The following is a 142,519-nucleotide window of genomic DNA, read 5'->3' as shown; positions in this document are numbered from 1 at the left end:
AAATTTTAAGTGTGCCTGCAGCTCGCTAAGTGTGTGCATCCTTGTATAGCAGTTGGTGTTAGCATTAGCACTTTGCATTAACATTAACATCATTATTAGAATTTTTTACATCAGCATTTTTATCATTAGCTTTAACATTAACATTTTTATTAGGATTAACATTAGCATTTGTTAGCATTAGCATTATCATTTTTAGCATTAGCATTTGTTAGCATTAGCATGTGTTAGCTTTAGAATTTGTTGGCATTTGTTAACATTAACATTAGCATTAGCAGTTAGCTGTTGGGACTGTGGGACCACCCACCGAGTTTGTGACCAGTAACGTGTGGTTAAGTGGAGATATGGCTGTTTAAAGCCCAGCCAATAGGAAGGCAGACGGGGCGGGGCTTAAGCAATTACAGATAATTCCTATTTGCCATGTAAGTACACACAGCGAGTTTCGAGACGGTACCATGCTGCAAACCGGAGATATAGCTGTTTAAAGCTAAGCCAATATTATGATAGGGGTGGGGCTTAAGAGAGGGCGGGGCTTAAGTAATAAGTCCCTATTGACCGTTTAAGTCCAGACACCAAGTTTCAAGACGGTACCATGCTGTGAACTGGAGAAGTGGCTGTTTAAAACCCAGCCAATAGGAATACACAGGGGGCGGGGCTTAATCAATTACAGCTCATCCCTATTGGCCGGAAAAAGACCAAAGTTGTGTGTGCATTTTAAAGTTTAAATGAAGTTGCTAGGCAAAAGTATGGCAGAGTTATGTGGCGCCAAAGTTTCTGGTTTTTTTTCGGAGTCCCCCATTCTAAGTCAATAGGGGTTTTAGCGCAACCCTAGTTTTTTACGAATTACATTGCCATGGTAACGCGGATTGGAAAGAAAAGTAATAGCACCCCATTCCCGGCCGAGCCGCACGTTTTGATGTATATATTGCGGCGGTGGCGTAAATCGTGCGGCAGTTATTACGTGCCGAAATTTTGTCGGAACATTATATATATATATATATATATATATATATATATAAGTATGGCGGATTACAATAAGTGTTTTGCCATTGCATTGCATGGCAGGCACACTTAATTACTTTTCTTTCCGATCCGCGTTACCATGGCGACGTAATTCGCAAAAAACGACGCCCAAAAACCCCATTGACTTAGAATGGGGGAAATTTCGGCACGTAATAACTGCCGCAAGATTTACGCCACCCCCGCAATATATACATCAAAATGTGCGGCTCGGCCGGGAATGGTGTGCTATTACTTTTCTTTCCAATCCGCGTTACCATGGCAACGTAATTCGTAAAAAACTACGCTCAAAAACCCCCATTGACTTTGAATGGGGGACTCCGAAAAAAAAACAGAAACTTTGGCGCCACATAACTCTGCCATACTTTTGCCTAGCAACGTGATTTAAACTTTAAAATGCACTCACAACTTTGGTCTTTTTCCGGCCAATAGGGATGAGCTGTAATTGATTAAGCCCCGCCCCCTCTGTAACAGGAAGTGCCTTTCGCCAAACAGGAAGTGCCTCTACATCTCATGAACCGTTTGTCGTACAGATGCGTGGATGGTTTCATATGACTTGATTAAGAGTCCTTGACCTTAATTGGGGCCTATTTCGCCAAACAGGAAGTGCCCCTCACCAAACAGGAAGTGACCCTTTACCTCGTGAACCGTTTGTCGTACAGACGCGTGGATGGCATCAAATGACTTGATTAAGAGTCCTTAACCTTAATTAGGGCCTATTTTGCCAAACAGGAAGTGCCCCTCACCAAACAGGAAGTGACCCTTGATCTCGTGAACCGTTTGTCGTACAGACGCGCAGGTTGCGTCAAATGACAAGATTAAGAGTCCTTAACCTTAATTGGGGCCTATTTCGCCAAACAGGAAGTGCCCCTCACCAAACAGGAAGTGACCCTTGATCTCGTGAACCGTTTGTCGTACAGACGTGCGGGTTGCGTCAAATGACAAGATTAAGAGTCCTTAACCTTAATTGGGGCCTATTTCGCCAAACAGGAAGTGCCCCTCACCAAACAGGAAGTGACCCTTGATCTCGTGAACCGTTTGTCGTACAGACGCGCGGGTTGCGTCAAATGACTTGATTAAGAGTCCTTAACCTTAATTGGGGCCTATTTCGCCAAACAGGAAGTGCCCCTCACCAAACAGGAAGTGACCCTTTTTCTCATGAACCGTTTGTCGTACATACGCGTGGGTGGCGTCAAATGACTTGATTCAGAGTCCTTAACCTTAATTGGGGCCTATTTCGCCAAACAGGAAGTGACCCTCACCAAACAGGAAGTGACCCTATATCTCTTGAATTGTTTGTCGTACAGACGCGTGGGTGGCATCAAATGACTTGATTAAGAGTCCTTAACCTTAATTGGGGCCTATTTCGCCAAACAGGAAGTGCCCCTCACCAAACAGCAAGTGACCCTTTATCTCGTGAACCGTTTGTCGTACAGACATGTGGGTGGTGTAATATGAAGAACCATAATGTTAAAGCTTATGCAAAAAATGCTAATGTTAAAAAATGTAACGCTAATGCTAACACCAACCGCTACACAAGGTTGCACAGACTTAGCGAGCTGCAGGCACACTTAAAGGGCCTACACCATGCTTTTAAAACTATATTTTTTGTATAAATATATGCTCAAAATTGAGTCTTAGACAGGTTGTAACCCTCAACAAACACTCTGACCATTCTTTTTGTTTGTTCTAGCTCTACTATAATGAGGCTCTCCAGCTGCAATACCAAAACGGCCTCTGTTTGCTCAGGGGGGCATCTAGTGGGGTTTTTCCAGAAAAAAAAGAAGTTTTTTGAAAAAGAAAACGTTTTTTGAAAAAGAAAACGTTTTTTGAAAAAAAAAAGGTTTTTGAAAAAAAAGTTTTTGAAAAAAAAGTTTTTTGAAAAAAGAAAGTTTTGAAAAAAAAAGTTTTTGAATAAAAAATTTTTTTTGAAAAAAAAATTTTTTTTTACTCTGCATTGCATTTTTTTGAAAAAAAAAAGTTTTGAAAAAAAAAAGTTTTGAAAAAAAAAGTTTTGAAAAATTTTTTTTTTGGACTCTGAAAAAAAAAACGGGAAACGAGAGTGACGTCACTCTCGTCAACTCTCAGAACAGCACTGTTCTGAGAACCCGTGGAAAGCTTTTCATCTCTGTCTGCCCAAAACCAGAGAAAGACACAACGGTCAGAAATAGGACTTTGTGAGGATAGAAGGTGCCAGTGGGACCCCAAAAAAAGGTTTTAAAATAGAAAAAGTGAAAATTCATGGTGTAGGTCCTTTAAAATTTCTTAGAAATTTTCTTTTCTAGTATCCGACAACCTTAATTAGAATCGCCCCAAAAAATAGTGTGTATGTTTGTCCGTTTGTCCATCTGTAACTCCACGTTCAGCAGTTGTTCAATTGTCTAAAAAACATAATACAAAAATCAAACGCATGTACCTTGCCCAACATCAACTTTATCACCTTCAAATGTGTCTCTACTTCTCATAATCCCCAAATGTTTAAAATATTTTCCCAAATTTTGGCCTGTAGGCGGCTTTGTCCTGTGATGCGATTTACATCACAAATGGGCGTCACCAAGCAGCGCACTCCCAGTCCGGGGGCAGTTCCAGAGAGAACAACATCACAGTCTGTCTGCTTCACACCAAGGGGGACTAACAGGCACACACACAAAGGGGCCAGGCCCCCGCAGGGGGCTGTAGGCTAGTTACTCTTATTGCTAACTTAATTGAAAAAACCCTTTCAACATGGTCAGCCATTTTTTATAATCTCAAGAACTTCGGTAATCTAAAATATTATGTAACAACAATATGAACTATAGTGTGCTAAACAGAGTGATTGACAATGACATATCACACAAGTCTTTGTGAAATAATATGATTCATGATTCATTCACTATTTCAGTAGAAGGCCTATTTTTTACTATTCTATTCTAATGCAGGGTAATTAAAATAAGTCTATATACTAACATAGGTGTTGAATTAACTGTGGGAAAAGTAATTCATTTACAATTGGAGTCATTGGACTAAAAGCTATTTCGTAAAACTTGTACAAAAAGTCACTGGATAAACAAATCTTGGCTGTTAGCCTGGTCTGGAGCAGGCTAGCTCAGTCGGTGCCGTATGTAAAGTGGGACCTCTTATATTGCCGTTTCGCCACCAAAGAGTTAAATAAATAGTGTGCACGCTGGTGTACGAATTCGTGCACAGATCATGCACTATGCATGTGCATGCTTTTCACAGCTTTCAAACAAAAAAATCCGCTTGGAAATCCGTTCAGGCATTCAGGAGATAGCAGCCCTTATGTTTTCTTCAAATGTAAACAAACATGGCTGCCATGTTTGAAAGATGGGGTTGGTATGGGGGTTAAACATGCAATTTCGCAATCGCGATCATGCCTAGTACATTGTTGGAGGTCCAAAAAACATTTTTTTTTAAAAACATTTTTTTTTTAAGTCAATAAAAGTCAATTGGCAGGGAAGGCCATAGTTAAAAAGTCGATTTTATTATAGAAGTCGTTTTTTGGCAGGGTATGAGCTAGCTTCACAGCTTAATCTCCATGGTAACAAATGTGGAATAACTTTCATGAAACCGAGTCCTGGCTTAACATATCCAGGTTAACTGCCAAGATATTCAGCTTTCATAAAACCACTTGAGCTCTGATCCAGGCTAATTAAAGCCAGGATAATTGATAAATCCAGGCTTTGTCCCTAATCTATAGGTTTTGAAACACATATGTCAGTATAGTGGTGTCCATATTTGAAGACAATAGGTGCATCCTTGGACTGGTCACTCTTCATGGAGTTACTGCTGGGTATACAGGAGACATTCATTTAGTTTATTGGGGTTAGTGTTACCATTTATAAATCTATAGTTTATCAGGGTTAGGGTTACCATTTATAAATCTATTTCGTTTATCAGGGTTAGGTTTACCAGTTATGAATCTCATGACCTCTGTTCTAGGGCTGGACAATTAACCAAAATAAATTTAAAGTGTTATTGTTGTTGTTATTGATACTGTTAACACATTTTTATTTTTATATAAACAAATTGACACCAAAATCGTTATTTTTTAAATAATCAACTAAATTGCATATGCATTGTGGCTGAAGAGCTGTGCAGCCTCTTTCTCTTTAACCATTATTCACCTGCGTGGTCAGCTCAGCACCTCACCACCCTAGGTGTGCGCTATTCTCCCTTTGTGCTTTCCTGATAAAATGAATATCAAATATCTAAATACTGAATCAAGCAACTTAAAGACTGTCTGGGGTGTTCCCAAAAGCCTGATAAGACGATAAAATAACACAAAGTTGTTGTTTTTTAGGGTGGTGTGTGTGTGTGTGTGTGTGTGTGTGTGTGTGTGTGTGTGTGTGTGTGTGTGTGTGTGTGTGTGTGTGTGCATATCTTTCTTACCTCTCATGTTGTTCAGACAGACTGCTTTTAGAGGCCACGCCCCCCTCCTCTCTCTCCAAAGACTCACTCATGGTAGAGCAGAGACCTTCACACACACACACACACACACACACGCGCGCGCGCACGCACACACACACACACACACACACACACACACACACACACACACACACACACACACACACACACACACACACACACACTTCAATCACTGAACATGCTGAAATAGTTTATCTTCTACTAGGCGGGCAACCAAAAATGCGATGCAATGCAATGCCAATACACGCCTTGAACCGTAGCTAAACTAAGACAATGAATATGGCATATACACTTTAATTCTTCTCCCAGACAGTCTGCCGCTAAACAGAAGCTCATGGTACAACCAAAATGTCACATGGATTCTCAATGGCTGACAATATATATCCTTCTACCCCCAAGTAAAAAACCTTAGATTGGCTAATACATATTCAGGAAGTTGAATTACTTCTGGAAAAGGGAACATACAGTATATCACATAAAATAAGTAAATAACTATGCTTAACTAAAGCAAAACATTGTCCAATGTTGCACACATCTAAATAAAATATGCAAGTACAAACTGACATTACCAGTAAGCCAGAAGTTATATTCGCCCGTCTGTGTGGGTCGGTGTGTCCGTCTGTGAGTAAACTTCACAGCACATAACAGAACAGTAAGGCTGGACTCACACAGCTGCGTGAAACATCTTCTCCGTATTGTCTGAGAATGGCCACTGGGGGCGCCGTACTAATGCATTGTCAATGGAAGGTTGTTTGGTTTTGTGTCGTTGCCGTGTCTCTAGCTCAACCGCAGCCTGTCTTTTGGCCAAGAGACACGGCAACGACAAAACACCAAACAACCTTCCATTGACAATGCATTAATACGGCGCCCCCCGTGGCCATTCTCAGACGATAGGGAGAAGATGTTTCACACAGCTGTGTGTGGGACGCCTCAGAAACACAATAAACAACCTTTGACTTCCTTCGGGCTGGTTTAACCCTTAAGTGCTGTTCGGGTCATTTTGACCCGTTTTACATTTTCATTTGGAAAAAAAAGGTAGAAGTTAAAAATGTTTCCACCTGAAACTCACTGGCCTTAAAGATTCTTCTGAGATGAACATGTAAAAAAAATATTTTTGCACTACACCCATGCTACACCCCCCTCATATTTTTTGAACCTTAAGTGCTGTTCGGGTCATTTTGACCCGAAAGCACAGAAATACACAGTATTATGCCAAAACACAGACACACAGTCACCCCCACTTCTAACACCCCCCTTCCGAAGCCCCATTCCGAACCCTCCCCCCCTTCCTATAAGCATGAGCAATATTGCCCAGTATTAAATGAAGTAGTTTTTTTTACATGGATTTCAGCTAAATCGGTAAAAACGCCTAGCTCTTTCAGTGTTTAATGTGATAGAGCAAAGCAGAAATGCAAACATTTACCAAATATATCATATGAATTGTTTGGTATTGAGTCAAAGTCAATGTATCATGATGATTTGTTAAGTTAAAATTTATATTAGTGTTGTTTTTTTTAAACCAAATATCCACCGGGTCAAAATGACCCGAACAGAACGAAGGTGTAGTGAATCTGAACAGAACTTAAGGGTTAACCTGTTTAACCTGTCAGCTACACCTCATGCATTCTTTTTTTTAATAGGTGTTTGTTCGGTTGATCAGACTGTAAGATATACAGTAGTTTGAGGAAATCAGCAACACGTTGCTGTCACAGTCTGGGCCTGGCCCTTGCCTGTCCCATGTTTCTACCACACTTTGCTCGCCCCCTCCCCTCCTGTGAGTACCTGATTGACAATCTGAACTCCTCCCTGCTTCACAGCTGTGAGCTGTTACCTGATTCAGAGACTATTTAATCCTCCTTGTACCTGCTCTCTGTGCTGGATCATTGTATTTCTGTCTGTTCCTCAGTTGGGTGTGTTGTACTGTAGTGTTTGTTTCCTCTGTGTGCTTGTGTTTATGATTTAAGTTAAGTAAAGTCTTCGTTAACCTGTCCTCTGTGGTTTCCTGCCTTTACTTTGAGTTCTGCATTTGGGTCCTCTCCACCGCCACACCAGATCATGACAGTTGCACATTAACCACTTGGTTCAGAATCAGCTTTATTGTACAATTTTACAATGCAAAGTACGTGGGTTACATTTATAAGTTTTCAGGAAAGATAGGCAGAGATAGAGGAAGAGCAATGAGAAAAGCACATGATAGAAACATATAAAATTAGAAAAAGTGCTCCTTGGAGGAAATGTCTCTGCCAGCTATTATGTTTGGAATTCACCAATCAGAATGGAATAGGAAAAATCGGACAGATCTGTCTTGATCACATGACAATAGATAGTGTGTACCAATAATTTGTTACAAATATCTAAAAATTCAGGACCCCAAAATGTACAAGTGTATGAAGTTTCATACTTTTATGAAAAAGTGAACAATTTTGGTCTCAATCCACCAGACTGGCACAGGTAGCCTCCTGGCTCTGTGTGACTGAGCACCTGCTCACCGCTTTATCATGGATTTCCCACAAGCAACACTCCTTAATAACCAAATTACGATACTCAAATTCCTGCCTCCTGGCCTGCTCCGTACTCCAGCATGCCGGTGTTGCAGTGAAATTGGTGACCTGTCGAAATCTGCGACCTTCTTGTGAGACTTCAAATTAGCGCACAGTGAGGTCTCCTTAGGCTTGGGAGAGTGTTTTCTGCTGGTGTTTCAGTCCGAGTGTATCAAAGGGTGCGTTCGGAAATGCGCACCGGGTGTGGTTAGGGTTAGGTTTAGGCTTAGTTTTACTGAGGTTAAGGTTAGGGTTAGGGTTGAGTTTAGGCGTAGTTTTACCGAGGTTAGGGTCAGGATTAGGGTTGGGTTTAGGCACTCACTACACTGAGCACACACCAGGTGCGCATTTCCGAACGCACCCTTTGATACACTCAGACTGAAACACCAGCAGAAAACACTCTCCCCCTTAGGCTTAGGCAATATGTGGGCTAAACACCACTAGGTTTAAAAAACAACGGCAGTGATTTACGTTTCGGATATTGATGTTACGTGAAGAGACCATGCAGTTTTATGCAACGGTTAAAATGTAATTTAGATTGCATGTTTGTTAGACAGAGAGCAGGTTCATTTGTTGACCATGGCATCCCATAGTTTGTATAGTTTCAATGTATATTTTATTGATTTTTTATATTACATTGTTTAGACTGATTCTAGGATCTTGGTTTACCAATGAACCTAGATTAATGAGGCACTACATTGTCTCTCTGCATTTGGTGTTTACCTTGCACTCTGCATAAAGCCTAAATTGTAAAACGCGAAGCCCGCAAGATGGTCACATGATTGTCAGGTCATCAATTTGACCGTAACACCACCATGCTAGCTGGAGAATGGCGAATGGGGGGAACATGAATAGTTGGCTCTCGTCAGTATTAAACCGCTATTTGTGATGCTTATATGCATGTGCACAAAGTGTGCTGTTATTTGTTTTTCATACAGCACCTGCAATTTATATTGTATTTCTGCTCTCTGTTATTGTGTTCACGTTTGCAGCGTGATTGTCAGCATCAGCCAGGGCAATCCTCGTATGATTTATATTTATTTAAAAGAAGTAAAACATCCTTAGTGGATTACCGCCCACTGCAGAGTCCGCTTTTTTGACCAGCTCACATTCCAGTATGAAACTATGAAATAAACAGAGCTGCAAACACACTTGGTTCTGGGATGTTTTCATTGCAATGTGCCACTGCTTGCAGGTTGCTCATGCATCATTTCCACTCGACAAAAAGTGACAGATCTACAAGCTATAAACGTGTTGCAAGAGATACCTTCACAAGCTTTATACTATAAGCCACAAGACTGATTGTAATAGTCTGAGAGTGAGAATCCTCTTTATTGTCAATTCACAAGTTTACAGTGGTAAAGAAGGGTGAATTTAAAAAAAATTAAGTACTGTACAAGCTAGCTTAGAGAAGGCTAAAAATAGATGAGGGGGAGAAAAACAAGGATAAAATAGGTTGGATATTCAATATTTGAACTTGCTGGGGAAGAAAGCACTTAGATATTTGTTTCAAAATAAAGTGAATTATTGCGACCTTCAGTCGCAGTATACCATGAGTAATGTTGCAGCTTGTCTCCGTCTGTGTCAGTCAGTCAGTAAGTACACATTTTTACAGTCTATGGTTCTATGGGTTTCTCGCTCTGACATCATGCTCTGATGTCACTGTTCAGGGGAACCACTCTCAACATAATGGGTTTGCCGCTCTGACATCACGCTCTGGCTTGATGTCTCTTTTATGCCCATATATTTGACAATGTGATGTCAGAACATGCCCATATTATGGGCATTCCCAGATCACACTTGCAAATTAATTACGTCCTTGTCCATTTTATGCCCATATATGGAGATCCCTGTCCCGATGTCATCAATATCAAGGGCATATCTGGGAATTCCCATATTTGGTATGGGCATGTTCTGACATCACATTGTTGACTATCATGCAGGAATCTCCATATATGGGTAACTGGTCCGATATACGTATATCACTGGCCAGATGGTCAAGAATTGGCACGACCTCGGCCTTTAGGGTGAGGTCGCATGTCGCATTATATTAACTGGTTCTAGTAGGACCACTGTGTTTAAATCAAGGGCAAAGCATCCCACTATTCTATCTCATCCACATTTTCCCAACAATCGCTATTTCATTTATTTGCCTTGCAGCTACCATTACCTTTTGATTCCCTCTCATATTAGTTGTATATACAGTATTCATATACTGTATTACTCCTGATAAATACAAAACCTATTTGCGCGAAAAGTGTATTTAATACACAGCTGCCAAATCTCTTGCACTCTTCACACACACTCACTCACACATCCTATTTCTTATGCTGTCAATTGTCAAATAATCCAGAGAGGAAAATGTTGTCAACTTGTGCATTAAAACCACTTCTGCCGGGGATTTGAGCTAAAACGAATTCAGTTGTTTTACAAGTATGACATCACTCTAACGTTCCAGTTATGTTAGTCCATGAACCCTCATTTGATAAGATTTGCAATTGTATTGATTTATTGCTGCTTTAGTAAAATGTAGCCTGTTTCATAATTTGAAACTGCATATTCAGGCTTGCCTTAGGCCCTACCAATGTCATCCAATCAGGAGAGAGAACTCATACAGGATTCAAAATTAACAGTTGAAATGGGAAACGATGAAACAAAGAAATGAGCAGACACAATGTAAACTGGAACACTACATAATTGAAGCTGATTTCTCCTGATTGGATAGAATTGGCAACCCATGCACCTGAAAATAATAATAATAAAAATAATTTAAAAAAAGAATATATATATATATATATATATATATATATATATATATATATATATATATACATATACATATATATATATATATATATATATATATATATATATATATATATACATATATATATATATATATATATATATATATATATATAGAGAGAGAGAGAGAGAGAGAGAGAGAGAGAGAGAGAGAGAGATGGGGAAACCCCGGTTACTGAACAAACACTAGGAGGCTATATTCCACTGTAAGCTTCCCTTGATGGATGGACAGGACATTCTGTCAAAACCATGCAGACCTTGATTGATTGCATCCTTTATTAACAGCATTATTAACAGTACATTCTGGTTCATTTCCCTCAATTATTCAGTATTAATACATATTAATACATTATTAATACATATTAATATATATATATTGTATGTAATATTAATACATACAATACAAAACATATTGTAATAAAAGACAATGGAGAGGTGAGGGGCACGGAGCAGAGCATTCTACCATGAAGATTTACAAGGAGTTAAACTATGTTCACTTGTATTTTGAATACAGTGAACATACTGTGTACATAAAGTGGAATATAGCTGCACCTCCACAATGTAGATAGATAGATAGATAGATAGATAGATAGATAGATAGATACCTTTATTATCCCAAGGGGGAAATTCAGTTGTCCAGTTGTAGCAAAGCAGTATACAGTTATTTACAAAGTTACAGAGAAGTAAGAAAAAAGATAGATAAGAGGGAAAAAAAAGAGCAGTACACCAATAAAGAGAAGGTGCATCAATAGAGGGGGCGAATAATATATAAGTATATATACATAAGGTGTCTTACAAAAAGAGACCGTAACAGTCAATGCTAGTTAGTGCAACAAGTATCTAACTGACATTGTTAAACAAAGCAGAATACTCAGAAACTACTAACACAACCTAACAGTGCAATGTCAAAAATCCGTGCGAAAAACAAAAACAAAAAAGCAGCTCAGAGAAGAAGAAACTAGGGAGCGTGTCACCTTAAGCCTCGAACAAAGCCATCCAGGATGGCAGTGAATCATGAACATGAGACCTTTAATTTGTTTCTATGAAAAGAACGTTTCGAAAATTGCTAAACAAAGGGTATTTATTAATGTAGTATATCAAATGTAATATTAAAATTAGTGCTGTTCAGCGATTAAATATTTTAATCGCGATTAATCACATGATTTAGCTAGTTAATCGCACGATTAATCGCAAATAAGTCATAAGCTTTTATCAGTTCACAATGTAACTTAGAGGGATATCTTTCAAGTCTTTCGTGGCCCTATTAACTTGGGAGTGGAAAAATATGCTGGCTTTATGCGATAGTATGTCAATATTTTATTCAAAATCAATTAAAACCCCAAATAAATCATAATGGTATTGCATTAAACAGACTGCAGCTGATGGATATAAGGATCTGCTAAATTTACTTAATCTGATTGCTGTTACCTGTTACCTGTTACCTATCCACTTCGTGCTTTGTGGCACATAAGGCCTTCATAAAGACAGGTGGGATTTCTGAAAAATGTGATTGTTAGAGGCATTTTGAGGTAAAAGTGGGGTACCAGGCAATAGGGGTGCTGAATCTGAAAAACATGGTACCCAAGCAAATGTATTAGTTTTTAACCTTCTAATTTGCATTACAAAACGGCTGCCAATTTCTTCAATAACTCTATAACAAAACAAGCAAAACTGAATAAATGTATATATCTATGTTCTGAGGGTCCGAAAATGTGTGTACTGTGTAAAGTATTTTTTAAGTAATTAATGGTACTCCTAAATATGCAAATTAGAGGCCACCATTACAGAAAATGGTTTAGTACTCAAAGGGGTCCATATGTGTAGCAGAGTCTTTCACAGCCTCAGCCTATCCCTTTGGAGTAATGGTTAAGATTTTAGACTTTCACACAGGAGGCCCGGGTTCGAAGCCCAGCCGTTACATACGCATACCCCTTAGTTTCTTTTATTTTCTACTGTATTTTCGGCATCCTTAGGACATCTAAAATATAGGTTTAGATGATCCCATGTAAAAATCTTGCGAAAAGTATACATTTGGTCCCTGATAACCAAAATCTATATTGAAGTAAATGGATTGACATACCATAAATAGACTTTATGGGGATTTCTGCCTTGTATAACTCATCCCCAGAATGAGTTACAGCCATACTGACACATGGGTCTAGTCACCCTAGTGCTTTTGAACACATGTAGCAGAGTGACTCAGTCTGATGGCCTCAAAAGTCTAGTATCTGTCCAGCCAGAATTCTCCAAATTCTCCTGCCGAAACAAAGAAAGAAGGAATTGAAACCGCTGCCATATGTACGTGTGTACCTCACATAACCTTTGTTCCTTTTTTTGTTAAAAATCAAGGAACTTGCAAATACGTGTTCAGGCAAACCACAAATCATCTGACCAGATGATCAAGTGCCTGTAAGCAATATTTTAACTATGTATTTGTCCCTTTAGCAAAAACTGCACTTTTTTGTTTAAGACAAGGAACTTGAAAATAGACCCAGACACCCACAAATCATCTGACCTGAAAGTTTCCAGAAAAAAAAGTGAACTGAGAAAAAAAAAAAAAGAAAAAAAAAAACGGAAACGTGCAACATACGGTATGTGAAACTTGATCAAGTGTTGTCATCAGCATTTGACAAGTTCTGTGAATCATTGTTGCATAATTGTTTGCTGTAAAACACTGTTTACTTAATGTATCTTGCCTTTATTATTGACATTAACAATAATAAAGGCTTGACACTTTTTGTTAGTTTTCTTTGTTCTAAATTATCGATGTAATCTATGTTTGCATTGTTTGGATTAGCAGTATTAAACTGTTAAAGTTTAGAATATCATGTGGGTCAACTTACCCCTTGACTTGGATCAACTTACCCCTAGTCTCCTAAGAACAGCCTAACTGAGTTCGAGTTATAACTGAGCTCAAGTGAAAAGAGCGACTGAACTTTTCCTTGACGATGGCTGGCCAGATTGACTTACCCCTAACCTGGGGCAATTTGAGCCACTTGGCCACTTTTTTTAATAACTAATATTTGTATGGCCCTTTGCCATAGATGCTTACTCATAATTTCAAATGATAGAAGACATCCTGACATATATCTAGATGTTTAGATTTTACTGCCATCCATTCTTGCTTCCAGGACAAGTGAAAAGTGGCTCATCTTACCCCGGCCATTCAACTTCCAACTTAACTTAATGCAGGTTGACACACGTTTTGCATATCAAAGTGTCATGATTGTTCTGGATCATTTAATTGACAGCTTTTTTTTTTTTTTTTGTCAAACTTTGAGTTTGGTCGCAGTTATCAATTTCTATTGCTTGTTGGATAATAAGGGGTTCTGCTGTGTTTTGTCTCGTTTATGAATTAATATGTGTCTTTTATCCAAACGTCGGGTTAAACTAAAGTTTGATTCGCACATGGATTCGCACGGCGGCTCTGCAAAGTGCAGACAGCCGCCATGCATTGCCAAGCAATTAAACAACACAAGTTCTATCTATAGTCAGACATCTATATTTCTCTGTGGATTTTCACATAGGTCTACACACCTTCCTTCACCGCAACATGAAAAATCAGAGTTATACAGCACATGTGGTGAGTGAATGACACATAGGCAGCAGCTAGTGTTGGCTTGCATCTTGGACTATTATACTGCACTCTGCTGGATAATTCTGGTATTGCCCACAAATAGGCCTGTATAACTCAGGGTTTCATGCTCTCTCCGCAGACACTTTAAAGACAATTAATATCGGACATCGGTGGAATAATTCACTGATGTTCGATACCCCTCCGATTGCTCCAAAACGACCGATATACCACTTCCGCTGCGATGCTCTATTAGATGTCTAATATACGTCTTAAGCATGTTTAAAATATGTCTAAATATAGATAGACCAATTTTAGCTAGACGTTTAATAGACGACTATTGCTCAGTGGGTTACTTGAGTATGAAGGGATATTTCACTTTGGGTAATTTTATTGTCTTATCAGGCATTTGGGAACACCCCAGACAGTTTTTAAGTTGTTTGATTCAGTATTTAGATATTTGATATTCATTTTATCAGGAAAGCACAAAGGGAGAAGCGCACACAATTCTGCACTTCTGCACGTGTAATATTGCTTAATTAATGTCTCCTGTACCCAGCTGTAACTCCATGAAGAGTGACCAGTCCAAGGATGCACCTATTGTCTTCAAAGATGGACACCACTATACTGACCAGAGGTCGGAATGTAATAAATAAATAAATTAATAACAGAATCAAGAATCAAGAAAGTTTTATGTGTCACTAACTGTGTGTGTGTGTGTGTGTGTGTGTGTGTGTGTGTGTGTGTGTGTGTGCCTGTGCGTGCGCGATTCCTCTACAGAGACCAACAGAAGGAGGAGGTCAGTGATCAGTCTGTTCAGGAGCATCAAACAGATCTGGTGAGTCAGTTTACAACTTAATACGAATTAAATGGAAAATGATTTAAAAAATAAGACAAAAAGTAGAAGAAATGTTTTGAACACGTTTGTGTACAAATGTGTTATTGTCGGAGGGTTCTCTGGAGCAAGAGCAGAAGCTCCGCATGGACCTGGAGAGGGCTGAGAGAGTCAACAGAAAGCTGGAGGAGGATCTGAAACGGGCCCAGAAAACCATCATGGATCTGGAGGATGAGATCAAGAAGTAATGTGGTCCACAGTATTAGATGTCATGCAGAAAAACCTATGGCGAGCTTATAGAGCTGCTATTTTTAAGTGAAGATTTGTAAATCAAATATTTGCTTCTGGGGGGTCCCTGGAACAACATATTTTGAAATGCGGGTCCGCGGCCAAATACATGTAATTTGGGGGGTCCTTGACGTGAAAAAGTTTGAGAACCACTGATACAGAAGAAGGATTTAGAAGACATTTATAGAATTTTGTCAAGATATTCAAAGACTTGCATTTTTTTTATGGCAGATCTAAAAGGTTGAGCTTGTATTTAGTCTGCTATTTATTTTAGCATAGTTAAAAATAAAATAATGGTTAAAGTAATAAGTAATTAAGTTCCAGGTCTTAACTTATTTTGCGCCGATCCCGAGAATACTCGTGAAAAATACTCGAAAAGAACATGGTGCCGATCAGGAGTATACTCGTGAAAAGTAATATATTACTGTAACGGCGGTTATATTACCGGATACAATGGCGGAACGTCCCGAGCCGAAATCCGTTGCTGATTTCTCATCATCACGGATCCACGAGCACAAAATAGTAATCCCATAACATTGAGGCAGACGGGGGATCTCATCTTTAATGTCCATTATCTCAAAACTACACTTTAGAAGCGAAGATGGAGGCAGATGCTCGCTTATGTTACACATGTATAAAAGCTCCGGTCCGCCATTACACAACACCATGTGGAGGACGATCGCTTCCTGTGAATGACGCGATGACGTCAGACCGGAAGTGTTTACGCTATGGACTTCTGGCCTTCAAAATAAGACAATGGCCGTTTATGGAGCCTGAGGGTGGCATCGTGGACATGTTAACCCGTTAATTTCAGCAGCACAAAAAATGAGTTAACATTGACACTAACATAATGTTCTGTATTCCACTTCAAAATGACACTAACGTGTGATGTACTGTACTCCACAGAAAGGACTTTGAAATAGTCCAGCTCCTGAATAAGATTGACGATGAGCAGTCTTCTACCTTTCTACAGAAGAAGATCAAAGAGCACCAGGTATGTTGCCACTCTACAAGTGACTGTGTGTGTTTGTCTGTCTGTCCGAGCACAGCATTAACAGCTGCAGCTGATTGCAACACAAAAGGTGTAACCAATTACACAAATTAAACAATGCATGCGCACACACATGTACACGCACACACACGCACACACACACACACACACACACACACACACACACACACACACACACACACACACACACACACAGGCCCAACAGTCAGCACACTCATGAAGTACCGTCCGTATACCAGAACCAATTATCAAATAGAATAGTACCGCCCTGAATAGCAGTGCCAGTGCACACACAACCGCCTGAATGTCAGCACACACTCATCAAACAGAGTATAGGCACTGGCTTAAACAAACTGGGTGTGATTTATTTTCCTTAAGAGTGAATTATTATTTTAATATCTTTATCTAATTCACTGAATGGGTGACCCTTACACATCTATAATTCTGAGAGTGTACAAAATAATGAAACCAAATGCCAGCTTACATCAAATGAGGGTCCATGGTCTAATGCCTATACTGGGGGTCCTTGACATGCACAACGTTGAGAATCTCTGAGTAAGAGTAATAAGTAAGAGTGAATGAGGATTGTCACACGTTAACCTAATATCATGGATTTGAAAGGCTCGTATTAAAGAACTGGAGGACGAGATGGAGGTCAAGGTTGAGAAGCAGAGAGATGACCTCTACAGGGATCCGGAGGAGGAGGAGGCTGGTGGAGCCAACGCTGTTCAGATGGACATGAACAACAAGCAGGTAGAATAGAATGCATGTGTTATTACCACATTCATTCCTCTTTTTTTTTTCTTTTTTTTTTTGAGTAATCCCTGCTCTTTATCTGTTTCCCAAACAGTGGGTCATTGCCCATTTGTGGGTCACTGAACAATTGTTATGGGTCACGACTAGAGTAAAACAATAATAATCTCTCAGCGTGGCGTGAAGCGACGTGTTGTGAGCTTCTACATCTGCATGCTCGTTCGTGCACACGCTCGCGGGCGGCAAGAGCTGGATTGTGGTCATCTTTGCGAAATACCGCCCGGCGTTTACTTGCAGATCGATTGTGTTTGTGTCTCCACCGCTGTGCGATCCCCGCTGATCCCAAGCGAGGAAGCCTGTGGTAACCGCGACCCGTCTGAAAGATGCTTATCATTCAATAACTACATTTGTTTTATTCTCAGGGTGATGTAGAAACGGCCTCTCCCGCCAGCAGTCTCACGTCCCTGTGTCCGTGTGGTCTGGGTGTGTCCACCACTCCATGTGGACACTGCAACACCTGCATCAAGGTCAAAGAATCAAATCAGGAGAAAACACCTTCCAACACAAACCAAGAACCTGCTAACCAAGAACCCGCTCGACCAGGTGAAGAAAAAACTGCCAACAAAAAACAAGAACCTGCTACACCTTCCCTAACCCTCAACCAAATCCTAACTGTACTAGCTGTAATCCTAGCCATAATCCTAGCCTCAACCCTTTATCCGTTCAACTCTGAGTCCGATCACAAGTTACATCAATTTGAACCTCTGACAGAGGAATATGAAGGAGAGATGGCTGAGCTGAGAAAGACAGAGGCTGAAGTTCAGCAGAAGATCCACGAGAGACAACTGAAGATTCAGGAGGTCAAACACTCGGTAGAGCTCAGCAAGAAAGATGGAGACAGAGTGATAGCAGACTTCTTCACTGTTCAGTCTTCACTGATCAGCTGTATTGAGAGAAGCCAGGCTGAGCTCATCTGTGTGATTGAAGAGAAACATAAAATAACTGAAAAACAGGCCGAAGGCTTCATCAAAGAGCTGCAAAATGAAATCACTCAGTTGGAGAAGAGAAGCTCTGCGCTGAAGCAGCTCTCACACACTGACCACCTCAACCTAGTCCTCCTCCTCCAGGGTGTCCTAACCATCAAGGACTGGACAAACATCAAAGTCCATCAGTCTTCATATGTGGGGACTGTGAGGACAGCTGTGGCTCAGCTGGAGAAGACACTCGGTCAAGAGATGGAGAAGCTGCGTGGTGCTGAGCTGTGGGTGATCCAGAAATATGCAGTGGATGTGACTCTAGACCCTAATACAGCATATCCTGAGCTGATCCTTTCTGAGGATGGAAAACAAGCGAGCCACGGAGACATGAGAAAGAATGTCCCAGACAACCCAGACAGATTCTCTGATTATCTCTTTGTTTTAGGAAAACAAAGCTTCTCCTCAAGGTTTTACTATGAGGTTCAGGTTAAAGGAAAGACTGCTTGGTGTTTAGGAGTGGCCAGAGAGTCCATCAACAGGAAGGGGCTATTCGAAGTGACGCCCAAAGATGGTTACTGGGTTATATGGTCGTCTGGGGATGGAAATTGGTATGCTGCTGCTGACCCTTCAGTCCTCCTCCCTGTAAGAGGGAAGGTCCAGAAAGTGGGAGTGTTTGTGGATTATGAGGAGGGCCTGGTCTCCTTTTATGATGTGGATGCCAGAGTTCTTCTCTACTCTTTCACTGGCTGCACCTTCACTGAGAAACTCTATCCATTCTTCAGTCCCGGGATTAAACATGATGGTAAAAACTCTGCTCCTCTGATCCTCTCTCCTGTTAGTATGGACTGCATTTGATATCACTTTGTTTTTTTGTTTTTTTCAATTACTTTTTTACTTTTTATGACACCACAGAGCATATCAGGAACAGCATACACATATTGTATATTCACACACTGGGTTCCCAACATGCACACCTACACAAAATAAACATCATACACACAAAGGGAAAAACTAAAACAATACAAAAATGAATACACAGAGAGAGAAGGGTCCAATGATTATTTATTAAATAATGTGTGTGTGTGTGTGTGTGTGTGTGTGTGTGTGTGTGTGTGTGTGTGTGTGTGTGTGTGTGCGTGTGCGTGCGTGCGTGCGTGCGTGCGTGCACAAGTATGAAGTGGAGAGGTAAGTCGTTTCTGTCAGGTGGAAACCTTTTATAAACCATCACTTTTTAATATTATTTTAATAAAAATTTAAAATAGTGAAAATAGCAGATAAGATCACTACGAGTCACATTGTGGAGGTGCAGCTCTATTCCACTTTATGCATGTTCACTGTATTCAAAATACAATAAGTGAACATAGTTTAACTCCTTGTACATCTTGATGGTAGAATGCTCTGCTCCGCGCCCCTCACCTCTCCATTGTCTTTTATTATAATATGTTTTGTATTGTATGTATTAATACTGAATAATTGAGGGAAATGAAGCAGAATGTACTGTTAATAATGTTGTTAATAAAGGATGCATGCAATCAATCAAGGTCTGCATGGTTTTGACAGAATGTCCTGTCCATCAAGGGAAGCTTACGGTGAATATAGCCTCCTAGTGTTCAGAAACCGGGGTCTCCCCATTTCTCCAGCTCTTAAATAAGACGCAGAAAATATAGTTTTTTTTCCCCCCAGGTGCATGGGTTGCCAATTCTATCCAATCTGGAGAAATCAGCATCAAAATTATGTAGTGTTCCAGATTGCATTTTGTCTGCTCATGTCTTTGTTTCATCATTTCCCATTTCAACTGTTCATTTTGAATCCTGCATGAGTTCTCTCTCCTGATTGGATGACATTGGTAGGGCCTAAGGCAAGCCTGAATAGGCAGTTTCACATTATGAAACAGGCTATTTTACTAAAGCAGCAATAAACCAATACAATTGCAAATCTTATCAAATGAATCTTAACAACTGAATTTTTTTTTGCTCAAAACCCTGGCAGAAGTGGATGTTTTAATGCACAAGTTGACAACATTCTCCTCTCTGGATTATTTGACAATTGACAGCATAAGAAATAGCATGTGTGAGTGAGTGTGTGTGAAGAGTGCGAGAGAGTTGGCAGTTGTGTATTAAATACATGTACACTTTTCGTGCAAATAGGGTTTTTTTTTTATCAGGAGTAATATATGAATATATATAACTAATATGAGAGGGAATCAAAAGGTAATGGTAGCTGCAAGGCAAATGAATGAAATAGAGATTGTTGGGAAAATGTGGATGAGATAGAATAGTGGGATGCTTTCCATGACCCTTTATTTAAACACAATGGTCCTATTAGAACCAGTTAATATAATAATACATTTAATATTTACTACTAAGACGCCTCAGGGCGACATGCGACCTCACCCTAAAGGGCGAGGTTGTGCCAATTCTTGACCATCTGGCCAGTGATATACGTATATCGGACCAGTTACCCCATATATGGAGATTCCTGCATGATAGTCAACAATGTGATGTCAGAACATGCCCATACCAAATATGGGCATTCCCAGATATGCCCTTGATATTGATGACATCGGGACAGGGATCTCCATATATGGGCATAAAACGGACAAGGACATAATTAATTTGCAAGTGTGATCTGGGAATGCCCATATATGGGCGTGTTCTGACATCACATTGTCGACTATATATGGGCATAAAAGGGACATCAAGCCACAGCGTGATGTCAGAGCGGCAAACCCATTATGTTAAGAGTGGTTCCCCTGAACAGAGACATCAGAGCATGATGTCAGAGCGACAAACCCATAGAACCATAGACTGTAAAAATGTGTACTGACTGACTGAATGACTGACTGACACAGACGGAGACAAGCTGTGACATTTCTCATGGTATACTGCGACCTTCGGTCGCAATAATTAACTTTACTTTGAAACAAATATCAAAGTGCTTTCTTCCCCAGCAAGTTCAAATATTGAATATCAGACCTACTGTATCCTTTTTTTTGCCCCCCCACGCCCCCATCTATTTTTAGCCTTCTCTGAGCTAGCTTGTACAGAACTTTTTTTTTGTTTAATTCACCCATCTTTACCACTGTAAACTTGTGAATTGACAATAAAGAGGATTCTCACTCTCAGACTATTACAATCAGTCTTGTGGCTTATAGTATAAAGCTTGTGAAGGTATCTCTTGCAACACGTGTATAGCTTGTAGATCTGTCACTTTTTGTCGAGTGGAAATGATGCATGAGCAACCTGCAGGCAGTGGCACATTGCAATGAAAACATCCCAGAACCAAGTGTGTTTGCAGCTCTGTGTTTATTTCATAGTTTCATACTGGAATGTGAGCTGGACAAAAAGCGGACTCTGCAGAGGGCGGTAATCCACTAAGGATGTTTTACTTCTTTTAAATAAATATAAATCATACGAGGATTGCCCTGGCTGATGCTGACAATCACGCTGCAAATGTGAACACAATAACAGAGCGCAGAAATACAATATAAATTGCAGGTGCTGTATGAAAAAGAAAGAAAAAAAAAGAATACAGCACACTTTGTGCACACGCATAGCATCACAAATAGTGGTTTAATACTGACGAGAGCCAACTATTCATATTTCTGCCTACTCAACCCATTCGTCATTCTCCAGCTAGCATGGTGGTGTTACGGTCAAATTGGTGACCTGACAATCATGTGACCATCTTGCGGGCTTCGCGATTTACAATTTAGGCTTTATGCAGAGTGCAAGGTAAACACCAAATGCAGAGAGACAGTGTAGTCGTGCCTCATTAATCTTGGATCATTTGTAAACCTAGGATGAGTCTAAACAGTGTAATATAAAAATCTATAAAATGTACATTGAAACTATACAAACTACATGATGCCATGGTCAACAAATGAACCTGGTATCTTTCTAACAAACATGCAATCTAAATTACATTTTAACTGTCGCATAAAACTGCATGGTCTCTTCACATAACATCAATATCCGAAACATAAATCACTGTGACTTCACTGGGCATTACTTTGACGTCTCACAAGAAGGTTGCAGATTTCGGCAGGTCACCAATTTCACTGCAACACCGGCATGCTGGAGTACGGTGCAGGCCAGGAGGCAGGAATTTGAGTGTCGTAATTTGGCTATTAAGGAGTGTCGCCTGCGGGAAATCCATGATAAAGCGGTGAGCTGGTGCTCAGTCAAACAGAGCCAGGAGGCTCTCTGTGCCACATGGAGGTACTGTACAAAGCCGTTCAACAGCCGACAAACTCTCTTATTATAATGATTTATGCATTTGTACACGATCGGCAATTGTAGCACATTTTGCACTAGCTCTGATGACGCTCTCACAGACTGCTGGCTAAAAGGCCTTTTAGCCAGCAGCTCTGGACCAGAGCTACGGTAATTTTGCACATTCTTAGAAGCTGATCTCCTTTCTGTGTGAATCCAACCCTTCTCAAGTCCTTTTTTATCGATTCTTTTAATCAATTTGACATTTGTAGTGTTGATTAAGAGCTAGAGAAAGCATTGAGAAGGCTTTTGTGAAGCATGCAAACCTGGAATGTTCATTTGAACAATATCATAAGTAACTCAATGAGTTCTGTTACTGTACAAATACACGCCGTACCAAAAAAAACAACAACAAAAAGCACTCCATTCCACTGCACTCTTTCAAGGCATAAGAGCCTTGTTTCTCCCATCATGACCACCGGCTGTCACTGGCTTTGGCCTCTAGCGTGAAAACTATAGCAACAGGAGTCATCATCACGCCTGTACATCTTATTATGTATTATGTTACTATACTATACTGTTATGGTTACAGTTATGGTCTTTCACGTCTATCTCTTCTTGTATTTCTGTAATTTTGTTATTTGCATGGCGAAACATTACCTTTTGACGAAAATGTCCACAAGCCAACATGGTGATGACCCCTGCATACCATCTACTGCCTGTCTTTTTGTATTTTGGAACCCTGGTGAATTACATGCATGCACTCATACCACGATGAGTAGCCAAACAATACACACGTTTAAAACCGCTTAAAGCCCTGAATACTCAGTTGAGCGGAGTCCCCCTGGGGTCTATACTTATAATCGGGGGATATCTTAAAAAGTCCTGGAATAAATTCCTTACCAAAACATTTCTTCACCAATGTGTTTGTAAAGGTGTCTAGTAACACATCTCACAAAGACTGAAATTCAGTTTCCCTAGGAAAATCTTTGACAGCTAGGGGAAACAATCACTCCCAAATCACTCCCAAATATGCTTTAAGTGGGATGTGAGGCGTCTAACTAGGTGTTTTTAATTATTCTGAATCCATTACAAGCATTTGTTTTGCACAAAAAAAAAACATTCATTGGGCTAAAAACAGACCATAAAATGATGGTTTAGTGATGAGTCATCACTTTTCACAGTAGTATGGGGGTCCATTTCTAGCCCAAGGAATGTTTTTGGTGCAAAACAAATGCTTGCAATGGATTCAGAATAATTAAAAACACCTAGTTAGACCCCTCACATCCCACTTAAAGCATATTTTTTGGGAGTGATTTTTTTCCCCCTATAGTATAGTGTATAGTGAGTGAATGAGACCCAGAATTACCCTAGCTGTCAAAGGTTTTCCTAGGGAAACTGAATTTCAGTCTTTGTGATATGTGTAGACACCTTTAAACACATTGGTGAAGATCTTTTTTGGTAAGAAATTTATTCCAGGATTTGACACTATTTCTAAAGATATCCCCTGATTATTAGACCCTCTCCTGTTTTCAGCCCACACGAAATATATACTAGCCGCTCTGCACATTTCTATCGAATTTCTTAATTACAATGAAATTAAGTTTACATGTTTTTTTAAGGGCAACTGTTGTATAATGGCACTATTACAACTTGAAGGTGTGTGTTATCATGATTATCGGCACGCCTGCATTGCTGCAGGAACGAGCCATAGGCGAGTTCCGTAGGCAGCGCAGAAGTGTAATGTTCTTGTGTAATATTGCTTAATTATAAGATGGCACTGTGTCTCATTGGTGGGCTGTGAAATAGAAGCCATTGCTCTTGCATTAAAGGAGTAGTTCACCCCCAAAATGACTTTTTTTTATATTGATTAGTCACGCCATGGAGACTAGAGTTCAATAATATTTTTTGTTTTTTGTCGCATTCCTAAGACAAAATGTGATAACAATAAATTTACCCCCATTCGTTCCGGATGGTGACCCGTTTCGAAACGGGTCCCCATCCGGAATCAATGGGGGTAAATTTACTCGAATCAAATTTTTGTCTTAGGAATGTGACAAAAAACAAAAAATATTATTGAACTCTACTCTCCATGGCATGAGTAATCAATAGGAAAAAAGGGGGTGGGGTCATTTTGGGGGTGAACTACTCCTTTAATACAAGTAATACAAGTTTAAAAATGTTTGTTTGAAATTACCTATGATGTCACTGGTAACTGTCCACAGCCCTCCTCTGAGACACAGAGCAAGCAGACAGAAATCGTCGCGAGTGCCGTCTTATAATGGGCATGAGGGAGGACCAGTTGTGTGAAGATAAGGTAGAACAATGGCTGAAGTTCTCCTTTAAGAATATACAGTGCTATTTACAAGCATGTCCATGTTAGGGGTTCAGAGGATGAAGTAGCCTCAGGCTGTCTGACATTTCTTACATTCACATACATGCTGTATAGAGTGCTACAGTTTGTAGTCCTAAAACCTGGAGGTGAGCTTGCAATGGGTTCCCTTGCCGGATTTCCAGTGCTTATTTCACCAAAGTGTTTTTTTTTAATCCCCAGATGAAAACATAAATAACTCTTCTAAAACAGAGTATCTCATGTCAATGGCAGACGTGAACACGGAGCACAGGATAGACACTCTTTGTAGCCGCTGCTGGTGTTTTCCATATGTGGCGCTCCCATTGAAAACTATTCAAACTTAATGCTGCTGGAGTCAGGAAAACACACCTAGGGTTCTAGATTTAAGACATTTTGGCCCCTAGGGTTTCTGTAGTATGAGGTGGCTTGATGTCACAGCGACCTTGGTCTTTGGTATGACCCGGCCGAGGAATCGAACCCCAACCTCCCTCTGATCTCAGGGTGGAAACTCTAACCACGCGGCCACTGAGCTGCAATAAAAATTGCAAACAATTGCAAAGTGAATATTATCACCCTTAGATTGCTTATTTTCTCAATTTTAATTATTTGGTCTTAATTTATCACGAATTCCACAAAGTCTTCAGTAAGATCCCATGGCAAACTTAACTCAGGGTTGGCCTACAAAATGACATTGTACTCTAGCACCCAATAGCCACATCCGAATACTCTAACATCCATCCTTGTGTCCTCCACTTGGGTGGTGAGGTGAGTCAGTCGGATGACAGCAGTGACAGCACAGAAATATGTGTGGGACCAGGGGGTAATTAACTGGCATAACGACTAGATTGGGGAGGAAAAGGGGTAGAAAAGAAGATAAATAAATACAAATAAAACATTTACGCGTCTGCACAAAAAACGATCACTAACAAAACATGAAGGATACACATTTTCCTCATTCCTCGCTTATACTCGCTCCAAGCGGCTTGGGGAGTCTCCTCTCCTCTTTCTCGGCAAAAGCTTTTGGGATGCGAGCGATTTCCGGGTCACACTGGAGGACGGAGGAAGCAAGGAGGCAGGAGTACTGAGAATTTGGCTTATTTGTCTCCCCCAAGCCCCAGCCCCTTCCGGTTAACAAATGAAGTAGTCTCTGGAGCCAGAACTACGGCAATGTTCAACATGCTTCAGTCATACAGACTAGTCTGTCTTTCTGTGCAAAGAAAGCGCTGAACCCATCTCCCTTGGTCTCTGCAGTCGCTTAAGTTAGTCCTACTGTAAATCAAATCGTCCAAAGCGTATAATATGGCTTGCCGCTCATCAGAAATGAGACGTTCAAAAATATTTTTTAAAAACGTTTTTAAACATATCTCCGCGAACGAAAAAAGACGACGGCTTCCTTTCTCTGCTTTGGTAGTTCCATAAAAAAAAATAAAAAAAAAGCATTTGGTTTGTGGAACGGAAACATTTAAATGTTGGCTTTTTTCATGTTTCCTGACCTCAATTACACCCCCAAAAAATAACATTCAACATCCAGTGGTTTTTCTGTAATCTGTAGTTTTTTGAATTATTAGGCTCAGAAAAGTGAGTTTATTTTCCTCTGCACGTACGCATCATCATCCAGGGGAGGATGTGGTTGTAGGGCAGGGTGTATCACCTTTGATGTTACTTCCCACTGTGTTTGTATCGTTCCAATGCACCATTTACCATTTACCAGTTCAGTTGTTGCGTTCCCCCTCACCTACAACCACCTCCTCCCCTGGATGATGATGCGTAAGTCCAGAGGCAAATGAACCCACTTTTCTGAGCCTAATTATTCCAAAAACTACAGATTACAGAAAAACCACTGAATGTTGAATGTTAATTTATTTTGGGTGTAATTGAGGTCAGGAAACATGAAAAAAGCCACAAAATGTTGTATTTTTATTTTTTAGATGTCATGACCCCTTAAACACCTTAAGCGTTCCGGTAAAGCGGGAGCCGACGGCCCCACAACCCATCATCAGTTCTTGTAGGGCTTGTTGACCACCTGGTCGATCCAGCGCAGGAAGCGGCTGACCCTGGTGTACACGCCCGGGAAGGAGGGGTCCCCGCAGCCGTGGCCCCAGGAGATGACCCCGGTGAGCACCCAGCGCCCCCCCTCCCCCTGGCACACCAGCGGCCCCCCGCTGTCCCCCTGGCAGCTGTCCACGCGCCGGCGCTCCGACAGGCTGCCGGCACACAGCATGCGGCTGGTGAAGCGCTCGCCGTAGCGCTTCTTGCAGCGCCAGGAAGGCAGCAGCGGGACCCACGCCTGGAGCAGGGTGCGGGAGTACTCCTGGTCTGGAAAACACAGAGATTAGATTAGATTAGTTAACCCATTAACACTTGGGATGCCGTTATTTTGGTAATTATTTGGCTACAGAGTGAGAGGCAGACGCTCTTTCTCTTCGTCAGGACGGCTTCACGGACGACGGACGTGTGTTGTGCGCATGCACCGACACATGCTGACTCGAATATTCAGCTCCTTGGATGGGAAGCGAACCCCGGCCGTAGTGATCTATAGCCATGCTCACTCTTGTCGTCCTCGTCCCGGTCTGTTACTCCTTTTTCTTTTAGTTTGTGTTACCTTGTAGGTGGTCGTACTGTTAAGTAACTTGAAAAATAACCATAAAAAACAACATGAAAAGGAATCGTGATGAGATCGCGTATCGTGACACCGCTTGTAAAGATATTGTGACATTGTATTTGTCCATTACGCCCACCCCTACCTGTGATGCCCCAGCCGGTGATGACGCAGGCTGCAGGCCTCTTGCCCCGCTTGGCGCCTCCCTGCTGCTGTTGCTGTTGCTGCTGCGTTGGCAGCGGCGCGGGCAGACACGCCGCGTTGGTGTGCGGGTTGAACGACACGCAGTTGCCCTCCGTGCCCTTGAGCCGGAGCAGGGCGATGTCGTACTCCCAGCCCTGCGTGTGGTACTTGCGGTGCACCACGATGCGCTCGGGCGACAGGCTGCGCTCAAAGTCGTCCCGCTCCTCCGTGTGGTAGTCGCCCAGGCGCAGCACGTAGCGCGACGGGTCTCTGCCGAACCTGCGGCCAGTGGTGGAAAAGTATGCACGTTTTACTTAAAGGAGCTATAGTCAACTTTTTCTTGAAAAACGGATGCTAAAATAAAAATGTTTCGAAAATATTTTATAAAAAAATAAGCTTCATATAATGTGTTTCTATTCAAAAATGACCACAAAAAGCGTAAAATAATGATACAATAATCATTTTGGCCATTGTCAGACCGACACTTTGTTTACATTCTAGTCTATAGACTAGGATGTAAACAAAGTGTCGGCCCTACAATGAAAAAGTTGACTATAGCTCCTTTAAGTAATACTACTGCAATGTAGAAATACTCTCTTAGGGCACGGTCACACCAAAGTACCCTTGAGAGTGGATTCCCCTTCTGCCAATGTATTTCATGGTAATGGAGTGAAAACCGCTCCATTCCCATTGAAATGCATCCACTCTCAAAGGTACTTGGGTGTGACCGTGCCCTTACAAGTTAAAGTCTGGAATTAAAAATAGACTTTTACTCAAGTCTATACGAAATTATTGGTATCAAAATGGACCAAAAGTAGAGAGTACTCATACTCGTAGAGAGTACTCATTACGCAGAATGTCCCGTTCCACAAGTTTTTAAATAGCAGATCTACAAGCTCACAATGTGTCGCGGTGCGACACATTGTGAGCTTGTAGATCGGCTATTTTTGAATGGCTGCAATGTACTGTATATACTGTAGGGCTGAAGTGGGTAAGGTGTGTTTTGCAATAATCATCAAAATCTACAATTTAACTAAAATTTCAAATAATTGTAGTGAAAGTAAGTACAATATTGTGGAGTAGAAGTAGTGGAAGTGCCAAAAGCACTCTGCCACTCAAAGTGATTTCCTATCATCCAAGTAGGCCATATATGGCCTAAGTTGTGCACAAGACACAAGTTGGCACCTCGACAGAGTGCATTTCTAGTTATAAGATGCAACCATTTCGAAAGAGTTCGGGTGGTGCAGTGGTGAATTCCCTGATGTTATAATAACAAGCTGTTAACAATTCTTCTTCACACAAAACAGCTTAAGTGAAATGATCACTATAATGTATCTGAGTTGACGTCTACTGAAATCTTTGTCTCTGCATCTCAGCAGAGATTAATGTGTACAATAACACAACTAGACCACTAGAGGTCACTGTTTCCTTCCTTTTGAAGCAGTGAGCTACAGTCAAGAACAATACCACAAGAGGTCAGTGTTTCCTACCTCTTGAAGCAGTGCGCTGCAGTCAGCACCCAGCAGGAGTTGATGAGAGTGGCTCCACACAGAGGATGGTTGCCTTTAGAATGAGACCTCAACCACAGGGACACCTGCCACGGCCAATCCCCCCTAGACATGGTGAACACCATCCATTATGTTCTCATGCATTAAAAGAAAACAATTATAATCTCACTACAGAATCTTTTAGTTGGTCCGGGGTCCTTGAAGGGATTCCAGGTGGTCCACAGCTAAATGAAGGAGTTGGTAATCAAATGGACCATTATACTGTAGATCTGTAACTCTTGACAGCGTAAAATGAAACCAAACGGGTCCATTTGGTTTCATTTTACACTCTCAGGAGTAAAATTATTGTTAAACACTAGCATTACTTAATTTATGAGAAATCTACACAATTAGATCAGGTAGAAGAATTGTGATTTTGATCAACATTTGCCTCTCATCTCTCCCAACACACCAATACAGCATGGAATCGTGGACAAAACCGTACACAACGATGACAAAACATTTTAAGTTTTGGGTCTGAGATCCTAAAAAAATGGTGGTCCGTGGCTCAAATGCTGAATAGATAGTGGGCCTTGATATGAAAGGTAGGGATGCACCGATTTGGAAATTCTACCGATGTTTAACCCATTTAGACCTAAGTCCGCCTGGAAAAAAGCCTTAAAAACCTATGGCCGATTGGAAAAATACCCCTAAAACCTGAGATTTTATGGAAAACTTCACAGAGGTGTCAACGTCTACTAAAACATTTATTTCTCAGCCTCTGTAGCAGCTAGAAACAAACTTTCAAAACTGTTTGATAGCTTACACCTTTGGCTTTCATGGGAAATTATTTGTCATGGTCCAGACCTTTATAATTTTTTTAAAAGAAATCTGCAAACTCAAAAATTGTAATAAATCTTATAAAACGTCTAATAAATAATATATTTCTCAGCCTATGTAGCTCATAGAAACATAATTAGCAAATATTTGAGACCTTACACCATAGGCCTTACACCATAGACCACCACTTTGACAAGAAACAACAAGCACCAAAACTTTCATTTTCAATATTTCAATTCTAGTTGTTAGCTCCATATAACGGTAAATCTGGCGAGCAACATTTGTCATTATTATTATATGTGCGTGCGTGTGTGTGTGTGCGCCTGTGTATGTGAATGAATGAACCATATCATCATAATCATTTTATAAGTGTTATTACCTCTATAGCTGCAAATATGTTGTTCTGGAGTTTGGGGTTGACTAGCTGTTCGGCTAACGTGTTGGTCTCTGAAACTAGCCGTCTCAAAGTGCGTCCGTGAAAAGTAATCCAGTCCTCATGAAATCCATGAAACACTTCTTCATCATCGTTGTCGTTTTCAAACATATCACGTAATAATAACAATGCCAATTCCAGCGGGTCCGGTTTGCCTTCGCTCAACGCGTCTTCCATTTCGCCGCTATGAGAAGCTTCACTGGGATTCTCCCAGTGCAGCCCCCTCCCAAACAGAAAAAAGAAAAACCCAGAATGCTTTGCGGTAGTCATAGGGAAGCATACGTCATCGCCTCCTGATGCATTTCATTGGCCACGAGACCAGAAAAGGGTAAAAACTACAGGAAACGCAGGAAACGCATTTTGCGTTCCCGGTCTGAAAGGTGAAACAGCATTTTGCGTTCCCGACCTGAAAGGTAAAAACGCATTTTGCGTTCCCGGTCTAAATGGGTTTTAAAATAGCAATTTATCCGATAGTCGATACTGATACTGATATTTGTTTATTTCGGTTTTGGTGTTATTATTTCCCCCTTTGGCCAGGGAAACAAATACATCAACAAGACATAACTGCTCAGAATCTACTCTTTTGGTAGGCTGCAAATAACCAACACACCAACATAGCCAGCGCAAAATCTATGCTCATCAACAACATATAAATATCGGCTATTGCCATCGGTTAATGTCAGCTTTATTTGCCGCGTTTCCCATATTGACCGATAACGGCAAACATCGGCCGATACCGATGTGTGGCCGATACAGTATATCGGTGCATCCCTAATGCAAAGGGTTGAAAATCAATTGAGCCTGTGGGAGTTCTTTTATATATGGAAGGCAGAATGTGTTGTTGCCATCTCCCCGGACCACCCTCTTCATTCGTTAACAAGTTAATTCAATCACACTCCCACAGAGCAGTCCGTCACCTCATGTTCATTCTCATTGGCTACAAACTAATTCTCATACGCCCTCTTACCCACAATGCATCTCACGCAGTCTATTTAAGCTGCTCCCTGTTCTATGTTCATTCTAGGTGTAAGGTTAAAAAAATCCCTCCACCTCCCCGTCCTCCTCCCTGTAAAATATAGTTACTCATGTTAATATGTATTGTTTACAGATTGTTATGTGTTCTATGGATTATGATATGTGCTATCTTAAATCATGCAACTGAAGGTTCAATGTTATGTGCAAGTAATCTATCATGCTTTGCTCTGGGGGGTTTGTGACATCAGATTATGGCACATGTTCAAGGAGATAATCTGTATCATCCCAGCAGAGCTACACCGCCAAACTAAGATGCAATATCATTGCATGGTAATATCATTGCAATAAATGGTATGGTCAATCTAAGCATGTGTGGTTATTCTGAGCTGCAGTCCTTCTACCAGTGTATTTCATGGACTCCACTGACCTCAGCGACTTGTCCCCTCCGATGATCCTCCTGCGCCTGCGCTGGTTGTTGGTCGGCCGCAGGCCGCAGGTGTGCGTGGCGATGGCGGCGTCCCCTACAGGCTCGGGGGTGTAGTCGCAGATGACGCCGGCGTCCTCGCTGTGGCGGCAGTCGTGGGCGTCCTGGCCCTCGGCCGAGCACGCCCCCAGGGAGCGCTCCGTGCCCGCGCAGCGCACGTTGTCCAGGTGGATGGACCCATGGCCCTCGCCGAAGTACGCCATGGAGCGAGCTTTGGCTACTCCCCTGTTCAACAGAGACGTGCAGAGAATGTTAGAGAAGCAGGGTCTGAGATTTCTCAAAGGGCCTTTTGGTGAAAATATCGAAAATAGCCGACCTCCAAGATCACAACGCGTCGCTTGATAACCACACTGACTGAACTAAGCGCAACCAATTCTTCAACATAAGATGCTGCATTCCAGTTCAGGAAAGTTTGGACAAGGCAATTCTCTTGAATGCTGCCTTCGGGGATGGCTTGGAAAGGGGGCATTTGCATTTCTTTCACGATAATAGTAAAAACTAAGCATAAAACATTCATGGTCTGGAGAGGGAACTTTTTACAGACAGATAAAAGGGCAGGGGCTCAAGCCCCCTTTGATGTCTATGAGTGCACTTGCCTGCTCCCCTTTGGAACATTGGGCAGGTGGGGGGGGGGGGGGGGGTGTTATTCTCAACCCTTTTTCATCATTTTTTTTTTTTTCTTTTTTTTTTTTTGCGTTAGGGTCTGGGGTTCCCAAACTTTTTAGCTCGGGAAACAAAAAGAGTATGTTGAGCACGTTGTCTAGGTGGATGGGCCTGTGGCCTTCACCTAAGTACGCCATGGAGCGAGCTTTGGCCACTCCCCTGTGGAACCTTAGGCAGGTGGGGTGTTATGTTCTAGCCTGGCAGACTGCCAGACTGACAACATGGATTTGGCCCATAGGGAGCGAGTATGAGAAGTCAGAAAAATTACCGGGCCAATCGGTGACTGCGCTACACTGTTCAGTTGAAAAACAGTCACTGATTGGACCGGTCATTTTCTGATTTCTCATACTCGCTCCCTGTGGGCCGAAGTCCAGACTGATACTGTGGAGGAATGCGTGAGTGAATCCATGCAATATTGCACTCGAGGGTGCCGTTGCCGTGATTATTACTTGCGCCAGCAGAGTGCGCACGTACTGTGGTCGGTGTTTCTGCTGTGTATCTGTCTTCAGCCTTCAGCCGTCTTGTTGACGTTACCATCAACAGCCAATGAGGGACCAGCATTCTTGGTGACATCATCAACAACAAGTGCGACCTGATATATAAACTAGAAATACTGTTCCTATGAAACAGTGTGGGCTCGCTTGTGACTATACTCAGCGTGATAACTGTCATGTGAAGCTCAACCAATACTCCAGCTAACACCACTCCCAGATTTCTTTCCACCAATTGCGCCTCATTGGCTAACGGAACACGATATGCGGCGGAAATAATGACAAAACCGTAGTGTTTTCGCCTTTGAACTGTCTGCGGCGGAACTCACTATATAAACTAGACCAGGTCAACCTGGTTGTGCCAGACCCCCTGTCTGTCATCATCATTTATGACATCATGCCTTTTGTAGGCATGTCATCATCATGTCATCATCATATATACCCTTTATATAGAAAACCCGGACCGACAGACATTTGCTTATGTAGGCCTACCCATTTCATGCCTCATGGGTCTGGCAATAATGAGGATAACATAGTGTTCTCGCCTTTCAGGCGAGCCCACAATAACAAGGCTGCCGCACAAGTAGGCCATACATGGCCACGAGTGCACAGGCCGCAAGTTGGCACCTCGACAGAGTGCAGTCTAGTTACTTGCGCAAACAGCGCACGCAAGTACTGTGCAAGTACTGCGTATGTATGTCGGTGTCCTCCTTTGTTTAAGCCCGTAGCACAATCAGGGACCAGCATTTCTGGCAATGTCATCATTAACAGCCAATGAGGGGCCAGCATTCCTGGTGATGCCAGTGGTGATGTCATTGCGTCGCCAGTGGTGATGCCAGTGGTGAGGTCATGGTACACTCTGCTGGTGCACAAGTAGGCCATACATGACCTGCTTGTGCACAAGGCATGAGTTGGCACCTTGACAGAGTGCAATTCTAGTTAATAATAATCATGGTAAATAAAGCACACCCTTTTGTGTAGTATTGCTTATACATACTGTACATGGCATTTGTCCTTTCACCCTTCCAATATCTCAAACATCAAACCCGTGTGAAGTGAGTGTTGCTGATGATGATGACGTGCGTGTATGTGTGACGTCAGACCAGAGCTCTGGTCAGCAGATATACAATGTTGCAGGGTGACCACAATGAGTCACTGCTGTAGGGACAGAGAGCCAGAGGCAGTGCAACACAGTGAGAGACAGAGGAGAGAGAGATGTTTTTCTGGACGTCCATCCACCGCCCGGTGTCCAAAGACAAAGGAGAAGCAGATGGAGCTATGGTGGCGGCAGGCAACCAGGTGTACTCATTTGTAGGTTACGGGTCGATCAACAAGGTTCAGGTTCGCGTGCACGTCTTCAGCACGGTGTCGTTGCGCTGGACGTCTTTGCCCCCGATGACAAACATAACCGGAAAGTGCCCCCCCGAGATTCCTTGTGTGAACCACGGCCACACGGCTGTGCTGATAGAAGGCGTCGCCTACATCTGGGGAGGGTATCCTTCCTGCAACGTCCTCTATGCGTTCGAGGTCGACACCCGCAGCTGGCTCACGCCCAGAGCATCGGAGAGCGCTCCAGAGGGGAGGTGCGGCCACTCGGCCTGTGCCTTGGGGAAGGTCATGTATGTCTACGGGGGAGAGACTCCAAGTGGACGAACTAATGAGATCTACAAGTTGGACACCGCCACGATGGGCTGGTCTTTCATTAGCTCCGAAGGCATTCCAGCTTCAACGTATCACTCTGCCACCATCATCGGGACAAAGCTGTTTGTATTTGAGAGGGTTGAGGTTAGAGTGTTTGAGACTATGACCAATTCCTGGCTGAGTCCGGCCTCTGCTCAGCCTTTCTTTTGCCATTATCATTCAGCCTTTGCCTACAATGGAAAACTGTACATATTTGGCAGAGACAAGAACCACCAGTTTAATCAGTGGGAATTCAATCCAGAGACCAACTCCTATAAGGTGGTTCGGACCCAGGGTGAAGGCCCGTCTTTCCTGACGACTCCTTATTGGTTTATGTTTTATGTCCCCTACTGTTGCAAGGTGGGAGATCGTGTCATCTTTGGAGAATACGAATATGGCAAGGCGGGGGGAGATCGTGTCATCCTCTCTGGAAAATACGAATACGTCTTGGACTTGAGTCCTAGTCTGAAGACGTTATGCAAGCTAGCAGTTAAGAAAGAGTCTGTTCAGTTCGATCTGGAGCAGTCAGAGCTCCCACACAACATCAAGAGGGAACTGGCAACCGTGACGGCTAACAGACGCAAACGACAAAGAATTTGGTGACTGCTGAGTTTCCTGTCGCTCAGCGGGGAAAGACGGTTGTAGCGTTTCTCCCGAATGGCTTAGGCTCTAAGGAGTCTAAGCCATTCAGGCCTCTGCCTGAGGCCCCAATGGGTAATATCTCCTCTGGCCGAGGGGCGGGTTCCAGGAACATGCAGAGAATGTTAGAGAGGCAGGGGCTATAGAAAATAGCAGACCTCCGAGCTCACAACGCATCGCATCGCAGCACGTTGTGAGCTTGGAGGTAGGCTATTTTCGGTGCTTGATACCACACTGAACATAATCAAGTCATTACTGGAGATGTGACGTACGGCATGGATTTCTACACAGAGAGGGCAACCTTTAAAGGGGCCCCACCATGCTTTTCAGAATATATATTTTATATAAATATATAAAATACTGGGACACTGGGAAGACCAAAAAACAAGAAAAAAATCACACCTGATGTGAAGTGTGCGGTGGCACGTTTTGCTATGGCAAAACCCTGAGGAAAAAGGCTACAGACATACGACAAATGACATCACTAGACAAACATGATGCTACGTACACACATTTTGCTATGGCAAAACGCTGAGGAAAAAGGCTACAGACACACGCATAGCCACGTATAGGAGCGGTTTACCACCGCTCAAAAAAATGAAAAATGTGAAATTCATGGTGGGGCCCCTTTAACAAGTTCAGGATAGTTTAGACAAGTTAATTCTCTTGAATGCTGCCTTCAGGTATGGCATGGAAAGGGGGACATTTGAATTTAATTTTAATAAATAAACCAGTAAGGCTCCCTAATCGGGAGATAAGCGACCGTAGGTCACTTATCTCCACAAATAGGGCAAAAATGTGTTTTGCCAAAATCTTCCTGATCCATGTTGATGACATGAGTGTAGACATACTGTGCAGTGATTTTCGTGATTTTAGGGCAAAATCTGTAGGAGCAGTGTCCAAAAATGTGTTTTTAAAATTCGGCCTGGAGGTGGCGCTATATGGGAGAGATTCATGTTGATGGGATGAGTGTAGACATACTGTGTACCGATTTGCGTGATTTTAGGGCAAAAATTGTAGGAGCAGTGTCCAAAAATGTGTTTTGCAAGAATCCGCCTCATGGTGGCGCTAGAAGAGGGCCATGTGAGAAATGAGGGGTGGGGTCTCCGTGCCGGCAAGGCGGACGAATAGGTACCGGCCCCGGCTGTCCCGGTCGCTCCTAGCCGGAGTTACGGCATTTTATGTGAGCTGCAGTGTAGGGGGTCCTCCACTGGGGGCGCCACCACTTTTGCATCCGTTCTGGAGCACCAGGAGTGGGTGGTCCCCGGGAATTCCCCGTGAGCAGCCCCGTTGGGGTGGTCATTTGGTCAGTTTAGCACATTTGGTCATTTTTTACATCTGGGGGTCCCCCAGGGACCTGGGGGTCCCTGGAGCTCCGGGGGTCCTTGGAGGTTGTAGTTAGGCAGGTAAGGAACGTGTGTGCAAAATTTGGCATGGATCGGGGCAACGGTTGCGGAGATATGAGCAGGGCAAGAGTGTGACGTGTGAGGTGTGACAGACAGACTGACACTTTGTGCAGGGTTTGATAGTAAATGCGACCTACGGTCGCAATAAATAAATAATTGCCTTTTCCAAACTCGGAACTTGAATGCAGCATCTTATGTTGAAAGAATTGCCCTCTCTGTGTAGAAATCCATGCTGTACGCCACATTGCCTTTTTTTATGCTTAGTTATGTGGTATGTAGTAGGCCCTGAACAGGTCAGGGGTCTTCAACAGGGGTCCGGGACCCCTAGGGGGTCCTCAGAGTTACTACAGGGGGGCCACCAAATCCTTGTGTGATAGGATAATTTTTATTTTATTTTATTTTTTCAATTAAAATGTTGAACCCTCGCATCTCTATACTGAGGATAACTTTAGCCAAAAATAGCAGATCTACAAGCTTGTAAATCATCTATTTTCAGCAAATAGGTTTGGTGTAGAGCTAGAAAAGAGCAGACCAAGTACAGAGTGAAAGGTCAAGTTGGACATTTGAATTTCTTTCTCCATAGTAAAAAATCACACCCAATGTGAAGTGAGCGGTGGTCGTGCTTGCATAACATCTTCAGACTAGGATTTAAGTCTAGGATGTACAGGCTATGCTACACACACACGTTTTGCTATGGCAAAACACTGAGGAAAAAGGCTACAGACATACGACATATGACATCACTAGACAAACATGATGCTACGAACACACATTTTACTATGGCAAAACGCTGAGGAAAAAGGCTACGGACACACGCACAGCCACGTATAGGAGCGGTTTGCACCGCTCAAAAATCACACCCAATGTGAAGTGAGCGGTGGTCGTGCTTGCATAACATCTTCAGACTAGGATTTAAGTTTAGGAAGTACAGGCTATGCTACACACTCACGTTTTGCTATGGCAAAACGCTGAGGAAAAAGGCTACAGACATACGACATAATCATCACTAGACAAACATGATGCTACGCACACACATTTTACTTTGGCACAGGGACGTGCTGGGCCCCTGATTCAGCCTGGGAAAAAGAGTTGGAGAGGCCCTCATTGCACACACACTATAGAGAGAGAACTCTCTCTATAGTGCTGCTGCTACTCAAAGATTTGCCATTTCAGATCATGACAAGTGACAAGCCAGTGGGCCAATTACTGTACATGAGTTATATTTCGTCGTTGTCGGGTGGAAACCTTGTATGTCCAAAACCGTTTGTTTTGTATTTATCATTTTAAAAATGATTTAAACTAGTGAAAACAGCCGATCTACAAGCACACAACGCCTCGCACTGCGAGGCGTTGTGTGCTTGTAGATCGGCTGTTTTCACTACTTTTGTGCAACAGCCTTGTATGATGAAGCAGGGCTTTGCTTTGCGAAAAAATGTATTGAAACTTGGAGATACAAGGTTTCTGCCCGACAGTGACGATGTACTTTGTTGCCCGCCAAGCCCCCAAAATGGAACAAATGGCCGGCCTGGACCAGCCGGGAATGAACCGGCCGTTCGGGAGTTGTCCCGCTTTTCCCAATGGCCAGCACGTCCCTGCTTTGGCAAAACGCTGAGGAAAAAGGCTACGGACACACGCACAGCCACGTATAGGAGCGGTTTTCACCGCTCAAAAATCACACCCAATGTGAAGTGAGCGGTGGTCGTGCTTGCATAACATCTTCAGATTGGGATTTAAGTCTAGGATGTACAGGCTATGCTACACACACACACGTTTTGCTATGGAAAAACGCTGAGGAGAAAGGATACAGACATACGACATATGACATCACTAGACAAACATGATGCTACGTACACACATTTTACTATGGCAGACACAGACACACGCACAGCCACTTATAGGAGCGGTTTGCACCTCTCAAAAGATCTGGAGAGGGAGACCTGGGGTTCGAATACATCGGTGTTGTGGTGTAGACCGGGTTGGTGAGGGTGAGTATAGCAGGCGGGCTGAAACCCTGCATGTCTATTATGTCATAGACCACAGTTTCCCAAACAGTGGGTCGAGACCCGTTTGTGGGTCACGGGCCAGTTTTTATGGGTCACGACTCAAGTCAAAATCCCATTTTCTTATATTAAAATATTGTATATATAATTCCATTTAAAAAGATTCTCCCCTCCCCCCAAAAACATGTATTTTTTAGAAATATACACGTTTTAATACATGTGTTAAAGCAAACAAACAAACATCTAAGAAATGGCATAAATATAAAATAAAAATCATTGAGAAGTAGTGAAAATAGCCTGTCTACAAGCTTACGACGCGGCACAAAGCTATTTTCACTAGTTTGGGTCCCAGGGGCAAACGTCTGGTTTCTCTTTTGGGTCATGAGCTGAAACGTTTATTTTCAGAAAATAAACGTAAATAATCATATTTGAATTGGACCATTTTATTTATTTAATTTTTTATTTTGTAGGTATTAAACCCATTGCCAGCCAAATTTAAATATGAATGTGCGCTTATAACGCCAGGAAATAGCTATATTTAATCATTATAATCACATCAATTTACCAAGCCACGTTGAAATACCATACCACAAAATGACCACTAGAGTGAGCCATAGACCATAGACTATGATAGCCCCCATGTTAACCCATGTTAAAACCAAGGTTCACAACATTCAAGGATGGGACGATGACGTCGATCCCCATTGACATGAATGGGAGACCCGCGAGCCGCCATCTGAGCTCAATACTGTTCAATTTGTGCTTGATCGTCTAAAACCACCATCAGTATGGGCACCGGAACGTATACAGATGCCACACAGAAAGTTTCCGAATCAAAATCCGACCTAGTGAAGCTGCGTGAGGGTCGGATGGTTTGCATTGAGCCTAGCGGCTAGCAGAGGCCTACGTAAACAGGAAGCTATGGCTTAAAGGTGACGTCATAATCGTATCCTTTTTTTTCACGGTTTACGTCTGTATACTAGCCGAAGGTAAGCTAACCGTTCCACTCCGTCTATTAACCCAAATTAAAAGCTTAAACAATGCTTTTATATAAAAGTCGATAAAAGTCGCTTGGCAGGGAACTCCATAATGAGATTGTCGATCTAAAAGTCGTCCGGCCCTGACTGAGTTAAGAAAAATCTTAAAAGTTCCTTAATTGTGTCACTTCACTGTCATCTGGGGACCCCATTAAAATCATTCAGGGGTCCCGACCCACAGGTTGAGAACCTCTGTGTTATACGCCAATGGAATGTTCAGCCCACTAAGGAGACACGGAGATGTCCTCATTGTATAGTCAAATCTGACATTGGCAATAATGCATTTTCTTTTTTAAAGGTTCTACACCATGCATTTAAAAATAATTTATATAACATTGTTTGTGTCCCCAAAACGGTTTTCAAAAGGTTGGAGGCTAAATTACCACTCCTGAATACAGAGCCCCTGCCATTTCTTCTTTCAGAGCTTTTTCAGCTGCAGTACCACCCTTGTCCTGAGTGGGAGGACTGCGCTATTGAGTCAGTTTTGGCCCCACACTCCTCCCCGCCTCCTGCTCAGCAGGCCTGCCCACCCCTCCCCTAACCCTCTCCCAGCTCCTCCTGCCTCCTTCTCAGGCCTGCCCACCCCTCCCCAACCCCCACTCAGCACAGCAGTAGCAGTAGGTCCTGATTGTGATGTCACAATCGGACCTAAAATCAGACAGCCTGTTCTGAGACCTGCTTACATAGATCTGCCCATAAACTGAGAAAGACACAATGGTCAGAAATATGACTTTGTGAGGATATAACGTGCTGGTGGGACAACAAAAATACATAAATACATAAAAATTGGAAAAATAAAAATTCATGGTGTATGTAGTCCCTTTGAATATGACGATAGATGCAACAAATGCAGCTCTACTTACATGAAGCCCAGCTGCCTGCAGACCACGCCCGCATTGACGTCATTCCAGCCGTCGTCACACACCGTCCCCCATTGGCCGCTGACGAACACCTCGACACGCCCCTCCTTCCTGCTCTCCCCCGCCACCAGGCGCACCAGAGGCCCTGCACGCACAAACACGTCACTGTGACAACCAGGCACATGCACTCATAGACATGAAAGGGGGCTTGAGCCCCTGCCCTTTTACCCGTCTGTACAAAGTGCCCTCTCAAGACCATGAATGCAGTTTTTTACAAAGGTGAAAGAAATGCAAATGGCCCTCTTTCCATGCCATATCCCGAAGGCGGCATTCAAAAGAATTGCCTTTTCCAAACTCTCCTGAACTTGAATGCAGCATCTTATGTTGAAAGAATTGCCCTCTCTGTGTAGAAATCCATAATGTACGCCATATTGCCTTTTTTTATGCTTAGTTATGTGGTATCAAGTACTGTTTTTCTTTTTTTTCTTTTTCCCAATTAAAATGTTGAACCCTCGCTCCCTATACTGAGGATAACTTTAGCCAAAAATAGCAGATCTACAAGCTTGTAAATCATCTATTTTCAGCAAATAGGTTTGGTGTAGAGGTAGAAAAGAGCAGACCAAGTACAGAGTGAAAGGTCAAGTTGACTAAGTAACGACGATTGAAGTAGCTAAACGTCTGAAAACACATGAACACGAATCCAACATAGATTGATGATAGTGCTGTCAAACAAGTGTCCATCATATTCAAAAGCTTTTGGAGAGAAATGAGACAGACTCCATAGAGCACTGTAGAGGGGATGTGTGTGCGTGTGTGTGTGTGTGTGTGTGTGTGTGTGTGTGGGTGTGTGTGTGTGTGTGTGTGTGTGTGTGTGTGTGTGTGTGTGTGTGTGTGTCTGTGTCCAGCTGAACCTTGTTGATGCTCGTTAATGTTATACACATCAAGGCAATTATGTTTCGGCTCTCATTTTTGGTCTTTGACAAGACTTTTCCTTTTGGTCCTAAAAAAACGCTACTAATCAATTAATCGGTTAATTGATCGATAGGGGGTTATCAACTTTCAAAGAATGAATGAATCGATCATTTGCATCCCTAGCAGTGTTGATTTCGTCGACTAAAACTACGACGAAAAATGTTTGTCGACTGCGTTTTTTTTACTGACGAAAACGAAATAAAAACAAAATAAAAACTAAGCTGTGATGACTAAAACTAAGACTAAATATATTGACAATTTCGTCAACAAAATAAAAACTAGACTAAAACATTAGGGAGGGACTAGTGGAATAGAGAGTCATTTTATGTCTGGTTGCTCTCAGGTGTTGCGTGCTAAAAATAGCCGATCTACAAGCTCACAACTCGTCCGTTGTGAGCTTGTAGATCGTCTATTTTCAGCACGCAACCAAGTGTAAAATCAGTCATTACGATGCCATCAAGGCATCGTTTTAGTTGATTAAATCAACAGTAGATTTAGTCGCCTAAAAACGTATGATATTTAGTCGACTAAAATTAGACAAAAACTAAAGCTTTTCAGGTGACTAAATTATGACTAAAATTAAATTGCATTTTATTCAAAAGACTATGACTAAAACTAAATCAAAATCTGCTGTCAAAAACGACACTGATCCCTAGAACACAGCCAGGGACGTGCTGGCCATTGGGAAAAGCGGGACAACTCCCGAACGGCCGGTTCATTCCTGGTCGGTCCAGACCGGCCATTAGGAAAAAAATAAAAATAAAATGTTCCATTTTGGGGGCTGGGCGGCCAACAAAGTAAATCGTCACTGTCGGGCAGAAACCTCGTATCTCCAAGTTTCAAATTTGTAAATATTTTCGCAAAGCCCTGCTTCATCATACAAGGCCGGCGCACAAAAGTAGTGAAAACAGCCGATCTACAAGCACACAACGCGTTGTGTGCTTGTAGAACGGCTGTTTTCACTAGTTTCAATCATTTTTAAAATGATAAATACAAAACAAACGGTTTTGGACATACAAGGTTTCCAACCGACTACAACGAAATATAACTCATGTAATTGGCCCACTGGCTTTGTCACTTGTCATGATCTGAAATGGCAAATCTTTGAGTAGCAGCAGCGCTGTATAGAGAGAGATCTCCCTCTATGGGGCTTTTAAGCCGTGACATCATTTTGTAGGCAGAGGAGAACTCTGCCCCCAGAGCATTTTCTGTCCCTCGCTATTTCAACAGAACCGAGACAAAAATAACAACTAAAGTATAATTCTAACACTTTCCTTTCAACATCAAAGAGAATAAAAATGTGTAAATAGTAAAAATAGTAAAAAGATTCACGGAAACTGGGGGCAGAAATTCTCCTCTGCCTACAAAATGATGTCATACTTAACAGCCCCATAGCGCGCAATGAGGGCCTCTCCAACTCTTTTTCCCGGGCTGAATCAGGGGCCCAGCACGTCCCTGAACACAGCGATGGCCTCCTGTACCTACCGACGGGGGGAGTCAGGCCAGGCATGTCGTTGGTGTCCCCTCCCCGCTCGCAGCGCACCGCCACGTCCTCGCCGTGCGAGCAGTCGTGGCGCCCCCACTCGTCGCGGCGGCACGCCAGCAGGCTGCTCTCCGTGCCCTGGCACCGCACCTCGTCCAGCAGGATCATGCCCACGCCCTCGCCGTACGCCCCGTCCGGGGCCACCTCCGCTCGCCCCCTGGTGGACACACAGCGACATGCGACAAGACCTCGGTTACGTTTTGCATGAACCCGTTTAGGCCTGGAATTATCTCATGCTTTAGTGGTTCAAATCTAAAGCCACACAGATGTGCGTTCAGGTCTAAATGGCATTTATTAACCCTTATAGTGTCGATGCCGAACAAGTTCTGCTCTTTTTCTTTCGGCAAGAGACAATTTTTTTGTTGCTATTTTACTTACCCTAAGCTGCTTGTAGAGATGTTGGTGGTCCTGGCTCGTCCTACGCTTTCCAAGGAGCCGAGCTACGTGCTCCGACGATTTATTCCATTGAGAATGGCCAGATGCCAAGTTTACAGACCGCAATGTTCACTGCATCTATGCTCTCGCCGGCGCGCCGCTTCCCGGGGTGCCGATCCTGAATTAATTCGGCTTTTTATATAAAATGAATTAAACACTCGGAGGCCTTACCGAAGCCTGAGGCAAAATTTTCCACCAGGCCGTTGGCCGCGATCTGTTTACATCGGCCCGCGAGAGCGTCGCGTCGCCGAATCGCGCCGCCGAATCCAATGCATTCTCACATCTTTGAAGCTCATTTTCTCTGAACTATGCTTTTATGGAAGAGGAAAAGGTTTATTTACGGCTATATCGCCAAAAATTGGGCTTCTAACATGAGTGATAGCCTATGGCTAACTTCAAGCTAACTTCATCCAGGTCATTTTCATGGCACTGTATGAATTAATGTGACTTTTGTTTTGGTTGTTTTATGGATGTTTGGTAAACTGTATATTAAAATCAATTAAAAATGTTTTCACAAATATGAAAAAAAAAAAAAAAAAAAGTTTATGGTTTCGGCTAGCCTGATTTCAGACTCTGCGCTGGAGCTTGAGTCTGACATTGTCCCATTGTGTTGAGATTTCAAAGGGGAGGGAATTTGAAATTTGAAATTCCCAATCACAAGAGATCTGGTGGGAGGGGTTGTGTTTGACTTGTCTGTACACAAAAACATTCCCACCTCCCCCTCCCCTCTATGACAGGCATCAAACAGGTCGTTGTCTTTGATGCTTTCATGATTAGAGAGATCACTAACAAGGTGTACACACCCCCCTTTGAAGTTCAAAGGGAGCAATTAAGAGCTCTGGCTGAGTCCTTCTGTTTCTGCTGATTTGCTGTCTCGTTAGACCCACCCCCTCGTCCGAAACTCTCATTGGCCAGGTCTTGCCTCGACCAGAGAAACTCTAGGTTCATTATGCAACACCCGACCAAGAGAACCAGTCCGCTCAGAGAGTGGGCGGGTCTATGGGCTGGAGCCAGGCAAGGTTTCGGCCCGACATGTGCACGACGCGTGCCGTGAACCCACCTGAAGCCCAGCTGCCTGCAGACCACCTGAGCGTTGAGCTGTGTCCAGTTGTCGTCACACACCGTCCCCCAGTCCCCCTGGTGGTAGACCTCCAGACGGCCCTCCCAGGGACTGTCTGCCCCCACCAGGCGAACCACGCCATCTGGGACCGCGCACACACACACGCACATACACACACACACACACACACGCGCGCGCGCGCGCACACACACACACACACACACACACACACACACACACAAACACACAAACACACACACACACACACACACACACACACACACACACACACACACACACACACACACACTGTTGTCAGGCACGTGCACACATAGACATCAAAGGGGGCTTGAGCCCCTGCCTTTGTATCCGTCTGTAAAAAAGCGCCCTCTCTCCAGACCATGAATGCAGTTTTTACTATGGTGAAAGAAATGCAAATGCCCCTCTTTCCATGCCATACCTGAAGGCGGCATTCAAGGGAATTGCCTTGTCCAAACTCTCCTGAACTTGAGTGCAGTATCTTATGTTGAAAGAATTGCCCTCTCTGTGTAGAAATCAAGCATCGACAATAGCCGACCTCCAAGCTCACAATGTGCAATTTGGAATCGCACATGAGTTCTGGGCGGAGCCGTTCGTTTTCACCGCGGTCGGCAGGTTAGTTACTCACCAGTGTTAGTTTCACTGAGGTTAGGGTTAGGTTTAGGCATAGTTTTACTGTCCAAGCAAACAAAAAGGTGTGCTCCCTAGCTCCGGTTCAGCCAATCAAAAGCTTCCATGGGCGGGGTTTGCCCAGAACTCATGTGCATTTCCAAATAACGCGCCGTAGTGCGGCGCGTTGCGAACTTGGAGCTCTGCTATTTTAGATATTTTCACCAAAAGGCCCTTTTAGAAATTCCAGCCCCTGCCTCTCTAACATTCTCTGCACGTCCCTGGCTGTTGTAATACGTTGTCCAAAACGTGTTACTTTTCAGGATTCAAACTCCAAAATAGCAAAAGTAGCGGATCGGCAAGCTCGAAACGCAACGCGACTTTGATGCTTTTGTACGACGCTGCAGTACCATCAAGTAGGGGGGTTCATTTACGGGAAAAAAAACACAAAAAGAGATAATGGAAGATAAGAACGCAGTTGTAGTCTTCCCATCCACAATGTTGGCTCATTGATCATTCAGATGTCACTGGATTAATATCTGCGGGTGTGCTTGAGTGTGGTCTCCATGGTGACGTGGATCAGGACACTTGGTTATTAATGTGGTACGTGACGATGCATGCTAACGACTTATCCTCACCGGGATGCGTGTGCACCTTAAGGTGCACGTAAAGTACCGTCCTCCTGATGTCCAAGTGCTGCAAGTGATAGCTTGCCAGACTAAACAACATATGGGCTCATTTTCCTACTAATATTGCAACACATTCTCACCCCCAAGTAGTCAGACACCCGACGCCCTGTCAAGTACCCTACTGCATCACAAGAGGGGACGCTTTGGGTATGCCTACTGCTTCAAGTTGGGGATGCTTTGGGTAAGCCCAGTGGTCTAAGAAAAAAAAGAAATCATTCCCGAAGTGGGATTCGGAACCATTGTGAAAGGTGTACCAGCTACCCGACGTTCCCTATCACGCCACTATCCACGACGGAGGCGCGTTAGTTTTACTGAGGTTAGGGTTAGGGTTTGGGTTAGGTTTAGGCATAGTTTTACTGAGGTTAGGTTTAGAGTTTGGGTTAGGTTAAGGCATAGTTTTACTGAGGTTAGGGTTAAGCGTTAAGGTTAGGTTTAGGTGGTCGGACACGTTACCTCCACGTTGCGTTAGAATCCACCACGTTGCGTTAGAATCCACGTTGTCAAAGATAAAAGCACAAAAAAAGTGGATTTGTCAGCCAGGTTTCGGTAGCTCAATCAGTAGGGCAGCATGGCTACGATAACAAAGGCGGTGGTTTGCGTCCCACTGACGGTAGATCCATGTTCGAGTAAACATGTGTCTGCGCATGCGCACTAAGACTCTCCCTCCGTGTCTCCCGGGATGATGCTGAAAGCGTCTCAACGCGTCTGCATGGGTGACGCTGAAAACGAGTGCGTTGTGGGGGTGAGAACAGGCTGAATATTGATCCAAAATGACTTGGGTCTATTTTGCAGAATTGCCCCTGTCGTCCAGTTTCCTCAGCAGACCTCAAGCATGTTGCCACTTAACAGTTTTTTTGTTTTGTTTTGTACGCGCATCCATGCCCTGTGTTTTGGCGAGTCTTGGAAAAGACATGCTGTGGTTGGCCAGTACAGTCACTTTTATTGTCAGTTGTTCAGCAAATTTACCCCAAAACATGATTTATGAGACTGTGGCGGCTCGTGTGGGACAAGGCATGGATGTGATTGTAATGACAATTAATAACAGATTCAGACAAATAAAAAATAAAACAATCAGACCAAGCCTGACCCTAAATGGTACTAGCCAGGCTTGGAATTTCACCATTTTAGGGGCAAGGCCACTTGGCCTTTGTTGTTGTCCATTTTTTGAGGGCACAATGGCCAAATGCCAGGGCAGGAAAGCCATCAAATAAAACAAGATTCTAGTCTATTGAAAAAAATTTAATATAAGGGTTAGGGACGATAACCTAATCTGCAGTCAAGTAGATAAATTATGGTATTTACAATCTGATCCATGCTCAGCCCTGCACCAATCAAAGTCACTGGATTGGTTTATAGATGGAGACTCGGGGGAGTTAAGATTTCAGAATTTCTAAAAAAAAAAAAAAAAAAAAAAAAAAAAATTGTGTCTACATGACAAGAAAGAGACACTGGTGTCTACTGTCTACATATAGACAGAGCAGAAAGTGGTACAGTCAGCTGGGGCATTAAGGCCACTGTGGCCTCAGGTCATGCCATTGGTTTGAGGGGCATTAAAGAGGTGGTGCCATAGTTTTGTACTTTTTCTGTTTTTCATGTGTCTAGGAGGTTGACAGTACTTCATTAGACCCCCTTTGATTGATTGAAGAATTTATTAGAAGTTTGCAATAGAAAAAAGTACAGTTTCATGACAGTACAAATCACTGGTACAAGGTCAACTAAAAGGAGATCCTAGAAAGCTGAGGCTTATTTCCACAGGAACCACACTTTAAGTATCTCATATAACATTGAAAGACAGACGGATAGAACATAGTACTTTATCTAGGATAATATCAGTTTCAAAAGCATAACATCAAAAACAAAAAAAGAGAAAAGGGGGGGGGGGGGGGGAGCATGGGGGCTTAGTCTATTTACAAGTCACGGGTAGCAGCTGTCTGAAGGTGACTTTTCATACCAATTTTGAAAGAGGCTAGGGATTTGCTCTCCTTTAGGGCTTGTGGAAGGGCGTTCCACATGTTGATGGTGTAGCAGGAGAACGAGTTAGAGCCTTGTTTAGTGTTAAATCTACGTTGATGATGATTAGTGGAACTGCCTCTGATGTTGTGATTGTGAACATCCTTGACCTTTAAGAAGTAGTTTGTCAGGTACATGGGAATCTTGGAGGTGTGGTGTATCTTGTACACCAGGCCCATTGCAAGATGCTGTACTCTGTCAGCTACTTTGAGCCATCCCACGCTTTCGTGGTGATGATCGGTAAGGTGGGTCTGAGGGGGGAGACCAAGCACAACCCTAATTAGTTTGTTTTGGGCTGTTTGGAGCTTTAACTTTAAGGCAGCTGGGGCGTCGCGATACCAGACAAGGACTCCGTAATCAATGAGGGGCCCAATAAGAGCACCTCCTAGTGTCTTTCGGGATTTAATATTGATCAGCGGGGCAACCCTTTGCAAGAAGCGAATTCGTTGGTTGACTTTATTGATTACCTTGGTGGTCATTTTTTCACTGGATAGGTTAGCCTCCAGGATGCAACCCAGGTAGCAGATGTAGTTTTTTCTTTCTATCACAGTGTCACCTACTTTAATTGTGAAGTTCTCAACTAGGCTAAGTTTCTGACTAGATCCAAAGAGGATACATTCAGTTTTGCCTAGGTGAATTGATAGTCTGTTATCATTGAGCCAAGTGCAGATCTTATTAACTCATTGACTGCGCCGCCACGAGTTTCCCGAGTTATTTCCATTGTCTGAGGCTGCGTCGCCCGAGTTTCACGAGTTGGGGCTGTTTTCAAGGTTTATGCAAAAGTACACTTTCCCCTAGCCTGTTACAAAATGTCATGTTTCTATGATAAAAGGGTGGTTAAAAATCACACATCAAAGTCAGCTTGTTTGAAAACAAAGGAGAAATCGACCTCCCCAGTCCCCATGACCCAAAGTGAACTCATTTATCAGGACACGGCTTCAGTTCTGCCGACACAGTGCGGCGCGGCCGCAGCAGTGGTGAAACAAAACTAGCAGATCTTCAAGCAGACCATTCTGCATGAATCAAAAACATTTTCACTTGAAAAGCTGTGACCTGCTGCACTGGGTCACCCTAACTCTAACCCACACACAGCTCCATACCCACACAAAAAAGTTCAAAGTTTCTACAACAAAAGTTTACCAAAACGGTAAGACCCAGCAAGAAAACAATGGCTACATCAGAGCCTCGTAGCAACCGCCCGGCCTCTCAGGCCTCTCTATACCAAAACAAGCCAACACAAACACATCAACAACACAGCAACACCTCCCAGATGAAAGCATTGACAAATCAACACTCAAAGTGTTATAAAGGTTTCAACATAAACTTACCTCAGTGTGATGAGGAGAGCGTTGGTGTAACACACACACACACACACACACACAGAGAGACAGATAAGTCCAGTGCCGTTTAGTGTCAGTAGATCAGTAATCCTATAGTTTCATTCGTGTAGTTTTCTTTTTCTGTTTGTGAGCGGGTTTCATGCCCTCACCGCGGCACAGCAAGCGCCCGACGGCTAGCCATGGTTCGCCGGTCGCCTCTGATTCTGGTTCCCCTCGCGAACCAGCCCGATCCCTGGACGCGGGCGAGGGGCTAGTGGGCCTCCATCGAACCCCGGTCCTGGTCAGATCACCATGGATGCCTTTCTAATCGCCAATTTGCCCCGTCCGGAGACGGATACGGAGTACGAGACGGATGAGGCGGCGCCGCCGTCCCAACAACACACACCGCGGGCAGACATGGCTCCACTGCCCGCACTCCTCACGCCGGAATCGGTGGCTTGCGTGAGGCCACGCGAAGAACGCTCTGCCATGCCCATGTCGCCGAGAGATAACATCGAGACGCTCTCCCAGTCCCAGAGTGAGATGTATGTATTATCCATATCATTGATCCATTCAAAAACAGCAGATAGCAGTCAGTGCAAGTTCACAGCGCATCACTTTGTAGCCTACTTTCCTGACTAACTAACTTTCGCTAAATTATTCACTCGATCAAATGATGTGTACACTGTACAGGTCCGTGTCCGATGCAGATGATGTCATCGGCAGCACTGATGATTGTCAGAGCAGTATAATCAGAGAGTGGTGTCACCGCGGGGTCAGAAACAGCGCTGGTCACGTGGTTCATTGTCACTTTACACCTCATAGACTTCAATGCATTTTGTAAACTTCCGGTTGGCCGTTTATCACTATACGCCAATAGATGTGTGCGTAGAAGACCTGGCCCCATGAAGTGAACGGGAGTGACGCAACTCTCCATTCTAGGGCTCTGATGATTGTGAGTGGCACCCCCGGAGAGCAACACGCAACCGCAAAGACGACCCTTTCTATGCGCGTAAGTTGTGCACATGCAGCACACATTGCGCGCGCGTGCACACACACACACACACACACACACACACACACACACACACACACACACACACACACACACACACACACACACACACACACAGTATATTCTGTATAATGTATTTATTTATTTAGATGAGTAACTAATCGCTCTGGGTCTACTAAATGCCTAAAACATTTCCCATGTCAATATGTTCAAAATAAAACAGCATAATGGCAAATATAAATGTATTTTTCTGTTCAAGTTATTCTAGTCAAGGTATTGATGTTTTGTCATTACCCATAACAGTAAAATACATATTCCCATTTTCACCATGCAGTACCCCTGCATACCCATAGTACACATACACCCACAGCAAACCTTTATGTATCTCATATAGCATTGATGCTTTTCACACACACACACACACACACACACACACACACACACACACACACACACACACACACACACACACACACACACACACACACATGGAAACAGAACTTTTCATTCAATTTGAGGAGTAAATAATGTATTTTATTTTGGTATGCGTTTTCAGAAGCTGATCAAGGAAGTGCTTCTCTGTCAGGCACTGGGACACAGAGACCTTCAAGCAAAGGAACAGGCAAAGGTAAGATAAAAATAATGATATTTTATATATATATATATATATATATATATATATATATATATATATATATATATATATGTGTGTGTATATATGTGTATATAAATATATATATATATATATATATATATATATATATATGTGTGTATATATATATATATATATATATATATATATATATATGTGTGTGTGTGTGTGTGTGTGTGTGTGTGTGTGTGTGTGTGTGTGTGTGTGTGTGTGTGTGTGTGTGTGTGTGTGTGTATATATATATATATATGTGTGTGTGTGTGTGTGTGTGTGTGTGTGTGTGTATATAGGAGCTCCTGAGCTTCACCGAAGCCATTGTCGAAGCCTGGTGCACCCCGCGACCCACCCAACCCCTCTGGCCCGATCCTCGGAGTGTGAGGAGGTCAGCCCATGTCCCTGAGAAGATACCGCCCAGACCACGAAGGAGAAACCCTACAAGGGTCTGCTACATCTGCAGCAAAATACATAAGAAAAGGAGTGAGACCTCATTCTACTGCCCTCTGTGTCTTGTGCCTTTGCACAGGAGGCTTTGTTTCGAACGGTACCACGCAGAGATTGACTATGAGCATGCAAGCGGTGCTCGACGTCGACGATAGACAGACACATTTTGATGACATGAGTGTAGACATACTGTGTACCGATTTGTGTGATTTTAGGGCAAATTCTGTAGGAGCAGTGTCCAAAAATGTGTTTGAAAAAATCGGCCTGATGGTGGCGCTATATGGGACAGATCCATTTTGATGACATGAGTGTAGACATACTGTGTAGCGATTTGCGTGATTTTAGGGCAAAATCTGTAGGAGTAGTGTCCAAAAATGTGTTTTGAAAAATCGGCCTGAAGGTGGCGCTAAATGGGACATATCCATGTTGATGAGATGAGTGTAGACATACTGTGTACCGATTTGCGTGATTTGAGGGCAAATATTGTAGGAGCAGTGTCCAAAAATGTGTTTTGCAAGAATCGGCCTCATGGTGGCGCTAGAAGAGGGGCATGTGAGAATTGATGGGTGGAGGTTGTAGGTTGGCAGGCAAGGAGTGTGTGTGCGAAATTTGGCATGGATCGGGGCAACGGTTGCGGAGATACGATGTGACGTGCAAAAGTGTGACGTGTGACGGACGGACAGACAATGTGCCCATTACACTGTAAGAAAATATTGTTTTTGTTTCAAATCATAAAGTAAGCATCTGATGTAATAAATAAAGAGCTGTGAGTAAAAAAAAATGAGTTGTTTGCTTGAAAAGAGACCATTCACAAAAACTTCTTTTTCTCCAGTTGTTATTCTGAGAGGGCTTGGTTTTGGTGAAACAAGGGTTTTCAAATGGCTATAACTAAAGAAGTGTACATGATAAAAACATAATTATTTTTTCTGTGGAAACTAGAAGTTATCCTCTTTCATCTGGGCCATGGCATGACATAGTCATCATTAGACAGAATTTAAAAAAAAATGGTAAACATGGTAAAAAATCAAGAAATGCTTGGCAACCTAGCTTGATAGTTCACTTTTAATGGTGGCAGTCAATGAGTTAAGTTCACAGTTAAGGGCCTTTTCAACCTGCGATATGTCTCTGCCTGAGACTAGGAGAGCCGAGTCGTCCGCGAACAGAAACAGATTGCAGTCACAAGCAGATGACATGTCGTTTACGGTGTGTTTTTTATGAGAAATTATGAATTCTCTTGGTATTTTTTTTCTCTTGGAGGCTGCCACCTTGTGGTCAAAAGTGTCAGTTAAAAAACACAGATACGATGACATCACAGAATCAACTCCTCCCCTAATTACCATTCATCCAACACTGTGGGGTGTGGCTAATTTCAGCTGGGTCACCACCCACCATGACATCCATGCATACTTAATGAACTGGGGGTGTGGTTGTGGCCACATAAAAACCCAATTTTAACTCTTTCTCTATACTTTTTTGGAAAACATCTTCCTCCTAGTATAATCATAATACCTGATAATCATGTTTTAGAGGGGGGGGAAATCATGGCACTACCTCTTTAAGGCCACTGTGGCCTCAGGTCATGCCATTGGTTTGAGGGGCATTAAGGCCACTGTGGCCTCAGGTCATGCCATTGGTTTGAGGGGCATTAAGGCCATTGTGGCCTCAGGTCATGCCATTGGTTTGAGGGGCATTAAGGCCATTGTGGCCTCAGGTCATGCCATTGGTTTGAGGGGCATTAAGGCCACTGTGGCCTCAGGTCATGCCATTGGTTTGAGGGGCATTAAGGCCACTGTGGCCTCAGTTCATGCCATTGGTTTGAGGGGCATTAACACCTTCTAAGCCTGGCCATACTCCCTCGGACTTCCTACTTGGTCCAATCAGCCACACGTCTATTCCCGGACTTTTGATATAAATGATAATAATCAAAAAAAAAAACATCGGCCATTCTTCTCTGTGTCATTTTGGAGCCATCTGAAACGGTTAATATCCTCTCTCAAGCATTTTCTGGGACTGGGTGTGATGCTCGTAGTATCCAGCAGGCCGCGCCATTGACTCACATTCTGGATGGATGGGTGGCTAGGAGTGGCCTCCTACTCTCCACGTTGTTGAAACTCGACAAGAAGGGCACACAACATGGCTGCTCTTTGTCTCTGTTCGTGGATCGCGGTCTCAATCATGTTCGGGCGCCGCTTCTCTATCGCTCCTTTCCCTGCTTCGCCGCACGTAAACGAATGGAATTGATCTCCCCTCCGCCTCGCCAAAGTAAGATCGCCGACCTCTGCAGGATGAATATGTACGCTGTATCGAGCACTCCATTACGTGTTGTTATCATGTGGGCTTTGTTTTTTTAAAACATGTTTGTAAATAAATGGCTTATTTCTTCGGCGCTACCTCTGTTCAGAGGGTTCTGCCGCGGCTTTCAAGGTGTTAAGGCCACTGTGGCCTCAGGTCATGCCATTGGTTTGAGGATCACATGGCCAAACTGAGGGGCAACGACGGCCATGGCCTCATGGCCTCCATGAAATTCCTGCCCTGGTACTAGCCTTAAAAAAATCTTATTTTCCATCAATTACACCCCCCCATGAAGCATTCGTGGAGATTTCCGCCATTCACCCATAAAATTGGGTTCACCCTATTTTATTTAGATTTTTTTCTCTCGCATTCCTAAGCCAACATCGGTTCCCTATGGAGACACAAAGAGCCTGCTTTGTTCGCTATGGAGACACAAAGTGTCTCCTCAAATTATTGGCTTAGGAATGCGACAAAAAATAAAACTATTCATCAGAAAAAATAATGGGTGTTTTTAATGAATCTATCATGGTTAGAATGGAGTTTGAAGTTACAATGGGTGTGTATGGGGAGAAGCCCTGGGCCTGGAGGGCCTGATAACATTTACATCAAATATCTGAATATTGAATGAAGCAAATTAAAAACTGTTCAGGGTGTTCATAAAAGCCTGATTAGACGATAAAATGACCAAAAGTTTTTTTGAAAGTGAAATACCCCTTTAAGCACTTGAGTATGTGTACTTTAAGGGGTTTTCAAAGTGGGTGACGGGGCACCCTGGGGTGCCGTGACAGCAGTCCAGGGGTGCAGCGAGATCATTTGATAATATTTGGAATTTATTTGGACACTTGAAAAAATATTATTTAGTATAATTTTAAACAAACCAAAATGGCTATTATCTCAATCACTAAAATATCGTCACTGTCGGGCAGAAACCTCGTCCCAAGTTTCAAATGTGTACGTCTTTTGCCCTGCTTCATCATACAAGACACATCATGCGAGGTGTTGTGTGCTTGTAGATCTGCTGTTTTCACTAGTTTAGTACATTTTATAGATGATAAATACAAAACGGTTTTGGACATACAAGGTTTCCACCCGACAACGACGATATGCTATAAATATAAGGTGCTGGGAGTGAAAATTATAATGTAGGGGTGCCTCGGATTAAAAAAATATTCATGGGGTGCCCTGAGACAAAAAAGTTTGGGAACCCCTGGTGTACTTAGATCCTTTCCCCCCACTGACCTGTGTAGGGGTTACAGGACACGCCTGCGTCCTCCATGTGGTCACAGTTGTGCTGTCCCCAGGTGTTGTGGGGACATTCCTCCAGGGACAGCTCGTTGCCCGTGCACTGGACGCCGTCTAGGTGGATGGGACCCGAGCCCTGGCCGAAGTGACTCCACGTCCACGCCTTGGGGACGCCCCTGGAACGGACAATGACGAGCGGGACAAGAAGGGACATTAGCAGTGGCGTCAGTTCAGAAAAAGCTAAGGTATGGCAACAGGCATGATGAATTTATTTTGTTTCCCCCTGTAGCCAAGGTTTGGCAGCTGCCATACCTTGCCATACCCAATTCGCCCTTTGTCAAGTCCCACCCTATGTTGCTCTGTAACTAGGTGGGACAAAAAAGCCAGGGAAATCTTTTTTCCCATTCACTTCCATTATAAAAACAAGATTTTTCATAGCCTCATTGTTGCTATTTAAAGTAGGGATGTCCCGATACCACTTTTTTGCTGACCGAGTACGAGTACAAGTACTTCATTGTGAGTACTCGCCGATACCGAGTACCGATACGAGTACAATTAATAATACAAAACAATGTGTTGTCATCCTCACAAATCTTAAAATTAGGGATGTTCCTAGCGACTCATTTCACTGACATGTACACGACAATTTTGAAACCTATTGGGATAATCGAAAATTAATTGATGAATTTATTTATTGACATTAACAAGCAGAAAATAGCCAAAATCTAGCACATTTCAATCTATTAGGCTAAACCTCATTTGAAAAAGATATCAAGAGTATATGAAAGCCTTTTAATAATGTTTATACTATTGGAATCTGCTCCAAAATAATTGATTACATCACCAGTGAAAGACGTAGTCTAAAACTAGGTCACCAATTAAGCGCACCGCAGCGCAGCTGGACTGACAGGACTCCTCTCGTTAAGCGACCTCTCTCATCTCGCTCATCTCTCATCACTGTTAGGCCTACTTTAAACCATTATTTATGGCATTCGCAGCCAACTTATGACTGAGACTACTTTCTCCATGTTCTCAAAATCTCACCTCAAAATGGATTATTCTTCAGATGAGCGGATCACACTGATGCAACAGGCTCGAGCCGAGCTGCCGAGGTAATGAGTGAGTGATTCACATCCAGTCGCCTTTTTTGGATTTGATTTCTCCATCAAAGGCAAAGCACTCAGACAAACTTTGCATCGTAGCAAGTTTTAAGATTAATGAATGATGAATGATGCTGCTAAATCACTCAATGTAGGCCTACTCATGTTGAAGCTGCAGAAAGACAGACAGACAGCCTGCTGCCGCTGAATGCCAGCGTTCACTCCGTTCAGCGTGCACCAAGGGTGTCGCACCAAATTCTGGGCCCTGGGTACAAGGATTCACTGCTGGCCCCCCATGAATGTTCTTCATGGGGTATTTAAAAAATAGCAGATCTGCAAGCTTGCAGTGCGGCACTGTGAGCTTGCATATCTGCTATTTTTCAATAGCAAAAGTATAAAATAATTAAGGCCCTGGCTTTCACCTTGAGCCCCAGTAACCCAGTCCCACTTTTCTCCCCCTTGTGACGCCCCTGTTCGGTATCGGCCGCTGCCGTCAGAAGTATCGGGCGAGTACGAGTACAGCAAAATAGGGTTGTATCGGCGAGAGTACCGATACCGCGAGTACCGATACCGCATCCCTAATTTAAAGTACCAAAAGAAAAACATCTACGTGATATTAATAAAAAAGGAACCAAAAAGTACAGTAGTTACATTGCAAAACAGGGGGTTTCCCCCGAAAATACATGTTTTAATTAGTTTAATCCTCTGAAACAGGCAGAGGGCATAGAGAGAGAGAGAGAGAGAGAGAGAGTGCAGTGCATCTTGGGTGACTCGCACTGACCAGTAAATTGAGGAACTATAGCCTCGCTCTCAACATAAAATGTATTTTAATTGTAATTCTGTCCATTTAAAATATATGTACCCAATCGAATATCTTTTTTTTTCTTCCTATAATTTTTATCCCACGATTTTGCAACCCTTTTTCACCCATTGCCAATTGCCTATGTAATCCTGGGCTCTCCTCTCCCTCTGCCTCGCCTGGGGAGACAACGGACTGACCTCATGCTTCCTTCAATGCATGAGTAGTCCAAGTTGTTTCTTTTCACCTGACAGGGGGGATTTCCCCGGGATGGACATAGCACGTGGAAGGAACACGTTATTCCAACCAGTTCCTTTCCCCTCCATCTGGCGCCTTGGCTGGCCAAGGGGAGGCATTATTGAGACCAGGATTACTGCATGTTTTTGTGAGGGTATCAACCGTAGGAGACACGGGGAGAACATGCAAACTCCACACAGAAAGGCCCTATCGCCGACCCCACCTAGGGTGTGGGCGCTGATGACGCGGAGGGAGAAACACGCCACCAGCGCCCACAGCGTCCCCCGGCGGGAATCGAACCCAGGACCTTCTAGCTGTGAGGCGAAGCGCTAACCACTGCGCCACCGTGCCCCAATCGAATATCTTAGTTACATCGATATTGTTCATGTGAACTAGTTTGTTGAAGCTTATTCATTATATCGAAATAGCTATGACCGCGCAGCGCCGTACTGTGCGGCGGCCGTACCGCGCATCACTGTGGTGAAAGAATGAAAGGACTTTGTCCCACTGCATAACTTCGCCCTCGGAAGCAAAAGTGAATGATTTTTCTGGTTGGCCAGTCAGGGACCAATCAGAAGGCTGACAAAGGGTGCATTGACGCCTCTGGAAGTAGGTGAAGGAAGTACTCCAAATGTCTCCGAGGTTGTGTCGTTCTTTGCTTTCTAAGTGTCAGTACCGCATGGTTCCCAAACAGTGGGTCGGGACTCGGGACCCATTTGTGTGTCGCAGACACATTTTTATTGGTCCCTTTAAGTTAATTTTAGTTTGTTATTTAAAAAAATACATAATAAAAATCAATGAACATTCCCTATAAACATTTTTCATGAATTAAAAACTAAATTCTATGATTTGTTTTTTCAGTACTGTCATGGAGAAATAAAATGAAAATCTGAGAAGTTCACAACGCGTCACGTCGCGTTGTGAGCTTGTAGATCAGCTGTTTTCACTATCAAGTCCTTCCTTTATCAAGTTCTTTATCTCCATATACAGTCTTGTTTCTTTTCTTTTTTTCTTTCTTCTTTTCTTTTTTTCCCCTTTTTTTATGATGAGCCTGCAAAAAAATCTGAACACTTATAACTAATCAATGTCTTAATTCATGAATACCTAGGATAGGCATTCACAAGCTTTCAGCTTCAGCAAAGCCCCAAAGCCAAATTCACAATGTTCCAATGACAGAAACAATTAAATTGTTGGCCGCAATTAATTATTTTGAGCAACAATTAATCGTCAAGTAAAATGACACCATCGTGACAGCCCTAAGGCAGAGTATTTCTACATTGTGTCGTTGTCGGGTGGAAAACTCGTATCTCCAAGTTTCAAAATTGTATGTTTTTTTCGCAAGGTAAAGCATCATACAAGGCCGTCGTAAAAAAGTAGTGAAAACAGCAGATCTAGATCGGCTGTTTTCACTAGTTTAAATCATTTTTAAAATGATAAATGCTAAATGAACGGTTTTGGACATACAAGGTTTTCACCCAACAACGACGATTGTTTTGTGATATTGCTACTTTTACTTCAGTAGCAAATGAGAGTACATGACTTTCTTCCAGACCACATGGAGTGGAACATAATCTAATACTGTAAAACCATCTGGTCTTTTTAAAGTGTGTCAAATATACTGTACGACTCTGAAATCATACTTTCAACTGTCTGCTTTTTCCATTTGACTGACCGAGAGCCGCCCTTCGGCCGAGCTGGAAGCCGTGGTGGAAAAAGGACTCAAATGTTTTACTTAAAGGGGTACTGTCACCTAAAGGGGTACTGTCACCTTAAGAAGTCATCTTAAAATATAAGTTAATATTTTTATGATGTAATTGTGGGAATGCGCAATTATAAGCCAATCAAATGAATTGACTGTACTTAGACTACTTACTGTACTGGTCAGCTGTTGTTGGGGGGCGAGGGGCAGATTACACTGTGACATGAGTTTCAGACTGTTTCAGGCAATGTGACCTACTGTATCATACTATTATAATTTTGGGGCGTGTCAGCTGGCCTTTAAGTAAAAGTATCAATGCTGCATATATAAATGCTCTGTATACAAATAAAAGTCGGGAAATCAAAATGTTAAAGTATCGGTATCAAAGTGTACTTAAAGTACCAAGAGTAAAAGTACAAAATGTTTGAAAATAGCCAATCAACAAGCCCACAACGCGTCGCATCGCCTAGGTATAAAACAGGGCTAAAGTGATTAATGTATGTTTTGTAATATTATAATTCACACCCGCAAAGTAACTAGTAACTAAAGTTGTCAAATACATGTAGTGGAGTAAAAGCACAAGCATTTGGATCCCAGATGTAGTGGAGTAGAAGTACTGTAATACGTGTTGGAAATTGGAAATTCCCATTTAAAGTACAAATACCTAAAAATGGTACTCAGTACTTAAGTAAATCTACTTAGTTACTTTCCACCACTGGGCTGGAAGCCTCTGGCGGCTTAGAGAGCTCTTTATTTACCGTTGTTGTCGGAAACCTCGTATCTCCAAGTTTCAAATTTCTAAATTTTTTGCAAGGCAAAGGCCTGCTCATCATACAAGGCCGTCGCACAAAAGTAGTGAAAACAGCAGATCTACAAGCACACAACGCCTCACGGTGCGAGGCGTTGTGTGCTTGTAGATCGGCGGTTTTCAAAAGTTTAAATCATTTTTTTTAAATGATGAATGCAAAACGAACAGTTTTGGACATACAAGGTTTCCGCCCGACAACAACGTTATGTATGTGTCTCTGCTGTTGTACGACTGGCTGAGGATGAGACATGAATATTTGATCTGGACCAATGGGCTTTTATTGGGTCATAGTGTGTGTGTGTGTGTGTGTGTGTGTGTGTGTGTGTGTGTGTGTGTGTGTGTGTGTGTGTGTGTGTGTGTGTGTGTGTGTGTGAACAGCAGCCAACGATATAGCCATACGATATTCTGATGTCATCAGATATTAGTACGGCAGGACGTTGCCAGGACCAAGGAGGAAGACACAGGATGGAATTACATGCACGTACGTGCACGTGCACGCGCACGCACACGCACACACACACACACACACACACACACACACACACACACACACACACACACACACACTGTCTAGGTCCAGTCCACAAGCAAGGCCCAAACTGCACACTAGACTAATTTATTTTGGTTCGGCTCTGTCCAAACTACAATATGACGTCATTCGGAGATTCGGGTGGTACCACGGCGTACCGTCATTAATTCGACTGTTTGGCAGGGGCGTCAATTGGGTATGGCAGGGGTATGCATTTTTCCCCCTGGGTCTAGGGGGAAAAATAAAAGTTACTTTTTAAATATAAATCCATGAATGTCTATCTGTGCTGGTTATTATGTTGTTAACTCAGCGGGTGCCCACGCGTCAAACTCTTTGATGTCGCTGGAGGCCCACGACGCGTTTGCCGCGTTTACTGTATTTACAGTAACCATATTAAATCACACCGTAAGGTCGGGGCTACCCGTGGATGTAGCCCATTCACCGCGGGTTGCTTCGAATGGACGCTGAGAGCATCGCGCGGCTGTTTTTTTCCATATACTCCAATGCATTTCCCCATCTTTAACGCCCTTTATCTCTGATGTATTTTTTATGGCTAAAACTGTGGCAGACTGTGGCAAAATGACCAACTTTTGATCGGCAATCAACAGCTATGATCAACACTGGCCCATACAGTATGTTACACAACAACATCCTGTCTACGGTCATGTGACCAAGTGACGTCATGACGCATGCATTGACGCAGCAGGGCCGTGTGCAATACAATGGTGGTGGGTCTGGGCATCCAGAGGGGATAACTCTGGCTCCATCTAGGGGCAGCCAATGTGTTAAATTACAGTAAAATAACTACAAATGCAAAATGTAACAAAATGGTCACTTTAACAATGTATTATAATTATTTCTCTCCATCTTGACAAAATTGTTTATTCCCAGGTTCCGCAGGTCAGCTGTACAGGTGCAATGCATTATTGTTAATTGTGGCACGTTTACTAACGTGCCAAGTTTAGCTGCACTTGAACAACCGTTCCAGGCTGCCATATCCAGCCCCAGAAACCGTAGACACCCCGGGAAAAAAAATGACAAAACCCGATTTTTCAAGGACTCCCATCTTTCCATACCTTAGCTTTTGCTGAACTGACGCCACTGCTGTTTGGTGCTGCCGAGATTTTGTGACTTCCCGAAACTAACCGAGATAAATTGTGTTCTAAAAGTGGAGTGTGCATCGGCCATAACCCTAGTCTCACGTGACCAGACTGTTGCCTCGCACGATTTGCAAATGCTCCCGGCATACAGTCTGGGAGACGGACATTCTAACGATGAGTGCGAGATAAAACGGATGTGGCGCACTTGACACCTTGGTACCGTTATGTCTCCTTTAAATATTTTGGGGGACAATATTTTGTCTTTCTCTGGTGTTTTGGGTGTTACTTTCAAGATGTTTTCACGTGTTTTCTTAAACTATACACGCATAACAAGAATATGCCGCTCAAATGACTCTGTGCTAGTGTGTTTTCTGTTATGTTTCCAATGGGACTACAGTTCCGTGCAGCAGTGACTACTTCCGATACTCGCCGTTCAGGAGCTGTCGTTCCAGACTCTATATAGCACTCGGAGATTGTGGAATAGTTGTCTGGCTACGCAAGACTACCATAAACCTGACCCTAACCCTGACCCCAACCTGTCCCCAATGTAACCCTAAACGTAACCCCCCCAAATCCCTAACCCTTACCCTGACCCCAACCTGAATCTTTTTCACAACTGTAACCATAACTCTTAAACAAATATTTATTGCAAAACCATAAGAATGACCCTTTCCCTCGTGGGGACCAGAACAATGGACCTTTTATGATTTTATTATCCTTGTGGGGAGTTGTTTTGCTCTTTTGGTGAAAGATGGTTCACACATTCTGCACGCACGCACGTACACACACACAGAGTACGAGGGGCGTCACAAGGGGGGGGGGGGGGGGGGGGGGCGGAGTGGGACTGAGTTACTAGGGCCCAAGGTGGAGGGGCCTTAACTATTTTATACTTTAGCTATTGAAAAATAGCAGATATACAAGCTCACAGCGCGGCACCGAGTGCCGCACTGCAAGCTTGTAAATCAGCTATTTTTGAAAAGTTGTGAAAATGTGTGCAAATCTTTGAATATATGTATTTGTTTTTTTCATTTCGTAAATACAATTTTGCTTCTGGGGGGACCCTGGAACTAAATATTTTGACCACATCAAAAATAGCAGATCTACAATCTCGCAGCGCTGTGCACTGTGAGCTTGTATAATGTGCTATTTTTCAATAGTTAAAGCACAAAATCCTTTTGTAATAATGTGTTCCCAGTCTAATTGGGTTAAACCCCCCTCCCCTATGAAGAAAATTCATGGGGGGCCCGCAGTGGATCCTTTTACCCAGGGCCCAGAGTTTGGTGCGACACCCCTGTGCAAGCACACACGCACATACACACGCACACACACACGCACAGAGTACCATCACAGTTCTGTACCACAAACGGAGCAGAACGCTCCCACACTGCGTTGGCTCCATAAATCATTCATGGTCTCTACATTCCACCCACTATATTTGGCGCGCTGACATCTCTGTATAAAAACCCCACCGTCCACAAACTGACCGCACGTCTCCTTGTTAACGAGCACAAGGTCCTCGATCCTCGCTAAAGAGCTGCAGTCTTCCTAGTGTGTCTCAAACACCAATATCACGGTTAATTCCAACTCTTTACAATGAATGAATGATTGGAAAATAATTGCGACCGATGGGCATAGTTTAGTATGTGAAACGGCACATGCTGATGGGTTTTCCTCTCTCACTGTGATGTACGTCAGTGGAACCACACTAACAGAATCCCTTTCATGCCCAGACATGGAGATCCCTGATGTCATCAATATTAAAGGAGTAGTTCACCCCCAAAATGACTTTTTTTCTATTGATTACTCACGTCATGGAGACTTGAGTTCAATAATATTTTTAGTTTTTTGTCGCATTCCTAAGACAAAATGTGATTTAAAGATGAATTTAGTCCCATTGATTCCGGATGGGGAGCCAAATCGATTCGGGTCTGCCAAAAATAAATTGTAGTCGACTAATCCAACTTTATAACTAACCCTAGTCAGGTTAGTGGTGGAAAAAAATAACTTTGGGGATCTTCCAGTCATGCCATTATTGCGACCGTCAAGTCGCAGTTACTATCAACCGGCTCCACCGGCTGTCAGTATGTCAGTCACGTCACGTCACACTTTTGCCCTACTCACATCTCCGCCACAGTTGACCCTATCCATGCCAAACTTTGCACACACACTCCTTGGCTGCCAATCCACAACCCCTCATTTTTCACATGGCCCTCTTCTAGCGCCACCATGAGGCAGATTCTTGCAAAACACACTTTTGGACACTGCACCTACAGATTTTGCCCTAAAATCACGCAAAGCGGTACACAGTATCTCTAAAGTCATGTCATCAACATGGATTTGTCCCATTTCCCATATTCCCTCCTGATTGGCTACCATTGCCTTCTAAAGTTTGTGTATGCGACCTGACGGTCGCTTATCTCCCAATTAGGGAGTCTTACTGGTTTATCATTGTTATGATTATGATGATGATTATTATGCATACCCCAGGCCCAGCTGCCTGCAGACCACCTCGGCATCGATGTCGTCCCACTGGTCGTCACAGATGGTCCCCCACCGGCCACCATGGAACACCTCCACACGCCCCTCAAAGTCCTCCAGGCCTCCTACCAGCCTCAAGGGGGCGCCGATGCCTGAGGGAGACAGGACCAGCAACTTAAGTACAACAGGGCATACTCACAGATATAAAAAGCTACATACCTCATTCGGCACTGCAGTTCACTGGAGCCACCTGTAACAACTAGGGATGTAACAATATAGTAACTGAATCGAAAAATCTATTTTAATTTCCAATGACTAATAACTATATTATTTGCAAAAGCAAAATATCATGCTGTTTAGGCTATGTATCGTAACGTATCGCTTTAAAATCGGTATTGAATCGTTTTGCAATGCAAATAATTGATTGTATGGAAACTAAGTATTAGTGCTTTGTATTTAGCATTTTTTTAGGGTGAAAATGAAAAAGAGGGGTCTATTTACCTTTCCATTCCATATAGCTACTCTTGGTCTATCAATAAATGTGTGAAATCTCTGTGTTCATGTCAAGGTGCGGGTTTGTCCATATGTGTTGAAATATAATGTCCATGTATTTGCTAGATAATCACAGCTTTTACTTCCATAACAATAGATTTTTTTACACGTTTTACACAGATTTCATTTCTTTGCTAAATAGTTAGTAACTTTTAAGGCGAAAGGCGATATAGAAAGTCTCTTCCTATATCGCCTCAACTTGCAAGCCGGATACTGGGCCCTTGGGTAAAACAGATCTGTAGTTGTGTAGAAGCAAAGTATTGAGTCATACTCGAGAAGGGCAAAAGGACCTCAAAGTTGTACTTAAGCACATTATAGGCCTACCTGAGTAAATGTACGTGCATATAGAGCAGTGAAGTCTGACGTCATTTACCCATCCTACCTGGTTCACGTTTTTTCCCCCCATTCTGAATTCCCATAGACTTTTTTCATATTGCGTCATATGAACTGTGTTCCAAACATAAACAAATGATCTAAGCGGTTTGACTCATATGGATATGAAGAATAAACTGATGGTGAGAAAACGCTAATGTTACTGTCGCCGAATTAGTTACAATTTCGCTAGAAACAGGATTTATCAAATATGAGTGACTGACTATTATAAACAATACAGAGCCACCTCCCCGACAATATCGTGCAAACCATTTGTTTATTTTTGGACCACAATGCTTATATGAGACGATTTTAAGATGACCCAATGTTATTCTCCATAGAGAAATTACTTCCGTGAACCGGGGGATGAGCGAGTCACGTCATGACTTCACTGCTCTATAGTTGCTTGCTTCCCACGGCCGGCACTACGTTGTGTTTGTTTTGTTTTGTCTCAATGAAGCGTGGCATGCGTTTACAGCGTCAGTCGGTCACAGTGGGCACAGAAGCCCTGGCACGGTGCCAACGCTACGACGCGCTAACAACTGTTCCCCTCGCCACGAGACGCTATGAACTCACATCTAAATACGTCAGCATGATGAGGACAGATACATGACCCCACACACACACCACAAAACCCTGAGCTGGCACCTTTGACCCTCCACCCCCCCACTCCCGAAATTCCCCAAAGTCTATTTTTTTTAAGTTTGGGCAGGACACTTGAAACTGGAGCCGACGTGAGGTTTGTGGGGGGGGGGGGGGGGGGGGGGGGGGGGGGAGCGAGAGAGAGAGAGAGAGAGAGAGAGAGAGAGAGACAAAGACACAGACAACAAGTATAAAGACAAAGAAAGAACAACAGGGAAAGAGCAAGAGAAAGAGAGGACAGGACAAAGCAAGAGGGAGAGAGAAAGGGAAAGACCGAGAGAGAGAGGGAGAGGGAGGGAGGGAGGGAGAGAGAGAGAGAGAGAGAGAGAGAGAGAGAGAGAGAGAGATTCAGATTGAGACAGGGTGACCAGTTATGCAAGGAAAATATGTGAGCAGTCCATTCATTGGCAGGACACTCGAGTGGCAGGTGCATATGTGTGTGTGTGTGTGTGTGTGTGTGTGTGTGTGTGTGTGTGTGTGTGTGTGTGTGTGTGTGTGTGTGTGTGTGTGTGTGTGTGTGTGTGTGTGTGTGTGTGTGTGTGTGTGTTTGTGTGTGTGTAGGTATATTTAGTAGTCAGAGTGAATAATTCAGTCTGGTACATTATGACACAGGGAGAGCGCTATCTGAGACAAGAGACAAGTGGGGGGATTGGGGGAGGTTCTCGGCAGCTACACAGTACACAGTAGTAGTACACACACACACACACACACACACACACACACACACACACACACACACACACACACACACACACACACACACACACCCACACACACATACACACACACACACACACACACCGCCCTCGCTACAGGCACACCTGCGACACATGCAGCAAACGCACACATGGTATGTGCATGTCAGCGACATACACAGGCAGGATGACATAAACACATGTGCTCCCAGATACACTCTCGCACGCACACACACACACACACAAGTGTTGTTGTTCCTGGTCCCCATATGGGCCATTGTAAATCATCCGTCGTTGTCCGACAAAAACCTCTTATCCGCATATTTGAACTTTTTGTGTTTTACCCCCTACTTCATCATGCTACAGTGTCACGCAAAATCATCAAAATGTACAGATCTGCAAGCTCAAAGTGCGGCGCGAATCAACGCATTTCGAGCTTGATGCTTTTGAATTTGAATCCTGTGGACGTATACGAGATTTCCACCCGACAGATGAAATGAAGTGTAGCCGGCGTTGCCCCGTGCAGCAGGAAGTGTGTAAGCTGTGATAACGTTCCCTCGGGTCCACTTCCGCCCTACACTGTTTATGCCGACGCGTGCACAGTATGTGCGTGCACAGTATGTGCGTGCACAGTATGTGCGTGCACAGTATGAGCGTGCACGTACAGTACGGTACGCTGCTGGATGGTGGCTGGCCCGCACGTGAGACCCCACGCACAAAGATTTATGTTGATGTTTGAATGCTGCACCTTTTTTCGTAAAGTACAAAAGTACATCATACAAGACAGTTGCACGAAACTAGTGAAAATAGCAGATCTACAAGCACACAACGCCTTGTTTCAAAATTTTAAAATGGTAAATACAAAACAAACGACCCTAACGATATACAGTATTTCTTATTGTGCTTTTCCATCTTCTGCAATTTCCTCTAATCTCATGTAGGTATGTGTCGATATATATATATTTAATTTCTCTCTCTCTTCACCTTCCCTTTCTTTGTTTTTGCGCATGCAAAGTAGTCCGGTAATAAGGTCTGCTTATTATAAGCGACTTGTTGTCCTGTAAAGTCGACCAAACATGCTCAGTTCTTCATCAACAGGTTTTCGACGGCAAGCGCCCCCCCCCCCACCCTGACAAGCACTAAGAGTTGAGGAATTACATTTTCTAAAATAGCAGATGAAGTAGATCTTCTATTTTCACAATTTCTGCCTCTAATATTTGTCAATTTGGCCAATGTTTAATGTGTAATTTTAAAGGTATTAAAAAGTCCTTAAATTGTCACTTTAGAAACAATATACACTTCAACTTTATGTTGGTTTGTTTACTGTTGAGGGAGAAAACAATGTTGCATATTAAGTCAATCATCTGAGGACCCCCAAAATAATTCGGGGACCCCTCAGACCCACAGGTTGAGAACAACTGGGCTAGACGGGGTGGACTGACTCACCCTCGGGCGCGGCGCACACCACTCCGGCCTCGTTGCCGTGGTTACAGTCGCTGGTCACAAACTTCCTGCTCCGGCACTCCAGCAGGGAGTTCTCGTTGCCACGGCAGCCCAGCCGCTCGTAGTGGAAGAGTCCCGAGCCGGGGCCGAAGTACGAGTGCTGCAGGGCCGTTCCGATCTCCCTGGAAACGTACAAAAAGTACATTCATATGCACGATCTCCCTGGAAAGATGCACTTAAATATCGTCACCGTCGGGCAGAAACCTCATATTTTCAAGTTTCAAATTTCAATTTTTTTTTTTGTAAAGTAAAGCCCTGATTCATCATACAAGACTGTCGCAAAAGACTAGTGAAAATAGCAGATCTACAAGCACACAACGACTCGCAATGTGTGCTTGTAGATCGGCTATTTTCATGGGTTTAAATCATTTTTAAAATGATAAATACAAAACGAACAGTTTTGGACATACAGAGTTTCCACCCGACACCAACGATATGTACGACCTCACTGTCAACAATATGTTAAGGATACACTTATATATGTACAATCTTCCCAGATACAATCTTAAAGATACACTTACAGTATATGTGCAATTTCCCTGAAAAGAATACGTTAAAAATACAATCATCGCAGCCAAAAATGGATACCAAGGGCCGGGGGAATATAAAAGTGAAAAACTTGTTTTTTCCTAAGTCATGTTTATCTGCCTTTATTTATAACTCTTTATTTATAACTTGTCTAACTCTACACTGCATTTTGGAATGTAAACCAACATTCTGATTGGCTTATGACATGCAGCAGCAATGTTAGGAGAGTAGTTACGCTTACACATAATAATAGCATGCAGCCTACTCCAAAACAACAACCTTCAGTTTCCTTAGCGGAAAACTACTCTACTTTACGCACCTGAGCCACTGCCGCCCCTGCGCAAATATTGTTTCCCTAGGATGGGCGGCGAGTGGGAGCGCTTGTTTTTGGACAGTCCCGGCAGAGGTGCCCCGTCTGAAGCGGACTTGAGCCACGAAAGGCACTCAAACAAGTGAGTCGCCGTGCCGAACGTTGCGACCGCCGCTTCAGCGCCACTAGAGTTACATGCCCGTAGGGACAGAATCGTAAATCATACCTCCCAGATATCAACACCACCTCGCTCACCGTCTAAGCTGACATAGCCTCGGAAACCCAGGCTTCATTTGGCGATCGGAAGAAAATGAAGCCTGGGCGATCGCGTTATGATCACTGTTGGAGGAAGTGTAGAATTTCCCTAACCAATCAGAGTGCAGAGAACGTCACACCGAATGTGTTGACGTCATGACGCAGCAGCGTTCTCTGCGCTGAGCAGAGCAGCAGAGGGGGGAGGGGGGAGGAGAACACATGCTATTGGTCGGAGACTTGCGGTGAGACTCGCCGCGCCCGCCCATCTGCCTACACGAACTGGTCCGCGTTTGCCTAGTGTGAAGCTGACACAGCCGAGCGCTCCCTACCCCTGTCTCAGCTAGGGCTGTCACGATTCTGACATTTTACATGACTATTAATTGTCACTCAAATAATTGCGATTAACGATTTAATTGTGTTTTTTGTCTTGACAATTACATTTCTGTTTGGCTTTTAGGCTTTGAAGTTGCACATGGCAGATATGACGCATAACCTAAAGAAAGAAAGAAATTACTGACATTATAAAAACTTTATACTTAAAAAAGAACACAAATATCGTCATAATCGTTTCCATGTTGAAAAAAGTTTGAAAAAACATTTTCAAAAATAGCGGAAATAGCAGATCTACAAGCTCACAACATGTCGTGATGCGACCCGCTGTGAGCTTGTAGATCTGCTATTTCCACTATTCCACTAACTTTTTTCAACATGGAAACGATTATGACGATTATGAAAAAAATAATCCCGTTAAGCGATTAGACGATTATGTAATAATTGTGACAGGCCTGGTCTCAGCCAATCAGAAGCCGCATATCCTAGGAACACAATTAGCACCGCCCCACCACCGCCATAAAACACACATGCTACTGTATACACCCCCACCCCCCGTCTCACCCCAGTCCCAGCTGTCTGCAGATGACGCTGGCATCGCGGTCTGTCCAGTGGGTGTCGCACAGCGCCCCCCACTGGCCGTTCAGGTACACTTCCACCCGGCCGCTCTGTCCAGACACACCCCCCACCAACCTGGCAACACCTGAGAGAGGAGAGGAGGAGAGGCAGGGACGTGCAGAGAACGTTAGAGAGGCAGGGGCTGACATTTCTAAAATGGCCTTTTGGTGGAATTATTGAAAATAGCAGACCTCCAAGCTCACAGTTGTGAGCTTGGAGGTCGGCTATTTTCAGTGCTTGATACCACACTGAACTAAGCATATTCAAGTGAATACTGGAGATGTGGCGTAACGGCATGGATTTCTACACAGAGAGGGCAATTCTTTCAACATAAGATGCTGCATTCAAGTTCAGGAGAGTTTGGACAAGGCAATTCTCTTGAATGCTGCCTTCGGGAATAGCATGAAAGGGGGGGGGGGGGGGTGGGGGCATTTGCATTTCTTTCACCATAGTAAAAACTGCATTCATGGTCTGGAGAGAGCACTTTTTACAGATGGATAAGAGGGCAGGGGCTCAAGCCCCTGAGAATAGTTCTAAGAGAAGAGAAGAGAAGAGAAGAGAAGAGAAGAGAAGAGAAGAGAAGAGAACATAATTCTCATACACGGTGTATTAGGATTTCACACCAATCAGTCAGGGCTGAAAGTGTCATGAACTTTGAGGCTTGTGGTTTTGAATATTTGGGATAATTGTGAAGATTGACGTTGGCCTGTGGGTTTGCCGTCTGTGCCACAAAGACGCGCGCCTGCACACACGCACGCACGCACGCACGCACGCACGCACGCACGCACGCACGCACGCACGCACGCACGCACGCACGCACACACACACACACACACACACACACACACACACACACACACACACACACACACACACACACACACACACCATTGAAGCATGTTTGATTGACGAGACAAAGTCAAAGCTAGACAGGAGCAGACTGATAATCACTGCATCTAAATGTCCCTTCAACACCTGTCTACAGCCTCAGGTTGGAGTGCAGACAGACTGTGGTGGGAAAAGTACTCAAATGTTAAGTAAAAGTATCAATGCTGGTATACTGTAGAAACATTCAGGTATAAACGTATTGGCATCACAATATAGGCCAGGGGTCTTCAACGTTTTCAGGCCAAGGACCCCTTAGTTGAGAGAGAGATGAAGCAGGGACCCCCATAACGTTTTCATGGATTCCATATAGTTTCATTGTTTGACAGCACAATCTTCGGTGTATTTTGGATTCGTGTCAATTTGTGTTTTAAGATATTTAACCACTTCAACTGTCATTCTGTACTTAGTCTGCTCTTTTCCCCCCTCTACACTAAACCTCTTTGCCGGAAATAGCAGATCTACAAGCTCACAACGCCTCGCAGACCTCTGATATAGGCTACTTAAAGTACCAAAAGCAAAAGTATTCATTATGCAGAAGGTCCTTTTTCACAACTTCAATTACTAAAATGTATATATTTTTGTAGATCTGCTATTTTCAATTACCCAAAGTTTAAATAGGGGTTTTAAGTAAGGGTATTAAGTAACTAGTAACTAAATTTTAAAAAGAAATTGTGGAATAAAAGTCCAATATTGGTCTCCGAGATGTAATGGAGTAGAGCCCGTGACCCAAAAGAGAGAGATTTGCCCAGGACCCAAACTAGCAAAAACAGCAGATCTACAAGCACACAACGTGTCGCTTCGCGCCGTGTTGTGAGCTTGTAGATCAGCTATTTTCACCACTTCTGTTTGTTTTCTAATTTCATAGAATTTCTTAAATTTCATGTAATTACTGGAGGCAAAAAATAATTTAGTTTTTAATTCTTTAAAAAATTATTATATTTTTGAATAATAATAATTAAAAACAAAAAGTAAGAAACAAAAAAGTCAAGGGACCCATGAAAATGTGTCAGCGACCCACAAATGGGTCCCGACCCACAGGCTGAGAACCACTACTTTACGCCACTGCAGACAGATAGCACCTCGGGGTGCTGATAGGCCAACACAAAGCCTGGCGGGTGGAGAATGCACAGACTTCATGTTACATCAACCCCCTCCTGAAGGGAGCAGGACTTGTAAAGGACATAATATCACCAAGCTGATGGATAGATGGAGCCAACAATGACAAGAGAGAAGGGACTGAAGAGACAAGACGCATGGGGGGATGTATGGGGGGAGCCAGGACATACGACACATAAACCTATGTTTCTGCGGTATTAAGAAAAAAAAACTTGTATGAGTTTTAGTCAGGAACGCTCACGTCTAAGTAGATTTAACCATTTATTGCAACAAATGAAATACAGTTAAACTTGGCATTAAAGGGGTGGAAATATCGATAGTCCGACGTCCTATTAGTCCAATTTAGGTTTAGGGTTAGGTTTAGGGTTAGGGTTAGGTTTAGGCATAGTTTAACTGAGGCTAGGGTTAGGGTTAAAGGTGATACACCATGAAATTTCACTTTTCCTATTTTAAAACCTTTTTTTGGGGTCCCACTAGCATCTTCTATCCTCACAAAGTCCCATTTCTGACCGATGTGTCTTTCTCTGGTTTTGAAAAGGCGAAGGTTAAAAGTATCCCACGGGTTCTCAAAACAGGCTGTTCAGAATCAGATTTGCTGCCGATTGTGACGTCATCTGCCGATTGTGACGTCATCACAAAAAAAAAATCAAAAAAATATTTTTTTTCCCAAAAAAAAAAAAAAAAATCAAAACAATTTTTTTTTTCAAAAGGATTTTGGGGGGGGGGGGGGGGGGGGGGGGGGGGGGGTTTCACAGTTCAGGCCAAAGGTGGTACTGCAGCTGAAATGCACTCAAAAATGAGAGAGGCTCTCTTTTCAGGAGTGGTAATTTAGCCTCAAACCTTTTGAAAAACGTTTTTGGGACATAAACAATAATGCATGGTGTATCACCTTTAAGGTTAGGTTTGTGCATAGTTTTACTGAGGTTAGGGTTAGGGTTAGGTATCGTCAGACTAATGGGACTTCGGAACAATGGGACTTCGGAAAAACACCTATTGTCAGCTATTGTCACTACTTTAAATCGCTTTTAAAAAAGGGTTAGGAAAAGGAAAGTTTTGGACATAAAAGGTTTCCACCCGACAACGACGTTATGCTCTATAAATAAACGTGTTGGGGGTTGTGTAGGGGGTTGCATGAGCACAGACAGGCACACACGACACCGACACCAACAATAGGTATTGTTCTGAAAGGTCATAGGTGCTTCTCCCAGGAGAAATAGCTACGACCCTTCATCAAAATCTCTCCTTTCAAGGTATAGGTAGTGGTACCAGTAAAGCCTCTATCACTACAGTGTAGTTTTCTAGCTCGAAAACGAACCCTTTTCCCCTGTAATGTAAAGTTAATGGGACACCAACTCTAGCGGCTGATAACACCAATTTAGCTGTGTCTCAGAAAGGGTTATCATACCAAAATATAATCTACAGATATAGAGCTTTTCAAAAATGCATGATAACCTTTGCCACCTTTCCGATACCGACATGTCGTATGGCCCATGGACTAAAAGGAGTACACATAGTGTCTCACTGTCACAGCAGCAGCATCAACTGTAATTGGTGCTCTCAGGTGCACCACCCAGCGTAACATTGTTCGCAACACTACAAGAGTGGATGATTAATTCTGGTGGATAATATGGTATCAGCGGAATCCTGCAGTGTAAATGCATAGAATATTCAGTGTCATCACATACCGGTATATGGGTTCAGAGGCACAAAGTGCAAGTTTGGCCAATCCATGAAGCTTGATCGTTTGGGTTGGCCAATCAGTTAAGGCTATGTCTGTGATCTCCCTAATATGGCAAATTGATCACCAGTAGTAAGCCCATCTATGGACACTGTCCAACAGTGACACCAAGGGTTCGGTTACCACACAGCAGACGCCACGAAAGTGAAACCTATATGTGTTTCTATATCGATCTAGGTACGAAGTACATTAAAACAATGGTGTATATAAAGCTGCGATATGGGTATTTATCCTGTTTAGAGATTGGACAGGTGAGGAGAAGGGTAAGAATCCATTAGCAAATACAATAAATAAACAGCCTAATAAACAGGGTACAGACCACCATTCATGAATCACAGTCAAAATCATTTTGCCTCTGCCACTGGCAACACATACGCCCGATTAGGTGCAGGGTTAAAGGGGTATTTCACTTTCAAAAAAACCTTTTGTCATTTCACCGTCTAATCATGCTTTTGGGGACACCCAGGATAGTTTTTGAATATCTTCAATCAGTATTTAGATATTTGATATTCATTTCCCCACATTTTCCCCCTTCCAGGACCTTCCTATACAAACCCATTATAACTTCAAACTACATTTTAACCATGATAGATTCAATAAAAACAACTGTCCTTTTTTCTGGTGACCCCTGACACCCTCCGAATATGTGAGCAGGCCGTGTTTTTTCGATGACTTTTTTCATTCTTTTTTTATAATCTTTTATTGTATTTAATAATTTTTATTTCCCCCAAAAATTTATAGAAATCAATGAAAAATCTTATCGAAAAAACACGGCCTGCTCACGTATTTGGAGGATGTCAGGAGTCACGAGAAAAAAGGACAGTTGTTTTCATTGAATCTATCATGGTTAAAATGGAGTTTGAAGTTATAATGGGTTTGTTTGTATAGGAAGGTCCTGGAAGGGGGGAAATGAATATCAAATATCTAAATACTGAATGAAGAAACTGTCCTGGGTGTTCCCAAAAGCCTGATTAGATGATAAAATGACCAAAAGTTTTTTTGAAAGTGAAACATCCCTTTAACTAGACTGCATTCTGTCGAGGTGCCAACTTGTTTCTTTTGCACGCGCTACGTCCATCCCGGGGAAATCCCCCCTGTCAGGTGAAAAGAAACAACTTGGACTACTCATGCATTGAAGGAAGCATGAGGTCAGTCCGTTGTCTCCCCAGGCGCGGCGGAGGGAGAGCAGAGCCCAGGATTACATAGGCAATTGGCACTGGGTGAAAATGGGTTGCAAAATCGTGGGATAGAGATTAAAAACAAAAAAAAAAAGCTTGATGATTGGTGGATTGATGGGTTAGGGTCAGCTTCACATGACACTTTGACCAGACTAAGTGGGCCAATTTCCATGATTGGTCAGGTTTCATTTACTATATAACAGGCGATGCGGCCGCAAACCTCTAGTAATAATTAGAAACAAAACAATTAAGGGACCCATGAAATTGTGTCCGTGACCCACAAAATGGGTCCCCGACCCAGTGTTTGGGAACCAGCTATATATATACATCCACTCACCTTGGTGACAGTCGCAGAAAGCCCAGCCGATGGCGCCGGAACTCTGCCTGAAGAAGCACCAGGGGTTGGACTCCCGGTCGGGGTTGCGGCAGTAGCCGTGGTCTCCCAGGCCGCGGCCGGGGTACTGGACCATGTAGTCCGGGAACTCGGTCCACCGCAGGCACGGGGAGCCCGAGTCCGTCTGGGAGACGGAGCCGTTGTAGTAGCCCAGCTCCGTGAAGCCTTCCGAACACGACAGAGGAGCTGTGGGGGGACACAGGATAATTATGTTGTAGTCAGGAGATATCTTCAGAAATAGTGTCAAATCCTGGAATAAATTCCTTACCAAAAATAATCTTCACCAATGTGTTTGTAAAGGTGTCTAGTAACACATCTCACAAAGACTGAAATTCAGTTTCCCTAGGAGAATCCTTGATAGCTGATGAAAGTTGGGGTCCCATTAAATTAACTATACAGGATAAAGCACACCAAAATGAATATGCTTTAAGTAGCATGTGAGGGGACAAACTAGGGTTTTTTTTCATGATTCTGAATCCATTGCAACCATTTGTTTTGCACACAAAACATTACTTGGGGTAAAGGCGGCTCCCCCAAAACTTTGAAAAGTGATGACTCATCACTAAACCATATTTTTGTTGGGCCGTTTTTAGCCCAAGGAATGTTTTTCGTGCGAAACAAATGCTTGCAATGGATTCAGAATCATGAAAAACCCCTAGTTTGACCCCTCACATGCTACATAAAGCATATTTATTTTGGTGTGTTTTATCCTGTATAGTTAATTAATGGGACACCAACTTTAATCAGCTGTAACGGATTATCCTAGGGAAACTGAATTTCAGTCTTTGTGAGATGTGTTACTAGACACCTTTACAAACACATTGGTGAAGAAATGTTTTGGTAAGGAAAGAAAAGATTTGAATTAAAATGTTCGCTTTAACAGAATATATGTTCAAAGATTTGCACACATTTCCATGTTTTTTCAAAATAGCAGATCTACAAGCTTGCAGCGCGGCACTCTGTACTACACTGTGAGCTCATATATATGTATATCTGCTGTTTTGACTCGGTAAAGTATCAAAAAATAATCGTTAAAGTGATTATGTGACACAGATGCATTCCCGGTTAAACTGTTGCTGTATTGTGCTTTGAGCTGCATTTCTTTACATCAAAAGTGCTATATAAATAAAGGTCCTCATGTCCCCGACCCTACTTTGAGAACCAACGCCTTCTGTCAAGCACCAAATCAATATGAAGAGAAGCAACCCTCACTCACGTTATCATTAGAGTATTTTTTAATAGTGCAACAGCAGCAGCAGTAGTCAGGAGGAGGACAGACGCGTTTCGGCCCTCAGGCCATCATCAGTGTTACTGCAGCTGTATGTCCTTCTCTTCATATGTTATCCCGAATTCCGCACCCAAGATACCCAGAAATACGGCAAATTCTACAACGAGTTGAGCGAACCAGTTCATTGAAGTGAAGCACCAAATCAATGCACTTTTAGTTTTTTTTTCATTATTAATTAATGAAAGAACAAACACATTAACCAATATTAATTTCAATGGAGAGATTTGGTACAGTATAGAGGGAAAAGATTGAGGGAGAGGGCGCATATAGATCCATGTGGGACACCGGTCAACGAAGAATATAGGGCTGAAACTATATTCGTTATGTCAAGCACAGGCACCAAATTAATGGAAAGAACGCGCACATATAAACACACACAAAAGAAGTATATTTCATGCGGCTATAAATCATAGTTGTTAATTATGTCTCACTAATATGGTATTACTGTTAGTCGGGGAAAGAATTTCTCATAACTTTCCTCTATCTTGCTAGTAATTACATTCTCTGGAGCGACTGTGGAGCTATTAGCCACTGTTGTCAGCGATGCCCCCGGAAACCTTGTTTGCCCAAAACAGATAAGAACTAATAGGGCATTCACCAAATATTCGAATATTCGAATATCAAAGTCACTATTCAACGTTTTTCACCGAAGTCGAATATTTGCCCTTTTTATTTTATTTTATTTTTTTATTGTTTTCTCTTTAAAAAATATATAGTTTATAAAGCTTGGCTAGATAGGTAGTCAACTTGGAATTGTAGGTATTACATTTAATGTGACTCGGTTCCGCAGATAAATATTGTGAAAATAGCAGATCTACATGCTCACAACGCCTCCTGTGAGCATGTAGATCGTCTATTTTCTCAATGTTCGCCTCTGGCTTACTTAATATTTGACAGTTTGGCCAGTATTCGAATACTTTGAGGGTCGAATAATTCGAATACTAAAAATCACTATTCGTGAATGCCCTAATAATAATATTTAGTCATGACTTTGTCAATACTTTTCACTGGTTCAATATTTACAAAACCCACTGTAAAAAAATCCCAGGAACCCCTCTCGCCTTGCTTAGCTGTTACTTCTCTCTCCTTTCCTCTGCACACCCCCTCCCCCCCACACTCCAACCCACATCCACCCCCCCTTCATGTTTTATAGCTGTGTTTTACCTGCCTGTGACAGCGTTGTACTGCACTCAGTGCACTGCAGAGACAGTGTGTAAATATATGATATATGTAGTGCGTGTATGTGCATGTGCAGTGCACACGCGTGCGAGCGTGTGTGTGTGTGTGTGTGTGTGTGTGTGTGTGTGTGTGTGTGTGTGTGTGTGTGTGCGTGTGCACGCGTGTGTGTGTGTTTGTGTGTGTGTGTGTGTGTGAGAGTATGTGAGCGAGCTTCGCTGAGTCACACATATTGTGTAGACGATATGTAGATAATATACTAGTAAGACGCCTCAGGGCGACATGCGACCCGCGCCAATTCTTTGCCATCTGGCCAGTGATGTATATCGGACCAGTTACCCATATATGGAGACCCCTGGTACCCATACATGGAGATCCATGTACTGTATATGGAGATATGCTGTGAGAGCCCAAACATGCTTACTCATTATTTGTTATGTGAAAGTCCTATGATGTCTATGACATCTGACATCATACCCTTTTATGCCCATACATGGAGATCCCTGTCTGTAGAACCAGCCACACAGATATGGGCTGTCTTGACACGTCGCCACTCCGAAATTGACTTCTTATTGTCGGAGTGGCGACACTTCCATAGGGGTTAAGTTTAGGGTAAGGGTTAGAGATAGGGTTAGTGTCGGAATGGAGCCATGTCGGAAAGGAGACATGTCGGAGTGGCGGGGTGTAACCGTTTGTGGCCTATGTGGCCTCCATATATGGGCATTCCCACATGAAGTTAGATATGGGCTTAATAGGGGCGCGACGTTGGTGTAGTGGTTAGTGCATATGCCCTTCGTGCAGAAGGTGAGTGGTTCAAACCCTGCCTAAGCCGACGTCAGCAAGGGGGGCATCAGGGAACTCCATATACATATGGGCATAAAGGGGATTCTGTTAGCGTGCCATCACATTGACGCCAGAGAGTGATGTCAATAATTAATTCATATTATTCTGAACCTACGTTAACCTGTGTTAAACTGTGTTCTCCTGCTGTTCTACAAGCAACCAACCGGTTGACAACATCACAGGTCGAGGCTCTAACATTTTGCTTTCATGAAATATGGACCATAAGGTGTTTAATGAAAGATGCTTCTAAACATGTGTTATATTGCTAGTGTGACTTTCTAAAAGTCTTTAATCTCCCTGCTGTCACAGAGAACTTTAGAAGTAAACAATTTACAATTTACAATTTAGGCATTTAGCAGACGCTTTTAATCCAAAGCAACTAACAATAAGCAGGTATTACACATCACTATAATAAGCAAGATAATATGTCAGTACGTCTATAACAAGGCATAGGAATATCAATCTAGAAAAACAATAACCTAGGTAGACCACGCACCTAATCAGTAAAAAACGTTTCTTTAACCTAAAAATGCTATCTAGCTTCATGTATGGTCATTGAGGGAAGGGGAGTGTCACAGTAGTAGTGCTATGGGTTTAGGTAGAGTCTGAAGAGGTGAGTCTTCACTCTTCAGTCCACTTGAGTACTGTACGTGAATACGATTTTTAGGTAATTTTTTTTTATTTCCAATTTTTAGTACTTTTACTTCTGCTCCACTACATCTCAGAGGCAAATATTGTACTTTTAGTCCACAATTTGAAAACTTTAGTTACTAGTTACTTTGTAGATTATGATTATTATCACAAAAAATACATTAACCACTTCAACCTATATACATTTCAGGCCGTTTGAGAATAGCCGATCAACAATGCGTTGCGATGTGATGCATTGTGAGCTTGTAGATCTGCTGCTATTTTCAAAAGTTTTGTATACATTTGAAAAGTGGTGAAATGGGACATTCTGCAGAGTACTTTCTACTTTTGGTACTGTAAGTACATTTTGACACCAATAATTTTTTACTTTTACTCAAGTAAACTTTGAATCACAGACTTTTACTTGTAATAAAGAGTTTCTACATTTGAGTAGGCTACACCACTGTAAACATCAGTGGTGGAAAAAGTACTCAAATGGTGTACTTAAGTAAAAGTCATCAATTCTGCAATGTAAAAGTACTCCGTTACAAGTAAAAGGTTGGAATTCAAAATGTACTTGAGTAAAAGTTCAAAAGTATTGGCATCAAAATGTACTTAAAGTACCAAAAGTAAAAGTAAAAAATGGCCGCAACGCGTTGTGAGCTTGTAGATCGGCTATTTTCAAACAGGCTAGGTATAAAAAAACTAAAGTGGTTTATGTATGTTTTATAATATTAAAATGTATACCTGAAAAGTAACTAGTAACTAAAGTTTTCAAATAAATGTAGTGGAGTAAAAGTACAATATTTGGATCCGAGATATAGTAAAGTAAAAGTATTGGAAATTGGAAATACTCAAGTAAAGTACAAATACCTCAAAATTGTACTTAAGTACAGTACTTAAGTAAATGTACTTAGTTACTTTACACCACTGGTAAACATGTACATATACATTTAGAGCAAAGGGTTTTCATCAGGTCGGCATGGTGTTGACAGTCATATAAATTACCCATGAGCCTCTACTTTATTCTTCAAACCTCCGGTGGGATAAACAAAGTGCTGTGCGCTGGCTCCAGTAATTACCTCGTCTCTTCATCTTAAGAGGCCTACAGCTCACTTTCCCCGCTCGCACGCCCTCCATTCCCTGATTACATTTTCAAAAAGCACCTCCAGTACAGCCCTGCCACCAGATGAGACACATGAGGGAAAAGGAAAAGCACTTTCTTTGGTTTATAGGACCCCCCCTGGTAATATTTAATAACATAACTTAAGCCAAATGCTTCCCAAACTGTTTACAGTCACACCCACCCGCCTTCTATTACACCCTGGCTACTGGAGTTTGATCCTTATCCTAGTTAAAGCCACATTAAAGACAACAGAATACATACTGGGGACGGACGGACGGACGGACGGACGGACGGACGGACGGACGGACGGACGGACGACCTTAGCCCATCATGAGAGCAGATGGGGGGGGGGGGGGGGGGGGTCGCAATAATTTGATATTACAAACCCCCCAGAGCAAAGCAGTACATGTCATGCACAATGCACATAACATTGAACCTTCAGTTGCATGATTTAATATCACATGTCATAATCAATCCACTGAACACAGTACAACTACAATCCATAATCAACAACAATATGTATGTAACTACATTCCAGCGTATAGCGAATGAGAAGACAGACTGCACTTGTGAACAAATTAACTTGTTAGCAAATGAATGAAGGGGAAGATCTGGTCTGGGGTCTGGGGAAAATAGCAACAACACATCCTTCCTCATCTAAAATAACTTCTGCAGGCTCAATTTTACGACGAAGAGCCTTTATTTTTGCGTATATAGGAGACCATCTCCAACCCCTGCAGATATAGATGTACTAGTTATATTGTGTTAACAACGTCTACCATAAATATGTAATAGTTATAATGTGTTATTACCCGGCTTGGTTGAATTCTGATTGATTCTGATTGGTCAAGCGCTGAAATCAGCTGTGAATTATAGGAGAATAATGACCACTTCGCTCTATAATGCACCGCTGCGCCTGGGGGATTATCAGCCTGGCGTGTCCATATGAACCCATAATGTATGACTGAATGTATTAGTTGTATTGTATTAACATACAGATTTAACATTTTATTAATGAGAATACGTTCTGGACTGCAGATCTGCTTACTGTGAAGGGTGTTTTTATGCTTGTACAAACATGCACACGTACACAAACACGCACGCATGCATGCACACAATTGCTTCAGCCCCACTGTTTAAAAGCCAGCCTGCTCAGTCAGTCCTAGAACATTTTAGTGCGACTACTAGAGTTTGTTGGTTTTTGAGTTTTTGACGGCATCTCCAGGCTCTTTTGGTTCTTTGAATTGCAGTATGCTGTTGCATTGGTTTTCATTTATGTTTTGCCTCAATGACTTAAGTTCACTTTGTGGGTGCAAGAATACAAATCTTTCCCATCTGTTTGCGGTGTCCCTCTCATGTCATGGTCTCCATTTCAGCTCATAGTTATTTTGATTAAACTTATTGGAGGCCATAGCAAGAACATAGACACACAGACACTAAATAAAGGCAGGGGAAATATGATGCCAGTAAAACAAACAGATGTGTTGCTTTCCTGTACTGTGATCATGCTGAAACTGTAGCTCAGTAAACACCACGCTATGAAGTCCTTGAGCGTGCTCAAGTACTGAACCACTTGAAGAGTACTTCAGTAATCAGTACTTAAGCCCCATATAAGCCTCTTTGCAAAACATCACAAACAGCTTGTAGATCAGATTTTGGGCAAATGTTACCACCAGCATATGGACACTATGTAGGGTTCATATCATCCACCACCGAAAATCCTGTCGGATTGAACCCTACAACCCCTCACGCTCAGTTAGATCAGGGGAAGCTGACTGAACATTCTCTAACACCCTGGACAGTTCTACACACGTCCTAGACTCTTCTCCCTTCACTAAAACACCTTGGACAACACTCCAAACATCCTGGACTCTTCTCCCTTCACTAAAACACCCTGGACAATTCTCCACACGTCCTAGACTCTTCTCCCTTCACTAAAACACCCTGGACAATTCTCCACATGTCCTAGACTCTTCTCCCCTTTACCTTCTAATAATAATAATAATCATCGTGTTCATCATCATCATAATCATCATCATTATTATTAATAACTAGAAATACTGTTCCTACGAAACAGTGTGGGTCCCGCATGTAACACCATGTATGGGCACAAAGCTCTACCCTTTGGCTGCACCTCATTGGCTAAGGGCCCCGCCTTTGTACTGTCGGTACAAAGGCAGTGTCTTACGTCATTTTGAGGAGAACTTGATAGATAAATAATGAAGATAACATAGGCCTACGTGTGCTCGCTTTTAGCGAGCCCACAATTATGAGGCAGAGATAGATGTGGCGAAAGACAGAAAGAGAGAGAAAATTAAAGAGGCAATAGAGGAAGAGATATGAGCGAGAAACATGGAGGGAAGGGGACAAGCTGAGGTTGCTTAATGTTACTCCTTCAGACAGGTGTTGAGATAGGAGCACACACTAGGGCATTCACGATTCACGAATAGTGATTTTTAGTACCTCGACCTCAAAGTATTCGAATAGTCGAATATTCGACAGGAAATATAGTCTATATATTTTTTTCATCCAATAAAAACGAGCAATTCTCGGTCTAGTAGTGACAGTTGCATTAGCTGGCTCTTCCTCCATCATGACATGGAGTTTGCTGGCTGGACGCTGTTTTTTCCCACTGGTAATTAGTTCCGGGGGACGAAATGTGACGCATGACATCAATATAGAGCATTAACCAATTCATCCACCATGGGTCATTGACAACTCATCCTTATGACTTCCTATCTAGCCAAGCTGTATAAACCATGAAGAAATAATATTTAAACTTAAAAAAGTAAGCGAAAATTCGACTTTGGTGAACAACGTCGAATATTCTGTGAATGCCCACGATAAATGAATACAAGTGGTATTTCTTGCTGGGTACGTTTCTTGATTCATGCAGCTCTTCACAGTAAATGGGAGGAGTTGACCTTTATAGATGAGGTGCTGGACACTTCATCCGTAGGAGAGGTGATCAGACTGACAGGTACAGAAGCAACCATCACCACAGGTAAGACAACCAAAATGGTCACTCTGTGCATTTCTTTCATGGCTGCCACTAAGAATTAGATAGAACATTTTGGAAATGTAGGAAACCATCAGGCCTGTTGATTACAATTGGCCAGGCCCAAGAGGAGTTGATGTCTTCAGACAGTGTCTAACGATCATCAGGTGTTTCAACCCTGAACCGCGACACCTTCCAGACGGTATTTTTTACACGGCAGTGGTGGCCAAATCACTGCCCATCTCCTCCTCCTGGCCAACGCTAAACTCCTCTCTCCTGCTCCATAACCAGTGGGGAGGTATTGGGTGGGTCACTGCTGAGGTCTTGAGGTGACACAGGCGCTTAGAGTTGCAATGTATCATCTCCATGTTGTTGTTCGTTTCAGTTCTCTCTTTTAATATTGTTACTATAATAGGCCTGCCAATGTTTTATTTTCATTATTTCAATGTTTTCATTTTAGCAACACACACACACACACACACACACACACACACACACACACACACACACACACACACACACACACACACACACAGACAGACAGACAGACAGACAGACAGACAGTATCTTGCTGTGAACTCTAGAGGTGAGTGGCCCGAAGGGCCGCGAACTTCTTGTAAGATACAGGCTCTCGGCTAGCTAGCTACAGGCTCTCGGCTAGCTAGCCCAGTAACAGTGGATTCTAGTTTGTTAATTCCAGAAGAAAAGCTTGGTTGCTGGTTGGCTATTTCTTCCCTATTCCTACTTGTCTTGAGAGCAGAGCACAGAGAGGAGGGGAGGTAGCAGAATGCAGGCTCTCGCTGCTGCGCGCCCGGTAGCTGCATACCCCTGCCATACCCAAGTGACGCCCCTGATCCTAGCGATTGAGACTCACTCTCTCTCTCTCTCTCTCTCTCTCTCTCTCTCTCTCTCTCTCTCTCTCTCTCCCCCTGTGCAGCGGCCCCCCCCCTTCCCTCTTGTAACCTGAGACTCTCTCTCTCTCTCTCTCTCTCTTGCTCTCTAATGAGCGGACGGCATAGGGTTGCTTGTGGGCGGTATTCCTTACGCTCTCCCTACAAAGTACGTTCTTCTCCCTACCGTTGAGTCGAAGTAGAGTTGGAGTGGATGCAGAGTGGGCGTGCACGGGCTTGGAAGTGGGATGCGGCGTTAAGCCAATTGTAAATATAAGATGCTGTCTGGTGGCAGCCTCTGATACACAGTTCACTCCCCCTTGTTATTGACAGACAGGTGTCTGCCATCACCAATTGACCCATTAACCAATGCCAGTCCGGGTGTGCCCCTATATAAGCATGCACTCAATCCACAGCTCTCACTTCAGCACAGCCATCCCTTGGTCCACAGCTACCACTTCCCCTGCTGTGGCCGTGACTATTGTAAGCATGTGCTCTGTAATTATTGTACTGTATTGTCTCTGTGCATCTGTATGTTTGACTGACTTTGCAATAATCATCATTCATAGTCTAAATCACACATGGGCAACATCAGGCCCGGGGGCCGGACCCGGCCCTTTGGCCATCTCAATCCGGCCCTCAAAGTCATAAAAAAAAGAAAAGAAAAAGAAACATAAATTGATTTAACTTGACTCCAACTTTGAGTTCCTATTTATAACATAATCTAATGTGTTTTATCAGTGACCTATGGAGTGGTGTATGTCAGATAAGATACAGTATAAATGTATAGGATCATTTAAAAGATGATATGGCATTGACACAGATTATTTTATGTAACTAATAAACTATAATATCTTTATTGTAGGCCAGAGTACAGTACAGCTGTCTCGTGAAAGGACCTCATTGTAAAGTAGTCTGGCATGTCTAAATTGTCTAATTTATGCAGTTTTAACATCATTCTTATGTGTTACTGTATGTGTTTCAAGTTTCAATTCAATTGTACAATGTGTGGCCCTTCACTTACTTTATCGTAGTCAGTAAGGCCCTCTGAAAATAAATGCTGCCCACCCCTGGTCTAAATGCTAGTTAGTGATGTGTTCCATTTCTTTGTTCTGTTGTTGAAACCATTTCATGGTGAAGAAGAAATGAAATATACATTAGTGTCACAAACCTTTAACTTGAGCAACTTGGATGGTCAGCTCACTAGGCAACAATGTTTAATACCTGGGATTCAATCAATGTGACATATTTTGACACGGATGGTTTGCCTACTGCATGTTTATCAGTTTTAGTAAATGGGGTAAAAATATGCTTGTAAAGTCTTGTTTTTACCAGCATTTCTAAAATTAAGACCTTTTTAACTTTAGCTGATCTTTATATTCACTCATCTACATGAATGAAATTTATAACATCCAGGCCTCACTAACAAAACACAGCACCCAGATTGTGTGAAAAGATGCTTTAAAGGGGTATTTCACTTTAAAACACTTCTGGGGTAATTGTATGCACCCCTAGACAGTTTTAAGTTGCTTGCTATTTAGATATTGATAATAGTTTCACTAGACTCACCCTCCTATAAGCCTGTAGAACTTTAAACTCCATTATAAAAATTAATATAGAGATGAAAAATTCTAATTTCAGATCCATGGCTTTGGCGTAAAACATCCCTGGTCACAGCTCCACCCCTGAAAACTATATTGTATTTGTTTGCCTGTGACATCAGTCTAATGCAGTAACCTAACATAATACGGGGGTGTAAATATCGTCACTGTTGGGAAGAAACCTTGTATCTCCAAGTTTCAAATGTGTACGTTTCTTCGCAAAGTAAAGCCCTGCTTCATCATACAAGGCTGTCGCACAGCAGTAGTGAAAACAGCAGATCTACAAGCACACAACGCCTCGCCGTGCGAGGCGTTGTGTGCTTGTAGATCTGTTGTTTTCACTAGTTTAAATCATTTTTAAAATGATAAATACAATACTGGCTTTCAAGCAGTTTCAAGGGGCACACTTGACCCTTCTCAGGGGCACACCAAAGGTCCCCAGGCACAGTGGTTGAAAAACACTGGTCTAATGAAGTGGCTGTTGAATGACAGCAGTAACATTCTACTTTCTCTGTTTCTGTTCTTTCATGTAAAGAGTTGAAGATGAAGCCGGCGTTGGTGTTCTGCTCCCTGGCGTTGGTTCTACTGGTCCATACATGCATCTGTGCTGCAGGACCATTGCTTGAAATTAACTTGGAGTCAGAAAATAAAATAGTTTCAATAGAAGGATTAACATCAGAAGAAGCACTTTCAATAGACTTGGAGGCAAAAGGAGTTGCAGTCCTTTTAACTCTGTCAGAAGCAGAAGCAGCAGCATGACGTAGAAGAGACAGAAGCACTGGATTCAACAGAGTCCAGCTTTTGAGGCAGAAGAGCCAATGGAGGCAGTTTGCGGTGGATTTAACAGAGGGACCCGTGCTGGCAGAAGCATTTGAGGATCAGTCGGTGGAGGCAGAAGCAGTGGCTCCAACAGAGCCAGTAAAAAGGTCAACATCACCATGACCGAGATGTCCTCAGCTGAGTGTGATGAAGAACTGTCAGGACTACAATGAGGAGGTGCTGAAATCAACCAGCATACTGTACTTTGTTTGCGAGCCGGTGTCTACTGCCGAAGAGCTCACAAGCTATTATTAGGAAGATGTAAAAGTGAGTTTACTGTGTAAAATTTGCTGTCAAAATATAAATGAATAAACAAATTTAAAAGGTTGTTTAAAAGTAGTTTTTTTTTTTTTTGGTCTACCTTTACATTTTTGATATGATGTTCAGATATGGGTAAAAAATAGACCTCATAACCCAGGCCCCCAATTCTGGATTGAAATGCTATGCAGGCCGGTATACTGACCGTATATCTTTTGACTAAAGATATGGAGAGACATGCAGTATGAGCCCTATTTTTGTCCATGCCTTGCCCCTTATCCCTAAACTTCTTTCCCATTTTTTCCTATTTTGAAACATTTTAGAATACTTCAAATAGCCGATCTACATTGACATGTTGTGAGCTTGTTAGATCAGCTATTTGAACTATTTAAAAATGTTTTTCAAAATTGTAAAAAAAGAAAGAAAATAGGACCCATGGATACCTCTGTTACTGAACAAACACTGTAGAAATTAGTAGCATCAGAATATGTAAGCCACAACCCTGAAACAGTGGTAAATCAGCCAACAACCCACGACCCTCGAATGGTAAATTGCTTTTCTACCACTTCTACCATATAAATGAAAGAAAACACAGTTGTTGGCACATTGATCTTGGAAATGTTACAACTGCAACACAACACAACAACAACAACGTCCATGAGCCAACTCAAGGTTGTTGACTGATTTACCACTGTTTTAAGCCAATCAGAATCCAGTATCTGAACATGTGACCACAAAAAGTGGTAGAAAGAGCTATTTAACACACATTTTAACAATGTAATGTACACATCAATGCTACATTCTATTAATAGTGTTTCCACTTTTAACAATATAAGCATGAAACATAAATGTGAAAACAATTCCTCAATCAGAACAATAAAGCGAAATTAACACTTTGACAGAGGTTTGCAATGTGTAGTTACCATACCATGATGTAACGTCAAATACATAAGTAACCCACTTTTGAATTGTAAGCCTGTATGTGATGTGCTAACAGAATGAGTTCTGACTATGCTAAATTGGTAACAGCCAGAAAGCCCAATAAAATGTGTTAAAGCAAAATCCTAGAAACAAATACATGAGCTGGTTCTTCCATTATTTTGTTGGGTTGTGTGTGTACTGGTTGGTTGAGGTGCTGGTATGTGACCTGCTACTTCGGTTATTCTGTCTCATCTTCATTATCATCATTCTTGTACTACAGCAGCTGTCCGTCTCTTTCTGTAAGAGTATCCATTCTGACTCTCTACATCCTCAGGTTGCTAAAACATTCCAGTGCACCCTTCCGCACATTTCTTACTATGAATGGATATGATCCACAATCCTTTCTACTTCTACCATCTCTGTCCTCTCATGTGATGTGGCTAACATGTCCAGGCCTCAACACATTTAAACCCCACACTATTACTGAATGGGAGAAAACACGTTAACGTGGAATGTATCAAACTAGCTGGAAAATGCTTAAAAATACCTTAGATTTGAGACCAGTGGAGCAGGTTTCAAACACCAAATAGTAATACAACATGTTAAAAAAAAAGGTAAGGCTTTCTTGGATCTCCTTTTAGTTAACCTTGTACCACTGAACTGTACTGAAACTGTACCTTTTCCTATGCAAACTTCGAATAAAGTCGCAATCAATCAATCAAGCCACACAGTCATTGCACCCCATCGTGTTTCGGTATTGTTGCATTGCAATTGTGTTGACGGTGCGATTTCTTCATAAACTCTCACTTTGAAAACATCACTACACACACACACACACACACACACACACACACACACACACACACACACACACACACACACACACACACACACACACACACACACACACACACACACACACACACACACACATGTGCACACGCACACGCACACACCTAACCTCTAACCCTGACCTTAACCATCACCACGCGATACATACATACCTAACCTTCACCCCTAGCCTGCTGTAATTGTAACTCTAGCATTAAAGTCGCCCCGGTCCTAACCCTGAACCAAGCTGTTGAAATGTGAGGAGCAGTCAGATGTCCTCACTTCACGTCACTGTGAACGGTTAAAACACACGCCGGGAGAGATGCTTCTCACGTGTAGCCCAGGTTGTGAGCCGTTTGGTGCTTGTATTTTCACTGTTTTGATTATAAACCCAGAGATGGATACAAAATGATCAGTGAAAACACTCTTAGTTCGGCTCTCAAATACGAATAAAACGAGCAGTATGAACGGTCACAGAGGGTATTGATTTGCCCCGTTGGTATATTGTGGCTTTTGACACAGCTACTTATAAGTATATTTACTCAAGTACTGACTTAAGTACAATATTGATGTACTTTTCTTTTTTTTAAGTAAAACACCCTGTTACAAGTAAAAGGCAAGTCTGGTAATCAAAATATATTGAGTAAAAGGTACAAAAGTCAAACAAGTACTCATTACGCAGAATGTCTAGTTTCACAAGTGTGTGTTTTTGACACACTCGTCCAACACATCCTGGCCGCTGGCTTTCTTTCGGCACCATGACTCATCACTTTGTATATCGTCAATGTCGGGTAGAAACCTTGTATCTCCAAGTTTCACATTTGTGTTTTCAAGTTCTTTTTCGTTAAGTATTCCCTAGTTTAGTTCATTTTTTTTAAATGATAAAAACGAACAGTTTTGGACATACAAGGTTTCCACCCGACAACGACAATATGATGCGATGTGAGAGTGTTATGTGGTCTAGCCCAGTGCGTCTCAAACTTTTTCATGTCAAGGACCCCCAAATTTACACTTATTAGACCGCAGACCCCCATTTTGAAAAGATACGCCAGGGACCCCCATAAGAGAAGATTGTTTACGGCTCTAGCAGTGATTTCAAGGACCCCCAGTTTGACATACATTAGGCTAGAGACCCCCATTTAATGGCATTTCTATCTCTGAGACCCACATTTCTATTGTAAAAGCAACAGGTTTGGGGACCTGTTGGGAATTTATTACGTGAAACAGTCACCCGTGTGTCCAGTCTCAATGTTTGCAAACACATAATTGCTCTATTGAAGCAGTCCATTCAGTGATATCTTGAGTCCTGCTGGCAGCATAGGCGATTTTAAGGGGTGTTATGGGTGCACTTGCACCCCCTGGCCGTCAGGGGGGTGAACAACCTCATAAAGTCATTGCAAGCTACCACAAGCAACGAATTTCCACGAAGCAAAAAATGTTCTGTTATTTAGCTCTGGTGGCGAATTTGGTGGTGAACTGCTCCTAAAGCCCTCTCTCTTAAATGTATTTTACACACAAGTTGTTGCAAAAATAAGTAAATAAATCATATAGACATATGCTCATGGTGTCTAGAAAAGCACAGTTTATATTGTGTTACAATTAGGTAAAAAATAAACCTTAGAAACCCGTTAAAACAACAGGATAAACCATACAAAATCCGAAAATGTTCGCACATGCGTATGAGGAACCCAGTCTTGCACCCCCTGCTAGAAGAGGCTAGAATCGCCTATGGCTGGCAGTAGCAGTGGTTATGTGACTGTCCTCTGTACTGAATGCTACTACTTTAGTTCTCTTGGCATTGAGCTTGAGGCCGATCTTCCGGCACTCCATTTCTACTGCCAGCAGTAATTCCCTTCCTTACTCCTGAGATTAAACCACTGCCACCATGACTCATCAGACCACCACTGCCATCATGACTCATCCCATTAAGCCATTAAAAAAAAAACGGGAAAGCAATCAGTGTCATTTAACATTTAGCTATTCACTGTGTGTTTCTAGCAACATAGGTTCTTTTCTAAAAGCACCACAGAACAGTGGTTCTAAAAAAATAGCAGACATACAAGCTCACAGCAGGGCCGGTTAAATGTGCATCCTGCCCACCCAATCAAAATAAATCATAATAGAGGGTATGCACATGCATAAAGTGAATGGCAAATCGAGTGGCAAACTGAGTGGCAAACTGAATTTAATGTTGTTTATACGTTGTTTAATCCTTTCAGATAATACTTTTCTGTGGATGTATGGGCTTTCAAGGCTAGAAAGTAGTTTTTTTGCCACTCAGTAGGCGTTCCCGCATAACTTCCTGGTATGATGATGATGTCACGCGCATACCCTCTATTGTGTTCTATGGGGGATTATCGTATGAATAGAAATTGTTACAAGCAACCAAGTTACAGTTAGTGTGATGCTGTAGCCTGATGCAGGTGTAAAGGTCGTTGCACACTGCCGCGTTTTTCGGACGAATATAGGAGAGAATTTTGGAGCACATAAAGAAAGAAATCAACCTCACGTTATGTCAATCACGTTTGCAAATTGCCGCCTGTTTCGTATTTATTTTCGGACCACTGGGTCCCTTGCTCTCTCTATCTCTCTCTCTCTCTCCTTGCCCTGAAAAACGCATTTCGCTACGAAAAAAAACGCAGGGGGTTTTGGGCTTTTTTCTTTTGCCTAGCTGTGTGGCCGAGAAGTTCACCCACCTTCTGTTTCTTCTCGCACCCCCTATTACTACAGGCTAGATCTGGCCCTGGCTCACAGTGTGTCACTTCGTGCCATGCAGTGAGCTTGTACATCTGCTATTTTTAACATGTTTCGAAAATCTTTTCTTCTGTTGGTCCCTGTGACTCATGATGACTCATCAAATAAAACTTCTCAAAGTTGGGTCCGGGGACCCTCTCTGGGTTCCTTGAGGGCCTTCCAAATGGACCCTAACTCTGGGTGCGTTCAGACAGTTAAGTGATATAATTTATCAAAACCTTATCAGAACCTTAACTTATCAGAACCTTATCCAAACCTTATCCAAATAAGAACTTCCCACAATGCTTTGCGTGAAGTGGGAAGTGTCACTGCAGACCAGAGGCTCTGAAGCAGACTACAGGTGTGACCCCACCCTGTGGCATTCCATTTCCAGCACGGCCCATTCTGTCCTTTGTCTCATCAAGGCTTCTCCCAGCAGCTTGGCTGTTCCAGGCTGATTGCCTACAGCTTGCCTTATGGACACCTTATGAAAACCTCTTCCCTTAAATCCAGCCTTAAGGAAAGCCTAAGGGAAGCTTCCCTTATCGAAACATGTGACTTCCATAAGGAATGAATGGAACGAAACCTTACCCCCCGCCTCCCCCCAGGTTTTTGAAAAGGGATGAAACCTACATGTGTGTCGGGAGCCTCAGGCTCCCGACACCTTGAAATGAAAAGGTTTGAGAACCACAGGATTAAATCACTGCAACCACATGACTCGTCATCAGATCCAGACCTCTTGCCGACAAGCACCTCTGCTCCAACGAAAACGGCGAGCTTTGCTTTTTTCCTCTGAACAAACAAAACCTCTCTTGCATCCATCCATCCATCTCCCCTGAGGATGTGTATAAAACACTATAGGCTCGCTGGCAGCTTGCTGAAAAGGTGTTTCTTTAACCCATTTAGGCCTGAACACATTATTATATTTAGGCCTAGAATTATTGAATGCTTTAACCAGTGAAAAATAGCAGATATACAAGCTCACAGCGAGCTTGTAGATCTGCTATTTTTGAAAAAGTTGTGAAAATGTGTGCAAATCTTTGAATATATGTATTTTCAAAGTGAACGCTCGTAACTCAAATTTTGATTCTGGGTGGTCCCTGGAACTAGATATTTTGAGATGCGGGTCCGTGGCCAAATAAATATAATTTTGGGGGTCCTTCACATGAAAAGGTTTGAGAACCACTGACATAGTAGTCTCTCAAGAACAGACTAACTGAGCTCCAGTTAAGTGAAAAGGACCTTTTCCTTGACGATGGCTGGCCAGATTGCTGACATAGAAATATAGGTTTTTCAAAAAATCTTAGAAGGATTCAAAAGACACTTATAGAATTGGGTCAAAATTCTAATTTTCACGATTTTTCAAAAATAGCAGATCTACAAGGTCGCAGCGCGGCACAGAGCTTGTATATCTGCTATTTTTCAAAAGTTAAAGCATAAAATAATGATACACAAAATGTGTACCCGTTCTAAATGGGTTAATTTATTTATTTCTCCCATGCAGGGTTTAGCTCATGAAGTACTTTTTTTCTTTTTGTCCGTGCTTATTGTCCTTGATAAAAGTCTCTTGGGGAGGATCTTCTGTGCCAGAGAGCATTGTGAAGTGCTTTGGAAGACGTGCAGTGTGAGCAGGGGTGTCGCACCAAATTCTGGGCCCTGGATACAACAAGGATTCACTGCGTTATTTTGTGCTTTAACTATTGAAAAATAGCAGATCTACAAGCTCACAGCGCGGCACCGAGTGCCGCGCAGCGAGCTTGACGATCTGCTATTTTTTTTTTTTTTTTTTTATCGTGAACATGTGTGTAAATCTTTGAAGGTTTTTTGAAAAACCTATGTTTCTATGTCAGTGGTGCTCAAACTTATTCATGTGAAGGACCCCCAAAATGATATGTATTTGACCTCGGACCCCCATCTCAAAATATTTAGTCCCCCCCCCCCCCCCCCCCCCAGCCATTCACTTGTGTAGTCGCTGACGTCACTCGTTTGCGACACCTCTTTCTTTTTTTATCTACTAGCCTAGCTCGGCTGTGTTTAGCCATTAGCTTACTATGCCTAACTCTAACCCTAACCTCCGTGGGGTGAGGCGCTATCATTCCTGCCGACGCTACGTTGTAGTTGTCGTTGTTGTGGATCAAAGCGACCGCTTGTTCCGCCCCACGCCGCACGGCGAGCGCTCCTGTTCTCAATTTCACTGAAACTCAAAAAAACTGTGACACATATATTCAAAGATTTCCACACATTTTCATGTTTCAAAAATAGCAGATCTCCAAGCTCGCAGCGTGGCACTCGTGCCGCGCTGTGAGCTTGTATATCTGCTATTTTTCAATAGTTAAAGTATAAAATAATTAAGGCCCCTCCACCTTGGGCCCTGTTAACTCAGTCCCACTCCCCCCCCCCTTGTGACGCCCTTGTCTGTGCCAGAGAGCATTGTGAAGTGTTTTGGACGACGTGCAGTGTGAGATATTATATTTTATACCGCAATATCATCGCAGGGCTTCAATAAGTAATGCCTGTGTCACCTTTCCTGTCTTCTGGTCCCCAGACTTATCAGAACCAGGCAGACACGGGGGAACTGAATCACCTCAATTCCACAGCCGAAGATAATAACAGTCTGTCTCTGCCTATTAACGTATTATTACTTATTTTTCCCGTCGCAAAACAGTGAATGAACAGCAGTGGTGGAAAAAGTAGCCTAAGGCTACTTAAGTAAGAGTATCAATACTGCAAGGTAGACATTCTCTGTTACAAGTAAAAGTCCGGAACACAACTTTCACTTGAGTAAAAGTACAAAAGTATTGGTATAAAAAATTACCAAAAGCACTCATTATGCACAATGAATGTCCCAATTCACAGGTTTTCAAATGTATAAAATGTGTACAAATATTTAGAAAATACCAGATCTAGTTTTCAAACAATTGTAGTGGAGTAGAAGCTACAGTACTTAGTAAATGTACAGTAAATGTACTTAGTTGCTTTCAACCACTGCTGAACACTCACTTTTCTTCAGTCACTGTCAGTTTAATAGAACCTCTTCTATCAAACACGTTTCAAGTTCACATCACACATCCTAAATAATACAATCCACTCCATGGAGGAGAGACTTGCTCTCCTCCAGCATACCTTTTCGGGCCAACCGAATCCCATTCACTCAGACTGCTCTAAAAAAGGGTACATTTACAACAACTCTATACAGTTTTGCCAAGTCTGCTTATTAATTGTAACTTATAGGCGTCTTTGGGCTTTTGTTTTTTCCTGTAAAGTCGCTTACACATTTGTATAGTTGCGGGTTGCGTTTTTTGGGGGGCTTGCATCTGAAGTGTAGTTGCTTATTTGGGCTTTCCTTCCTAGTAATGTTGTTTAAATTGGTGATTTAACATATCATGTTAAACCACTGTCCTGACCCTGAAAAAGGTTGAGAGCCAGTGGTTTATTGTGCAGTTCTTATGTCTCCATGCATTCCATCCTAACCGCTGCTTTCCCCTGCATGGATGATAAACACAGCAGCACCCATCAATATTTGATAAGAGTTCACCCAGTGAGACGACTATGATGGGTGCAGGGAATGTTAGAGAGGCAGGGGCTTACATTTCTAAAAGGGCCTTTTGGTGAAAATATCCTTCTGTGGGAGGTGGTTATGGGTGATGGCTCCCATGAGCCGAGTCTGGGGCTCTCCCCAGGTTGGCAAGGGGGAGAAGCACCCATACCCAAGGGAAGTAGGGGTGCTGCGGGTGCGGCCGCACCCCCTCCCCCAGGTCCCACCGTACCCCCCACCGCCCCTCTAAAGTGGGGTTGGGGGAAACATATTGCCCCTCGGCAAGTAGAGGCTCTGACATCATTGGCGTGAAGTAGGAGCTATTGGCTACTTCTATTTCCAGTACAATTTCAAAATAAACATGTGTTGAATGATCGATTGTATAGACAAAAAAATAAGAAAGACTCTTGTTTTGAAATGTGCTTCTGGGCACTGTTTAGACAGGAAATGGCTTTCAAATGACTTCCCTTTTTACTTGTCTAACCGTGCGTACTACGGTGCGTCTTGGACTCGGTGAAATATAACAACACAGGCATAAAGGAATATAAACAGAACACCAAGACAACACAACCTATAAAGGCATTAAACATCGCCCTCTGCTAGCCCTGGCGTCCTCACTGGTGAGTCGTGGCTATATTATATAGACTTGTAATGATGAATGCTATGCTATGCTGCTGTGCTGGCTAATGTACTGTTTGGGCTAGTGGCTAACCAGAACCAGCTGTTTCCTAACACTGGGGTCGGGACCGATGCGGCGGACACATTGTATGGGTCACAACGCAGTGCGAAGCGACTCGTTGTGAGCTTGTAGATCTGCTATTTTCACTACTTGTTTGGTACAGGGTACCCTACCGTTTAATGTCTCTTGGTTCACGGGCTAAAAAGTTTGGGAACCATCATGCTTGCTGTTGTAGACAGTGGTGTAAAGTAACTAAGTAGATTAACTGAAAAGCTCTGGGAACTGAATGATTTTATGAAACTGGCACTTGTTGTCTGACTGTTGGTACCAAGAAATCCAGACAATATCTTGCTGGATGGTGCATGTGGAGATGCAAGGAAAGCCGTTCCCGATTGTGTTACATTTAGCTAAAAATAGACTGCGGAAACCCGAATAAAACACAATCAAAACCGCATAAAACCGCTAATTTTCGGTGTGCGCTGCGCGTGACAGCACCCCCTACTGTAAATTAGTTCCCGCGGCTATGGAAGCACCCATGATTACACTGGGTGGCACTGGCTGATAAAACGGGTTACGAAATGAGTGACAAAATTGCGTGATAAAAATATATATATACATTTGGCCCTCAAAAGTATAGTAATACGAGTACAAACATTAGTGTTGTAGTACTCGAGTCACTGACTCGTCTCGAGTCAGGTCTCGCCAATGATTTTACTCAGTGAGTCGGTCTCGGACTAAGGGACTCGGGGCTCTTCCCCCGCAGAGTCCACTTGAGTCAAGAGTCACTACAATGCAATGAAATAATTGTATTATACCCATATTATGAGGAGCCCATTCACATTAACATCATGAGAGAGCTGTGTGGCGCTTGTCATGAATGAATTACTAGATGATGTGTGTAAATGGTTTAGTAAGTAAACCCATAGTCCGGAGAATGTGTCAATCTTATGCTAATAATAGCAGGAACTATAACTTTTCAAGATGTTAAATTATATCCTCAGAACCCTATGAGGATTATTTTATTATTTTGTATCTGGCTTCCATCTCGACTCGGACTCGACCCTCTCCCACACTCGGTCTTGACTGGGACTCGCCCTCCCTTGGACTCGGTCTTGACTTGGACTCGCTTTAGGTGGACTTGACTACAACCCTAACACACGCTCTCTATTTCTCTCTCTGGGGTTTTCAAAGTGGGTGACGGGGCACCCTGGGGTGCTGTGACGGCAGTCCAGAGGGCGAGTTTAGAAACTCTACGCTTGCTAAGGGAAGGAGCGCTCGTTTTCTACAGCGTCGACAGTTATTGTCCACGACATTGCAAGCGGCGCGAAGGCCAGCGGACCTTGGTCCTGCTCTTCGCGCCCGAGCGCCGCAGGCCGGCCGCGCGAGTTACGAAGCCGTGGCGTGGTGAATGCAATCGTTATATTTATGCCCAGGCCGTAGGGCCTGGGCAAGCCCACGATAAACGCATTCTATTCACCTCCTCCGCGGTCCAAGTGACTACAATGGAGCGCTCCCTACCTCCGGTTCAGCCAATCACAAGCTTCAAAAATGAGTGCGGGGCGTGGTTTCCCTTAGCAAGCGTAGAGTTTCTAAACTCGCGTCCAGAGGTGCCGTGAGATAATTTGATAATATTTGGAATTTATTTGGACACTTGAAAAAATATTTAGTATCATTCTAAACTTGAAGTACAAATTTTCAGTCAGTTCTAACCAAAATGGCTTCAAATGTGCCAAGGTTCAAACGTCTTTTGGTAAAGCAAAGCCCTGCTTCATCATACAAGACCATCACACAAAACTAGTGAAAACAGCGCGAGGCGTTGTGTGCTTGTAGATCTGCTGTTTTCACTAGTTTAGTACATTTTTTAGATGATAAATACAAAACTAACGGTTTTGGACATACAAGGTTTCCACCCGACAACGACGATATGCTAAATATAAGGTGCTGGGAGTGAAAATTATGTAGGGGTGCCTTGGATTAAAAAAAAATATTTATGGGGTGCCCTGAGACAAAAAGGTTTGGGAACCCCTGCCATAGAGTACGCCTTCTCATTCTCACACACACACCACAGAGGCTATATAATATACAACAATAACAGAGTCATGTCATGAACACTAGAAGTGCAGACAACCAGAACAGAGCAGAAACAGAGCGCAATGGCCAGTCCGTGGGAGGAGGATGGTGTGTGTGCGCGTGAGCGTGTGTGTGTGTGTGTGTGTGTGTGTGTGTGTGTGTGTGTGTGTGTGTGTGTTTGTGTGTGTGTGAGGAGGGGTCGGGAGGTTAGCGGCAGGGCTGGCAGAGAAGCGGGCCCTTGTGGGGCCCCTGGAGCTGTCCGTTCATCATTACCATAAATTATATGACGTGAACGTACAGGCATCTGGGAAGAATCCACAGCTGTGTCTGTGTGTGTGTATGAAGTTAGTGCTGTGAGAGTGTGAGCGTGTGTGTGTGTGTGTGTGTGTGTGTGTGTGTGTGTGTGTGTAGCGGCGCTGTGAGAGTGTGAGCACAACGGCGTGGGTTTCGTATTAAGGATGGGACGATAATCGTAATTATCGTTTATCGTGATAAAAAACACTCACAGTAATCGTATCGTGCAGATTTCAATTAAGCGTGAAATTGTCCTCCGTCATGCACTGGGCTCAACTCACCTTTTATTTGCCGAGCTGCATATCCTGTACCATTTAAACCCTCTAGAATTGGTCAAACGGACCTGGGAATAACGTACTTTTTTACACTCTCTACTAAATCTCTTTGCCTAAAAATTGCCCACCTGCAAGCTCACAACGTACTGGTGACTGCATCAGGTTTAGGTACTAGAGATGGGACGATAAGTCACGATTATCTCTGGAACGCAAGGTCCAATCTAATCGGTTTAAAGCTCGTTGGATGCGTGACTTCGAGGACATTAAGCTGGTGGGCCAGTCAAAATTGCGCCACGGTGCAATTTCTCTCTCCAGAGTTTTCCCAGCGAAATAATTGATTGCGACCGAAGGTCGCAGTTTACTATGAGAAACATCACAGCTTGTCCGTGTAGACGTGTACACATTTTTACGTTCTATGGGTTTGCCGTTCTGACATCACTGTGATGTCAGGGGAACCACTCTGCAGAATGGGTTTGCCGCTCTGACATCACGCTCTGGCTTCACTGTGATGTCACACCAACAGAATCTCTTTTAGTTCCCTGATGTCATCAATATTAATGATGACCTGTTAGAGAGATCCCTGTGATGCCAGGGGGAACAAATCCCTTTTATGCCCATACATGGAGATATGGAGATCCCTGTGATGCCAGGGGAACAAATCCCCTTTAGGCCCATATATGGAGATCCCTGATGTCCACATCACTGATGTCCACATCACTGTTATCGCCCTGAGGCGTCTTACTAGTAGCTATCATGTCTACTCTCCTATATACCATACTGATTGGCACTGACATAAGAAAAGGTTTGAGAACCACTGATCTATATCCCATACAGAAGGACGGGCCTAATGGCCGTCCCCTCAAAACGCCATAATGAGCGAGGAGAGCCGATGGATGTTTTGGCATTCAGATCCTTAGGATGAGATCAGTATCAGTGAAGAACAGAGATGAATCAAGCTGAAGAGAGATGGAATAGACGCATAGAAGCACTTCTTTCAAAGTTGTTGTTGCATGGGGAGGAGGCGGGGGGGGTAATTTGGTGGCCGGGCGGAACGCTGTGTCTTTTGGCTGTGGATGAGATGGATCGTGGACCAGAGGGAATGGCTGACTGCATGGCACACCCAGCCAGCTCTCCTCTGAGGAGGAGGAGGAGGAGAAGGAGGAGTTTGGTGGGGGAGGTGGTCGGGGTATAAGCTCTGTCACAATTATATATATTGTTTTGCATATCCGTTATAATTGTTTCTATGTTGAAACATTTTCAAAAATGTGTTTTGAACTTGTAGTTAGGCTATTTCCACAATTTATGTAAGTTATTTGTCATCTGCTCTGTGCACCTTTTGTTTATGAAGCCAAATAGCTCCTTTCGGAACCTCTCCCTCCGCTATGCAGTTCCGAGGTGAGGTTCCTCACTGCCGTCAACCAGAATCATCCGACTGGGAGGAAGATATGCCGTTCGCGAACAATTCTTACCTTTTGTGAACATTCTATCCAAAAAGTGAAGGTCCTATGCCGATTCTCTCATCCTTTTACTTCTCAAGCGTGGAAGGAAATCGAAGCAACGTGTTGAAATAAAGAGTTTATCGCTCCTTTTGTCAGCCGGTTCTGTGTTTTCCTCACTCTTATTTGTTGTGTATATACCATGTGACCAGGGGAGGTAGTAATATTTCCTATGCGGCCGCAACTTCCGGAATGTCTAAACATGGCACCGGCTGACAAAATGAGCGATATAAACTCTTTATTTCAACACGTTGCTTCGATTTTCTTACACGCTTGAGAAGTAAAACAATGAGAGACCGGCATAGGACCTTCACTTTTTGGATAGAATGTTCACAAAAGGTAAGAAGTGTTCGCGAACGGCAGATCTTCCACCCAGTCGGACGATTCTGGTTGACGACAGTGAGGAACCTCATCTCGGAGCTGCAGCAGAGTGGAGGGAGAGGTTCCGAAAGGAGCTAGCCAAAAAGAAATGTCTTTTTTATTCCTAATGTTAAAATGTTCAACGATGGACAGAAACAAAATTAAATCGTTCTGGGATTTCTTGTCATTTTGGTTTACGCTAGAGGGCGCTCTTCCGCAGCCTGTGATTATTATTTATTATTGTATTTCTTTCCAGATTGGGTTTTTGGTCAAAACAAGCCTTTTTCTATGATCGCGGATACAGTGTTATTTTTCCAGTGGAAAGAAGAGAGACGAGTGTTTCCAACGACACCTCCTTCCATCCGCGTTGGGAAACAATACAAATCTGTGGATATTCGAAGGTTAGTAAAAACGCGCAAAATCAGTCAAGTAAAATGTCATAATCGTGACAGCCCTGGGTGGGGGAGGCCATCTATGGGCAGAGAGAATGGAGAGAGAAAGAGACAGGGATGGGGAAGAGTGAGAGAGAGAGAGAGCGACAGCACCTCAGCAGGTAGAGAAGCCACTTTAGCACCCTTTCCACTGACATGGCCCAACACCACACCACTCCACACCGACCACTTGTGCCAGGTTTTCCACTACAAGGATCTGTAGTGGTAGAATGGTGTGAAAGTGGTACTAAACGTGGCACTAAAAAGTATCCAATCCAGAGTAGGTCTGAGCTAGGCCAAGCACTTCATAATGACTGATCACTCACTGACTTTTCATTTAGACCACCAGGATATAGTTGTATGACAATAGATTCTATTGTGTTATAATCACTGTTATAATCTATTATAGTGTATTATAATTATCATAGTAATACATTAATACTTTATATCACAGTAAAAGGGTCAATTTGTTTCTTACCGATAGGGCTACTTTTGTGTAATAGAAAATGTCGATATTTTTATGTGGTGCGGTGTAGTAGTGCTAAAGCTGCAGTCGAAAAGGGGCTTTTGGGAGTCAGAAGGTTACTGGTTTGATCCCAAGGCCTCCCCCTGGGTTAGCGTCGAAGTGCCCTTGAGCAAGACTCTGAGCCCAGACCTCTAACTGTTCCTGACGAGCAGGTTGGTTAGTGCCTTGCGTGGTTTCCACTGGCGTGCGTGCGCGCGTGTGTCTGTGTGAATTGGGTGAAAAGAGTGACATTGCAAAGCACTTTGGATAAAAGGCACTGCATACGTAAATGCAGCATTTATCACTGAGAGAGACCGAGAGAGAGAGAGAGGAAAACTGCAGCTATCAGAGAAAACACAGAGAGAATGACACAGATAGAGGAGAGAAGGAGACAGAGTACAGGGGCTGAGCAGTGGTATAAAGTAACTAAGTAGTAGTAGTAGTAGTACAGTTTTGAGGTATTTGTGCTTGAGTATTTCCAATTTCCAATACCTTTACTTCTACTCCTCTACATCTCGGATCCAAATATTGTACTTTTAATCCACTACTACAACTATTTGAAAACTTTAGTTACTAGTTACAGTACTTTGCAGGTATAAATTATTGTATTATAAAACACACATTAATCCACTTTGCGCCTGCAGCAATTTGAAAATAGCCGATCTACAAGCTCACAACGCAACAGCCAACAACATTTACTTGTAACAGAGTATTTCTATACCGCAGTATTGATACTTTTACTTGAGTAAAAAAAATGTGAGTACTTTTTCCACCACTGGGGCTGAGTGAGGACACACACAGAGAGATGGTCTGCCCTTTTAGGTCTGTAAAAAGTGCCCTCTCCCGACCATGAATGCGTTTTTTACTATGGTGAAAGAACTAATGCAAATGCCTCCTTTACTGAGATCCATGCCATTATGCCATACCTCCAGTATTCACTTGAATTATGCTTAGTTCAGTGTGGTGTCAAGCACCGAAAATAGCCGACCTCCAAGCTCGCAATGCGTCGCGCTATTTTACCGAAAGGCCCTTTTAGAAATGTCAGCCCCTGCCTCTCTAACTTTCTCTGCACGTCCCTGCTCTCCTCCTCCTGCAGAGCTGCGGCTGATCGTCTCTCTCCATCTGATCGTCACAATCTGTGCCCACATCAAAGTCTTCTAATAATGAACCCATCCAAGAGAGAGAGAGAGGGGGCGGCTATACGATTCAGGGCTATTAACGTGCTTTTTAACCCATTTAGGCCTAGAATTATTTAATGCTTTAACCAGTGAAAAAATAGCAGATATACAAGCTCACAGCGCGGCACCGAGTGCCGCGCTGCAAGCTTGTAGATCTGCTATTTTTGAAAAAAGTCGTGAAAATGTGTGCAAATCTTTGAATATATGTATTTTCAAAGCGAACGTTTGTAACTCAAATTTTGCTTCTGGGTGGTCCCTGGAACTAGATATTTTGAAATGGGGGTCCGTGGCCAAATACATATCATTTTGGGGGTCCTTCACATGAAAAGGTTTGAGAACCACTGACATAGCAGTCTCTCAAGAACAGACTAACTGAGCTCCATTTAAGTGAAAAGGACCTTTTTTTTGACGATGGCTGGCCAGATTGCTGACATAGAAACATAGGGTTTTCAAAAAATCTTAGAAGGATTCAAAAGACACTTACAGAATCGGGTCAAAATTCAAATTTTCACGATTTTTCAAAAATAGCAGATCTACAAGCTTGCAGCGCGGCACTCGGTGCCGCGCTGTGAGCTTGTATATCTGCTATTTTTTAATAGCTAAAGCATAAAATAATGATACACAATAATGTGTACCCGTTCTAAATGGGTTTTAATGTCACCAGAAAATGTCAAATCCCGCTGAAATAACAAAATTATTATCTCATGCGTCACACAAAACCTCAGAATGTGCAGACTAAAGCGGCCTCCATACTTCATAGAGAACTGTCTGTCCCAGAACAGTGGTTCCCAAACTTTTTAGCTCAGTCAGCAACCAAAAGGAGATATTTGATGTCTCCCCCCGGGGCCAAAACTAGTGAAAATAGCCGATCGACAAGCCCATCTCAACGTGTCGTATCGTGAGGCGTTGTAAGCTTGTAGATCTAGGTCAGGGGTCTTCAGCAGGGGGTCCGAGACCCCTAGGGGGTCCCCAGAGTTACTACAGGGGGCATCCAAATCTTTGTGTGATAGAAACTTTTTTTCTCCTTTTTTTACATTAACCACTTGAACCCTAGTGTCAATATTCTGAGAACTTTGGACAAAAATAGCAGATCTACAAGCTCACAACGCCTCGCAGCGCGAGGTGTTTTGAGCTTGTAGATCGGCTATTTTCGGGCCAAGAGGTTTTGTGTAGAGGGGAAAAAGAGCAGACTAAGTACAGAGGGAAAGGTCAAGTTTATTAAGTATTGACGGTTCAAGTGGTTAAATATCTGAAAACACAAATTGACATGAAACAATGAAACGATATGAAGACTATGAAAAAGGTTGTGGGGTTCCCTGCTTCATCTCTCTCTCAACTAAGGGGTCCTTGGCCTGAAAACGTTGAAGACCCCTGATCTAAGTCTTTTAAATGTATGGAATATCTTATTTTATTTACAAAATTCTTTTGAACTTTTTTATTTATTTTCATATTTATTTATGATGAAGTGTGATTTTTTATTTTAGTTATTGAAAATCATTTGAAATAATGACAATATTTGAGGCCCCATTAGAGCTTAAGTTGACCAGAAAAGAGAACCGAGCCCCCTTTCCAATGAACTGACGAAGAACTCGGCTCCTTTTCTGTCTGTCCCAGGGTTTGGTTTGTTTACTGCAAGTCAAACAGATAAGCAGGCAAACGAATGTTCTGTTCAACTGTTTATTAAACAATAAAACTCTGTTCTCCTTTCTCTCTTACTGACCCCAAACCAAATAAAAACGAAACATTTGCTCCATATAACAAAAAGCATGTGTCCCGAGTAGACTGTGTTCATCTGTGCAGTGTGCATCTGTTGGATGTTTGCAGGCATTTAAACCTGGAAGCATACTTCAAAAGAAGTTGCGTTGTTTTTCTTTTAGCTTGCCAAAACCGAAAACAGAGTTCTCTGCGGACTAAATTGTTTAATACTTGATGTGACATGAATTGTTTCAAACAGCACACGGTGCCTTGATATTTCATATTTAGTAACGTTGTTTGACCAGTTGTTTGAGTGTGGAATGTTTGCTGGACCACAATGGAAAGCCTTTGGCTTTTTTTGTGTTCTTTGTATAGTTATCCTAAGTCTAGTGGTGTGATGTGGATTTTTGAAGCAGAGGTACTCTATTTTCATGACGTCACGTGCACGTCACATCATGCACGTGCATGCCATGTGTGGCGCAGCCTGGGCGGTGGGGCCGTTGCCATGGGCCATTGGCTCTCAGGGGCCCTTGGGGGAACTGGCCCGCGTGGTCATTGACAATTTACAAAAATTAAATGTATATTTTAATCAAAAATCAAAATTGTGGGCCCCTCCTCTGTTGTCTACAGGAGCTTTCTTGGTCTACAGATGATCATCATGGCTTAAAACCCAAACTGGATAGTGCGCGTCGGGAGGGAGGAAGGGTTATGGGGGGGGGGGGGTGGGGGGGCCCTAAAAATTGTGTGGGGGTAAAGCCCTTTGCACACAGGCGCGTTTAACCGCACGGATAAAACGGACAATATAATTTTTTGAAAAGAAAACAATGATTCTCTATGACCACACACACCGGCTCCGAATTAGCCGTGCGACGAGTGGCTGCCGCCGTGCGTTTTTTTCTCGATCTAACCCAGTTCGAATCGTGCGTCTTGTCGCATGCGGTAAAAAACTCATCACTCCTTTTATGACTCCTTTTTGGATCCGCAGCGCCGATTCCGCACAGCCTTGCACACCAAATCCAATGCGTTTTATTCATGCCGCAAACGAAAAAAACGCAACTGTCCTGTGTGCAAACTGCAAAGGGCTTTAATCCGTCCATGCGTGCAGCCTGCCATTACTGTATTCAACACACATGATGGAAAACTTATTTTATCTAGTCTAATTATATTTCTTATTTAGTTACATTGTTAATTAGTTGCTTTTATTTTAATTTATTTATTTTCCTTTTTTTATATATACAATATATTTAAAACGTTTTATATAAAATACCAAGACTCACTCACACACTACACTAGCCCTGAAACGGTCGTATGACAGAGATGACCAGAATCACCTGTATCTTCCGTATCGTTTAATAAAAAAGCATTTTAATTGTTGTCCTTGTATTTCCTGGTGTTCCTCTAGCTCTGGTCCACTAACGATATGTGTTCCTCACGCGCACCAGCCCCATGTGTTGTAATGTGCTTATAGTTTTACCTGATTGTCCGAGCTCTTTTAGTGCAGCTAAGCATGTTAGCCACAGCAGAGAATACTAGGCCAACGTCCTGCTGTGAGGACGTATAGGTGTCAGGTGAGGCATGCCCGAGTATTGTGTGTATCATTATTTTATGCTTTAACTATTGAAAAATAGCAGATATACAAGCTCTAAGTGCCGCGCTGCGAGCTTGTAGATATGCTATTTTTGAAACATCGTGAAAATTTGAATTTTGACCCGATTCTATAAGTGTGTTTGAATCCTTCTAAGATTTTTTGAAAAACCTATGTTTCTATGTCAGCGATCTGGCCAGCCATCGTCAAAGAAAAGGTCCTTTTCACTTAAATGGAGCTCAGTTAGTCTGTTCTTGAGAGACTACTATGTCACTGGTTCTCAAACCTTTTCATGTGAAGGACCCCCAAAATGATATTTATTTGGCCACGGACCCCCATCTCAAAATATTTAGTTCCAGGGACCACCCAGAAGCAAATTTTTTGTTAAAAACGTTCGCTTTGAAAATACATATATTCAAAGATTTGCACACATTTTCACGACTTTTTTTCAAAAATAGCAGATCTACAAGCTCACAGCGCGGCACTCGGTGCCGCGCTGTGAGCTTGTATATCTGCTATTTTTTCAATGGTTAAAACATTTAATAATTCTAGGCCTAAATGGGTTAATATGCAGGGGGAAAGAACGAAGGTAGGGGGAAAGAAGTGTTGACCGCCGCGTCAACACATCTTGACGGCGTGCGCGTGCACACGCAGTGCATGCAGCTTTAAAAGAAAGGGAACGTCGTTCCTGTGCGCTCCTGCGGCATCTCACCCCTGCTTAACACATGGTGCTGTTGTACTTTTGAAAATGTCAATATTCAATGCATCACCCTCCAACAGACGTTGGCATGTATTTCATTTGTATGGGAGATTATTGCACCATTTCTGGCCAACAAACAGTCTTGTCCTTGTGGAACGTGGCTTCTATCTCTCTCCATGAATGAATTAACATCTGGTTGTATTTGTGGGTCCTAAGAGAGAGATAATAGATGGTTGGGAATGGAATCCTTTTCAGATTTTAAAGATTCCAGTTCCTTAACTCATTGACTGCCAAGGCCCGAGTTTCCCGAGTTATTACAGTAGTCCCAGGCTGCCACAGCCCGAGTTTCCCGAGTTGGAAGCCATTTTGAAAAAAAAAAAAAAAAAAAATCAAATTTTTTTTTTATAAAAAGAATTCTAAAAATGCCTCAAATGTATTAGGCATGATCGCAATTGCGAAATTGCATGTTTAGCCCCATAACAAACACATCTTTCAAAATGTCAAAAATGGCTGTTTTGTCTGACTTTGAAGGCTTGTATCTCATGAATGCCTGAACGGATTTCCAAGCCGATTTTTTTGTTTGAAAGCTGTTAAAAAGTACTACACATATGGTGCATGATCTAGGCATGGGCGTGCACAATCCGTGCACTAAAAATTGATCCGTGCACTAGAAATTTAGGAAGGTGGCAGTGTTTGTTTTGTCTGACTTTGAAGGCTTCTATCTCATGAATGCCTGAACGGATTTCCAAGCGGATTTTTTTGTTTGAAAGCTGTTAAAAATATATGGTGCATATATGGTGCATGGGCGTGCACGATCCGTGCACTAAAAATTGATCTGTGCACTAGAAATTTAGGAACGTGGCATCCTGGTACTTGGCGGCCATCTTGAAAAGGGCATTCAATGAGTTAACGATACCCTCTTAACGGTACGATTGCTTAACGGTTCCCTTTAGCTCCTTTCGGAACCTCTCCCTCCGCTATGCAGCTCCGAGATGAGATTCCTCACTGTCGTCAACCAGAATCGTCCGACTGGGTAGAAGCTTCGCCGTTCGTGAACACTTCTTACCTTGTGTGAACATTCTATCCAAAAAGTGAAGGTCCTATGCTGGTTTCTCATAATTTTACTTCTCAAGTGTGGAAGAAAATCGAAGCAACGTGTTGAAATAAAGAGTTTATATCGCTCATTTTGTCAGACGGTTCTGTGTTTTTCCCACTCTTATTCGTTGTGTATATACCACATGACCAGGGGAGGTAGTAATGTTTCCTATGCGGCCGCAACTTCCGGAATGTCTAAAAAACATGGGTAGAATGTTCACAAAAGGTAAGAAGTATTCGCGAACGGCGAAGCTTCCACCCAGTCGGACGATTCTGGTTGACTACATTGAGGAACCTCATCTCGGAGCTGCATAGCGGAGGGAGAGGTTCCGAAAGGAGCTAAAGGGAACCGAAAGGAGCTAGAGGTTCCGAAAGGAGCTAGGTTCCCTTTAACGATTCCTATAGGGCAGACCAGGGCATTGTGCGGCCCGGGGACCGGCCCTTGTAGGGTTAATGGCAAATTACAAAATAAACACATTTTCAAATTTTACCTCATGCATGGACTAAAGCAGCATTTCTTTTATTTTGAAGTTTTTTATTCACGTACATATGGACGCAATGTGTACATCAGCACGTGTGCATGATCATTGGATGTTGTCTCAATAACAAGCAAGTAGTCATATTGGTCACGTCAAGACGACCTGCCTTACCTTACTCATTAAAAATGGTTAAAAAAAAGAAAAGTCGATGCCGATTGCTGGGTTTTCAATAAAAATTGGACTGCTAAGTATTTATTTACTGAAGTCGGAGGTAAAGCTGTGTGTTTTGTTTGCGGGAGCACATCTTGTGGGGAGCACTGCCTTTTGGCCCGGCCCTCCACAATATGTTCTGTTGTTCACGTGGCCCCATGGAAAAAATAATTGCCCACCCCTGCTATAGGGGTTCCAAATGAATCCGTACAGGTCTACTGTAACTCTCTCTGAGAGTGTACATATGGAACCAAATGGACGCTCACAGCACAGCAGTGGTGTAAAGTAACTAAGTACATTTACTTTTATTTCCAATTTCCAATACTTTTACTTCTACTCCACTACATCTCAGAAGCAAATATTGTACTTTTACTCCACTACAATTATTTGAAAACTTTAGTTACTAGTTAGCTTACTTTGTAGATTGCTATTATTACAAAAACATACATTAACCACTTGATCCCTATTATATATAATTTTCGGCCATTTGAAAATAGCCAATCTACAAGCAATGTACAATGTAGATTTGCTTTTTTCAAAATATTTGTATACATTTTAACATTTTAATTCTGACATTCTGCCTAATGAATACTTTTACTTTTGGTGCTTTAAGGGGGACTGCCCATAAGTCAGAAATCTCATTAGCCCTACATCTCATTAGTCCGAATTTAGTTAGGGTTATGTTTTAGGGTTAGGTTTAGGCATAGTTTTACTGAGGGTTTGGGTTAGGTTTAGGCATAGTTGCCATGGCACCGCTTTAAGTACATTGTGATGCCAATACTTTTGTACTTGCACTAAGTAAAGAAAAGTAAGTAAAGTAAAATCAACACAAGAATGCTACCATAGGCACTATTCTTCGGATCGGACCAAATCAGCAACGTGGACCTCTTCAGACAAGGTCAGAGAGAGAGGAGGATGAGGCTGGCAGCTAGCTGGGGCACTGTGTCAGGCACCCCCGGAACTGGCAGCGAGCAAACTGACACTGTGGAAGCCAACCCGAGGTGCACAGCCAGGAAGGGAAAGAGGCACACCACCTACGGTATGTAGACACACTGCAGTGCGACAGTGGAGCTGTAGCAACGATGCAGAGCTCCATGCCCTGATGCCCTGACTGGGCATCCTGCATACCGGACATATGCCCGCCCGGTGGGTAGGGACAGTGCCGCTGCTACCATGACATGCACAACACACTGTGCGTCGGGCATCACGCTGCCAAAGGGCACCAAAAATGAGATAGAAAATAAAGAAGAAAAATACTGTACAATGGTTTCATCCATTTGATCTGGGGGCGGGTCTGCAGCGCAGTCCGCGACTCACTCTGAGTCTGCACTCACTCACACACAGACAGACAGACACAGAGACACTCACCCAGTGGAGATACATACTGATCTGATCTGATACAGTACATTGTAAGTAAGAATCAAACATTTTCCCACCAAAAGGAGCGGAATTTGAGCGGAGGACGTCCTTGATCGCTCCAAGCTGTTCAGGCGCATTTTAAAACTACGTATTAACGGTCACCATTAACCGTTAGTGTTTACCGGTAACCTATTTGGCTATCCCTACTACTATAATATTCTGAATAGGACTATCACATTCTGATATATCTTTTGTGTAAAAAAAAAAAAAAAAAAACTGAACCCATTAATTTAGTACTTCGATCAACATGAAGAACGGAGGTTCGAATCTCCGATTGTTCGCTTACAGCCCTACACTAGACCAAAGGGATAAGGGATATCCCTATGGACCAGGGAAGATACTACTAGACTTTTGAGGCCATCAGGCTGAGGCATTGAGTCACTCTGCTACATATGCAACATATTAACGCACGCACACGCATGCACGCACGCGCACGCACGCACGCACGCACGCACGCACGCACGCACGCACGCACGCACACACGCACACACGCACACACACACGTGCGCGCGCACACGCACTCTATGTCCACATAAGAGATACAATACAAGGACACAAATAATACACTGTGCTGTAAAATAAATAATGTACAAATCTTGGACAAATAACCACAAACCATTCAGGGTACTACAGTAGCAGCGTCTTTGCCATATTTAGCGGCTACCGATAGAAGAAGAGATTGCACAGAATTGTTGGAGCCACACACAGACAGATAGACACACATGCGCCCGCGCACGTGGGTGAAAACATGTTGTCCTGGGGAGAAGTTTAACGATGTAGAGTGGTCTTAAAGATGCACTGGAAGCGCTGATTTTGCAGGCATGCATACAGTATAGCACAGTGAGTTGTAGCATAATAAAAACCATGTCCCTCAGGATACAACAAGCATCAGCTAACAGTAAACATGGAAAATGTAGGTTAATTGTAAAAAAAAGAAAAAGAAAAAAGATGCACATAAGGAAAACTCACCGGCACTCTGCAGTGTGTTCAGATAGCCTTCTTGAGGGGCCTGGAGGAGCAAAGAGAACATTAGAAATGTTTTAAACAATTAAGACCTGAAAAATACCTAAAAATGTCTTCTACTAGTTTTCTGAAAAACATGTTTCTTTATCTGTGGTGCACAAAGTTGTTCGTGTCAAGGATCCCTAGAATTGTATGTTCCGATGTTTCTGGTTGACATTGGCACATTTCACTCAGGTTTTTTTATCTCACTCATGTAACTTTGTCTGCTGACCTCACTCAGCAACTAAATAAAAATAAAATAAACAAAAATTAAAATAAAACAATTCACAGGAGGCAAGCAGTGATCACCCCGTGATGTGCACTGCAATGTAGTTTCAAATGCACATTGCAGGCGCTTTTTGAGAGTAAAAAAATAAATAAAGAAGAAGAAGGAGACACGCGTGACATTGCCCCAGGAAATGTGCCAATGTCAACCAGAAACATCGGTACTGGTCCTGTGCCTGTGCCATGGCATTGGTCCGACATTTCATTGTTCCTACATCCCATTAGTCAGAATCTGGTGATGTTTAACGTGGTAAACATACCATGCCTAAACCTAACCCTAACTTCAGTAAAACTATGCCTGAACCTAACCCTAACCTCAGTAAAACTATGCCTGAAACTAACACTAAAACCTAACCCTAACTGAATTAGGACTAATGAGATGTAGGACTAATGAGATGTTGGACTTATGGGCAGTCCCCCCTGTGCCCGGGGGGTGTGCACAGTTATGAGGGATTGAATGTAGGAGTCTCAGAAGTATTGGTGTAGAACCCAGACTGGTTAGAACAGTCACCATTAACGTCCAGTTGTGCAATACCTGTCTGTAGCATTGTTTCAGCATTGTGGACAGACATTTGGTAAATGAATAGTTAGATTTGATCACGGATCCCTCATCTCAAAATATGAATTGTTCTAGGGACCCCCCCCCCCCCCCCCCCCAATATGAATTGTTCTAGGGACCCCCCCCCCCCCCAGAAGCAAAGATTTTGGTACTTAAAAATGTTCGCTTTAAAAAAAAAAATAGGCTATTATTCAAATTGTTCACGATCTACAATCTCATAGCGATGAGCTTGTAGATCTGCTATAGCCAATGTATAAAGAATAATGCTTAAAGTGGTTATGTGACACAGATGCATCTTAATGGGTTAATCAAGCACACATTATACAAAGGCTAGTTACGCAATGTTCATGTTTACTTTGTCAATGTCAATTCTATCAATGTAATTCATTCCATACTTGGTGTGGCACAGAGTTCAAACACCAGTGAACATTAGTACGTTTCAATTCAAGTCAAAGGGAGCTTAATGGCATGAGGAAAACATGCGTTTATGTTGCCAAACATGTGTCAAAAGCGTAATTAAAATGAAAAATGGGTACATTATGTATTGGTACAGTGTGTACAGTTGGAGGGGGTACAGGATTGTCAAAACAGAGCTATTGTCACGTTGCAACTCGGAAAAATGGACTTACAATGTTCATTTGCTGTCAGAAAGTTATATATAGGACAAATGAGCTTTTTTGCTTGCAGTACATTTTCAGGACACTTTTGGGGACAATTAGCAGCATTTTTCACAATAAATGGGTCAGCCTTTTCTCAAAATACTGCAGACAGTGACTGAGCATTTTCTAACTGAGTTTCTTCATATTATACAGTAATTTGTCCCCGCTTATGCTCATTATAAAGGGCTGTCCATACTGTCTATGACCACCAAACTTTTCGTTGGAGAGTCACAACATCTGGTAGAGCAGCTTTCAGAACTCTTAACTCGGGTTAATGCTTCTGCGAGTGACGTCATTTTGTAGTTGAAGCGGACCTTTCCGACGAAAAGTTCGGTGGTCGGAGACAGTATGGATAGGCCTTTAAGATGTCAGCATCTCTCCATGTATCAGAGGCACCTGCCTAACCAGTGACGTCATCAGGACGCAGGTGTGGCAATTTCAAACAAGATTTCCAACTTTTTAGCTTTGTTTTTTGTATTTAATGCAAGAACAATGGCTTCTACTTCAGCATGCTATAATTTCCAGGAACAGAAATGTTTCTATTATTGGACTCTAGATCCCTGTCTACCAATGATGTAACTAGGCCTCTCAGAATAATGACATACAGTAACAATCGTCTAATCGCAATGATTTGACATAATCACAATTATTTTGTCATAATCATCATAATCGTTTCCATGTTTGAAAAATGATCATATATTTTCAACCATTTTCAAAAATAGTGGAAACAGCAGATCTACAAGCTCACAATGTGTCTCGGTGCAACGCGTTGTGAGCTTGTAGATTGTTTATTTCCACTATCAATCAAAACTATCAAAGTATAAAGTTGTCAAATATGTCAGTCATTTCTTTGTATATTTAGGTTATGTGTCATATCTGCCACATGCAGCTGCAAACTGTGTAAAGCATAAAAGTCAAACAGAGATGTAATTGTCAACAACAAAAACACAATTAAATTGTTAATCGCAATTATTTGAGTGACAATTAATCGCTGTGTAAAATGTCATAATTGTGACAGCCCTAGTCACTGGTTGGCCGGTTTCTGAACTGGCCACAGCCCACAGCCCACCAACGAAGTAGCGAGACGAAGTAGCGAGACAGTAATTGTGCTATCTTATAATAATGAGTATCCTGGTGTTTTTTCCTAGATTGTAGGGGTGTAACAATACATTTTAATAGCGATTCGATACATATCACGATACATGGTTGACGATACGATACATGGACGATATTGGTTCATTCATGGCGATATGATACGATTCGATTCTAACTATTTAGCAAAGAAATTAAATCTGTGTGAAAGGTTTGGATAGTGCAGGTTTTTAAGGGAAACATGTATTATTATGGATATAAATAAGTAAACACAGTGATTATCTGCCAAATACATGGACATTGTATATTGACAAACCTGCACCTTGACATGAACCCAGAGATTACACACATTTATCGATAGACCAGTGTAGCTATATGTAAATGAAAAGTAATTAAACCCCTCCTTTTAATTTCTTCTTCTTAAAAATGCTAAATACAATGCACAAGTAGGTAGTATCGATACAATCGATTATTTGCACTGCCGATTCGATACGATACAAAATAAATGATACGATTCGATTTTAGCTGTTTTCATTTCGATATACTTCGAATTTTTAAGTTAAAAACGATATTTCGATACAGTTACTATATCGTTACACCCCTACTAGATTTCCTCCTCTTCTTCAAGCCAAAACACATCGGTCTAATTTTCCAAACCCCCTTTGTTTAATGTTATCTATTCAATCAGTGCCTGGGTATGCCTAGCTATATCGAGGACGGGAACAGCTGCAGGAGGAGATGACGTCGATTGGAAGGGCGACTTAATAGAATGCTAGAGAATTACCAAGGGGTTAATTTAAGTGGCGTTTATTTTATGACGCCGCTTTATGAGGCAGCGGACCCTCCCCAGACAGCTGAAATCAATACCGTCACGCATGGAGGAAAAATAGAGCGCGGGACCGCTATACATACATTATTATGTCTGGAAGTGTTGTGTTGTCATGGCTGTCCTCCTACTCTGTTAGCTGTTTTAATGGGCTGTCAACACAACAGTGCTGGGGAGTAACTAAGGCCCTGTTTAGACGACTAACGGTCTCTATAGGGAAAACGGCGGAATAAATTATCGGACGTGCCGTCCGTTTAGACAGCAACGGCGTTATCGGGGGGGTTGAAAACGCAATGAAGCGAAACCACCTTCCAGAGTGATCTTTGAGAACGCGCCGCCTCACGCGTCTCCATGTCAAAAACGGGGGAATCCGCAAAACGTGTCATGGCTCACGTCAACACACGCCAACTCTGTGACACCAGTAAGACTCCCTAATCGGGAGATAAGCGACCGTCAGGTCGCATGTACAAATCGGCCTGATGGTGGCGCTAAATGGCACAGATCCATGCTGATGAAATGAGTGTAGACTTACTGATTTGCGTGATTTTAGGGCAACATTTCTAGGAGCAGTGTCTAAGAATCAGCCTCATGGTAGCGCTAGAAGAGGCATGAGGGGTGGAGGTTGTGGTTTGGCAGCCAAGGAGTGTGTGTGCAAATTTTGGCATGGATCGGGGCAACCGACAGTGGCGGAGATATGAAGAAGGGCAAAAGTGTGACGTGTGACTGACTGACAGACTGACTGACAGCCGGTGGAGGTTTTGTTAGTAAATAAACAAACAGCTGTGATAGGAAGTAAGGTGGTCTAACTGGCAGTGTGTCACCGCCACCTAGCCACATGGCATGCACACTGCAGCGTTTTCAATCACTGTTAAGTGTCCCTCTGAAGGCAGAATAAAAGGTGAGAACGCTTTGACGTTTTCTCTAGAGACCGTTGTCGTCTAAATGTGGCCTATGTAACATTTTGTTTCTGTCGGGCGGAAACCTTGTATCTCCATATTCTAACTTTTTGCGTTCTTTCGTAAATGAACGTCCTACTTGATACTTTAGTGTGACAATCTAGTATGATCAAGTAGGGCCTACTTGATCATACTGCATTGTCACACAAAAGTATCAAAAGTAGCAGATCTGCAAGCTTGAACTCCCTCCCCCCTGACATCAGAAACTATGACTCAATCCCCACATTTAAAACCCACCTCAAAATTCACCGTTTTAGGCAGGCATATGCCTGACCTCCTTGAATTCTGTTGCTCTACTGCAAACTGTTCTGCTTTTAATTGTAATTTTGTATCAACTGTAGTTTTTAAATTGTTGTTCGGCGACCTTGAGTGTCTTGAAAGGCGCCTTATAAATAAAATTTAGGCTATTATTATCAGTGGCCAAGCCGCTGCAGCCACTCATTGATATTGGTGTTTCTATTATTCTGCCACTTTTCGCAACCGTGCAGTCGCTTTTTACAAAACTCAGCAGTATGGTAGAGGACTATGCCAAAAGGCGAAAACACAAAGTTTGCAACAATTGGCCAAAGGGTGGCGCTGTAGGACGCCTTTGAAAGTGCAAACTTTGAACAGGTATAGCTCATGCTCTGTTTGACCCACAGCCATGACACCTGTATACACTACACATATGCGTCTCCTCATGCCGAACAACTTTGACACTCTGATTTTTGACCTCTGACCTTTTCGGATCCTCTTGGGATTTCCGTGTCACTTGCACAGAACTTTTTTACATGAACTTTGGACCAATATCTAAAGTTCTGTTGGGCAGATTTTGTTTAAATTGAGACATATTTTTGTAATAATTCAATGAATATTGCAGTTTTATGCAAATTATTCTTCTGCCTCTAAAACATACATGCAAAGTCACATGTTCATGACATTTGGCAAAGATGTAGAGGGTTAGTCCAAATATCACTGAAACCAATCTTATTCCAATTGGCCAAGGGGGGACGCTATGTGAAGCGTTTGAAAATTCAAACTTTAAACGGGCATAAGTCTGTGTCTATATGCCTATTTTGTCTCGAAGACATGCAACTTGCTTACATGCGTGCCTTGACTCAAGAGGAACACATCTATTTTGAGCAGTTTGTAAAACGCTTAAACCCGTTTTTATCCTGGGATCTTTGAGAAATGTGCATGAAACGTTCTACACACAATCTAAGGACCTTTATCTAACATGAAGTGCACACAAAATAAATAATAATAAATATAGCTGCAAGCAGCGATAAAAGTGTCCAAAAACGTCTCAAATCATGAACACAGTCTGCGTGAAAGTTTGCACGCACATTCCCATTAGGTCAAAGAACAGATGCCACCCTTCTCACATTGGCCTGTTATAGCACCACCAGCGGGTCAACTTTTTGCAAAACACATTTTTGGAACAAAATGCCTCAAATCACGCATGCAGCATCCGATTGCCGTGAAAGGCCCAAGAACACGTGGCACCCTTTTCACAATGGCCTATTAAAGCGCCACCAGGAGGCAAAAAAAATCTATACCTACCTGCCGGTTCTCGGAAGAACACTGCTTCTATTTTTGCTTTGATTAATTTTCCCACTTTTCATGCTTTTCCTGCTTTTTTTTCCCTTGCTGCTTTTTAGCTTTCCTACTTTTTCCTGGCTTGGCCACTTTATCGCTGCTTGCAGCTATATTTATTATTATTATCATCATTATGAACTATTTAAGCCCTTATTAAATAAGTATAAAAAATATAGGCATACTTTGGAATGCGTTAGGATGTGACTCGCTGTGAGCTTGTAGATCTGCTGTTTGGTACATTTTGATCAAATGTGTGAGATTCCAATAAATATGATTCCAATGCATGTGTACTTTTACTCAAGTCAAATGTGTAGCAACTATTTCTATGGTAGGTCTATTTCTCTGAGAGTGTACAAATGGAACCAAATGGACCAATAAGGGTCCTTTTGGTTGCATTTACTCTCAGAGTTATGGGGTAATGGAATAAAGACAAACTTTAAGGACCACTGACTGGGACAGCCCACTCTGTCGGCCTTCTGTAATGAGGTGTCAGTGTCACTTCCCAGCTATAAGCAGACACACGCAGCTTTGGTTCTGAGTTGCCCGGAGCGTCTATCCTGCTGTAACTTAACAGGAAAGCAGCTTTCCTTACGCTTTACAGGGGATCTGAAGGGGTCTGCGGTCTCTCTAGCTTGTAATGAGACCCCGGCTCTCCACGGGGGCTTTACGCATTGGCAGCAGGATTTAAGGGTGCTTTTGCCTTTTGGTGAAGGCACATTTGAAAAGAAACCCGAGAGATATTCATAATAATAAAGCGGTTGAATGATTAGCAGCATCTCCACCTTGGGACCCAAGATGGAGATTAAAAGAAAAGAAAAAGAGAGAGAGAGCGAGAGAGAGAGAGAGAGAGAGAGAGAGAGAGAGAGAGAGAGAGAGAGAGAGAGATAATCCATGGGGATCGCGTAAAATGTGCATGCATCGGTCGAAAGCTCGAAACCATCATTTTAATAAGACAAAATCTTGACCATTCATAATTTTGATATGTGTAGCCCCGGCCTATAGCTTATAGGTGCCCTCTGATTCAGCATGATTGATCCACCCAAATGTGGTTATGTTTAAATTGTAGGTTACATATTGGCTGCATATCAAAGGCATCCAATCATTGGCTACAGTCCATTATTGTACCATAGACATAATAGGCTACTGATAAGAGCGGCAAGTATAGGATATCCCAGTTCCAGATGAGGGAATCTCAATATATGACCCACCATAATAGCCTAGTAGTCAAAACTTCACAACAAGTGGAAATAACAGCTTTCAAAGGTGGTAATCAGAGCAGGCTATAAATTGAACTCACCCCTGACATTTCCCTTGGCTTTCACTTTTAAATATCTATATGGCTCATACATAAGTGTGTCAACACAATAACAAGATAAGGAGTCGTGGTGAGTTGACGTGTAAACCCAGTGACATTTATTTATGGCCAAGAAAAGGCAACTTGAACATAAACTTACCTCCTCACAGACGGACAGCAGCAGACGACACGCAAACAGCTGCAAGAAGAAGAGGCAGCTCCTCGGTAGCGCGGCTTTATTCCTGGGAGTCTGATCCATGCTGCTGGTGCCGTGTGAGTCATTGCACGGTGCTGTACCTTGAGCTGACTCCGTCCATTACCTTCATTTTTAGAGGGCGAAACGAGCGATCCAAACACACAAATCTAATAGACCCCGTTTCTGTCACTCAGTCCTCCCAGACAAGTTTACGCGGCACGGGAACGGCGGGGTAATAAGCGAGCGATCGGATCCCCTTATTTGAATGGAGGGGGAAACAGTCTAGTCCAGTCAGTCAGTGATAGTGCGTGCTCGTGGTGGGTTATGCTGCTGCAGCTGCACACAACCCGAGGAAAGGAAACCTCTAACTGACACACTCCTCGTGAGGGAAAGCAGATACCGGTGTGTGAGAGAGAGAGAGAGAGAGAGAGAGAGAGAGAGAGAGAGAGAGAGAGGGAGAGAGAGGGGGGGGGGGGGGCGCAGACGCCGATCGGTCCGCTGCGCGGCGCACACGTATACGCGCACACTGTCCACATAAACATACACAGTACACACACAGTCAGTCAGTCAGTCAGTCAGTCAGTCAGACAGACAGACAGACAGACAGACAGACAGACAGACAGACAGACAGACACAGACCCCCCCAGAATAAACCATTGGATTGGTGCGCTGCGTAAAAGGGGCGTGCTGCATGATAGCGCACAACACTCACACATGGGGTCATGTTGTTGATGTGTATAATGCACATCATTCATTCAACAATTCTGGACTGACTGCTGTGCCGACTGACTGATTCAAGGGGCAGTGGTTCTGAAACTTTGACATTTATAAGGAGTTGTTCACCCCCATTAGATTTTTCTTCTATTGATTACTCATGCCATGGAGACTTGAATTCAATAATATCTTTTTGTATTTGTTGCATTCCTAAGATAATAATGTGATTATAATAATTGTACCGCCAAAAATGGATTCCGAATGGGGACCCGGATGCATGGCCCTGGTTGGGGACCCACATGAATGGCAGTGGATGGGGAAACTGTCAGGGTACCTTTTTTATTATTTAATTACTGTCTGATTATAATTACATCTAACGATGCTTCTCCTCCATTCACGTTTGGTGAATGTAGCCTTGGCCAGGAAAATTTGATGTCTTCAGGTGGTATCCATCGATCATAAGGTGTTTCGACCCACAAACCACAACACCCTCCTGATGGCCGGGTCGGCAGTGGTGGCCAAATCACTGCCCATCTCCTCCTCCTGACCAAGGCTAAACTCCCCTCTCCTGCTCTATTTGATTTTTCCCAACAAGAGGCTTCTCTGGGGAGGTATTGGGTGGGTCCCTCCTGAGGTCTTGAGGTGACACAGGTGCGTAGAGTTCTCCAGTACTGTGGGGTTATTCCTGCCTGGAGTTCTCCTTCGTCTCACCAACTCACCAACCAAGTTGTGCGCTGCACCTGTGACCCCTCTTCTCCACACTTGGTCCTGGCTTGATGTATTTTTACCTTTTGTGTTCCTGCAGATGTTCTCGCAGTGACACTTTACTTCCAATTCCTCCCCAGCTGATGTTGTTTAGGTGAGCCATCTCGTTAGCTGTGATTAGTTAAGGGCTGTTACCGTTATGTTTGTATTGTTGAGTCTCACATACTCCCCCCCTCTCGGGAGACTCTGAGGGTATCTGAATAAATGTCTGTAGCTTGAGTTGGTGCCCTCTCGCGAGTGCTGTGCATGAGGTTGCTAACCTCATACACCCACGCCAGGCTCTTCCTGGTGGTCATCTGTCTCTCCAGCGTCACCAATCTTCCTCGGTTTCCATCCAGACTTTCCTGGAAGTCACTGGTTGCCCAGAGTTCTATGATTATAATTACATCTAACGATGCTTCTCCTCCATTCACGTTTGGTGAATGTAGCCTTGGCCAGGAAAATGTCTTCAGGTGGTATCCGACTTATAGGAATTCGACTTGAAAACCCAAAAATATTATTGAACTCAAGTCTCAATGGCATGAGAAATCGATAGAAAAAAAGTCATTTTGGGGGCGAACTGCTCCTTTAACTCTGACAGTGAGTGCATGGAACCAAATGGACCTGTCCCGTCAGGGTCCATTTGGTTCCATTTGTAGTTCTACAGTCACAGTTACAGACAATTTAGACCCTCTAAAGGAACCTAGAGAGTCCCTGAAATTCACTTGCCCCTTTTCGACTGCAGTTTTAGCACCACACCACACCACACTACACCACACCACACCGCACCACATACAAATATCTACATTTTCCATTACAAAAAAGTACCCCTATTGGTAAGAAACAAATTGACCCTTTTAACTGATTATAATACAATATAAATTTGTATTACAACTATCCTAATTATAATGCACTGTAGTGGATTATAACTGTGATTATAATACATTATAAAGTATTAATGTATTACTATGATAATTAAAATACACTATAAATAGATTATAATAGTGGTTATAACACAATAGAATCTATTATCATGTATTACAACTATATCCTGGTGGTCTAAATGAAAAGTCAGTGAGTGATCAGTTATTATGAAGTGTTTGGCCCTGTTTGGCCTAGCTCAGACCTACTCTAGAGTGGATACTTTTTAGTACCCTGTTTAGTACCACTTTCACACCACTCTACCCTGGTCCTTGTAGTGGAAAACCTGGCACAAGTGGGCGGTGTGGTGTGGAGTGGTGTGAGTTGGGCCAGTGGAAAATGGGTCCAATTTTAAAGGCCCATTTTCCACCCATTGAACCACTGTTCAAGGGGATGGTAATGTTTTCATTTTTGAACGGTGCTCTTGGAAGGAGCTAATAAGCTCCAGCATCTATTTTGTCCGGGAAGCAAAGCGTGGCCTACATGTTGGCATGAAGCACTCAACATTTGAAATTAACTCATATAGCACCGCTCACCTCCTCATCTCTCCAGGAACATAGATTTTCAGGACAGGATACCAATTTCATCCAATCAGGAGAGCAGACTGCAATCATACAGGAGGATATCATATAAACATGGATGAAAACATGGTGGAATTGGAAGTGATGAGACAATGTTAATGAGCATCTAGGGGTCCTCAGAGTTACTACAAGGGGTCCTCCAAATCTTTATTTTTTTATATTAACCACTTGAACCCTAACGTCCATATTCTGAGAACTTTAGCCAAAAATAGCTGATCTACAAGCTCACAACCAGTGGTGTGATATGGATTTTAGAAGTGTGGGTCCTCTAAATTCATGACGTCATGCGCGCACGCTGTTTTTATTGTTAATTAGTGTGTGACTGTAAGTGTGGGCTCGCCGAGCCCACGCGAGCCCATGGCATCTCACCCCTGCTCACAACGCCTCACGCTGCGAGGCGTTGTGAGCTTGTAGATCGGCGATTTTCGGCAAAGAGGTTTGGTGTAGAGGGGAAAAAGAGCAGACTACAGTAAGTAGTAAGTACAGAGTAAAAGATCAAGTTTATTAAGTATTGACGGTTCAAGTGGTTACATATCTGATAACACAAATTGACATGAATACAAAATACACTGATGATTGTGCTGTCAAATGATGAAACTATATGGAATCTGGGGGTCTCTGCTTCATCTCTCTCTCAGCTAAGGAGTCCTTGGCCTGAAAACGTTGGAGACCCTTGACTTACACCATCTTTAAAACCGTTCCTCATTTTGCTGGAACCCCCTCAAGGACCCCACAGAGACCCCGTTTTGAGAATAAGTGCTGGTATCACAACACAGAAGGAACAAACTGGTTGTCTCGTGAGATGCTATATAGACCTGGTTTGTATCTGTTTTTACTCAAAGTCATCCCTCCAAGCAATGCAACAGTATACTGTATATACAGTAAATGCATAGAGTTCCTGTGATATGAGTTGACGTCAAAGCGTGTCTGTAAGCTGAAACAATGGAAAATGGAAGCACTCTTTGAAGACAACTCAAACCACATGTGAACAACCGTGCAGTGCTATCTGCAGCACGGCAGCACCGCTGCAAATAGGTTGCAGATGATGATGCACGACATGGACCCACTGACTGACTGACTACTGCTGGGGGAATGTGCTGTGTGTAGGCCTACTGGCTCTACTAGGGCGGCAGCTATCAAGGGTTTTCATCGATTACCTTTTCAATTGATCGAATTATCGAAAAGGTCAGAGCATGTAGCCCTGAGGATGGCAATTGTCGCCCTGAGGATGGCAATTCTTGGCCATCTGGCCAGTGATGTATATCGGACCAGTTACCCATATATGGAGACCCCTGGTACCCATATATGGAGATCCATGTACTGTATATGGAGATATACTGTGAGCCCAAACATGCTTACTCAGCTATTTGTTATGGGGCTGTTAAGTCTGACATCATTTTGTAGGCAGAGGAGAACTTTTGCCCCCAAAAAAGGCGAATCTTTTTACTATTGTATTTTTACTATTTACTAATTTTTCTTCTCTTTGTTGTTGAAAGGAAAGTGGTAGAATTATACTTTTGTCGTTATTTTTGTCTCTAATCTGTTGAAATAGCGAGGGACAGATATTGACAATAAATCTGCTTGGAGGTCTGACTACAAAATGATGTCACGGCTTAAAAGCCCCCACGTCTATGACATCTGACATCATACCCTTTTATGCCCATACATGGAGAGTTGAGGCATTACATTTTGTACAACACGGTTCTATTGTGAAAATAGCAGATCTACATGCTCACAACACCTCGCAAGATCAGCTATATTCACAATTTCTGCCTCTAATATTTGACAATTTGGCCAATGTTTAATTTGTCATTTTAGAGTCCTTAAATTGTCACTTGTGAAAACGTGAAAACGACCTCTGTACACTTAAACCTTATGTTGGTTTGTCTGCTGTTGAAAGAGAAAACAATGTTGCACATTAAGTTAATCATCTTGGGACCTCCCCAAAATAATTTGGGGACCCCCCTGGCGGTCCCAACCCACAGGTTGAGAACCACTTTTCAAGACACATTCAAGTATCTGACAATGTCAGCACATCGACTTTAGGCAGTAAAAAACATGTTTTTCTTTTCTTTTTTCCTGAAAAGTTAATATTTTTGACACAATAGAATCTATTATCATGTATTACAACTATATCCTGGTGGTCTAAATGAAAAGTCAGTGAGTGATCAGTTATTATGAAGTGTTTGGCCCTGTTTGGCCTAGCTCAGACCTACTCTAGAGTGGATACTTTTTAGTACCCTGTTTAGTACCACTTTCACACCACTCTACCCTGGTCCTTGTAGTGGAAAACCTGGCACAAGTGGGCGGTGTGGTGTGGAGTGGTGTGAGTTGGGCCAGTGGAAAATGGGTCCAATTTTAAAGGCCCATTTTCCACCCATTGAACCACTGTTCAAGGGGATGGTAATGTTTTCATTTTTGAACGGTGCTCTTGGAAGGAGCTAATAAGCTCCAACATCTATTTTGTCCGGGAAGCAAAGCTACATGTTGGCATGAAGCACTCAACATTTGAAATTAACTCATATAGCACCGCTCACCTCCTCATCTCTCCAGGAACATAGATTTTCAGGACAGGATACCAATTTCATCCAATCAGGAGAGCAGACTGCAATCATACAGGAGGATATCATATAAACATGGATGAAAACATGGTGGAATTGGAAGTGATGAGACAATGTTAATGAGCATCTAGGGGTCCTCAGAGTTACTACAAGGGGTCCTCCAAATCTTTATTTTTTTATATTAACCACTTGAACCCTAACGTCCATATTCTGAGAACTTTAGCCAAAAATAGCTGATCTACAAGCTCACAACCAGTGGTGTGATATGGATTTTAGAAGTGTGGGTCCTCTAAATTCATGACGTCATGCGCGCACGCTGTTTTTATTGTTAATTAGTGTGTGACTGTAAGTGTAAAATAATTTGGGGACCCCCCTGGCGGTCCCAACCCACAGGTTGAGAACCACTTTTCAAGACACATTCAAGTATCTGACAATGTCAGCACATCGACTTTAGGCAGTAAAAAACATGTTTTTCTTTTCTTTTTTCCTGAAAAGTTAATATTTTTGACACAGATCATGGTTTATGCCCGACAGAGATACCGTATGCTAGTACTGTATGTAGGACTACAGTAGGCAGGTGTTTCACATTTGGGCTAATCAGTAAGGTGTGGTCCACAGATATGGACTAATAATGAATACTTTTATTATCTGCTAACACCGGACTACACCTGCTGATAATGACATGTTGTGAACCGGGAATAGAAAACAACCCCTTGTAGGCAGGGGCGTCACAAGGGGGGGAAAAGTGGGACTGAGTTACTAGGGCCCAAGGTGGAGGGGCTTTAATTATTTTATACTTTAGCTATTGAAAAAATAGCAGATATACAAGCTCACAGCGCGGCACTCGGTGCTGCGCTGCGAGCTTGTATATCTGCTATTTTTGAAAAGTCGTGAAACTGTGTGCAAATCTTTGAAAATATGTATTTTTTAAGCGAACATTTCAACTCAAATATTGCTTCTGGGGGGTCCCTGGAACTAAATATTTTGAGATGGGCATCCGTGGCCAAATAAATATAATTTTGAGGGTCCTTCAGATGAAAAGGTTTGAGCACCACTGACATAGAAACATAGGTTTTTCCCAAAAATCATGATTTAAAAAAAATAGCAAATCTACAAGCTCGCGGCGTGGCACTCGGTGCCACGAAATAATGCGCAATAATGCGTTCCCAGTCTAAATGGGCTAAACCCCCTGCCCCTATGAAGAACATTCATGGGGGGCCCGCAGTGAACCCTTGTACCCAGGTCCCAGAATTTCGTGTGACACCCCTGCTTCTTGTAGGTGTTGAAACCAAAAGAAACAAACAAGTCACATCAATTAACGTGCCTTTCATGGTTATCAGCGAGCACTGATAACAGCCTGCGATAGGCCGAGAGCCAAACTCTCGCTTTCCTTCCCACACATGAGGCCCAAAGGGGACGACGTTTAAAAAAGACCACTGGTTTGTTTTCCTTGGCAGACTTTCACAGATCCACACATGCTCTTAAAAGAGGAACCAGAGATCATAATCGCCACCTTCCTCAAAGCCACTAAACGTTAAAGAGTCGATGACGCTCGGCTCGGCTGCTGGCAATCAGCACATTTCAAAGATAATGACTTTTTTTTCTTCCCTTCTTCTTATATCTCCTTGAAACAGCTGAGGGATTGTGTGCGGAGCTATTCTGGTCCCAACAAGGCATCTAAAGGGGGGTCTCCAAACTCTCCACCATGACAGTAGAAAGACCCTCTACACTAGTGGTTCTCAACCTGTGGGTCGGGACCCCCAGGGTCAGTAAACAAACTAACAAAGTTTAAGTGTATAGATTTCTAAAGTGACAATTTAAGGACATTTTAATACCTCTAAAATGACAAGTTAAACATTGGCCAAATTGTCAGATATTAGAGGCAGAAATTGTGAAAATCGCAGATCTACATGCTCACAACGCCTCGCAATGCGAGGTGTAGTGAACAAAGTGGACAAAGTATACTCAACCCCCACTCCCCAGTACCTGAGACGAAGTATAGATACTCCTGGTGAAAAATGACTCAACCAAAACATTTTCACAAAGTTTCTTTTAAAAAAAATCATAATTTGTGAAAACAGACAATTTTCACTGTTTTTGTGGTTAAATTAACAAGTAAGACACCTCAGGGTGACATGTGCGCCAATTCTTGGCCATCTGGCCAGTGACGTATATCGGACCAGTTACCCATATATGGAGATCCATGTACTGTATATAGTACTGTACATTCCTGTTATGCCCATACATAGAGATCCCTGTCTGAACTGTCTTAGATATGAGCTTAATATTGATGACCTCAGGGATCTCCATATATAGGCATAAAAGGGATTCTGTTATAGTGGTTCCCATGACATGACAACATAATACTTTATGCCCATACATGGAGATCCCTATCTGAACCAGCCACACAGATATGGGCCATGTCTTGGCCATCTGGCCTGTGATATATATCGATGACATCAGGCATCTTCATACAGTATATGGGCATAAAAGGGATTCTGGGGAATACATGGACTTTTACATAGGTGATGTCACCTGTGATGTCACAGTGAAGTGTCAAGGGAACCAACCCATAGACTGTAAAAATGTGTACACACACAGCTTCACGTCTACACGCAGACAAGCTGTGACATTTCTCATAATGAATGTTTGTCATTTTGGGTACTGGGGATCCCTTCCTAAAACTATAGCGGAGTCTAACTCCCTAAAGTAGGCTACAATATTTGTTTTTGAAAAGTGTAGTGAAGTGAAAGCCCTAAGCTTCCACAAAAACAAACAAGCAAACAGAAAAAAAAACTACCCAAGTAAAGTACAGATAAGCCTACTCAAAAATGTACTAAAGTACTCAAGAAAACAAAATGTACATAGCGCCCAGTCCACCACCGCTGATATGATCTTGGAGGAGGGGGTAGCTTTGCATCTTGAGCTGGTATCATTATTTGTGGGGGTAGAAGCATAGGGTAGAAGGCCTATGTGTCTGTAAATATAGGGTAATTTTTGCGTGTGTGATATATATGGAGAACCATGTACTGTATATGGAGATATGCTGTGAGAGCCCAAACATGCTTACTCAGTTATGTGTGATATGTGATATATGTGAAAGTCCTATGATGTCTATGACATTATACCCTTTTATGCCCATACATGGAGAGTTGAGGCATTACATTACACGGTTCTATTGTGAAAATAGTATAGTAATATTCACAATTTCGGCCTCTAATATTTAACAATTTGGCCAATGTTTAATCTGTCATTTTAGAGTTAAAGTCCTTAAATTGTCACTTTAGAAATGTGCAAATGACCTCTGTAGACTTAAACTTTATGTTGGTTTGTTTGCTGTTGAAAGAGAACACAATGTTTCACATGAAGTAAATCATCTGGGGACCCCCAAAATAATGTGGGGACCTAGCTTTGGATCTCAGGGGTGTCAATTGGCTATGGCAGGGGTATGCAGCTGCCATACCCTGGGTCCAGGGGGGAAAATAAAAGTTACTTTTAAATATAAATCCATTAATGTCTATCTGTGCTGGTTATTATGTTGTTAAATTACAGTAAAATAACTACAAATGCAACATTTAACATAATGGTCACTTAAGGTATTATAATTATATTCTCCACACTTTCATTCTCCCCATCTTGACAAAATTGTATATTCCCAGGTCTCCGCAGGTCAGCTTTTATCCCCCGTCCAGACTTACACCACAGTTCACTTGAAACTGTATGGATTGAGGTAATCTTTGAACATGCAAAAAACATACTAATATGCGCTGTCTATAGACCACCTGATCAGAATGATTTCTTTGAGCTGTTTGATGAGAGCTTAGCAAAGGTGGACGGTACTGAGTATCACATTTTGGGCGACTGGAATGTGGATGTTTTGCGTAAAGAAGCACCCATGTTCAAGTCCTTTGATGTGTTATGCAATCAGTACAGCCTCACTCAGCTTGTCACAGTACCCACCAGGGTGACAGAGCACTCTCAAACCCTCATAGATCTCGTCGTAACCACTGACAAGTCCAAAGTCACCGCTAGCGGGGCTATTGTATGCGGTCTTAGTGATCATTATATGATCTACTCTACCCGAAAAATACACAAACCCAAGGCTAGTGGCCACAGAACTGTCGTTGCTAGAAGCCTGAAGAACTACTCCAGTGAGGCTTTTAATCTCAAACTAGCGGGTGTAGACTTTTCCCCAGAGCTGCAGTGTACAGATGTCGAAGAAGCATGGTGTGGTTTTAAAACCAAATTGACCAATGCTCTAGACGACGTGGCCTCCTTGAATACCACCAGGGTTAAAGCCCGCCAAGAGCCATGGTATAACTCAGATATTGCAGAATCAGCTAAACTCAGAGACAAAAAATACGATGAAAAACGAAAGTGCTGCAAAAAGCTCAGTAAAAAATTCAACCCTGGCCTCAAAATCCACGTTGAACATCTTACTGCTCAATGCAAGAAACTTAGAAACCAGACAACCGCCCTAGTTAGATCCGCCAAAAAAAACTACATCGACGACAAAATCGATGAATACAAAAACAAACCACGAGACCTATGGAAGTTGCTTAACAACCAATTAGGCTTAAAATCAAAAACCATATGCCACAACATAAACATCAAAACGGACGCCGCTCTCATTTCTGACAAAGGTGAAGTGGCTACCCATCTTAACAAAACCTTTACCACCACAGCCCGTTCACTGGTCGAAAGACTGGTCGCCCCATCTGGGCGGTATGGTGAAGAATTTGTTAAAAAATTCTACAAAAAACTGGGCGTCAAAAAAGACAGCTTTAAACTTTCCACAGTGACAACTGATGAAGTGTTTAAAAAATTGAGCGCCCTACCTCAGCACAAGGCCACTGGCCTTGATAAAATCCCAGCTAGATTTCTCAGAGATTCAGCCGCCACCATTGCTCCAATCATTACCCACATAATTAACCTTTCCATCGAACAGGGTCATGTCCCCCAGGACTTCAAACTAGCAAAAGTAACCCCCCTGCACAAAAAAGGTAGCAAACTAGACCCTGGAAACTACCGCCCCGTTTCCATTCTTAGCTCCATATCCAAAGTCATGGAGAAAATAGTCTACGAACAGATTGCAAGATATCTCGATGAGAATAATCTGATTTACGAGTTCCAATCTGGATTCAGAAAATCCCATTCCACTGACACATGCCTTCTCTATTTGACTGACCAAATAAAACGCGAAGCGGATCAGGGCAAATATAGTGGCATGGTCATGATGGACCTCCAGAAGGCATTTGACACCGTGGATCATGCTATTCTGATTGAGAAACTAAAAGCCATCGGTCTTGACAGCGCAGCAGTGAGCTGGATGCAATCTTACCTGGTGGGGAGGGAACAGGTGGTGGAGATTAACGGAACCCTGTCCCCCCCCCTCCCAGTAAGCTGTGGTGTTCCTCAAGGTAGCATACTGGGACCTCTGTTGTTCCTAATATACGTGAACGACATGGCATCTGCTTGCGACTGCAACCTGTTCCTGTTCGCGGATGACTCGGCTCTCCTAGTCTCGGGCAAGGACCACTTGCAGGTTGAAAAGACACTTAACTCTGAACTGAGTAAGATCTGCACATGGCTTAACGACAACAAATTATCAATTCACCTGGGAAAAACCGAGTCCATCCTCTTTGGATCAAATCATAACCTCAAAAAGGTAGATGACTTCACAATCAAAGTGGGTGACAAGGTCATAACACGAAAAAACGAAATCTCTTACTTAGGATGTATCCTTGAAGCTAATCTTTCCAGCGAAAAGATGACTTCAAAAGTAATACAAAAAATCAACCAACGAACTCGTTTCCTACAGAGGATCGCCCCAATGGTCAACTTCAACACACTGAAGACCATAGCTGGTGCAATAATCCAGCCCCTCTTTGACTACGGAGTCCACGTATGGTATCGTGACGCCCCACAAGCCCTTAAAACTAAACTCCAAACAGCCCAAAATAAACTAATTAGGGTCCTGCTTAACCTTCCCTATCAGACTCACCTCACCGCTACTCACCAGTTAAGAGTGGGGTGGCTCAGAGTAGATGACAGAGTACAGCAACTTGCAATGGGCCTGGTGTACAAGATACACTACACCACTATGATACCCAAGTACCTGTCAAAATACTTTATAAACGTTAAGGATGTCCATAATTACAACACCAGAGGCAGTGCCACAGATCACGTTCAACCCAGAGTCAACTCAAAGAAAGGGTCGAACTCGTTCTTCTGCTATACCACAAAAATGTGGAATGCCTTACCGAAGGCCATAAAGGAGTGTGGATCACTAGCATCCTTTAAAATTGCCCTGAAAAACCACTTACAGGCAGCAGCCGTTCGCAACTGGTAAAAAACCTAGCCCAACCCTACCCTCCCTGCCCCTTCCTTGTATATACTTGTATACTTGTATATTCCTTGTACATACTTACTGTCTGTTTAGATTTACTGTATATTCCTTGTATATACTTACTGTTTGTTTAGATTTACTGTTTTCTTTTCTTTTTTTTCCCATTTTTCTTTACATATCTACTGCATAGTACTGTGTTCTATTTGTCTGTCATTCAATGTTATATGAGATACTTAAATGGTTTCCTGTTGAAATAAGCTTAGTCTTTTCATGGATCTCCTTTTAGTAGACCTTGTACCAGTGAACTGTACCGTCATGAATCTGTACATTTTCCTATGCAAACTTCTAATAAAGCCTTCAATCAATCAATCAAAGCTGCACAGGTGCAATGCATTATTGTTAATTGTGGCACGTTTACTAACATGCCAAGTTTAGCTGCACTTGAACAACCGTTCCAGGCTACCATATCCAGCCCAAGAAACCGTAGAAACGGGGGGAAAAACATAAAATGTACTTCTTAAAATAAATGTATCATGCCTGTTGCTAAGGTATGGCAACATGACTGGTTTCTTACACACGCGCGAAGTCGCGCATGCAAGACACCAGTCATGTTGCCATACCGTAGCTTTTTCTGAACTGACGCCACTTGAGCTGTCATCATTATTTGTGGGGGTAGTAGCAGGCCTATGTGTCTGGGGTAAATATAGGGACATTTTTGCGTGTGTGTGAGTTTCAGAGGAGGCCGGACGGACGACGTGACCAGGCAACAACACCAAGTTTAACGAGCAGGTGAGGGGGTCACCCGGTGTCGAATAGTTTAGCACCCCGTCTGACACCCGGGAAATGTGACTGTGTGTACAAGGTCAACCCGTTGAAATGTGTGTGTGTGTGTGTGCGTGTGTGTGCGTGCGCAAGGTCAACCTGTTGCAACAAGAAAGGTCTGCTCCCTGCAGCTCTGTTACAACCCGCAACAAGAGATTCTAGTAGGATACGTTTTGAAAAATTAATAAGTGGCAAAAGCACTACCCAAATATGTGATAGAACTGTAAAAATCCTGAGTGTTCATTAGGGCTGTTACAATTATTACATAATCGTCTAATCGCAATTATTTGAGGTAATCTCAATTATTTTGCATAATCGTCATAATCGTGTCCATGTTGAGAAATGTTAATATAGTTAAACACTTTACAAGCTCTCAACGCGTGACAATGTGAGCTTGTAGATCGGCTATTTCCACTATCAATGTTATTCTTTAAGTATAAAATTGTCAAATATGTCAGTAATGTCTTTGTATATTTAAGTTATGTGTCATGATTGCCATGTGCAACTTCAAAAGCCAACCAGAAATGTAATCGTCAACGACAAATACACAATTAAAACGTTAATCGCAATTATTTGAGTGACAATTGATCGTCATGTAAAATGTCATAATCGTGAAAGCCCTAGTGTTCATTTTACTCGAGAGCGTGGAAGTGAGGGCTGCGTACAATTGCGGACGCGCATGCGTGTTCGGGTACGTTTACTTACAGAGCTGTAATTGGCTTTGTCTCAGTGACTGCTACAGTATAACTGCAATATATGACTTTAGTTTGTTTAATATTGCACTAGACGAATGAAAATAGCAGATCTGTGCTTGTAGATCGGCTATTTTGACTAGTTTAAATCATTTCTAAAATGGTAAATACAAAACGAACAGTTTTGGACACCCGACAACGACGATTTGATACATCTCTTCATTTGGTTTGAATGTAATTAAAAGGATCAAAGCGGTGCCGGGACTTCAGCCCTTCAAAGCCAAGTGGTTGAGTTCCCTTGAAGTTCAAAAATCGGTGTCTTGATTGAACGACAGGAACAGTGTTAATGGAGGAAAGCGTTCCGCTACTGTCCCGTCCGGCCCAGACATGTCCACAGGATGTGATAACCAGGCAAGGGGAAATGGTCTGACCGATGGGGGGGCGTGGAGGGGAGGTTATGTTTAATGAGGGGCGGCCAAAACACGGACACAAACTGAACTATGACATCACTGACAGCACCGAGGAAGCCTTTCCTGAAGCACAGACTAAACACGCTCCCCTTCTACCACGAGCCAGCGAGCCACCCGCCACATCTAGACATTAAAACATCATTAGTGGAGTGTAAATATAGGCGACGTTTTCTACCTTTGGATTCTAAAAAGGAAAAGAGGAGGGAAGGAAGATCCCTGACGATAAGCTAAGCTGCAAAGAAGAGGAAAACCTCCAAAAAAAATCCCTCACACATTTTTGGAGCCGTGTGCAGAGCACATGGGCTCCCTCTGAGTGGCAATGTGTGTCCTGTCTCACCAGAGTCTGTGTCCAGTCGAGAATGAACAGGATCTGCCCATGCGCAATTCTTTGGATGGGATTTATGTCACTTTGAAGTGAGCCGATTTTTTGGATGGGAGGATGGGATTTATGTCACTTTGAAGTGAGCCGATTTTTTGGATGGGATTTATGTCACTTTGAAGTGAGACGATTTTTTGGATGGGATTTATGTCACTTTGAAGTGAGCCGAATCTCTGGGATCCGTTCTTTTCAAAGAGCCGTTCAAAAGTTATTTATTTTGTAAATACTTTGTAGATTTTGATTATAATTACAAATCACTTCAATCAAAAACATAGACCTGGAACTGCTCAAATTCACGGCTCCACTTCGAACCGAGGTTTGATTTTTTTCTTCTCTTGAACATCTGGAATATCTGACTAGGGATGGACATTTGGACCTTTTATGGTAAACGTTTAACCCTTGGACTGGCCGGTTAATAGTCTATGAGAGGGTTAAGCAACCTTGGGCACTGGCACCCTGGCCTGGCATTATAGTCCTGCAGCAAGTCCTCAAAGTCCTTAGTAATTTAAATAAGATAGATAGATAAACTTCATTATTGAGTTATTCATTCTGATAGTTTGGTGATGTGGTACAGTACAGCCGCCTGGACGTTCCCTCCCCAAAAATGATGACCATCATTAACTTATTCACCTATTCAGATTCATAATTACCTAATTTGTCTTTTTCAGGGGAGGGGTATGTCTAGAAATCTGGCAATGCAGTAACAGCTTATTTGACATAAATATGTTTTTTCTTGTCAATGAGAAAGTAGGAGTAGGAGGAGTCCTCACCACAAAAAGTACAATTTACGCCTAAACTAAAGGTTTGTTTAAAGGACAACATTTCAGTATTATTTTAGGTAAATTGCATTCTGACGTAAGGTAGACACCTGGTTCACTTCTCAGCATATTTTATGAAGATTAGAGGCAGTTAGCTGCTTTTTTGTCAGCTTTAACCAATTCTGATTTGCCTTTTTCAGAGATGATGGGAAGTCAAAAAAACATTTCCCCCAAAAATAAAATTCCACAACAATCCATTTCATTAATGGGACACCCCAAAGATAAGAAAAAATATTGTTGTGTTTTGTTCTAACTCAGGTAGGGGTATCTCAAAATCTGAGGGCAACTATTTTTAACAGTTAAATCATAAAATAATAATACGCAATAATGCGTTCCTGGTCTAAATGGCTTGGGTTAGGGTTAGGGTTAGGGTTAGCACTATGTAACTTTCCCCTTCTACCCCGAATTCGAACCCGGTTTCCTGCTCAAATGCAGACATTTTTACCATGGAGCCAATAGAGCCTAATTTCTCAGGGGATAACCCTAACCCTAACCCTATTGCGGAGATTTTAATTTATCGTGACACAACAGTAGGGGTGGGACGATAATAGGTATCATTTATAGTGATGAAAAAAACCCAATTACAATAATCGTATTGTGGAGATTTACATTCATGAAATTATCCTCTGTCATGCACTGGGATCAATTCACCTTTTATTTGCCACGCTGCATATACAATTTAAACCAGGGGTCTTCAACAGGGGGTCCTCAGAGTTACTACAGGGGGTCCTCCAAATCAAAGAGTGATAGAATCTTTTTTCTCCTGTTTTATATTAACCACTTAAACCCTAGTGTCCATATTCTGAGAACTTTAGCCAAAAATAGCAGATCTACGGCGTTGTGAGCTTGTAGATCGGCTATTTTCGGCAAAGAGGTTTAGGGGGAAAAAGAGCAGACTAAGTACAGAGTGAAAGTTCAAATCCAAAATACACTGATGATTGTGCTGTCAAACAATGAAACTATATGGAATCTATGAATAGGCTGTGGGGGTCCCTGCTTCATCGCTCTCAACTAAGGGGTCCTTGGCCTGAAAACGTTGAAGACCCCTGATTTAAACCTCTATAATTGGTAAAACGGAGTGCTTTTTGTTAATCTCAATTATCATACGCAATCTTCATATTGTCTCATCCACAACCGCAGGTAATGAGCTTTCTTTGACATGCTGATATTGTGTATGGCGTAATCCGTCCTTCAGGCTCACATTACATACAGTAGGAACAGTGATAGTGTTGGAATCCGGTCAGAGCCATTAGTAGAGAGATCAGGGATGAAGGTAAACTCACACAGAGAGACAAGAGGCATGAAATCAAACACTAATAAGACCCCGTATCGCCTTCCTCTAATACAATGTATGAACCATTAGTGACCGCTTGGCCAAATTCAATTGAGAGGGGGAAAAATGGCGAGACATTCTCAACAGTTACCAATCCAGGAGGACCCAGGGATAATATATGGTCACATAATATTTCCAAATAGATCAGATGTTAATTTAACACATTTAGGCCTGAACACATTATGACGCAATATTTTATGCTTTAAATATAAAAAAATAGCAGATATACAAGCTCACAGCGCGGCACCGAGTGCCGCGCTGCGAGCTTGTAGATCTGCTATTTTTGAAAAATCGTGAAAAGTAGAATTTTGACCCAATTCTATAAGTGTCTTTTGAATCCTTCTAAGAATTTTGGAAAAAAAAAAAAAAATGTTGTCAGCAATCTGGCCAGCCATCGTCAAAGAAAAGGTCCTTTTCACTTGACTGGAGCTCAGTTAGTCTGTTCTTGAGAGACTACTATGTCAGTGGTGCTCAAACCTTTTCATGTGAAGGACCCCCAAAATTATATTTATTTGGCCACGGACCCCCATTTCAAAATATCTAGTTCAAGGGACCACCCAGAAGCAAAATTTGAGTTACAAATGTTCGCTTTGAATATATTCAAAGATTTGCACACATTTTCACGACTTTTTCAAAAATAGCAGATCTACAAGCTCGCAGCGCAGCACTCGGTGCCGCGCTGTGAGCTTGTATATCTGCTATTTTTCACTGGTTAAAGCATTCAATAATTCTAGGCCTAAATGGGACAGTGTACAAATGGAACAAAATGGACCCGTTCCATTCGTACGCTGTCAGAGTTATAGACCCACGAGGGTCCATTTGGACCCCCAGGGGTTCCTTAATTAGACCCCTTGCAGTATTGTTAACAAAATAGTCTGAAAGCTATTTAAGTTAAGATTAAATATATATGAAAAACAAAGCTAGACAGAGGCTCAGTTCCGTTTATGGTGGCAAAATTTACACTTTTTTTAATAGCAACTGCTTTACACGATAAATAATATTTCCATTTTAACATAACTGCAGGAATTGTTCTGAAGCACACAACTCGACAGAAATGAATGAAATGCGAGTTTGGCTTCTTTTCTTCTGTGTATGTGTAGGTGCCGTGTCCACGGAATGCATTTGAACTGCCAGAGGATTTCTGTCCTTCATTTCGGCGCTCCTCTTCCTAATGCAGAGCATTGCGTTTCTTTCGGAAACCTTGCAGAGAAGTTGTGTGGAGATATTTTGTACTGGGCGCCGCTCATCAATGTCACTTTGCTACGCAGAGCGTTGGAGAGAGACACAACCCAACACACACACAACTACTGAGCAAATGCGTCTCGCTCGGTGCACGTTCAGTATGTAGCGCTCACGACAATGATGTCCAAAAGCGCTCCGTTGCTCAAAAATACACTTTCTGTGAACACCGTCCTTTGACAAACCACCCAGGGACAGTCCTCAGAGCCAGGGACGTGCAGAGAATGTTAGAGAGGCAGGGGCTGACATTTCTAAAAGGGCCTTTTGGTGAAAATATTGAAAATAGCAGACCTCCAAGCTCACACCGCGTCACGCAGCGCGACGCGTTGTGAGCTTGGAGGTCGGCTATTTTCAATCATTCTTTCAACATGAGAAGCTGCATTCCAGTTCAGGAGAATTTGGACACGGTAATCTTCTTGAATGCTGTCTTCAGGCATGGCATGGAAAGAGGGGCATTTGCATTTCTTTCACCATAGTAAAAAACTGCATTGTCCATACACAGCAGCCCACCCATTGTCCCTACGCAGCAAGGGGAGACGCTAGACTTCCGTACGGATGTTGGGGTATCTCTTCAGCAGGGTCGTTGCTTGCTTGGGCGGCAAGCGTCCTGCCTGGGCGCCCTCCACCTGGTCTGATTTGGACCTCGCTTCAGCCTGCAAGGGAAAAGACAAAATAATTAATTTATTTTTCATTCTAATACTGTGTTCACGAATGAGAGAAAGGGGAAGACGGAGAAGGAGATCAGCCGGAGAATCGGAGCAGCAGGAGCGGTTTTGCAGTCGCTAAATCGCACTGTGGTGAAGAAAAAGAGTTGAGCCGGAAGGCAAAGCTCTACCGAGCAATCTTCGTTCCTACTCTCACCTATGGTCATGAAGTGTGGGTCATGACTGAAAGTATAAGGTCGCGGGTGCAAGCGGCCGAAATGGGTTTCCTCAGATGGGTGGCTGGTATCCTCCTTAGAGATAGGGTGAGAAGTTCAGTCACCCGAGAGAGACTTGGAGTAGAACCGCTGCTCCTACACTTGGAAAGGAGTCAGCTTAGGTGGTTCGGGCATCTAGTACGGATGCCCCCCGAGCGCCTTCCTAGGAAGGTCCTCGATGCACGTCCCACTGGGAGGAAACCCCGTGGCAGACCAAAGACCAGATGGAGGGATTATATATCCAAACTGGCATGGGAACTCCCTGAGGGAGTGGAGGAAGTTGCTCAGGATAAGGAAATCTGGAGGTCTCAGTTGGAACTGTTACCCCCGCGACCCGATTCCGGATAAGCGGTTGAAGATGGATGGATTCTAATACTGTATATTCATTTGTTGTATTATTTATGTCGCTGTGTTGTTTGTTCTTTTTTTTTTATTTCTATGATTATTTTGTATTTTTGCTGTTGAAGTGAGGTGATATTAACCTTATAAACCCTACAGGGTTTTCAAAATCTCACCCACACAACCCAACTCAATATCGTGCCGTTTTTCAATGTGCAAATAAACAAAACAAGAAAAGACAAAGATGACAGTCTATTCCACAATCTCCAAATGCTATATAGAGTCTGGAACTACAGCTCCTGAATGGCGAGTAATAGACTAGGCAGAATTTCTGAGAATGTGCTTGTATAAAGTCCTGAAGGCATTTTGCGAATATTTATTATATACAACTGTTCTAGGGGTATTAAGGCATGCTGAATCCAAATTTGCTGTATATAATGCTCAAACATGTTCCTAAATGGCTCAAAATTGAGAAATCCAACATGGCGGCCACTGCAAGGCTGAAATCTATTTAAGTGCAAATCTTTTTGACTAAACAAGGTAGAAACTTAAACTAAATGTGTTTTCTAGGTTAGCCTACATGGGGAATTTTAAATTATATCCGGATTTTAGCTCAAATATGAATAATTGGCTTGAAACTCATACATGTATAGCAGAAACGGTTCGTTATTGATGCATAATTCATCAAACAGAAACAAAAGCAGGATGAATGGTTTCATTCATCAAAACTCTTGATTTAGATTTTACTATCAACAAGTCATATATGCAAATTATATATAGTCCTTAATTTGAAGGTAGGCTACATTAATTTAGCCTATTTGCAGTCATCAATATTTTGAGCAGATGTCATAGGTATCTTGCAGCTGCATGCACCCAATTCCACTTTTCCTGAATAGAATAGAATGGATTGTAATATAATATAATATAATAGTATTTTACCATATCAATAAAAGTAAATGTACATATGGGAATACGTCTTACTGTAATCCTTACTGTAGCAGCTTATTCACAGTCTTCCTCAGTTTTCCGGCAAGTTTTGAGTTTTTTTGCAGTTGCATGCTTCCATACATACCATATGACTCTTTCTGGATAGAATAGAAGAGAAGGGGATACAATGTTTATAGCCAGCACAAGTACATCAGGGTAGGGTTTATCAATCTGTCAACATCTAAGAGTCTGTAGAGTATGCAGTCTAGTAGGCTAGGATTCTCTAAAATTACCAAATCCCATTAGTACAATCTATTATACATACATACCTGCAGCTGCAGCATTGGCTGAGGCACTCCTTTGTACACCCACATAAGTGAACTCCCTGCAGGCTTTGGGCATAGGTGGCAGAGAGAATAGCCGTGGCAGGTGAGCTTGATTCCATATAGTTGCTTGATAGTGTGCACGCATGATATGGAACATCACAGTATCTGTGGTTGGTGGCAGTCTCTTGGGGATGACCTTTGCAGAATAGCTTTACTCGTGCTTTGTTGCATGAATCAACGTCAGGCACACCATAGATCTAAAAATGAATGTTTCTGATGATGATGATTCTGTGAAAGGGCCCTTCCCAAGGCCAGCAAGATCAGGGTGATGTTGTTCGAACACCTGCCAGGCTGTCTTCTTTCCGTGGCCGCTGAACTGAGACACACTGTCACATTCAGTAAGGGCATAGAAGGCAAGGAGTGTGTCCAGTTGATCCTCAGACAGTATCCTGTGAATTTCATGCACTGGGAAAAACATTGGGTCCTTTGATGTCCCAGCTTTCATGTAGACATAGATACATCTGATTTTGTCAAAGTGAGCAAGCAGTAGTAGAAGCATGTCTGTGTCACGTGCTGACACGACTACTGTTTCCATCGGTGCATGGATACAGTGAAGGATCAGTCGGGTATCAGCTTGTATCGTGTATCGGTCGTGCATCAGCTTCCTCGTGGTCAGCACTCAGGGAGGAGACTTCAAGATCAGATCAGATCAGATGTACCTATGTCTACATGAAAGCTGGGACATCAAAGGACCCAAAGTTTTTCCCAGTGCATGAAATTCACAGGATACTGTCTGAGGATCAACTGGACACACTCCTTGCCTTCCATGCCCTTACTGGATGTGACAATGTGTGATCCGACCACGGATCACACTGATCTTGCTGGCCTTGGGAAGGGGACTTTCACAGAAGATATCGTGACATCATCAGAAACATTCATTTGTAAGATCTATGGTGTGCCTGATGTTGATTCATGCAACAAAGCACAAGTAAAGTTATTCTGCAAAGGTCGTCCCCAAGATACTCTGCCACCAACCACAGATGCTGTGAGGTTCCATATCAAATCATGCGTGCACATTCTGCACACTATCAAGCAACTATATGGAATCAAGCTCATCTGCCACACCCCAATCTTCCTCCAGTGGAGGAAATGGGATGGATGATTAAGGAAGGCCAGTTAGTGCCACAGCTACTCTCTCTGCCACCTATGCCCAAAGCCTGCAGGGAGTTCACTTCATGTGGGTGTACAAAGGAGTGCCTCAGCCAAAACTGCAGCTGCAGGTATATATGAATAATAGATTGTACTAATAGGATTTGGTAATTTTAGAGATACTAGCCTACTAGACTGCATACTCTAGACTCTTAGATGTTGACAGATTGATGAACCCTACCCTGATGTACCGGTACTTGTGCTGGCTATAAACATTGTATCCCCTTCTCTTCTATTCTATCCAGAAAGAGTCATATGGCATGTATGGTAGCATGCAAATGCAAAAAAAACTCAAAACTTGCTGGAACACTGAGGAAGACTGAATAAGCTGCCACAGTAAGGATTACAGTAAGACGTATTCCCATGTACATTTACTTTTATTCATATGGTAAAATACTATTATATTATATTATATTATATTATATTATATTACAATCCATTCTATTCTATTCAGGAAAAGTGGAATTGGATGCATGCAGCTGCAAGATACCTATGACATCTGCTCGAAATATTGATGACTGCAAATAGGCTAAATTAATGTAGCCTACCTTCATATTAAGGACTATACGTATATAATTTGCATATACGATGATAGAAATATGATGATAGAAAAATCTAAATCAAGTTTTGATGAATAAAATGGTTCATCCTGCTTTTGTTTCTGTTTGATGAATTATGCATCAATAACGAACCGTTTCTGCTATACATGTATGAGTTTCAAGCCAATTATTCATATTTGAGCTAAAATCCGGATATAATTTCAAATTCCCCATGTAGGCTAACCTAGAAAAACACATTTAGTTCAAGTTTCTACCTTGTTTAGTCAAAAAGATTTGCACTTAAATAGATTTCAGCCTTGCAGTGGCCGCCATGTTGGATTTCTCAATTTTGAGCCATTTAGGAACATGTTTGAGCATTATATACAGCAAATTTGGATTCAGCATGCCTTAATACCCCTAGAACAGTTGTATATAATAAATATTCGCAAAATGCCTTCAGGGTTCTGATTTTCTGAAAATTGATCTAGTCTATAATGGAAACTGGCATTTCTTTTCAAGAAAATATATTTTAATATAATATTTATATAATGATAAGTGTGCGCGATGTGAGACGGAAACGGAAGTGAGGAGGAGGCTTCACTTCCGCTTTAACCGGTTACTCATCGTTCTTCTTACGTTATTCCAGACTGTATGACGGGAGCATTTGCAAATCGTGGAGTCAACAGTCTGGCCACACGAGTCTTGATATGCAATTTGTTTTATTCCTTTCATGATAAGACACTTTGATCCAAATAAAAGGAGTCCTCCTGGATGATAAACCCATTCCCTCTGGGATCAATCAGGGGCGGCATAGCTCGGCATAGCTCAGGGGTAGAGAAACCGTTATTAGAGCACGAAGGGTTCCCGAAGGGTTCCCAGTTCGAATCCGGACTCCCCCTGAGTTAATGTCGAAGGGTCCTTGAGCAAGACTCTGAACCCCTAATTGCTCCCGGTGAGTAGGTTGGTGCCTTGCATGGTTTCCTCTGCCACCGGTGTATGAATGTGTGCGTGAATGGGTGAATGTAATGCACAATCTATGTAAAGCGCCTTGGATAAAAGCGCTATATAAATGCACCATCTACCATTTACCATTTATCAATGAGGTACCCATCTAACCTTAAAAAGGTCCTGTGAATGCTATTGTTTTGTTGAAATGCGACTGTGCTAGCAAGCACTATATTCTGACAGTAAAATCTGCTATAGAGTTTGTTCAGCAAAAGGGCTCTCCGTGTCTCTCCGGCTTTTAAAAAAAGGGTAGGATGCAGATTTCATCCAATAAGGAGCTCATACAGGATACAAGACAAAATTGGACCCGGGATTTTTTGTTGTTGTTGGGGATTTGTTTTTATTAACTCATACCCTGCCAAAAAAAGATGTTTCTATGATAAAAAACGTCTTTAAAACGTCTTTTTCACTATGGACCTCCCTGCCAGACGTCTTCTGAACGTCTTTTAAAAAAAAATAATAACATTTTTTTTTTTTTTTTTAATTTTTTGAAAAAAAAAAACATTTTGGACCTCCAACAGTGTACTAGGCATGATCGCAATCGTGATTTGTTTAACCCCCATACCAACCCCATCTTTCAAACATGGCAGCCATGTTTGTTTACATTTGAAGAAAACATAAGGGCTCCTTTCTCCTGAATGCCTGAACGGATTTCCAAGCGGATTTTTTTGTTTGAAAGCTGTGAAAAGCATGCACATGCATAGTGCATGATCTGTGCACGAATGTGTGCACCAGCGTGCACACTATTTTTTTAACCCTTTGTTGGCGAACCGGCAATATAAGAGGTCATCCCACTTTAAATATGGCACCGACTGAGTTAACACATTGGACATTTTTTTCATATGGAGGTCCGTGGCTAAATAGATTAACAATTTGGGGGTACTTGGAAAGAACTACTAAACCTGCCACAAAAAGTTCGGAAATCTAACTTTGGTCGATTATATCTCCCCTTTAATAAACCCAAATGGTATTGTGTTCTATATCATTTTTATCGTTGATTTGTCACCTTTACAACAAGGTACAGCTTGTAAGCATCGGGCATTCGAGGCACGAGCTACACAGCCAAACGTGTGGGTAGCGCCGACCCAAAATTTGCCAACATTCGGTCCATTATATCCCCCCTTTAATTGTGCCAAATGGTATTGTGTTTGAAATCATTGTTATCGTTGATTTGTCACCTTTACAATGAGGTACAGCTTGTAAGGATCTGGAATTCGTGGAATGAGCAACACAGCCAAACGTGTGGGTAGCGCCCCTCCAAAAATTGTCAAAATGGGCACTCTCTCACAGTAATAAGGAAAAGAAAAAACAACACATATTGGCAATTTGTACACTTTGTTAAGTGTCACGGAAGCCCAAAACGAGAGTAAATGCCAGCAGAACAGTATTGCAAGCCATTTTGGCAAAATTCTGGTCGGCACTACCCAGAAGTTTGGCTGTGTAGCTCATGACTGGAATGCCCGATGCTTACAAGCTGTACTTCGTTGTAAAGGTGACAAATCAACGATAAAAATGATATAAAAATACAATTCCATTTGGGTTTATTAAAGGGGAGATATAATCGACCAAAGTTAGATTTCCGAACTTTTTGTGGCAAGTTTATTTAACTGTATTTGGGTGCATTGGGTGCAGTTGTTCCCAAACCTTTTAGCTCCTGACCCAAGATGGAAATTAAACGTTTGCCCGGGACACAAACTAGTGAAAGTGATAGCAGATCTACAAGCTCACAAAACCGGCTAATTTCACTACTACTTAAACATTTGTTTTCCGTTTTGGCTTTGGGCTTACTCTTGAAAAATGGCAAAAACAAAATAATATATATATATATATATATATATATATATTCAAAAAACATTCATAAAATCAAATCACCAACCTAAAATGTTGATGTCCTGACGAGGATAGTAATACAAACATGTTTGTGTGTGTGTGTTCGTAGCATGTAATTGGTGTGTGTTTGCTTGTGCGTGCACATGCGTGACCGGCCGACGGGAAGGAGAGAGTGCGTTTTGTTAGGACTCGGCCCACCCCGGCCAGGAAATGTCAGTTAAATGATGTTAGTCCGGCTAATTGGCTTCTCCCTGCGTGTCTCCTAAACATGCTGAACCAACAGCAGCAGGAGGAGGGCTTAGGATGTAGCCTGGAGGCCCTGGTGTGTGTTTGTTATGTGTGCATGTGTGCATGGTAACATACACTACCTATAGTACTACTGTAAGGCTTCCCACAGACAGTCAGGCACTAAGTTGAGTGAGAGTTGTGTGGGGGAGGCGGGGGGCAGAGACAGCGCAATGCATTCCGGATGGAA

The 142,519-nt window shown here is 42.6% G+C and overlaps 2 protein-coding genes across 2 annotated transcripts in view; both read right to left on the bottom strand.

Annotated features, from left to right (window-relative positions):
* Positions 1–26,792: 26,792 nt before the first annotated feature.
* Positions 26,793–117,390, bottom strand: LOC308297467 (neurotrypsin; the record flags this gene model as incomplete). The annotated part of the gene is made up of 14 exons (XM_080740872.1): positions 26,793–27,112; positions 27,541–27,857; positions 29,069–29,191; positions 31,741–32,022; positions 40,577–40,718; positions 43,031–43,245; positions 44,584–44,725; positions 54,889–55,067; positions 63,646–63,793; positions 67,349–67,527; positions 69,393–69,531; positions 74,704–74,946; positions 109,850–109,889; positions 117,292–117,390. 14 exons carry the CDS (start codon positions 117,388–117,390, stop codon positions 26,793–26,795), a joined length of 2,568 nt encoding a protein of 855 aa, XP_080596998.1.
* A 17,971-nt stretch (positions 117,391–135,361) lies between these two features.
* chchd1 (coiled-coil-helix-coiled-coil-helix domain containing 1) overlaps positions 135,362–142,519 on the bottom strand; it is a 13,792-nt gene continuing 6,634 nt past the window's right edge. The window contains exon 3 of the mRNA XM_080740539.1: positions 135,362–135,603. Coding sequence (XP_080596665.1) covers positions 135,490–135,603 — 114 coding nt within the window. The 3' untranslated portion in view covers positions 135,362–135,489. The remainder of the gene's footprint in view (positions 135,604–142,519) is intronic.

Source organism: Nannobrachium achirus, assembly GCF_963921795.1.
Source record: "Nannobrachium achirus genome assembly, chromosome: 13".
NCBI lineage: Eukaryota > Metazoa > Chordata > Actinopteri > Myctophiformes > Myctophidae > Nannobrachium > Nannobrachium achirus.
Note: the sequence above shows the minus strand (reverse complement) of the source record. Positions and strands in the feature narration are given on the sequence as shown.